Source organism: Bos mutus, chromosome 1 (assembly GCF_027580195.1).
Source record: "Bos mutus isolate GX-2022 chromosome 1, NWIPB_WYAK_1.1, whole genome shotgun sequence".
Taxonomy (NCBI): domain Eukaryota; kingdom Metazoa; phylum Chordata; class Mammalia; order Artiodactyla; family Bovidae; genus Bos; species Bos mutus.
The window spans coordinates 155,745,200-155,885,131 of record NC_091617.1 but is presented as its reverse complement, the minus strand read 5'-3'; the positions used below and the strand labels follow the sequence as shown (position 1 = coordinate 155,885,131).

At 54.8% G+C, this 139,932-nt stretch overlaps 2 protein-coding genes and 1 long non-coding RNA gene across 5 annotated transcripts; 2 read left to right on the top strand and 1 right to left on the bottom strand.

Annotated features, from left to right (window-relative positions):
* Positions 1-2,542: 2,542 nt before the first annotated feature.
* On the bottom strand, positions 2,543-32,136 carry ITGB2 (integrin subunit beta 2). Its single transcript, XM_070378239.1, has 16 exons — positions 31,972-32,136; positions 19,860-19,920; positions 19,435-19,523; positions 14,465-14,645; positions 13,315-13,485; positions 12,915-13,156; positions 11,942-12,097; positions 10,897-10,992; positions 9,072-9,161; positions 8,226-8,366; positions 6,335-6,522; positions 6,009-6,253; positions 5,613-5,832; positions 5,227-5,429; positions 3,210-3,376; positions 2,543-3,023 (listed from the first exon to the last, which is right to left on the bottom strand). The coding sequence occupies exons 2-16, from the start codon at positions 19,915-19,917 to the stop codon at positions 2,961-2,963; spliced, it is 2,310 nt and encodes a 769-aa protein (XP_070234340.1). The 5' UTR covers positions 19,918-19,920; positions 31,972-32,136; the 3' UTR covers positions 2,543-2,960.
* Positions 32,137-52,397: 20,261 nt separating this feature from the next.
* SLX9 (SLX9 ribosome biogenesis factor) lies at positions 52,398-77,231 on the top strand. 2 transcript variants are annotated; one of them, XM_014479197.2, is made up of 6 exons: positions 52,398-52,661; positions 55,938-56,046; positions 63,031-63,099; positions 71,019-71,169; positions 75,182-75,250; positions 76,315-77,231. In XM_014479197.2, the coding sequence occupies exons 1-6, from the start codon at positions 52,524-52,526 to the stop codon at positions 76,436-76,438; spliced, it is 660 nt and encodes a 219-aa protein (XP_014334683.2). In that variant the 5' UTR covers positions 52,398-52,523; the 3' UTR covers positions 76,439-77,231. The 2 variants fall into 2 exon arrangements, with proteins under 2 accessions (XP_014334683.2, XP_005899034.2); XM_005898972.3 differs by having other exon boundaries at positions 52,400-52,661; positions 75,185-75,250; positions 76,315-77,230.
* Positions 77,232-82,880: 5,649 nt separating this feature from the next.
* LOC138992080 (uncharacterized) lies at positions 82,881-93,426 on the top strand. 2 transcript variants are annotated; one of them, XR_011467937.1, is made up of 4 exons: positions 82,881-83,161; positions 89,317-89,574; positions 90,605-90,820; positions 91,321-93,426. It is a non-coding gene; the product is annotated as an uncharacterized lncRNA (long non-coding RNA). The 2 variants fall into 2 exon arrangements; XR_011467939.1 differs by lacking the exon at positions 82,881-83,161 and adding an exon at positions 86,857-87,079.
* Positions 93,427-139,932: the final 46,506 nt, after the last annotated feature.

Here is a 139,932-nt window from a genome sequence, read left to right as displayed (position 1 = left end):
AGTCTGAGTGAACTCCGGGAGTTGGTGATGGACAGGGAGGCCTGGCGTGCCGTGATTCATGGGGTCGCAAAGAGTCAGACACGACTGAGCGACTGAACTGAACTTGGGGACCAAGGGGTCACAGCGTGGAGAGGACTGCACCTTGTTGTGAGACAGGGAATAAGATCACGACTGCCTGCCTGTGTAGATGCCAATGCGCAGCAAGGGCAGGGGGACCCCACCCAGGAGGGCCCCAGAGGAAGGAGCCACTTGGGGGAGATGCCAGACGGACTTGCCTGTCTTGACACTGGGGGGTGGGGGTGGGGGCGTCTGCAGGGCCTCGAGGCTGGAGTGGGGCCCCTCAGTGTGCAGACCAGGTGTGAGGAGGGGCTTGCCTGCCAGGGTGGCAGGGAGGGTAAGGTCAAGACCAGGCACACGCAGAGCCACCCACATAAACCAGGTGGGGAGCCGGGGTGACCTGCGGCCCAGCGTTGTCTGGAAGAGAGTTCATGTTGTTCAATTGGGTTTTAACATTTTGGAAAACCAGCGCCCGGTTCTCCTGGGCGCGGAAGGATGCAGCACCACGAAGGTGGTAGAAGGTTGACCTTGGGCTGCTCTGTATCAAGCCCTCGTACTTATGAACAGGGTAGGAAGAAGAGACGCCTGGGCGCTGGAGCGAAGGCTTCCAGGCGGGAGCGCGCCTGCGCCCTCGGCCACGTTCTGTGATTGGCGGCCGGATGGCGAGGCGGCAGAGGCACTAGGTGGGAGGGGGAGCTCCCCCTGCAGGAGAACAGGCAGCAGTGCAGGTTACTAGCGGCAGAAGCCTAGTAGGTGAAATGTGCGTGTGTGCTCAGTCGCGTGCAACTCTATGCAACCTGATGGACTGTAGTCCGCCAGTTTCCTCCATCCAAGGGATTCTCCAGGCAAGAATACTGGAGTGGGTTGCCGTTTCCTCCTTCAGGGGATCTTCCGGACTCAGGGATCGAATCGGTGTCTACTGAGGCGCCTGCACAGGCACCCTCCCTCTAGTGCCACCTGGTGGGCGACATGGGCACTTTTATTTCTTTAAACCTTGCTCATTAGAAAAGACCCTGACGCTGGGAAAGATTGAAGGCAGAAGGGGACGACCCACTCCAGTGTTTTTGCCTGGAGAATCCCAGGGACTGCGGAGCCTGGTGGGCTGCCGTCTATGTGGTCTCAAAGAGTCGGACACGACTGAAGCGACTTAGCAGCAGCAGAAGGGGACGACAGAGGACGAGACGGTTGGATGGCATCACCTACTCAACAGACAGTGAGTTTAAGCAAGCTCTGAGAGATGGTGAAGGACAGGAAAGACAGGCGTGCTGCAGACCATGGGGTTGCGAAGAGTTGGACACGAGTGAGTGACTGAACTCAGTTCTGGACTGCGTGCCCTTCCGTCTCAGCGTGCATCCTTTATCATTTCATACCGGCAGGGAGGCTACCCTGCGTGTACCTCCGTGAAGGCAGTGAGCGTCTCTCCTTTGCCCAATCTTCTCTGCAGTGACTGGCAAAGGCAGAACTTCATAAGTGCTGTTTGAATAAACAGGATGTTCTTTTTAACAAAGCATTATGCTGGGGTTTTAATAAAGAATTATATATTTTAGGGAAAAATAAGGACAAATTTCATCTGAAACTATGTCTAGGCATTTGAATATATATCACAAACATGCACTCCATACTCAACATCTGTCTGCCTCTCTTAGGCCTGTGTAACATGAAGAGAGCCAGCACCAGCCGGGTTTCAGAGGATGTATTTTTTTTGCTGTTTTTCATTTTTGGCTGTGCTGGGTCGTTGTTGCTGCCCAAGGGCTTTCTCTGGTTGCCCTGAGCAGGGGCTGCTCTCTCTCTGCAGTGAGCTTGCTTCTCTTGTTGCACAGGCTCTAGGGTGACCAGGCTTCAGTAGTTGCGGTGCACGGGCTCAGCTGCCCTTTGGCATGTGGGATCTTCCTGGAGCAGGGAAGGAACCCGTGTCCCCTGCACTGGCAGGCAGACTCCCAACTCCGTGACCAGAGAAGTCCCAGAAAATCTTAGTTTACGGGAGTACGGCCCTTCCTTGGGGACCCAAGGACTGCCCCATCCTCACGGGCTCTCACTGGCCACACCTGGACCCTGACCCATACCAAGCGTACTGAGACTGGCAGATACACACAGGTCTCAGTGATCACGGTGGGACCTTCCCTCTGCTGTCATCACACATCGGATCAACGTGACCTCCAGGTCACTCTAGAAAACAGCCCACAAGAAACACACTCAAACTCTGTCCCATCATTAGCCGAGAACAGGTGTAGACAGTGGAGAGGGGGACAGACGCCCACTTTCCCATCTTGCCTCAGCCCTACTCAGGCTCCACAATGGGACCCCCTTGTGGGGGTCTGCTCCTTCTCAAAGCAGCTTTTGAGGGGGACCCAGGTAGGGACAGAGAGAGGCTTGCATGGGCCACAGATGAGGAAGGAGAAAAAGAGAACCCCATGCCCTGGCCCAGAGGCCACACGGACCCTCAGAGTGCAGTGGCAGAGGAGCAGAGCCTGGCTCCCATGAAAGCTTCTGCACAAGAAGATTTTATTGATTTTTTTTTTATTGATTGGGGGCAGCATAACCAAGGGGATGTAACTTCATACCCTGAGAAGTTCACACATAAATAATTCTTCATCAGACTGCTGTGCTAATTTTTACAAAGGACCTGTGTGTAACCATACAAAATGTAGGCAATTCCTTCTCTGACTTGCTATCAAAAGTCATTCATATCAGAAGGGGTAGGCTGGCCCTTACCATGAGCCCATAGAATAACCTGGCCACGCCCATCATTCTGGGGCAGAAAAAGCAGTGCATTTTTGGTTAACGGTGAAGTTGTCAGCCACGTCCACGAGGCAGCGGGGTCACGGTCAGCCTGCTGGAGGGGACGTGGAGAGGGGGTGTTCCCATCTGGGTGGTGCAGAAGGCCTTGTCTTCACCGGGCACCCCTAACTCTCGGCAAACTTAGGGTTCATGACTGTCGTGGTGGCACTCTTGAAAAGAGGGTTATCCTGGTGAGAAAAGCAAACGTGGCTTGTCAGCACAGGGAGGAAGGCGCTGGGCTCTGGGCCACAACAGTGTCCACTGGGGGTGGACGAGGTTCAGGGGCGGGGGTGGGGCAGGCGCACACGCCCGTGGGGACGCCTTGGCTTGGAGGGTAGGAGGTGGGCCTTCGCAGGGACCCTGAGGCCACTCACGTTGTTCCACTGGGACTTGAGCTTCTCCTTCTCGAAGCGATGGTACTCCCTGAGGTCGCTCAGGTGTGTCAGGGCCTTCCAGATGACCAGCAGGAGGATGCCGACGAGCACGACGCCCCCCACGGTGCCCCCCACGATGGCAGCGATGTTGGGGCCCTTCACACACTCTAGGGCACACATGTGGTGTCAAGGCTGCCCCGGCTCCCAGGCCCCGGGTGTCAGCCCTGTCCCTGCACGGTGTCCAGGTCCCACTGCCAGATCTCTGTGGCAGGTAGTAAGCAAACCAGCCCTGGCCCCGGCCCCCAGCCCAGGAGAGCCCAGAGCTGAGCACAAGGCCAGGCTCCGCGGTTCCCAATGAAGTCGAGAGGGCCCTTGTTTACAGAGAAGGAAAGGGGGGCCCGGATTGCCAGAAACCAGGGCCAGACTCTGGCCTCCCACCCAGACCACACTGTATCAGAGTTTAGGGGGGACTCTCCTCATGCAAGCATTCCCGGGGAGACTCACAGCAGCAGCCTTGGGAATGGGAGGCAGGGTCCCAGGGCCCAAGGGGGCTGCACCCAGCCTCCTGCTGAGCTCAGGTGGGGGTCTCTGGACTGCCACATGCCCACTTTGGCTGCCGACAAAGGCACCGAACTTGGTGCAAGCCCCCCTCCGGCTGCCGACAGAAGCACCGCACTTGGTGCAAGCCCCTCCCTGTCTGCCTGGCTGAGGGCACCGGAGTCCGTGGTGGCACCGCACTTGGTGCAAGCCCCCCCGTCTGCCTGGCTGAGGGCACCGGAGTCCGTGGTGCTCCCTCGTTCATCACCCTGGCCTTTCCAGGGAGCCTCATGTCCTTAGAGACTAAACACCGTAGCCACAGCTGCCCCAATCCAGACCTGACGGCACATCTGCTCTGAAAACCCAGGGAGAGCCATCCACCCCAGCAGGCTGGGCTCTGCAGCCCTGGGGATACACAATGGACTGGGCCCCACATGCCTTCTGGGGGTCCTTTCCTGGGGAGGGAGAGCGGGAGCAGATCCCAGTCTTGCAAGAACCTGGGTGGACAGCTGTCACATGTCTGCTGCGGTCACCCTGGAGGCTGGCCTGGAAGCCTGTGCTCGTACCCTCAGCCTCTCTGAGTGGGAAGGGTGGGGTACTCAGATCTGGTGTCCAGATGGCTCTGGGTGCTGCTGCTCCAACCCTTACACTCATTCCCTCAGGGGTCTGTTGTTCTAAGTCCCTCCATCTCAAAATGTCATCATCACTCAATGTACCTCCTTGAAACTGACCCACCCTCTGCCCCCACTCATCACCTGTCCCTTTCGATCCTGCCCAGAGTTACATTCCAGAGCAGGCTCTGTCCACGCCGCCCCCAGGGCCCCAACCCAGCCCTGCTCAGTGCCTGGGCCGGGCTGTGGCCCTTCCCAGGTGTGTGTCCGGCTTCTGAAAGCTCCTCTGAAAGCTGTTGGCAGCCTCCTTTTATGTCTGGGAAAAGACCTAAGGCTCCCCTGGACTCTCAGGGGTCCAGTAAGTGCCCAGCCCAGCACCTGAAACCTTCTCCAACTATCTGCAACTGTCCTCCTTAGAGATACCTTCTGACCTCTGACCTCAGAAACAGGCCCCGCTGGAGTCTTTGCCCCTCAGAACCTGCTCATATGTCCCCAGACTGTGTCATGGGGGGACCTATGAAGACTGCGCTGGTCTCTGGGTCCTGGGCAGAGCCGGGTGACTGGAGGGTAGTGGGCATCTGGGGAAGAGAGCAGCAGCTCTGCAGGCCCCTCCAGGGCAAGGGCTGGACTTGGGTCTGGAGGTCCCCACGATCCCCTCCGCCCGGCTCTCAGGACCCGCTCGGCTTGGGGAAGCTCTACTGTGGGACAGCCCACCGCCCACAACGACGTGGGCGGGCTGAGAGATGAGGTGGGGGCGGGGTATGGTGGGGGTGCGGCGGGGGCGGGTTGAGAGATGCAGGGCCCCGGGGTGGAGAGTAGGGGCGCGGAGGGGACTCTTCCCGACACCCCCACCCCCACCCCGGGCTCACCGAGCATGTCGTCCACGTGCACGTCGTATCTGTCCCGCCCGTCGCGCTGCACCAGGGTGTAGGTCATCCAGCAGCCCTCGGAGTCGCGCTCCTTGCACTTGCGGCCGGGCACCGGGCTGGACAGCAGCTTCGTCTGCCCGCACGCTGCGCTGCAGTTCTTGGCGAAGGGGCCCTTGTCGAACTTCAGGCACTCTGTGCAGGGGCTGCGGGGAGCCGGGGCGTGAGCGCGGGCGGGGTTGGGAGGAGTGGCCGCCGGGAGCGGCGGGTCTGTGCAGGGCCTTCTGGGGAGGGCGGGCCGCCCGCGCCCCCGCCCCGCGCCCGGGGCCGGGCAGTGGTTCTCCCCATCCGCAAGGAGGTGCGAGCCCGGCGGGGCGGCGGACACTCACGCGAAGCCCGCGCAGGGCACGGGGCAGCCCGGGCACTCGCTGCACAGGGGCGGCTGGTAGCCGGGGTCGCACTGGCACACATTGCAGCGGCATCGGCCGCGGCCGCTGCACTCGACGCCGTCCAAGTTGAGGCAGCCCTGAGTGGACTTGAGGCACTGGCATGCCGAACCCTCATACTGCTCGTCGCACCTGCAGGTGCCGCAGAAGCAGAGCCCCCTCTCTGGAAGACAGCGCGGCCGCGGACTCAGTCCCGCCCCAGCCCCGGCCCGCTCCGGACCCCATCCCCGCCCTGGAAGACAAAGCCGCCTCGGACTCAGTCCCTCCCGAGCCCCGCCCTGGCCAAAGCCCCCGGCCCCATGCGGCCGAGGCTCTGTCCCGCGGCCCCCCAGCACTCACTTTCGCCCCCGCAGACTTGGCCGTCGTAGCGTTCGCAGTTGACGTTGTCGCACTCGCAGAACTGGCCGTAGATCTTCTTGTTGGGCACGTCGCTCGTGTGGCACACGCACTGCCCGCAGATGCAGTCCCCCAGCCCCGAGCAGATGATGGAGCTGTTGTCCTTGCGGCAGCTGCCCTCCAGCTCCTGGCTGCTCCGGCCCTGCGTCTGGCACTCGCAGTTCTTCCCGATGTAGCCGGCGTCACACCTGCGGGAATGCGGGGTCAGAGCCCTCCGGAGCGCACCCTGCTTCCGGGCGCCTGCGCCGGGGGCGGGGCGGAGGCCTCACCTGCAGACGCCGCACTCCATCGAGCCTCTGCCGCCGCAGATGCTGCCGTCCCTGCTGGCGTCCCGGCATTGGCACTCGCACTGGGGGAGGACCCGCACGGTCACCGTGTCCGTGAAGCCCAGCGCCCGGATGGTGAAGGACTGCTGCTGGATGCACTCGGTGGCTGTGACCTTCACCTGGAAGGTGATCTGTCATGGGAACGTAGAGCTCAGGTGAGCATGGGACCCCAGGCTCATGACCCTGCTCTGATCTCCTCTGGGCAGCATGAACAAGGGCACAGCCTAGAAGGGGAAGGGCCACCACCCTCTGCTACCAGGCTGGTAGGGTGCTGCCTCTGCTGGGCCAGGGAAGGAGTGGATCGCGGTGGGAGAGGGGAAGGACAGGGACATTCCAGGTGGCTCCAGGGCTCAGGAAGGGAGATGAGGGAGAAGATGAGAGCTGTAAACTCGGACATGCTGGAACATGCACCCCCACCCAGCTCCCCCCACCCTCCATCCTCAGGTGGCCTGGACTTGCGCGGAGGTGTCTTTAGAATTCTTTTAATCATGCATCTCTTAAAGGGATTTTATTTATTTTTTTTTTCAGATATCTTTATTTATTTTTTTCTCTCCAATTTTATTTTATTTTTAAACTTTACATAATTGTATTAGTTTTGCAAATATCAAAATGAATCCGCCACAGGTATACATGTGTTCCCCATCCCGAACCCTCCTCCCTCCTCCCTCCCCATACCATCCCTCTGGGCTGTCCCAGTGCACCAGCCCCAAGCATCCAGCATCATGCATCGAACCTGGACTGGCAATTAAAGGGATTTTAAAGTGACTTCGTATTAATAAATGATGTATATTTTCTCCAGGTATTTTGTCCTGAAGCCCGGAGGCTAAGATGTCAGAATACCATAGGAAGTCCTAGATTCTGCATGTGAAGGTGTATCTTGAGCCTGAATGCCCCAGAAGAACTGAGCTGGCAGCACAGAGCCCCACCCCCACCCCCACCCCACCCCACCACACACACACACTGCTCTGCTGCTCAGCCCTCAGGGAGCTTCAGGGAGCACCGCTCAGCCTCACTGCCGGTCAACGTAAGTGAGTCTCCACCCAGTACATGAAGACAGAGCAGAAACATCAGGGAGGAATCAGGCAGTCAACACTGAGTACATTCGGGTATGGATCCCCCAGTAAGAGGGGCAGAGATTTCAGTCAAAGTTCACATGCACTTAGTAAGTCACATATTTGAAAGAATTTCAATGTCATTCAGAAATAAAAGGAAGTATTTTGCTGAATATTAATTCACAGCTGGTGAAAGGAAACGTTGAATCATTCCTGGTCATGACAAATTTAAACTATTAGAGAAACAACTCACTGCCTGCTTGTAATCATCTGTGTGGCCCCTGCTTTAATGTCTTTGTCAAAAAACAGGGACTTCCCTGGTGGTCCAGGGGTTGAGAATCTGCCTTCCAATGCAGGGGACTTGGGTTCCATCCCAGGTTGGGGAACTAAGATCCCACATGCCAAGGGGCAACTAAGCCCGCTCACCACAACTGGAGAGCCCATGTGCCACAACAAAGATCTGACGCAGCCAAATAAATAAATTCATAACAATAATAACAATAAACAAAACCACAAAAATCAGGAAAATCAAACCAAAGCAGATGCCCAGAGGGGAAGGAATGCCCTTTTTAGGCGTGTGGTGCTATGCCCAGCATTTGCCACCAGGGGGCGCTGGGGTCTGTCCACATCAGGCCACAGCGTTTGTGGATTTTAAAAGGAAGGAACTGGACCGAAGGTGGACAGGCCCAACCTCTTAGCTGATCCCTGGTAGGCCATTGGCCAGGGCACACCCTCTTGCTGTCCAAGGGGAACCCCTTCCAGAGGCTGGGAGGGAGCCTCACCGGGACGTTGATCTGGACGCCGTCGCAGTCCCCTCTGGGCTGGTCCACCTGCGATTTCCCGTTACTGCAGAAGGAGTCGTAGGTGACTTTCAGGGTGTCAGGGAGGGTGCTGTGATCCAGGAAGACTCTGGAGGACAGTTTCTGTGGGGAGACAGTGGTGCCATCAGACTCATCTTCCAGGCCATGGCTGGCATGCCTCTCACCTCCCCCGCCACCCACCACACATCCATGGAGAGCTCTGTGGGTGCCAGGTCACCCACGTCACGCCCCTCAAGACAGGCCAGTGGAGGGTACGGACGTGGAGACAGGCCCCAGCCCCATGAGAAGAGGGGCTCAACTGTCCACTCACCACTGAAACCCCAGTGCCTGGCACAGGGCAGGAGCTGGAAAAACTGTTTAAGTGAATGAGAGAGACAGACACAGAGAGAGAAAAACAGAGAGACATAAAGGTAGACAGAGAGGTGAGACAGCCCCTCCCAGACAGCATCTGGAGTTTGGGAGGGCCTGCTGGGGCTTAGGGCTCCAACAGGGCAGGAGCAGCAGACGGAGCTCCCCCACAGGGCTCCGAATTCACCCAGTGCCGCCAGCGCTTCCTGGTGTGCCCAGCAAGCTGAGCCCGTGAGGCCCTCAGGCCCTGCGGCTGTAAGAGGGCTTGACGCTCATGCTCCAGCCAAGTGCAGGAGGGCCTGGGGTGGCACCTACTGCGCCATTAACCAGGGAGGACATTGCTCCCCAGTGGAGGCGCCCGAGGGTGGCCCAGACAAGGCCGAGGCTCTCCGCATCAGATCACCCTCCTGTTGACCTGCGGTGGGGACCCCATCTTTGCTGACTGCCCGGGTGACTCACATTGTAGGCATTCTTGATAAGCTCCACCACGTTCCTGGAATCTTCAGACAGCTCCCCGACTGCAGACTTGGGGATGATCTCTGTCAGCTTCTGTCAGGGCAGAACACAGGTAGCCGTGGCCAGAACCATGGGGCTGAAGACTCCTCAGGGTCCACCCAGTTCTGTAACACCCCTGAGGGTTTCCTTCGTGCTGGTGAGATGGCCCAGACAACCCCCACTTGACTTCTTACTGTGTGCATGGTCAGTGTTGTGTGGGCAGACATTTGCTTGGTAAAACTACTTCCCCCTGGTTATTTCAAGCTGGTCACTGAAAGCAGAGCCGGGAAGACGTGCCACAGCTAGGGGCCCGCCCCACCTCGCAGATGTGACAGGCACAAACAAACCAAGGGCACGGGTCATCGTAAAATGTGGCATGAAGTCAGGAAGCGACGTGTACCGAGCGTGTGAATGAGCTGACATAATTTCAACAATGGCTGCGTTAAACAACAGCGTGCCAGTTGACTCTGGCAGGCAGGGCCACATCCAGTCCAGGTACACCTCTTCGTAGGCAGGCCGGAGCACCGGGTCATGCAGGCAAGCCTGGGGCCAGCCTCCAGGACCATCTGTGCCCTCTGCCGCCGCCTCTCTCCCGCTTAGCTTATCTTTCACAGGAAATTACACCATCAGTTTATCTTGCAGAGCCGAGGGCTGGGCCATGTCCCTGCCCCCAACCCTGCTGTGATGCCCTTGAATGGAGTCCAGTCCCCTCCATTTGTGGCTTACGAGGATCATCACAACCTGGCCACCCACCTTGGGCCTCCATCACCGAGCAGGTGATGCTCCTAGCTCCTAGCTCAGGACCCCGCTGGGGCTCGGGAAGTCCTCCAAGCCACCTGCTCTCCACTCAGAGCAGAAACATGTACTGAGGAGGGTCCTGCGTAAACTGTCCACACAGACCCTGGGCCTCCTAGAACCCCCCAGGAGCTCCAGGAATGGGGGTCAGGAAGCTGAGACTCAGCGAGGCCTGTGACTGCCCGGGGCCTCGCCCTTGCTGTTGGAGAGCAGGGTCCGGGGTCCATGTATTCCATCTCCAGCTCCTGCCCTCTCACCACACTGCCTTCTGGGACACGAGTGTGCTGGGACCCATGCTGCCACTCGGTGAGGAGAGACTGTCGCATCCGGTAATACGGTTGGGGACGTGGTGACTGGAGGTCCTGACCTGCCGGTGCTCAGGCAACTTGTGGGGCAGTGGTCTCTCAGCTGCACCCCCTTGCCACTGCACCCACCCTGGCCACTTGTCCCTCCTCCCTGGATGCCCCCTGCATCCTGTGCCCGAGGTGGGGCCCCGAATGCTGACGGCGGGTGTGGCTGGTCCCACCGTCGGGCCTGCAAGTGTCCCGCACAGGCACAGCAGGTCACAAGCAAGAGGAAGGAGCCTGGGACTTAGAGGAGGAGAGGGGCCAGGAGGCGCCCCCAGCCCATCACAGCCAGAGGCCGCCACGCTGAGCCCAGCAGCGAAAACACAAGACAGCAAGTAAAACAGCCCTCCAGTGACGGGCAGAGGGGAGAAGTGCTGATGTGCAAATGTACTTGGACACAAAACAAGGAACTTTTCCTGATGTGAAGAATGGGACCTGCAGACTCAAAGGGTTTGCTATGTTGTAGCAAAACCACGATCACTGAGCCACAGGGACCTGTCAGCTCCTCCCTCCACAGTGCTCACTGTCTGGGGCCGCCCACATGGCCTTGGCCAGCACACCCAGTGCAGAAGCAGCACTCAGTCTGATCACCCCAGATTTTGTCACTCTTGAGCTGCAACACTTTGTCCTGCCTCAAGCCCACTTACCTCGTACGTTTTCACCATCTTCTTGGTTACTGCAAAGATGGGCTGGATGTTGCTTTCTGCCAGTTTGTGTGCCAGCTGGCCCACCGATGGGTAGTCCTAGAGAGGAGACCCCCAGTCAGATAGCCCTGAGGCTGGGGACAAGCCATCCAGGCCACCCGTCAGCCCCTACAGGCAGAAGTGACTGCCCAGAGTGCAGAGGCTCCGCCCTGCTTGTGCTGTGATGGGGCTGTTCCCAGTGATGTTTGCAAACACATAAGAGAGTGGGATTAGTAGGGAAATGGACAATACTGAAATACACTCAAGAAAATATTAAAAGTTGTGGTGTGCTTCTTGATCAATGCACCAAAAAAGAAGTCCAGTGGCAAGTAACGGCTCACAGACCCTCAGCGTGGAGATGAGTGAGCAGCACCTCGCTGTGTCTGAGCTGTAGGGCAGAGATCACAGACGCTGCACGCCAGCATGCGTAGTCACTCAGTCGTGTCCAACTCTGTGTGACCCCATAGACTGTAGGCCGCCAGGCTTCTCTGTCCATGGGATTCTCCCGGCAAGAATACCAGAGTGGGTTGCAATTTCCTCCTCCAGGGGATCCTCCCAACCCAAGGATCGAACCCGTGTCTCCTGTGTCTCCTGCCTTGCAGGTGGATTCTTCATCTGCTCAGCCAGTGGGGAACAGCACAGTGGCACCTATTTTCATAGCTGTCTCATGTACAATTTCAGACAGAAGCTCACAGGAACCTCAGATGTCACATTCATCCTGTCCCAGTCGGTGGGCCCCTGAGAGCTGCCACCACCACCTCCCGCCTCAAGTCTGCAGGCTGCAGGTGGAGGGCCCCAAGGGTCCCATCTCTGAAATCCTCTGCAGCTCCAGGGATTACAATGCCAGCAGACCAGGGAATTCTACCCTCTCGGTGCCATCAAAGCACCTCCCTGGGAGCGAGGGCCCCTTCTCGCCCCTCTGGACTCCGGGCTGGGAGTGAGCCTGCACCCCCGCTGCCCTGGGGCAGACCCACACCCTCCCACCTCCCACCCAGGATGCTGAACTCACAAATTCGTTGCTGCTTTTGTACAGGTTGTCTTCCAGGTGGCAGCGGCCGTCATTGGGGGTGAGGATGGCACCCAGCTTTCCATCGCCCGCAAAGTGGAACCCATCGTCCGTGGCGAACACCAGCAGCCTGGTGACATTGCGCCAGCCGATTTCCTCCTGACAAAGAGACGGTGGGAATGACCTGCCTCGGTTTCCCCAGTGGGGCCCCCACAGACTGCAGGAGCCAAGGCTGAGCTTGCTATGGGGGCCTTGTGTGCCCCCAACACCTGGGTTTTCTAGGGAGCACGGGGAGCACAGAAGGCCTCAGCTGCTCAACTCAGGGTCCTGTGTCTGCTGCAGATTCCAGCGCTCAGGGGAACCCGAGAAGTGTCTGCAGGGTGACAGCCTCCCCGATGCCTGGGCGGGTGTGGGACGCCAAGGGGATAGGAATGCACATCTGAACACTGCATCCTCCATGCCCAGTCAGCTCAGAAGAAAAATACTTAGAAATGTTTATCTCAGTGGAAAAGCACTGCCAACGCAGGAAAGCGGCCATGGGCACTGGGGTGAGGGGGTGATGGAGGCGGGCACGTCAGCAACACTCGTCATGAACCATGATAATCACACAGACGTGAAAGTCTGGGTCCATGAGGCAGGGCGGTGTGCCCAGGGACCAGAGCACCTGGAGGGCTGGGATCCCATCTGTGAAGGCGACAGGACTGCGTGGCTAAACAGGATCGACGCGCTGTAACACTGACGTCACAGATACAGCGCAGCACAGGACCACGTGGGAGGGGTCAGCAGTGGCCGGGGAGTGGCCGGCACTGACACTGAAACCACATAACTGTGGGCGAGCCTGGCCAGGATGACCTTATTCTCTGAGGGGCTCTGGAAGTAGGGGGACTACCAGGATCGGGCGGCAAAGGGGTCTTGCTTTCCAGGGTCATTTCCTCTTATTTGGGCTTCAGAAGGTTTGCTCAGGACGGAGCCTCACCGGGCACGCGGCCACCTGCATCATGGCGTCCAGCCCACCCTCAGGGGCGTCCAGATTCCCCGAGATCAGCTGCTTCCCGACTTCTGTCTCGAACTGTTTGGAGTTGTCAGTGAGCTTCAACACGTGCCTGAAGGCGAACGGGGGCTGGCACTCCTTCTCCTTGTTGGGGCAGGGGTTCCGCAGCTTCTCGGGGTGCGTGTTGACGAAGGGGAGCACCGTCTTGTCCACGAAGGACCCGAAACCTGGGGGACAGTGAGGGGCCATGAGCCTCTTACCAGAGAGGGGTAGGAAGGCCCGGCATGTGGGGAGGCCCTGGCGCCCTGCCCTTGGGGTGCAGAGGTGCAGAGGTGCCTGGGACCGGGGCTTGGGGTTTCAGGGGAAGATGGAGTAGCTGCCTCACCAATGCGGCCCGACTCGGTGATGCCATTGAGGGCCCGGAGCAGGTCACCCCCCAGCTTCTTGACGTTGACGAGGTCATCCACCATGGAGTAGGAGAGGTCCATCAGGTAGTACAGGTCGATGGGGTAGCCCTTGGCCCTCCGGAAGGTCACGTTGAACGCAACTGCCTGACCTGCCAGGATTTGGGAGAGAGTCAGGGTGTACCACCTGGTCTGGGGTGGGGGGGTTCGGGGGCACTGATGCCTCTTGCAGGCCTCAGAACCCTCAGGACTCCCCCATTCTCTGAGGCTGGTGGATAGGATGCAGGACGCCTATTCAGATTCCGATTTCAGGCAAAGCACACGTTCTGACATAGAAGACCATCTGGATACAAGATGTGCTGGATACAAGAAGATATAAGAAGTGGTCATTGTTTATCCAGCACTGTTGAGATTCAGTTCTACCTGGATCTCTCTGGGTCTCCCTGGTAAGGCCTTCTCTACCACCAGCTGCTAAGCAAACCTGCCAGGGCCCAAAAGGGCTCCCTGGCCATCCTGGGGACAGCCCCCCCCACTTCCTCAATCCCAGCTGCCCTAGTTTCTGCTCCTCGTCATCTTAATCACCACCTGCACTTGTAACGACTTCTTTCCTTGTCAATACAAATAGCCTGTGTCCCCAGCTCTCAGGTAGATGCCTGGTGCTCGACAAATCCATGACCATCAAGTCCCCTCTGCCAGCCCACCTTCCAGCATCAGCTCCCCCATGTGGCTACCCCAGCCCTGCCCAGGGCCGTCCACCATAACCCCCTGCTGTTCCACCAAGCCACCTTCCTGAAGGATGTTTCTTGGAGTGCTAACAGAGAGCTGTGTCCTATACCTGGGTCTGTGGTTAAGTCAGGTGGGCAACATTGATTCAAAGGTTTACTTGGGTTCCTAGTTTACAGGCCTTATCAGAGCCTTCACTCAGCCAAAAAATACCTCATCTTCTGAGAGAGGGATAAGGAGTGTTTTCCAGATGGTTTATTCTCCCTTTTTTTTAGGACGCAGAACTCAGCGCTAAAAGCGAGACTAGGCACCAGCTGCAGATGGGGCGTTGGGGACATCCTCCTGGGGCAGGGACACATGGATACACGCGCCATTAGGGCCGGCCCACCCCTAGCCAGCCAAGCCTACCTGGTCTCAGGTAGAGCGTCACTTCCTGTGGGGACAGCTGCTTCCGACTGCCCGCCTGGCTGTCCCGGGTCTCAGCGAGGCTCTTGGGTTCCATGATGTCATCAGCTGGGCAGCCCTTTGACAGCAGCTCCGCTCGTGTGTCACAGCGAATGGAGTCGGGCTCCCCTTGCCCTGTGAAGTTCTGGGGGAGGCAGGGGTCAGGGGTAGCACAGAGGAAATATGGGAGCCCATGCTGTGGGTGCTGTGCCAGGCTGACCCCCTCATCTGCTCCACTGTTCAGGAAGAGGTCCCTGGGGGGCGGGGCGGGGGGGGGGCTGGGCAGCCTCTTCACAAGGCTCGGGGTCGCAGGGGAGCCTGGCGCCAGCGGGCTTCTCCCCACAGCCTCCAGCAGTGGAAGCAGCTCAGGGCCAGCATCTCAGCTCCAGGCAGACCCATGGGTACCCTCCACGGCCCATCGAGCAGCTGGCCCAGGTTTTCAACCCCTTCCTCAGCAGTGCCTTGCTGGCAGGAAGTGGCTCTCTCCCGAGGGAACACGGGTGCCCCTCTTGGCCTACCAGTTAATGCCCGGGCACCCCAGGAACCCGGAATAGAGGCCAGGGCTCTGGGCCAAGTAGATCAGAAGGAAAAGACAGGGGGGCAGCGTGGGGGTCCTGGGTCCAGGGCACTTTCCTCATGACCACCCTGCCCCCATGAAGGCCCCCTGGATGTCGCTGCAGCAGGGAGAGCCAAGGGGCCGCGTTGGTGGATCTGGCTTCCTCCCACAGAGGGAGACTAGGGGATAACAACCAGACAGGCCTGATAAGAGGCACTCAACATGCTGGCAAATTTGGAAAACTCAGCAGTGGCCACAGAACTGGAGAAGGTCAGTTTTTATTCCAATCCCAAAAGGCAATGCCAATGACTGTTCAAACTACTGCACAACTGCACTCATCTCACACGCTAGCATGGAGAAGGCAATGGCACCCCACTCCAGTACTCTTGCCTGGAAACTCCCATGGATGGAGGAGCCTGGTAGGCTGCAGTCCATGGGGTCGCTAAGGGTCGGACACGACTGAGCGACCTCACTTTCACTTTTCACTTTCATGCATTGGAGAAGGAAATGGCAACCCACTCCAGTGTTCTTGCCTGGAGAATCCCAGGGACGGGGGAGCCTGGTGGGCTGCCGTCTGTGGGGTTGCACAGAGTCGGACACGACTGAAGCGAATTAGGAGCAGCAGCAGCAGCAGCCCACGCCAGCAAAGTAATGCTACAAATCCTCCAAGCTATGCTTCAACAGTACATGAACTGAGAACTTCCAGATCTTCAAGCTGGATTTAGAAAAGGCAGAGGAACCAGAGATCAAATTGTGAACATACCTTGGATCATAGAAAAAGCAAGAGAGTTCCAGAAAAACATCTACTTTTGCTTCATTGACTACACTAAAGCCTTTGACTCTATGGATCACAAAAAACTATGGAAAATTCTTAAAGAGATGAGAATACCAGGCCACCTTACCTGCCTCCTAAGAAGTTTGTATGCAGGTCAAGAAGCAACAGTTAGGACCAGTCATGGAACAACAGACTAGTTGCAAATTGGAAAAGGAGTATGTCAAGGCTGTATATTGTCACCCTGCTTATTTAACTTATATGCAGAATACATCATGCGAAATGCCGGGCTGGAGGAAGCACAAGCTGGAATCAAGATTGCCGGGAGAAATATCATAACCTCAGATATGCAGATGACACCACCCTTATGGCAGAAAGTGAGGAAGAACTAAAGAGCCTCTTGATGAAGGTGAAAGAGGAGAGTGAAAAAGTTGGCTTAAAATTCAACATTCAGAAAACTAAGATCATAGCATCCAGTCCCATCAGTTCATGGCAAATAGATGGGGAAACAGTGACAGTCTTTATTTTCTTGGGCTCCAAAATCACTGCAGATGGTGACTGCAGCCATGAAATTAAAAGACACTTGCTCCTTAGAAGAAAAGCTATGACTAGACAGCATATTAAAAAACAGAGACATTACTTTGCTGACAAAGTTGTGTATAGTCAAAGTATGGTTTTCCCAGTAGTCATGTATGGATGTGAGAGTTGGACCATCAAGAAGGCTGAGAGCTGAAGAATTGATGCTTTTGAACTATGATACTGGAGAAGACTCTTGAGAGTCCCTTGGACTGCAAGGAGATCCAACAGGTCCATCCTAAAGGAGATCAGTCCTGGGTGTTCATTGGAGGGACTGATGATGAAGCTGAAACTCCAATACTTTGGCCACCTGATGCGGAGAGCTGACTCATTTGAAAAGACCCTGATGCTGGGAAAGATTGAGGGCAGGAGGAGAAGGGGGCGACAAAGGATGAGATGGTTGGATGGCATCACAGACTCAATGGACATGAGTTTGAGCAAGCTCTGGGAGATGGTGAAGGACAGGGAAGCCTGTTGTGCTGCAGTTCATGGGGTCACAGAGTCAGACATGGCCGAGCCCCTGAACAACCAACAAGGAGGCCAGAGAGCTGGGGGGCAGGGCCAGACTAAAGGGGCGTGGCCACTAGAGGGGTGGTGCTTCCTGAGCTGCCTCTGTACTGGCTTCACTTTTGAAACCCTATTAAAGATTTTACTGCGTGCCTGCGAGCTGCTTACTGGCTCAGTCGAGTCTGACTCTTTGCGACCTTATGGGCTCTAGCCCGCCAGGCTTCTCTGTCCATGGGGTTCTCCAGGTAAGAATACTGGAGTGGGTTGCCATTTCCTCCTCCAGGGGATCTTCTTGATCCAGGGATGGAACCTGCATCTCTTGCATCTCCCGTGTTGGCAGGCAGATTCTTTACCACTGAGTCAGCTGGGAAGCCCACTTTAAGTGTTAGGGAAATAAAATTAACAGGAATGGGGAGGGGAAAAAATCCCTAAAATGGAATCTGCTCAGAAGCAATTTAGCCTAACTGCATTTCAGATGCAAACCAGAAGCTCACAGGAGGGAAGGGAGAAACCCACCCTGAGGAGGGACTTTGCAAGCTGGACTGTGACTGCTTGCCCGCAGAAGAGCACGCAGACCACACCCATCTCCTCCCTGCAGTGCTGTGGTAGCAACTCTGTAACCACTTCCCCAGAGTCAAAGGAGGAGGAAATGTGGAAATGTATTGTGGATGTTGGGAGCCTGGCTTCTCATGAAGGGAACCAGGAACCCTCTGGTGGTGGCCAGGCAAGTGCCAAGGGGCCAGGAGCGCCTGCTGATTCCAGAGAGAGAGCTCAGGAAGTGATGCTGGGGTGTGCTAGTCGGGCACAGGGCTAGCCCCAGGGCTCCCATGGCCAAATGGGGAACAATTTGAGCTTCAAAATGACAAAGTGAAAGTGATACCACATAAGCTATGGAGTAACAGAAACATCTATGGGTCCACACCAATGAGAAAGAGAGAGGGAGAGTGCAGGAAGGAAATATTCCTCTTACATTAGGAGGCATTGGAGGGAGTCATGAACAGGAATGTCACCATTCTGCAACCATCCCAGTGATAACTGATTCAGGCTCCCATCAACCAATGGACACTAGAGTGAGTGGGTGTAGGCTACAAGGGAAGCAGAGTGCTTCCTGGCTTCAGAGCATCTCCCCACAAATTACTTACTAATTGCAAAGGGGAAATACTGGCATCACCGTGGAGAGTCTGGCAGATGATTCCCTCAGCTGAGTGGTCTAGGCTGTCATCGCCCGTACTAGGACAGAATGACAGCCGGAGCCCTGGGGGTTCCTGCTGAAAGGCCCACCCCAGGCTGTGTCAGAGGGAACGCCAGACAAACCCACACGAGGCACATTCTGCAGAACTGCTGTTCTAAACTCTTGAGGAATGTCAAGGATGTGAAAGACAAAGAAATCTGAGGAAAGTTCCAGGTTTGAGGAGATAAAGAGACATTCGAATGCAATGTGCAATCCTGGATTATAATATTGATCAGTGAGGCAGGGATGATAGCAAAGACATTATTGGAACAATTGGCAAAATTTGTACAAGGTGTGTAAATTTGTCTTTTTATTTATTTTACTTATTTATTATTTTGGCTACACTGGGCCTTCGCTGGGCATGGGCTTCAGTAACTGTGGTGCAGGGGCTTCGTTGCTCCACGGCCTGTGGGATTTTCCCAGACCAGGGATTGAATCTGTGTCCCCTGCATTGACAGGTGGACTCTTAACCACTGGGCCACCAGTGAAGCCCCGAGCTGTGTAAATTTGATCAGAGTAAAGTACTGTGTTAAATTTCCAGGCTTTGATAAATGCATTGTGGTTTTGTAAGTAAATACCTTGTTTTTGAGAAAGTCCCTGGAAACCTTAAGGGACAAAGGGGCTCGTGTCTGCAACCTACTCTCAAACAATTGAGAAAAAATAATAATGTGTGTGCACGCATGTGTTTCCAAACAGACCTGCAGTGTCTGAACCTCAGGGATCTCCAGGAGGAGGGAATGGTCAGTATCTTGGGGGTCCCCAGGGAAGGGGTCCTCCCCAGGAGGAGGTGGAGTTCCCCTACATCCTGGCTGTCCTGGGCCTTTGCCTTTTTCCCCAGAGGGTCTTGCAAGTAAAACATGAAGTAAGGACAGCAGAGAGTTCAGGACCCAGTAGGGAGCTTCCCCACTCCTCCCGGTTCTGGGAGTGGATGGCTAACAGGGAACCGGGGCTGCAGCAGCTCTGCCCACACGTATCTCTTCCTTGTCTTGCCCAGGGCTCCTGCCTCCAGGGCCCAACGAGCTGCACCTGGTCCGACCCAGTGGTTTCACTTAGATCTGCCTCTGCCAGGCTGTCTGGGGACACCACTGTGTCTGCCTGTCTGTCTGCCTCTCTGACAACGCTGCGTCCCTGGCCTGCTCCTGCCCCACTGGGAAGCAGAGTGATAGTGCTTCTGGGGGCCGGCAGTTTCAGAGGCAGAGAAGGGGCTCCAGCCCAGGAGGAGGGAAGAAGGGAAGGGCAGGCTGGGTGAGAGGACCCTCAGGGTGGCTGACACCATTCAGCGAGGCTCTTACCAGTTTCTGGCACCAGGCGCAGCCGGGGCCCGACTCGATGCAGTCCCGGCAGGTGCTGACCTTGTACTTGGTGCACTCCTGGGACAGGACTGGGAGAGAGACACGGGCTGGTGAGCCGGCACCGGTCGACCCCCCTCTCCCAGAGATGGCGGGCCTTCCAAGGGCAACAGTGAGGGGCTGGGGGCTGTGAATGGATGACCAAGCCCGCAGGCAGGGGTGGTGGAGAACGAGGGCCAATGGGAGGATCAGGAAGCAGGGAGGAAACCAGGGCCCACGGGATGCTGTCTTCAGGGGGGTGGGGCCCAGGTCAGCCCCAGGTAGAGGGGCAGGGGAGGGCAGAGCAGGGCCTTTCCTAAGGCCCCGCCCAGGAGGGTGCGAGGGTGGGTCCCGCTGTTCCCGGGAGGAGCCACCCCCGTGGGACTCACCGGACTGGAGGGCAAGCAGGCCCGCTAGGAGCAGCAGCTGGGGGCGCTGGCGCAGCATGTCCTGAGGAGGGAAGGGGCAGTGACATAGCTTCAGACCCCAGACTCTGGGCCTGGAGACACAGAGTTGGGAGGCCCAGTCCCTGCTGCTGAGGGCTGCTCAGCGGTGGGGTGGGGCCCACACAGGTCAGTCTCCCTTACCCCCTCACCCAGGCTGTGTGACCAGCAGGGGAGGAGGCCTGAGCTGGTCATGTGCTCCACTCCGCTGAGCCATCCTGACCTCCAAGGGTGAGCAGGGAGTGGGCCTCCTGCCAGTGACACACACACACACACACACACACACACACCACACAGGTGTGCCTGAGGGGTGGCAGGCTCTGGGTCAGGGCCCTGTGTCACCTTTGTGGCCCTGAGTCCTCAGCGAATTGAGCTGAGCTTGGAGCAGAGACTCGGTGTGCCCAGGCCTCCTGGCAGGAGGCAGAACCAGGATTGTGCTGGCTGCCTGCTGGACGCCTGCCCCCAGGGCGAGGAGGTGTGACTGGACAGGCCCTGCCCACCCCATCCTCTGCTTGCCTCTTGTTTACAGAAAAGCTGTGGTCTCCCAGGCCTGGCTGGGGAATTATGATCAAAGGATGTGAATGTGTAGTAACAGCGGCAGTTGGGCCGGGAGAACTGGTAAGAATTTAAACAGTAATTCAGCCATGTGGCAGTCACAGAAGCTTTAGTTTCTCCCTGAAGTACCTAGATAACAGTCTCTGAGATACATTTCCTAGGTTGTTTTACAGAAGCTAAAATCCCCACCAAACAGAAGAAGCTGACTGAATGATGACCATGAACACACGGCCCCGGGACCTACTGGATCCTGAGGACTGATAATGTTAACCCCTGTGATCCTGCCCTATTACCTCATCATCAACCAATCAGAGAACTGGACACAAACTGATCACATACTCTGCTAAGCCCCCTCCCTCCTTTTGGCTTTAAAAATGCTTTGTCGAAATCTTCGAGGAGCTCGGGGATTTGGGGGTGGGGCCTGAGCCACAATCTCTTTGCTCGGCCCTGCAGTAAGCTTTTCGCTGCTCCAAGGTGTTTCGGTTTGTCTGGCCTCACTCTGCGTCGGGCACTTGAGCTTGGGCTAGTGGCCAGCACACAGTCCTGCAGAGCCACCACCTGCCTTACCTGCAGCCACCAGCTGTAGGCCACTGCCATTGTGTTTTTCTTATTCCGCACCTGCTGTCCTTAGAAACCCAGCACCTGGAGTGAGGCCTGGACCGGGCGTTGGGTCATCACTGACTGGTCCTGATGCTCCCCAGGCACTGTGGCGGGGGCGGGGCGGGAGGCTGGTATGCTGGTTCTGGCATTGGGTCTTGGAGGTGGAGGCAGCACCTTCAAACCCACTGCCTGCTGCGAGGGACCCAGCCAGCTGGCTCCGCCCTCAGGGAGTTGCTGCCCACCCCCTCCCTGGAAGTGTCCCAGGGACCCAGATCCGGCCCAAAGTGACAGACCTCCTCTAGCTTAGCTTCCAGGAGGGATGGCAGGGCTTCCTGGGCACATGAGCCCCCAGGTCTGAGAAACCTGTAGGGCTGCGGCCTTTTAATCTGATACTAAGAGAGTGGAGAGAGTGCTGAGAAGCCAGCAAACCAGAGGCAGCGGACAGGAAGTGGCTGTGTTTTATCAGAAACCAAGATCAAACCAAGATGAACAGGCTCGCCCTGAATACCTTGCCCAGTGCACTGCTGATGGTGTTGGCCAGCACGGTGGCCTCGGGGTCCCAGATCTGGGCCCGCAGAGGCTCCGGCCCAAGGTGTGCTTGTGTGGCCGGCCACGTGGTCCCTGCTGTGGCCCCTGCTGTGGCCTGTGGGCTCTGGGTGCCCGTGGGGTGGGTCGTGCCCGAGCCTCTGCTCTCCCATAACCTCTGCATGTGTACCAGGGGCTCTGGGTGGGGGAGGACCCCAGGGTGCCCCTGGGAATTCCCAGTCCTTTTGAGTTCCACCCAGCCTCACCCTGCTGTCTTTTCAGAGGGACCTTGCTCCCTGGTCCCTGCCAAAATTACAATCAGGAGCTAGAAATGTCAAAATGGAACCGTGGATCCTTCCTGTTCGGGTCAAAAGCAGAACTCATGCCCTGCTCTGGCCTCCAGGGTCACAGAGTGGAACTAGGAAGAAGGTTTCAGTTCACTGCATGCCCACCCATTTGTGAAAGCCCGGAGTTGCCCCAGAGTTCTCCCAGTCCTTTCAGGTTCCACAGCCGGGTGGCCTGTCGGGCCAGTGTGTGCCCATGACCTCAGCTGACCAGGGCACTGCCAGATCCGGGCGGCCTCAGGAGAGCACCCCACATCTGAGCCAGAAGTGGCTCCAACTAGAGGAGGGGAACCCCGCATCCCAAGTGCCCCAACCATGCATGTGGCCTAGTAGGGGGGCTATAACCCCAGCTCTCCATGCTTGTTCCTGTGGCCACAGATGGAACCCCAAAGGGTCAGCTGGCAGGTAACCCCATCCTGGCCTTCCTGGCCTATGGAAGCTAAGGCCCCTCAGCACCAGGCTGCGGACCCTGAGCTGCTCACAGCTGGAGCCCCTCCCACACAGGGGGGATGGCGAGGGGTGGGGAGAGGGGAGGGGAGCCGATCACAGCTGGAGTGGTACCCCTGGAGCCCCTGCCACCTGGAGGGAAGGGAGTGTACCTCGGTTAGGCAAGACAACCCACAGGCCGCAGGTCCTTCCCTTGACCGCAGGAAGCTAGTAGGGGGGGTGGTCTGTCCCCACAAGTGTCGTCCCCACTCGCTTCCTCACTCAAGCATTGGGACAGCCTCTGCCAATGGCTCCAGCCTGGCCCCGGTGTCCACAGCCCCTCAGGGACAGGACACCTGGACACACGGCAGCTCTGGGAGCTGAGGGCGGCCAGCCGGGAGCAGAGGCAGGGCCTGCAGCCAGCCCTGTGCTCAGCTGCAGGCAGAGGTCACAGCACCCGTGCCCCGCGGCCAGGACTGGCTACCAGAGCCTTGATGCCTGAAACCAGCATCACGGGGCTTTGCAGACTGAGACCCCTCTGGGTGCCGACGGCTCAGGTCAGTGTCAGTCCGGGTCCCCCAGCGACACGCTGTGCCTCAGCTCTCTGTGTGCCTGGAGGGGCTTGCAGGCCTGGACCAGCTTGAAGAGCCCTCATGTACTTGGGGCGCTGACTCAGCTGGGACAGCTGGTCCAAGAGCAAGGAGGAGGCGCTCCAGCCGGCCACCCGAGCCCAGGTGTGTGGTGCCTCCCTGATGATGTGCCAGCCTGAAGGCTGCACTGCACGCTCCTCAGATCAAAGGGCAGCCCAGCACCAGGACTCAAGGTGCAAAACCCCAAGTCCAGGCAGGTTCAGAAACCCAAGGCCACCCCCACCCCACCCCCACCCCCAACCCACTGCCACTGGCAAGGATTTTGCATCAGAGTCACCCTTGAGCTTGCCCTTGCCCAGCAGGGGGGCGCTGGCGCAACTGAGTGCAGCCACAGAAGTGGTTCATCTGGAGACCCCGGGCGCCCTGAGGATTACCCTTCACAGTGGACAGAGCTCTGAGCTTCAGGGACTGAGACTCAAAAGAAAAACTGAATCTATTCCTTTCAAACCCCACACACGCCACAAAACCCCATAGTTCATATTTGGTAAAAGACAAGAAAAAGAGGAAACATCAACAAAGGGAGAAAAGTTTGAGCAAGAGGCAGTGGGAGGCCCACATCCGAGGCAGGGCGAGCTGATGTCAGATCAGCTTCCTGTCAAAGACAAAGCCTCTGCCAAAGTGCAGACCCCTAGATGAGGCCCCTCTGACTGCCATCAGAGCCTGCCATAAACCCAGAGGCATGGCCAGTAAGTGACGAGGAACAGAAGCGCCCTGGGGAGGTTACAAGAGGAGAAGGCAGTGTCCAGATGCACCCTGGGAGGTGAGGATTCAAGCCTCTTTCATGTAGAAAAAGTGTTTATATCAACCTTTAAACAGGTATCAACCTTTAAAACCAAAAAGACAAAGTTAAGATGTAGTTGTGTCTGCTTTATGTAAAGACAAGAAAGAATTGGACAGAAGCAGATTGCAACAGAGGCTTGAACCCCCACCTCCACTCCAGGACTTAGAGTTTCAGAGAGACCAGGGAAGAGGAGGAAACCACCCACCGATTCTCCAAACCCACACATTCTCAGGCCCATGAAAACCCACCATACACGTTCACCACTGCTCAATTCACTGTCCATTGCAGAAATTTTCAGGGCCATATTTTCTGGCCAAATGGAAAAAAAAATTGATGCCCCCCCACACAGTTGCTAATTGGAACCTTTAAGGCACTCTGCTCAACATCGCTTGAGTTCAAGAGGAAATCAAGTTTAATGTTTACAGACACGTCAGAAAGGAGAGCGCACAGTGCTCACTGATCAACATGGTGAAAACCTCTGTCCCTGCAGAGACAGAAGCCTAAGGGCCTGGGTGGCTTTGTGCCAGATGAAAAGGAGTGATGACGCACACCTGCAGGACAGAGAGCTCGAGGCGAGAGAAAGAGCCAAGGGCTCAGGAAGTGAGGTGAGGGAGGGAGGAAACAGACAATAGAAGAAGCTGGAGAGTCTGAAAACAAATGCAAAAGCTGCAACTGATAATTACACCGAAACCCATTTCTTTGGAAAAAGCAATCCAGTAGGTGTCATCTGGAAGAGAGTGTGTGTGGCAGGTGCCAGGGAGCTTAGAAAGGGAAGGGGCAAGGTGGCTGCCAGCTGGGCAGTGGCCTCTGAAACTCATCTAGAAGCTTTGGGACAGAGTTGGTGCCGCCCTGAACCTCAGACCAATGGCCAGGAGAGAGAAGTGAGCAGCAGGACTCTGGCCTTGGAAGGTGCAGGGCAGAGCACGTTCCTGGGGAGATGCGCCCCCTTCACATCATGGGCCAGGTCAGCCCAGGTGCAGGAAATGAAACGATTAAAGGAATGAGAGACTGTGTATTTCAGAGTAAGGATGCTGAGCATAAAAACTAAGGGAGAAGCTGTTAGAAGATAGACTCTGAGACGAAAACCCTAATTTGAAAAGACACATCCCAGTTGTTTATTGCAGTGCTGTTTACAGTAGCCAGGACATGGAAGCGACCTAAATGTCCATCAATAGAGGAATGGACAAAGAAGATTTGGTATATATATATGATGGAATATTACTCAGCCAGGAGAAAAGTTTGCCTGGAGAAATGTCAATAACCTCAGATATGCAGATGATATCACCCTTATGGCAGAAATCGAAGAAGAACTAAAGAGCCTCTTGATGAAGGTGAAAGAGGAGAGTGAAAAAGCTGGCTTAAAAAAACATTCAAAAAACGAAGATCATGGTATCCAGTCCCATCACTTCATGGCATATAGATGGGGAAACAATAGAAACAGTGACAGACTTTATTTTCTTGGGCTCCAAAATCACTGCAGATGGTGACTGCAGCCATGAAATTAAAAGACAGTTGCTCCTTGGAAGAAAAGCTATGACCAACCTAGACAGCGTATTAAAAAGCAGAGACATTACTTTGCCAACAAAGGTCCATATGGTCAAAGCTATGGTTTTTCCAGTGGTCATGTATGCATGTGAGAGTTGGACCATCAAGAAGGCTGAGAGCTGAAGAAATGCTGCTTTTGAACTGTGGTGTTGGAGAAGACTCTTGAGAGTCCCTTGGACTGCAAGGAGATCCAACCAGTCAATCCTAAAGGAAATCAAGCCTGAATATTCATTGGAAGGACTGATGCTGAAGCTGAAGCTACAATACTTTGGCCATCTAACCCGAAGAATTGACTCATTAAGAAAGACCCTGAAGCTGAGAAAGATAGAAGGCAGGAGGGGAAGGGGATGACAGAGGATGAGATGGTTGGATGGCATCACTGACTCAATGAACATGAGTTTGAGCAAGCTCCAGGAGATGGTGAAGGACAGGGAAGCCTGTTGTGCTGCAGTCCATGGGGTCAGAAAGAATCAGACCCGACTGAGTGACTGAACAACAACATTACTCAGCTGTAAAAAGCATGATATAATGCCATTTGCAGCAATATGGATAGATCTAGAGATTGTCATTTGAATGAAGTAAGTCAAAAAGAGAAAGACAAATGATATGAAACCATATCATATCACTTATATGTAGAATCTGAAAATTGGTACAAATGAATTAATTTACAAAACAGAAACATATTCACAGACATAGAAAACAAACTTCTGGTTACCAAAGGGGAGAGAGTGGGAAAGGATAAATTAGGAGTTTGGGATTAACATTTACACACTGTTGCTGCTGCTAAGTCACTTCAGTCATGTCCGACTCTGTGCGACCCCATAGATGGCAGCCCACCAGGCTCCGACATCCCTGGGATTCTCCAAGCAAGAACAATGGAGTGGGTTGCCATTTCCTTCTCCAATGCATGAAAGTGAAAAGTGAAAGTGAAGTTGCGGGCTCCTCCATCCATGGGATTTTCCAGGCAAGAGTACTAGAGTAGGGTGCCATTGCCTTCTCCAAACATTTACACACTACTATATATAAAATAGGTAAATAAGAAGGACCTACTGTAGAGAACAGGGAAGGGAACCATATTCAATGTCTGTAATAACCTATAACCTATAATGGGAAGGAGAAGGAAATGGCAACCCTCTTTAGTATTGTTGCCTGGAGAATCCCATGGACAGAGAAGCCTGGCAAGCTAAGGTCCATAGGGTTGCACAGGGCTGGACACGACTGAAGCAACTTAGCATGCCCGTACACACGCATAATAGAAAAGAAACTGGAAAAGAATGTATATATATATACAGAATCAATTTTCTGTGCACCTGCATCAGTGTAAATCAACTACACTTCAACAAATTAAATAAAAAAGAAGACTGACTCTAAAAACAAAGTTTGTAGATAAAAAATTGAGTAGATGAAAACATTCAGTATTTGTCTCATGCAGAAGGTGAATGGTAATTTTTGTGTCTAAGGAAATCTCAGGAATAAAAGCAAAAAGGCAAATACCCCATAGAAAAGTCTGTTGTAAACACAAAATGCAGAAGAGAAGAAATGAAACTTGTTCTCAAACATTTGAAAAGGCTGCTCTGGATGATAATCAGGTATTCCAATCAAAGTACCTAGATTCCTGGTCTAGTTATCAAGCTGGACACTGTTTTTAACAACTGTGATGCTCACGAGTGGAACCTACACAGAGGGAAAATGTGTGAACGGTGAGTCCAGCTCAATTTTTCCAATAAAATGTTGCTGTGTGAAAAAAAAGTAAGTGAACAATAACCAAACTAGGCCGTTTCTGCTGGATGGTGGCATTGCAAGTGTTTTCAATTTTCTTCATTATCCCAGTTTGTATTTTTCAAACTGCTACAATAAACATATAAACTGATTTTTTAAAAATTCATACATTTAAGAAAATTTCAATTCTGTGGTGCTCGATGCATTGCTTTAAAATATCTCTGGGTTCCCAAAGTGGTCAGTTTTTCTGTCCCCAGTGCGGACAGAGGGCAGTCCTCAGTCCACAGACTGAGGGCAAGTGACTCTCTGCTGGGACGCCGGCTCCCAACTCGGTCACACATTCACTCAATCTCAGAACAAGTGCTACCTGTCTGGTCTCTGGCACTGTTCTCGATCCTAGGATTTTGACTTCTGCCAAGCCCTTGTGGTGCGCCACACCTCTGTCCCTCCCCCAAATTCCCATCACCCTGAAACCCTCACCACTGCAAAGCCAATGCACAGCCACATCCATGCTGTTTAGAAAATGAACTGGGGGCTTCCCTGGTGGTCCAGTGGCTAAGACTCCGTGCTCCCAGTGCAGGGGGCCCGGGTTCAATCCCTGGTCAGGGAACTAGATCCCACAGGCCACAACTAAGAGTTTGCTTGCTGCAACTAAGAACTGGCACGGCAAAATAAAAATAAATATTAAAAAAAAATGAATTGGTGGATTTTCGTCACTAGATATTCAACAAGGGCCTCCAGAACACTGTTGAACGGTTCCAACTTGCAACTAACTATAAAGCGTTTACTTTTCGTCTTTTGTAACCAGATACGAATAAACATGTTTACAAAGTAAAACCACAGATGGGTGGGAGCACTGGTCCCGCTGGGCTGCCGTTCTGTGTGTCCCCGCCCTCGGGGCACTGGAAGAGGACCGTGCCCCATGCTTGGGGAGGCCCCTCAGGCAGGAGCCCTGGCCCTGCTGAGGTCTCGCCCGTCAAGGAAGCTGGCCTCAGTCCCTGACTTACTCCTCATCCAGCCAGGGAACACTTCCAGCTACTCCTAGCTATAGCCCAGGGCACAACTCCCCCGGACAACCCTCCCCTGGAAGCTTCCAGAGTGGTGGAATCAGGCCGCGTGGGTGTGAAGGTCTCTGCATTGCAGACTGGCCAGATCTGAGCACCCAGGAATCTGACCCCACACTGTGGGCTCTGTGGTGACCCGTGGGCAGAGGGCGGAGGCCGTGAAGGCCTGGGCCACAGCGACCTGACCACGGCAGGCACGGCCAGTCTTCAGGGGGAGCCTCAGGCAGCGGGCGTGGTCCCTGCCTGGACAGTCACTCAGGACCCCAGGTCCCAGAGGACCAGGGCTGGGTGATGCCCACAGCAGCCCCCTGTGGGCCTGGCTGCCACTGACACCCACAGCCTCAATTCGTCAGCAGCTCCCTGGCGTGGGGAGGCCAGACCTGCTCCCCATTCCCAGAGGTGGGGGAACCAGACCTGCTCCCCAGGGGTAGGGGACCAGACCTGCTCCCCATTCCCAGGGGTGGGGGAACCAGATCTGCTCCCATTCCTAGGGGTGGGGGGCCAGACCTGCTCCAATTCTCCCAGGGGTAGGGATGGTGGCTCTGAGGGTCCCTAAGCCCCACAGCCAGGACAGATGCCAGGACTGGAGCCCCCATCAACCTGACCCCAGGGTTGCTATGCCTAAGTCTATGCCCAGTGCCAAGTGACTGTGGACAGGTCACAGTGACTTCCCATTCTGGACCTCGGTTTCCTCCCGGTCACAGAGAGCCAGGGGTGCTGTGAGCGTGAGTCTCATGTGCCAAGTACACAGGCCCAAGGGACCCAGATGTTTGCTCAAACTCTTCTCTGAATGTGCTGCAAAGATGTCTCTTAGACGGAGTCAACATTGAATCAGTGGACTCTGGGTAAAGCGGATTGCCCTCAATGCTGTGGTTGGGCCTCATCCAATCAGTTGAAGGCCTTAAAGGAAAGATGGGGTCCCCCAGGAGGAGAGGCCTCTGCCTCTGGACAGCCCGGAACTCCAGCTGTAGCATCAGCTCTCTGCGGGTTCTCCAGCCTGTCCTGCAGACTTGCGGTCTGTCAGCCTCCATAGTTTCACAGGTCAGCTCCACCAAACCAACCTGTCTCTCTGTACAAACACATGCAAACACGTGCACATGTTTACACACACACACACACACACACACACGTGCACGTGTCCTGTTGGCTCTGTCTCTCTGGGGAGCCCACACTTCATAGCTCCCAGGAGAAGCACCTCAGGTTCAGGGAAAGCTGCTGGCATTTTTTGACAGCACCTCCAGGTAGGTGGGCACAGCTGTGCCTTCCTGCTCTGTGTGTTTCAGAAGCGGCAAGGGTGCCTGGCTCCCACATCTCTCTGCCCCCAGCAGAGCCCTGCAGTGGTGGCACCCCAGCCCCGAGTCCATGTGCTCGGCTGCAGACCTGGCCTCATGGGGTGCCATGCTAAACGGGGATCGTGCCAGGGCTCACGTGGAAGCTTGAGTCTGCTGGCTCCCTGGCACCCCCAGCCCTGCTGCTCGACTGCTGGGACGGTGAGCAGCCTGGACACCCCTAGCTATTGGGGGGGACCCTGGAACAAGCAGGAAGGCCTGCCCGGGTCACAGATTGGCAGCTTGGGGACCTAACTGCACCTGCTGCATCACCAAGATGCCCACTCACCAGTGGTGGGAGCGACTGGAGACCCCAGGCCCGCCCTAGGGCTGCCGTCCGCACGGCCTGCCCTGCCCAGGGTCAGGGGTGAGTGGGGGAAGGTAGGGGAGGTGGGGGAGGGGAAGGCGGGGGACATGGCTCTTTCTGAACAGCCCAGGTTCCCTGCCCACTGCAGCAGCTGGACATGGACTTCATCAGCCTGACCATGACCCCATTCCAGGGACAGGGCCCCAGAGGCCAAGGGGGTGACAGATGGCAGCATGGCTGGGACAGGTGGGTCTTGGCATCCCAGGGCCCCTGGGGCTTGGCCCCCCACCCTGTCAGCCACTTGCTCAGTAGGTGCAGGAGGTTTGGGTGGTGCCTCCTTCAGACCTCAGCTCCTGGCTCAGGTGGGATTGGGTGAGATGACCTACAGCCCATTTTAGGTCTTGTTTAGGGAAAAGGGAAATGGACAGGGGCCAATTAGCATTGCAGCCCCGCCCACCTGCGGTGTCACTGGGACTTCACTGTTCCCAGAACTGGCATTCTCAGCTGGCCCCACCACCCACAGGGGCTTAGTCACTAGCGCCTGGTAGCTGCCCCCGTGATGTCGGCTCCAGAGGGACTGAGGGACACACGCACAGTGACAGGTGTGCAGGCTACCGGGCCCCACCCCCACATGCCTTCCAGATCAGGGGGGCCAGAGTCACATGGGGCCCCTCGGGCTCCATGCTGCCCCACCCACGGGGTGAAAACCTCTCCACAGTCCAGTAACCAGCCAGGCATGGCCTGAGCTGAACTTGTGGGGCCCTATGGACACAAGGCCAGCCTTGCCCACAGGCCCACATCGCCACCTCCCAGGGAAGTGGTTTTCGAATCACAAGTCGATTAGACCATCAGCTGGAGTGCAAACTACTAGCCCATTTCACAGATGGAGGCTGAGCAGCCAGCCTGGCCCCACCCGTTTGGCCAGTGTGTGGGCGGGCCTCTCCCATCCCCTGGACAGCGACGCCCCCTCTGCTGAGCTTCTGAGAGGCCCCTGACTTTCTGGGGTATCTCCCCTCAGAAACCTCCAGGAGCTGACTGTGACCTGCCCCAGGGCTGCGCTGGCTTGGTCCAAGCCAACAGCTGTGGGCAGGCACGTCCATGCAGATTTCAGCTGAGAAACCCGAGGCCGGCGGGGCTGAGTCTGGCTGCCTGGCCAGCCGAGCTCCCAGGAAATATCTCAATTTACTCCCGTCGGGACAAATCCCAGGGCAGCCAGGAGTCCCCTTTCCCTGAACTCATCTGGGTCCTTGGACCCTTGTCCCCACACTCCCAGGGGACAGGCCTCCAAGGGCCTGGTTGCGGGAGATTTAGGTCACACACCCAATGACCGCCTAAAGCTTTAACTGTCTCCCCGCATTTTCACATCATTAGGCCAGAACTCATGAGCCTCTGGACCCTGAGAGAAGAAGCAGACCTGCCTTCAACACAATGCACCATGGACACAAACACACACAGACACACACACAATGCACCTGGATACACACACAGACAGACACACACAAAGCACTGTGGACACACACATACGCACAGAGACACATACACTCAGAGGTACCACATGCACACAGACACACACACAGAACAAACACACACAGACACAAAATGCACCATGCACACACAGACACACACAGACACATACACTCAGAGGCACCACACACACACACAGGGGCTCGCTGGAGGACAGACCTGCCCGGCCAACTGTGGAAGCATGAAGAGAGGATGGGGACAGACCAGGGCAGGAAGAGGAGGGCACGGGGCAGGAGGAGGAGGGGGAGGCCCGGGAACCCTCCTTCAGAGCCCGGCCGCGCGGACCCCGTACCCCCGAGAGGGGCCTGGCCTGCCTCCAGCCTCCTTCTGGCTCTGCGGGGCCTAGTGGCCCCCAGATCAGGGGCTCAGCAAGCGCCTGGGCCTTGTTGAGAGACTCCCACGGCGGGACCGAGGCTGAGGTCTGCGCGCATCCTTCCGCCACGCTGGTCCCATGCCCTTGGTTACATGCCTCCCGGCAGCCAGTAGCTCTGCAGCAGTGGGCTCAGCGCTTCCCCTTGTGGGGTCTCAGCTCAAGGGGCCTGGAGCGGACGACCAGGGCCACCGGGGCCCCCGCAGCCTGGGCTCCTCGGAGCTGCTTCCCTCGGGAAAGACAGCAGCCGGGGCCTCAAGACTGAGCAGTTCCCCTTCAGAGAAGCTAGCCCGGACACAGAGGAGCCTCTGTCCACTCACCCCTGGATGCCCTGGAGACCTCGGCAGGGGTGTCCCAGCTGGACTGGCAGGGGCTTCGGCTCTGCTCTTCACCAGGCTGGTGCTTCACGGATCTGGGAAGACACTGGCCACTGGAGACCCCACGGGTGAAGGCGCGGTGCTTCCTGTTCTAAGTCAGCAACTTGGAGGAAGTAGTTACATGTGCTTGATTGCACCACTTGGGGCCCGTCATCCAGCCCCGGCCCCTCTGCCTACACAGCTCCAGCCCGGGGGCTGTCAGAAGAACAACATGCACACAGACACACCATCCCTTATACATGCTCAGGGCGGGAAGCGGAACAGGGTGGGAGCGGATGGAGCAGGAGCAGGGCCCCTGGCAGCACCGCCTGTGCCCTCAGGGGATGGGGAACCCTGGAGGGCAGTGCCCAGGAATTTGCACCCCTGGAAGGGACAGCTTGCAGACCGAGCACACCCATCAGAGAAGAAGCAGACAGGCACAGAGGTTCCAAACTTGTATCACAGAAATGGAAAAGCATCACAGGGCCCGAAGGGCAGAACAAGAAAGTGGAGAGCAAATCAGTGAGCAGGCTGTGGGATCAGCTGGGGGGACAAAGGAAAAAGAGACTCAGAGACAGAGATAGAGAGAGACAGAGAGACAGACAGCACACAGGAGGAAGGGGAGGATAAGGATGAGGAGGAAGAGAGGAGAAGAGGAGACACAGACTGATTACATCCACAAAGAAACAGAAAGCAGAACCTTCAGATGAACCCAGTCTCACAAACATAAACTACCCTTAACTCTGTTTGGAAGATGCAATCTCAAAGACAGATAGATGGAGAAATCCAAGAGGAATCCAAGGGTGGGTGTGGGGGCAACAGTAACCAAAGAAATAAGTACAAATTGTTGAGCCTAAGTAACTGTTGATTTTAAACAAATGATAGGAAACATTTAATATTTAAATTAAATTTTAATATTTTAATATTTAATTTTAATAATACATTGTGACTTGTTGTTCAGTTGATAAGTCATGTCCGACTCTTTGTGACCCCACGGACTGTAGCACAACAGGCTTCCCTGTCCTTCACCATCTCCTGGAGTTTGCTCAAACTCACATCTATTGAGTCAGTGATGCCATCCAACTGTCTCATCCTCTGTCACCCACCTCTCCTGCCCCCAGTCTTTCCCAGCATCAGGGTCTTTTCCAATGCGTCAGCTCTTCACATCAGGTGGCCAAAGTACCGGAGCTTCAGCTTCAACATCAGTCCTTCCAATGAATATGCAGAGTTGATTTCCTTTAGGATTGACCGGTTTGATCTCCTTGCTGTCCAAGGGACTTTCAAGACTCTTCTCCAGCATCACAATTTGAAAGCATGGATTTTTTGGTGCTCAGATAGGAAACATTTAATTTTACACGTGGTAACTATTAAAACTCTTCTAAAGAAGAGAAATAGGCAGGTCTTCCCTGGTGGTCCAATGCTTAATAACCTGCCTGGCAATGCAGGGGACATGGGTTCAATTCCTGCTTGGGGAACTGAGATCCCATATGCTGCGGAGCAATTAAACCTGAGCACCACAACTACGGAGCCTGTGCACCCTGGAGCCTGCGCTCCACAAGAGAAGCCACTGCAGTGAGAAGCCTGCACGCCACCACTAGAGAAAGCCCATGAGCAGCAACAAAGACCCAGGGTGGCCAAAAGTCAATAAAATAAGTAAGTAAATATTTTTTTAAAAGAACAGAAATAGGAAGTACACAGCTGAAGAAGAAGGAAATATGAGAAAAAAAATTTTTTAAGGCAGAAGCAATAGAACAACAAGAAAGGACTGTGAACTAAAAGCACACAGTAAGACTTTAGGAATGGTTTCAAAAATTCCAGAGAACACAGAGTTCCAGGGTTGCAGCACCTGTGAACAGGCCAATCTCTCCCTGTTCAAATACAGTCTTGGTGACTTTTTTTGAAAAAAAGAACAAGTTCCAATTAGATGTCTTCTATAAATGGAACTTCCTCTTTATGGAACTATTTCAGAAAATACGACAAAAAAGGAAGAGATTGAGATGCAGCAGTGACTGCCCCTGGCAGTGACCCCACAGAGACATGCCAGTCACAGAGACACCCCTGCCACTCACAGACATGTCATCTGCTGCCCTAGGCCTTGGAACATGTCGCAACAGACACTAAGATAATCATAAAGTAAATAAAATAACTGATGCTGAAGCTGAAACTCCAATACTTTGGCCACCTGATGCGGAGAACTGACTCATTGGAAAAGACCCGGATGCTGGGAAAGATTGAGGGCAGGAGGAGAAGGGGATGACAGAGGATGAGATGGTTGGATGGCATCACTGACTCAACGGACATGAGTTTGGGTAAACTCCGGGAGTTGGTGATGGACAGGGAGGCCTGGAGTGCTGCAGTCCATAGGGTCACAAAGAGTCGGACACGACTGAGCGACAGAACTTAACCGAACTGAAATAAAAGAAACAATGTTTACTCTTGAACCCCAATCACATCAACACTTTATCCCTTTGATTGGGAACAAGGAGGACAGAGGGCTGGGCTAGTGGGCGTGGCAGAGATGAGAGAGCACCATCAAGGCTGGAAAGAAGCCCCCAGGACCAAGAGAGGTTGCATGAGAGAAGAGTAGTTGTGGGAACCCCAAGACAGGAGACTGGAGAGACAGGAGCCACTTACCACGCCTGGACCGCAGGACATTCACAAACTACCGTCAACAGCTTTAGGCTTGTTAAAGGTTCCGTGATTATCTTAAAGAATCACCACCTTTTAGAGTCTCAAGTTAAGATATTTGCACAGGGTGTTTCGGGTTTGCTTCCAAACAATCAGGGGTGTGGTAGGTGGGAGAGAGTGGAAAGTGAAAGTGAAGTCGCTCAGTTGTGTCCGACTCTGCGACCCCGTGGACTGTAGCCTATCAGGCTTCTCTGTCCATGGGATTCTCCAGGCAAGAATACTGGAGTGGGTAGCCATTTCCTTCTCCAGGGGGTCTTCCCGACCCAGGGATCTAGCCCCGGTCTCCTGCATTGGAGGCAGACGCTTTAACCTCTGAGCCACCAGGAAAGCCCACCAGGGAGAGAGTGGGCAGGGATGTAAATAAGACAAGATTAGCCAGGAATTGATTGTTGTTGAAGCAGATGCTGAGGACACATGGATTCACTAAACCGTCTGGTCTATTTGTATATGTGTAAAATTTTCTGTAGTAAAAATTTTTAATTCTAAAAAGAAGCATAAAGTTGCCTAATGGGGGTAGAGGTTCAGTTTTGCAAAATGAAAAAGTTCCAGAGTTTAGTTGCGTGACAGTGTGAATATATTTCATAATAGTGAACTTTACACTTAAAAATGGTAAAGATGGCTAAATTGATGTTATGTATTTTACCATAATTAGAAAGAAAAAATGTTACCTATTAAATTGTTAAAAGTGACATTGAAGGCTGAAAATAAAGGATTGGAAAACATACATATCACATAACAAAATACTAAAGATACAATATAGAGATAACATTAAAAGATAGAATTAAATGCAAAAAAAACCACATTAAATGAATAAAGATGTACATAATGAAAGTTCCAATCCACAAAGAAAGTTCAGCCATCCTAAATATATACTAAACAAAATCACAATACATGAAAAATAAAAACTGACAAATACGTAAGTGAACAGATACAACCACAAACATAGCAAGCATCTTAATATGCCTCTCTCAGAAATGAATAGATCCCAAAGAAAATTAGGTCTATGGAGAACTTGAGGAATATAATCCCCAGAGGCAGGCATGGCAACTCACTCCAGTATTACTGCCTGGAGAATCCCATGGACAGAGGAGCGTGGTGGGCTACTGTTGCAAAGAGTTGGACATGACTGAAGCAACTTAGCACACGCTCACAACCCTTTATTTTTAACTTGTATGCAGTAAAGTTAAAAAGGGAGGGAAGTAACAAGCAGATCATTTATTAAGCCACAAAGGAAATTTCCATTTGTTCCAAAGCACAGAGATCATAAGGAGGCCAAATTCAGTGTAATAAAAGTAGATGACAAGTAAAGAAGGTTGTGTGTATATTAGTTACTCAGTTGTGTCTGACACTTTGTGACCCTAGACTACTCTGTCCATGGAATTCTCCAGGCAAGAATACTGGAGTGGGTAGCCATTCCCTTTTCCAGGGGATCTTCCTGATCCAGAGATGGAGACCTGGTCTCTTGCCCTGCAGGCAGATTCTCTCCTGTCTGAGCCACTAGGGAAGCCCGAAGCAAAGAATAGCAGTAAAGAAAACCCAGCACTCCCAAACTGGAGCCAAACCCAAAATGGAATAAAAAGATAACTTGTGGCCTTTCATGCACAAGAGGAAGCAATTAAAGTATGGTTCTGGAGCTGTCTGCATCCATACAAGACACCCAAAACCATAACACTGAGGTTAAATTTAAAAACAAACTGCAGAAGAAGGCTTCCTACTACACCATGCACATTTGATATGATCCCAGGAAAAGCACCCACACACTCAGGAACCCACGTCTAGGGCAGCGGCTGCCTCTGCAAGTGAGAAGGCAGTGGTCCTGGGAGATGGATGCAGAGGGCTTTAGTTTTGTGTTTTAAAGTTTTATGAAGAAGAAAGAAGAAAACTTCTGGGCAAAGTAAAGCAAAATATTAAGATTTGATAAAGTTGGATGGTGGGTATATGGGTGTTGATTATGCTGATCTCCACACTTTTCTATAGTTCAAAATAATTTATTTTCTTTTTTAATGAGCATTTTTAAAACAAAAATTTTATTTATTATTTTTATAGTTTTGGCTATACTGGGACCTTTGTTCCCCAACCAGGATTGAATCCTCATCATCCTGCATTGAAAAGTGGAATCTTAACCACTGGATCACCAGGGAAGTTTCCAAATAATTTTTCTTTCTTTTTTTTTTTAAAAGGAACTAACAGGGAGTGACTGCAAATGGGCATGGAGATCTTTTGGGGGTAAGGGAAATACTTTAAAAATGGACTGTGGTGGTGACCGAATAAATTTGCAAATTCAGCTAAAATTCATCATCATTAAATCGTACACTTAATATGAGTGGTATTGGCTTGCAAGCTCTGTCTTAATGCAGCTGTAAAAAAATGAATTTAGATTAAGAATAAGAAAAAAAGGGCCAGTAGCTTCCAGTCCCAGCTGAGACAGAGTAAGCCCAACCCACTCCATCTCTACAGTGACCACAGCTGAAAATATCACACAGGATAAAATGGAGCAACTTTCCAGACAGACTAGGGGTAGAAATCAAAACCTGATGAAAGGCTGCTTTCATTGCAGATGTCTCCTACACCCACGGGTTAGATTCAAGGTAGCTTGAACCCCAGGAGAGACAGGAGGCATGGCCAAGAGAACCCTTCCTTTCTGGTCAGTGGACTGGGAGGAGCAATGCCCTGAAAGACAGGCAGAGTGAAAGAGATGCCCTGTTTCATTTTCCTAGTCTTGCCCTAGAGGCAAATTCCTGTCCCAACGCTGCACCCCCAGCATGGTGGTAGTGGTAGCAGCAGCTACAGCAGCGGAAACTCTGGTCACTTTGACCCACAGGCGACCCAGTCACAGAAAGCAGGAGGCACACCAGTGCAGGAGGCTGAAGTTCCTGCTTTATAGCCAGAGGACAGGAAAGGGAGCCTCAGGAAGCCGGAGAGCTTGGGAGAAATTAATAAGAAGATCAAGAAGGAGAACACATAAAGCTTCACATGAAGTTCCAGACTCAACTCTGGGCTGGGAATGTATGGAAATGACCCAAAAGAGCAAGTCAAAGCCTTTGAGAGTTGAATCATGGTGTAGATAGACCACCGTCAAGGTTGAAAACTGGATCAGGGGGTGCAGATGAGAAGTGGATTCAAACAGCACTGCAGAGAGTCTGAAAAGTAAACTCACATTGGAACCACATCCCACAGGAGGCAGATCTGAACTTGTGGTCTAACCCAACCAGGCTGATGGGTGGGGCGGGGGCAGGGTTGGGGGAAGAGCAATGTTGGAGAACACTGGAAAAGATTTTGAGAGGATCATTAAACAATGTCCAAAATGTTTAAAACATAATCCAAAAGTTCTCAAACAACAATAACAACAAAGAAAATCTGACCAAATTGTAAGAGGAAAAAAAAAAAAAATACTAGCTGCCAACTCTGAGATGATCCAAATGTTGAAATTATCACATAAAGCATTTAAATCGATAACTTAAAATATGCTCTATTATGTAAAAAACACATCTTGAAACAAATGCAGAAATACAAAAACTTCAGCAGCAATATAAAAGCTATAAAAAGAAACAAATGGTATTAAAATATGATTATAGATTTTAAAAAATTCATTGAGTGGGCTTATTAGGAGGGTAGTGAAGACAGCAGAGTGAGTGAACTTGGGGACCAGTAGAAATTATCCAATATTAATGACAGAAAGAAGAAAAGATTGACAACAAATGAAGAGAGCCTGGGGACCTGTGGAATAATATCAAGAGACCTAAGGCTTGTGTCACTGGAGCCCCAGGGTGAGAGGAGTAAAGGGCTGGCCCAGAAAAAGTATTTGAAAAAATAATGGCTGAAAAATGCCCCAAATTTGATGAAAAAATATACTACTGCTACTGCTAAGTCACTTCAGTCGTGTCCGATCTGTGCGACCCCACAGACGGCAGCCCACCAGGCTCCCCCGTCCCTGGGATTCTCCAGGCAAGAACACTGGAGTGGGTTGCCATTCCTTCTCCAATGCATGAAAGTGAAAAGTGAAAGTGAAGTCGCTCAGTCGTATCCGACTCATAGCGACCCCATGGACTGCAGCCTACCAGGCTCCTCCATCCATGGGACTTTCCAGGCAAGAGTACTGGAGTGGGGTGCCATTGCCTTCTCCAAAAAATATACATTTACAGATTAAAGAAGCTTAGCAAACCCCTAACAAGATAAAGCTGAAGAAAATCAAGCCTATACACACCCTACTCAGACTGCTGAAAACCAAAGACACAGAAAAATGTCCCGAAAGCAGCCAGAGTGAAATGACGCATCACATGTAGAAAAGCAATCGCTGGAATAACGGCAGATTTCCCGCCAGAGTCCACGGATGCCAGAAGACAATGGAACAACCTGTACAAAAGCTCTGAAAGGAAAGAAGTCCTTTCCCTCAGCTCTGAATTCTATTCCCACCGGTGAAGGGGATACAAACACATCCTCTGACAAAAGTAGGAAAACTAGTGCTCAGCAGACAAGCTCTAAGAGAAACCTTAAGATTTCAGGAGGAAATGGTATCAGAGGACAACTGGGAAACCTAGAAATGAAGAAAAAAACAGCAGACCCAGTAAATAGCTGGTAAACATGTACGGTATTTCCCCTCTTCAGTTCAGTGCAGTCACTCAGTCACGTCTGATTCTGCGACCCCATGGGAAGCAGCTTGCCAGGCTTCCCTGTCCATCACCAACTCCCAGAGCTTCCTCAAACTCACGTCCATTGAGTCGGTGCTGCCATCCAACCATCTCATCCTCTGTCATCCCCTTCCCTCTGGCCCTCAATCTTTTCCAGCATCAGGGTCTTTTCCAGTGAGTCATTTCTTCACATCAAATGGCCAACATTTTGGAACTTCAGCTTCAGCATCAGTCCTTCCAATGAACACCCAGGACTCATCTCCTTTAGAATGGACTGGTTTTCTATGATCAAACGGATGTTGGCAATTTGATCTCTGGTTCCTCTGCGTTTTTAAAATCCAGCTTGAACATCTGGAAGTTCTCGGTTCACATACTGTTGAAGCCTAGCTTGGAGAATTTTGAGCATTACTTTGCTAGTGTGTGAGATGAATGCAGTTGTGCTGTAGTTTGAACATTTTTCGGCATTGCCTTGCTTTGGATTGGATTGAAACTGACCTTTTCTAGTCCTGTGGCCACTGCTGAGTTTTCCAAATTTGCTGGCATATTGAGTGCAGCACTTTCACAGCATCATCTTTTAGGATTTAAAATAGCTCAGCTGGCATTCCATCACCCCCACTAGCTTTGTTTGTAGTGATGCTTCCTAAGGCCCGCTTGACTTCACACTCCAGGATGTCTGGCTCCAGGTGAGTGATCATACCATCGTGGTTATCTGCATCAGGAAGAGCTTTTTTTGTATAGTTCTTCTGTGTATTCTTGCCACCTCTTCTTAATATCTTCTGCTTCTGTTAGGTCCATACTGTTTCTGTCCTTTATTGAGCCCATCTTTGCATGAAATGTTCCCTTGGTATCTCTAATTTTCTTGAAGAGATCTCTAGTCTTTCCCATTCTGTTGTTTTCCTGTTTCTTTGCATTGATAACTGAGGATGGCTTTCTTATCTTTCCTTGCTAGCCTTTGGAACTCTGCATTCAGATGGGTATCTTTCCTTTTCTCCTTTGCCTTTCACTTCTCGTCTTTTCTCAGCTATTTGTAAGGCCTCCTCAGACAACCATTTTGCCTTTTTGCATTTCTTCATCTTGGGAATGGTTTTGATCATTGCCTCCTGTACAATGTTATGAACTTCCTTCCACAGTTCTTCAGGCACTCTATCAGATATAATCCCTTGAATCTATTTCCCCTCTTCATGTCTTTACAATATGTTGATGGTAATAATGATGACATTGTCTGGTGGGGTTTTCAATGTACATGGATGTTAAAATGGACTTCCCTGGAGGTGTGGAGGTAAAGAATCTGCCTGCAATGCAGGAGACACAGGTTCAATCCCTGGGTTGGGAAGATCCCCTCTGGAGAAGGAAATGGTAACTTACTCCAGTATTCTTGCCTGGAGGATTCCATGGACAGGAGCCTGGTGGGCTACAGTCCATGGGGTCACAAAGACTTGTGACTTGATTAGTGACTGACCGTGTACGCAGATGAAAAATAGACACAACTACATCATAAAAGGAGACCAGTGAGGAACACAGTTTTAACATTCCGGTTCATTTCACTTGCAATGGTAGAGTGGGTACTTCAAGTAGACAATGAGGTGTTTAGTATATATATTGTAATCCCTGGAGCAACTGCTGAAAAACTTATATAAAAAGATGTAGTTAAAAGCCTGCTAATAAATTAGAATGTAATACTCAAAACCCTGATACAATAAAGGAATGCAGGAAAGTTGAACAGAAAAGTGAAAACCAAAGAGCAAACAGAAAATGAAGATTTGAACAACACCTAAATCCAATGATGTTAATAATTACATCGTGTAAACAATCTAAATACACCAGTTGCAAGACAGATACTGGCACATGGAGTTTCTAAAAATGTGGCCCAACTATATGCTGCCTGTAAGAAACACACTTTATTAATTTTTTAATTGAAGTATATAGTTGACTTACAGTGTTGTGCCAATGTCTGCTGTACAGCAAAGTGACTCGGTTATACACACATATATTCTTTTTAATATATTCTTTACCATTATGATTTATCATAGGATATTGCATATAGTTTCTTGTGCTATACATTAGGACCTTATTTTTTATCGATTCTAAATTTAATAGAGAAACACACTTTAAATATGATAGTATAGGTAGGTTAATAGAAGATGGATGGGGAAGATATACCATGCACTAATAAAAAGAAAATTAGAATGACTGTGTGAATATCAAGCAAAGTACACTTCACATCAATGCACGTTACCAGGTGCATGGCGGGTCCTGACTTGAAAGGATCTATTTAACAAGACAATACAACAGTTGTAAAATGTGTATACATCTAATGACAGAATGTCAAAATATTAATACAGGAAGCAAAATTTGAAAGAAATAAAAGGAGAAATAGATGATTATAAGAGGAGGCTTCATTACTCCTCTCCCAGTAATCAATTTTTTTAAAAATTAGACACAAGATCAGCAAGTACACAGAAGACCTAAAAAATAGCACTGACCATCAGGACCCAAAGAACATTTCATCCGGAGCAGTAGATGTCCACAGCACGGCCACCAAGGAAGGCTGTGTCCAGGGCCACGGAGCAAAGCAGAGCACACTTAAGAGAACTGGAATCATGTGGGGTATGTTCTCCAGCTGCATGGCATTGCTAATTGGAATTGAACCAGAAAGCAAGCAACAGAAAGACACAGGGCACTCTCGGAAGAAATGATGTACTTCTAAATAATCCATGGATCAACAGAAGCCTCAAGGGAAATTAGAAAACATTTCGGATGGAATGAAACGAAACACAACATATTGTGTTTGTAGGAAGCAGCTAAAGCAACATGTAGAGGGAAATTCATAGCAGTAAACCTATCCATTAGAGACCCAACAGCATGAATGATTCACAAGCATTGTGCCAAGTGAAGAAAGCCAGGAGGAAACACATAAGGCCGGATAGAGACTCAGTGTGCGCAGGGGAGGTTAACAGCAAAACTGCAGTGAGAACCGCTTTCCAACCATCGCAGGGATGGATCTGAAAGACAAAGAGGAAATGGGGTGCAGCATCCTGTGTCTAGTGCACAACACGCACCCTGTTTGGTGCAGCACCCCAGCCTGACGCCCACAGGGTGACTGGAGGGTCTGTGTCTTCATGCGGCAGCATTCGTACGAAGTGTCGTGAAATCCCATCTTCCAGGGATGTGGCCTCAGCAAACCCTGGGCACATCCGTGCTAGGGGATTGAAGTGGTTGAACGGCTGGCAGCAAGAAGGCAGACAGGGAGCTCTGACAACGTGGAGCAGAGGACATCACTGGCTTTGGTGGGGGAGCGACCAAGAGGGACAGGGCTTTGCACTACAAGGAAAACTGAAGCCACGGACAAGTGAGCTTCTGCAGCAGGAGTCTGGGAATAATCTTCTCCCCTAGGTCAGCTAAGAAAGTCCATCTGCAGGCACTTTCGCCTTCACCTTCCAGATAGTTGACTTTATTTCATCAGGTGCTCATTGAGGACTCCAGGGCTGGGGCCAGACTCTAAGCACAGAAGGTGCATGGCTGTGCGCTCAGAACATCAGGGCCTGTGAGAAGGCAAGCATGTCATGGTGACATAAAGCAGGATGAGGGGGCCCCCAGTGTTCTAGGCGTGGAGGTGGGCGGGCAGGAGGCAGCCAGGTGAGTATAGAAAGAAGGGAGAGATGCCTTCCCCTTGAGGTCCTGAACATCAGCCTGGGTGCCCCAGCCTCCTTCCCACCCAGTCACGTCCCCACAACACACTCCCCGAGAGCACGAGAAGCGGGCTCCTTTGAGACAGTGTGCAGGTTAAGAAATATTCAATGATGGAGCACCATGAGAAGGGTTCCTGGCTCACTGTGCAGAGGTTCCCGTGGCGGGGCAGCTGGCGTCAGACACTGCAGCCCATGAGGCTGTGCCCGTGGGGCGGACGAGGAGGCATGAGACCTGGAGAAAGAAAGAGCCTGCACCCAGCACCCAGAAGGCAGAATGCAGTCCCTTGAGAACTCGCCCCATGTGACGAGCGGGCATTTAAGTGAACAGCGAGGCTGCCAGCAGCTCTTCTCCAGCCCTCCCTAGTCCCCAGCTCCTGGCAGGCAGTGCCACCATCTTGCCTCCCTCGGCCAACCCCCTCCCAACTGGCCTGCAAGTTCCCCCACCTCCTCCTCCACTCCAAATCGTCTTCTCCAACCCTTCCCCCCATCTTTGCTTTTTTTCTTTTTTAATTTCTTCCCACCAGTAACTTCCTACTGAGTGTTGATTCAGCTGCTGCTCTTTTGTGGGGAGGCGGGGGTGGGAGGCGCTGGCAGAGGCAGCTGTGGAGGGGCGGGTGGAGTAGGCACACGCCACTGGGGGTGGGGGGAGCAGAGCAGGAAATAGAACTAGCCATGCAGGTGCTCTAAACAATTCCCGCTCCCTTGAATCCCCACAAATCCACACCAACAGGCAGAAGTCACCCAGCCAGGGTGATGGAGATGCCCAGCCTAATCCAGGCCATGTGTGTGCGGTGGGATAGCCAAGTGAACCTAGAAAGGAGAAGAGGTCTGAGAGGCGGGGACTGCTTCTAACTCTCCTGTCCTGAACACTGGCCACAGCACCGCTGGCCCCACTTCCCATATCTAAACAGAGGGCCCTTTCTCCTTGCCTTCCTCCTTGTAGCTTTCTCTGTTCATGGGAGGAAGTTGAAGAGGTGACTCTCTCTCCCTGGCATGCCTGAAAGGAGGGTGTCTGAGCACCCCAGGGAGGCTGGGGTGGGGGCTGGCCTGGGCAGGGGTTGCTGGACCCTCCTCAAAGCACAGAGATGAACTGACAGGTTCGACGGTGTGGAAGGTCACACTGAGAAGAGTCCCTGGTGGACAGAGGAAGACTTGGCTCCAAGTTCAAAGGAGACTGAGCCAGCAGAAACGTTAAGCAACTATCAACTTGAGGGAAAACAAGAAAGCTGTGCCAAGATGAAAATGTAATTATCATGAGTGCACTTGGCTCAGCAGTGCACATTTACACAGTCAGAAGAAGGGAAGCACTGAGCCAGGTTAAAAATAAAACTGTGATAACAGCTCCAGCCAGAGGCGAGGGGTGGGTGGGGGTGTGAGGCACTATCACCTCCTCTACCAGAACAGGAAGGACACAGTGCTTTCCCACACCGCTCCCCTCAGCACAAAGGCCGGGCTGATCTGTGGGGCACCCACGGGTCGGGGGAGGGCATCAAATCCTAACCCAGTCCCCTGGGTCGTTCCTCTCCTTTCTGGGACTTGTCACATTGCCATTTCCTGTTCAGTTTGTGTTTCCATTTGAGAACATCTTGGTGGATGCATGGCCATGGAAAGTCTGGGTTGCCTCCATCTAAGCAGGTTTTGTGTCTTCCATCCTGGATGGAGTAGCTCAGTTCCCACATTCGTTGTTTGGGCTCCTCCTCTCCTGGGGGCCCAGCTGCGAGCCTGGAGGCCGAGGCTAGGGCAGCCCTTGTACTTGGGGTCTAACAGCTGGCCTTGGTTTCCTACAGTCTCCCCCTCCCCCAGGTTGTGAGCATAAGTGAGGACATGGGAAAGAGTCCTGCAGTGGGCCTGGCACACAGCAGGTGCCCAGTAGATGTAAAGATTAAATCATAAAGAGAAGACTGAGACGAGGTCCCAGCCCTCATGTAGCTTTTCTTTTTTTTTGAAACTTCAGTTCAGTTCAGTTCAGTTCAGTTGCTCAGTGTGTCCGACTCTTTGCGACCCCATGAATCACAGCACGCCAGGCCTCCCTGTCCATCACCAACTCCCGGAGTTCACTCAGACTCACGTCCATCGAGTCAGTGATACCATCCAGCCATCTCATCCTCTGTCGTTCCCTTCTCCTCTTGCCCCCAATCCCTCCCAGCATCGGAGTCTTTTCCAGTGAGTCAACTCTTCGCATGGAGGTGGCCAAAGTACTGGAGTTTCAGCTTTAGCATCATTCCTTCCAAAGAAATCCCAGGGCTGATCTCCTTCAGAATGGACTGGTTGGATCTCCTTGCAGTCCAAGGGACTCTCAAGAATCTTCTCCAACACCACAGTTCAAAAGCATCAATTCTTCGGCACTCAGCCTTCTTCACAGTCCAACTCTCACATCCATACCCGTGTCCCCTGCACTTGCAGGCAGATTCTTCTTCTTTTTTTTTTTTAATTAACTAATTAATTAATTTTTTTTTGGAGTTAAAGTTAATTTTTTCTGTGCTGGGTCTTTGCCGCTGTGCTGGGTCTTTGTTGCTATGTGCAATGTGGGCTTTCTCTTTAGTTGCCTACAACGTGGGGATCCTCTTTGTTACTTCCCAGACGGATCGAACCCGTACTTGGGCAGATTCTCATTTTTTTGGTGGCTTCTCTTGTTGCAGAGCACGGGCTCTCGGTTGCAGGGGCTTCAGGAGTTGCAGCACACAGGCTCAGGAGTTGTGGCATGCAGACTTAGTTGCCCCGCAGCACGTGTGGAATCTTCGAGGACCAAGGCTTGAACTTGCATCCGCTGCAATGGCAAGTGGATTCTTAACCACTGGACCACCAGGGAAGTCCTAATTTATTTATTTTTAATTGAAGGATAATTGCTTTATGATATGGCAGGCAGATTCTTAACCACTGGACCACCAGGGATGTCCCACTCATGGAGCTTTTGAAAACATTACAGATTTTTTTTGAGGGGAGGGTCTATATCTAGATTTACAGAGCAATTTCTCATTAAATTTCCTGCTTCTACTTCCTAACGTTGAGCTTGGGAGAACAATTTAACTTCTTTGCATTGGTTTCTTTTCATGTAATAACAGGAATCAGATTCTCTACTCCTTCCCTCCCAGAAATGCGGTGCAAAGGTGAACCTGGCTCCATGAGCTGAGAGAATGTATTAAGGAGGAGGCAGAGGAAAGCGTGGCAACTGAGGCCTTCCTGGGCCGGCGGGGCGGGGGGGGCGGCGGTGCGGGAATGTGGCACCACTGGTTCCTGCCCACCCCCAGGAGATGGTGGGTTTGGGGTTGTGAGATTTCGGGGGAACATCTGAAGAATTCTCTCCCTGCTCCCTGCCAGGATCCCTGGGAAGGTCTGTGAAACCCCACTTTCAAGCCATTCTCCGCCACGGGGATCCCAGGCTTCAGCCACGTCTCATTACCTGCCACATCCTTGTAGTCATCTATATTGTCACACCTGCATGGTTGGCTATGAGTCCACCGCCCCCCCCACCCACACATTCCATCCTGAAGGGTCCCACCTAAACCCTGCTGGCCTGTGGACCCCTTGTCCCTGCTGTGTTCCTAACTGGTCAGGAGCTGTCCCTTCCTCTGTCCTCAGGTGGCACTTTAGAGGCAGGTGTCACATTGGTTGTGCAGAGGTGAAGGGCAATGGCTTGGGTGTGTGGCCTGGGACTCGGACTTGAAGCCAGACCCTTGCCCACCAATGAGAACATTGATCACAGTGCTGTCACCCAGCGTGGGGTTGCGAGCCACATGGTCACAGAGGAAGTGCAATGGGTCTGGAGGGTGGCAAGAGGCAAACTTTCCTGGGGAAAAGCGTATAGCACCTATTTTTGGCCTGGCTGGCCATGTGACCTGTGGTGTGACAGCCACAGCCCATCATGCTGTGAAGAAGCAACGGGGTTTAAAAATGGGCAGAGGGTCAGTCTGTGGGTTGGGGTTCCCAGAACTCACTAGAGACCAGCAGTTCTCTGGGAGTGAGCACACTGGGGCGAGGCACGGGGGAAGGAGCACTTGGGTGCCTGCTGGGAATGCAGTGGGTGCATGTCCAACCCACTGGATCAGACTCACTGTGGGGCTGGGTGTCTGTGTAACACAAGTGGCAGGTCATCAGCAGGGGGGACGAGCCCAAATGGGACCCTGAGCCCCATGCCATGCTGGCCTGCTTGGGAAGGTGCTAGGCACTGGGGAGGAAGGAGAGGTGGGAACAGAGCCTGAGACCACCCGACGCTGAAGCAGACCCTAAGGGTCATTTCTGTCTTGGAAACCTCTCTTGGCTCTCCTTGTCATTTCAAGACTCCTCCTCTTCCACCCAGAACCTCCCAGGGTGCACTAGTGGTAAAGAATCCACCCGCCAATGCAGGAGTCACAGGAAACAAGGGTTTGATCCCTGGGTCAGGAAGATACCCTGGAGGAGGAAACAGCAACCCTCTCCAGTATTCTTCTTGCCTGTAGAATTCCACGGACAGAGGAGCCTGGCGGGCTACCGTCCATGGGGTCACAAGGAGTCGGACACGACTGAGCACACACACAGTTCTTCCTCCACTGCAGCACCTCACTGGCTCCCCAGTTCCCACTGAACCCCGAAGGTGCATGTTGCTGTGCCTGGCCCACTGGGCTCCCCTGGCACCCTTGTGGGCATCTTCCATGAAGTGGCCATGTGCCCCCTCTGCACACCTGCACCCTCCTCCTTCCCTCTCCCTCCTCCTCCCTCCCCCTGGTTCTGGGTGCCAGCCCAGTGGCAGCCTCTTGGCCCAGCAGGACCTCTCCAGAAAGATCTCACATCCTCCATCACTGGGAAGCCCCTGCAGCTCAGGGTGGGGGGCTGGGGGGGGTGGGGGGGAGGGCGGAGTCTGCGTTCTGACTTCTCCCGCTTAAGTTTTCTTGCTCCAGGAACTAGCCGCATGGGCTCCATGAGTCAGCCTTGCTGCTGGCACCCAGAGGCGCAGGGTGAGTGAGCAGTGGGGGGCTCGGGGTGGGGGGCTGGGGTGGAGGACCAGGTACACCCCTCCCCCCCCAGGGCAAGTAGCTCCAGGGTCTTAGGCCAGTTCCTCGAAGGTGCCCTTTTCTATCTGTAAAATGAGGGTGGGGGTCCCCCTCTCAGGAAGCTGGGATGAAGTGCAGGAAGCTCTCAGCAGAACCTAGGAACATGGAGGCTGGGCAAGGTCAGGGCCAAGCCAGGTCTAGGTCAAGGCCAAGGCCAGGTCGCAGCCCAGCCAGGCTGCTGAGGGAGGCAGGGCAGAGAGGAGGAGGGGAGAGCGTGACACCCAGAAGGCGGCCACCGCTGGGGTGAGGCAGAGGGCAAGCAGGGAAGGAACATTTGCCTAGATCTGGGTGTGGCACTCCCACAGGGAGTGACCCTAGGAATCACGTGGGTGGGAGGCCGGCCTGGCTGACAGGCCAGCCAGCCGACCCTGGGCTACGTGCTGGGTGGGTACCAGGGAGATATAATCCCTTCAGTTCAGTTCAGTTGTTCAGTCGTGTCCGACTCTTTGTGACCCCATGAATAGCATCACACCAGGCCTCCCTGTCCACCACCAACTCCCAGAGTTCACTCAGACTCATGTCCATCCAGTCGGTGATGCCATCCAGCCATTATTAAAATTCCTATTGACTAAGGCTGCACTACCCCCGTGGGTGGGGGCAGGAGAGGAAAGAGGCTGCAGGCGCCTGGACACTATGGGGCACCTCTGGGAAATGGGATTGAAGGGGTTTTCACCTTAGAAACGGATTTCTGTATTCTCCAAATTGTCTATGAAAGCCATGTATTAATTTTATAATCAGAAAAGCATGCAACTATAAATTAAGTTAATGAAACGTAAACACAGAAATCAAGGGACCCACCCGCTCCCCCATCAGGGGGCTCTCTTCCTAGCTGCGGGAGGGCTGGAAGCAGGAAAATGAGCCTAGCTGGAAGCAGGGGCTGGCGGGCAACGGGCCAGGAATGCGACGGGCCAGGGCCCCCGCGGAGTCAGGTGGGAAGCCTACTGCCAGCCTCATCCTCTCGCCCCTCCCTCTCCACTTCCTTCCGATCACCCCGGCGACCACATTTAGGGCTCACTATTTTAACCCAAGAGTTTCTCATCTCAGCAACTCCACCACTCCCATAGTTTGCATTAGACCTTCCTGTCGCGTTGCTGGGCGTGGACGGGCGGAACCCGCTAGCCCCGCGGTGGCCGCCCGTGGAGGCGCACCGGTGGGGCCCCGGCCAAGAGGGATTCGTCCTCTTTCAGGGACGCTCAGACGACAAATGGCCCCACGAAGACCCAAACCGACCGTTTTCAACTCCAATGCCGGCCTCAGTCTAGCAGTCTGTAGCCAGTGGGGGAAGCCACTCTTCCGCAGCCTAGGGGGGTCTCAGCCGCAAGCCCCGGGATCCTGGAGCCTCCTTCCGGAACCCTTTCCTTAGGGGCCCTCGGGGCGGGCCCCTCGGGGCGGGGCAGGAAGGTCTGCAGTCGCGACTTTTCTTTTCTTTGCCCCCGCCTGGCTCAGGCGTCCCCAGGCCCGCACGCGGAGCCTCCGTCTGCCGCGGGGCGACCTACCGGGTGCGGACAATCAGACCCTGAGCCTCACGCTCCACCGCGTGCGCTGCGCACCGGCTCGCGGCTCCTGCAATCTGAGCACCGGCCGCCCGCAGGTGCTTCCTGGTGCTTTACCTGTCGGCCTCAAAGAACCCCTACAGCAACTCAGTGTAGTGACGGGGAGACAGGCTCCTACCTTGCTCAGGTCACCTTCGAAACTGGCCAACTCCCCGGGGGCGCGTAAACCGGGCCTCCTCTCGGAGGAGAGGCCAGGCGGGGGCTGAGCGGAGAGGAGTGTGGCGGGGAATGGGGCAGAGAGGACGCATTCCGGGGCTGAGCAGGGCTAAGACAGGCTTATCTGGATTCACGCGGGGAGCTGGTGCAGCAGGACCACCCAGGACTGGCGTCCTGACACGGGGCACGTGGAAACGCGTAGGGACAGGGCAGCGTCCGGATGTATTGGGCCCTCGGGCTCCACATCCCAGCAAGATCGCTGGCCAGGGCGGCGCCCACGCTGCAGGGAGCTGGGCGCTGGGAGGGGCAGCGGGTCAGAGCCTGGCATCTGCAGCCCGGCTGTTCGCAGGTCCCCGTCCGCTCTCACGCGCAGCCCGGTGGGGTTTGGGAAACCCGAGAGCAGAGCTAGGGGCTGGAGATCATCAGGAAGTCCTTGCGGCGGGCCCCGAAGGACCGGGTGGACAAGGATGGACTGCGGGGTGTTTGCCCCGAGGCTTTCCCGGAAGCCATCCTTCCACGACTGCGTGGGACCCCTGGACCCGCTCGGAGGACCGCGTCCTGCGGAGGCTGAAGGCGTTCCGGGGCCGAGGAAGGGCCCGCGCTGGGATCCAACCATCCCCCCACCCCCAGCATCTCCGCATCTGCGCCCTCCGCGCCCCAACTCCTCTGCAGAAACCCACGCGGGCCGTGGGCGCCCTCGCGCGACAGAAGAATTAACTAGCGCCGCCAGCACGAGGCGCAGGGTCTGTCCAGGGACCATCAGGACCGCGAGGTACCGCTGGGAGGCCCCCAGAGGGAACAGAGGAGCTGTGGCTCAGCGCTGGGAAGGGCAGAGCTGCTGAGGGAGGGGGGCGGCCCGGGAAGGGCAAAGCCGGGGGTAGGCTTTCCAGGGTGACCATGGCCACGACCCCTGGGGAGGCAGGGGCTGCTGTAAAGCTGAAGGGGCTCCATCCTGGCCAGGGGTGGAGGGAGAGGGCAAGAGGCTCCAGTGAGGTGGCCAGGGCAGAAGCCCAGTGGGGGTGGAACCTGCTGCTGGGTTGGATGTGACGGGGGACTGCATGCAAGCAAGGTGACATGTAAGCTAAGGTGGCACCCTGGTTTGGGGTTTGGGTGGCTATGTGAGTGCCAGTGCCATTTCTTCTGAAGGGGGATGCACTGCAGGGTGGTGGGGCAGGTTGGGATGGGAACCAAGAAGTCCACTTTAAGATTCCCTCAGTTTCAGGTGGAGACCCAGAGAGAGGTGGAGGCTGCAATGAAAGTGTCAGGGTATTGGGATGTGACCTCGTTACCCAGGAAGATGAAGGCAGAGACGGAAGGGGCCCCAGGATTAAAAACTAACATATCCATTTTGCAGCAGCTGGACAGTCTTTTCCTTTAATCGAGAAAGCACGGACTGCACAGAAAGGGCAAAAAGCAAACCTGAAGTGCAGGCTGCCTTGCGGGCCTCTGGAGCTGGCCAGGGGCCCAGCCACTGGGAGTCAGGCAAGGGAGCAGGCCTCCAGTCCAGGGGCCAAGCCTGGGCCTCCCTCCCTAGATGGCTCAGGAAACAAGCCTGATTGGATGCAGAGAATCCAAGTGTTGATGATCAGGTCCAGTGATGCTGGGACCCATAGAACAGAGCTGCTCCTGGAATGCATCTCCCAGTGTCTTGGCACTGGCTGCCAGGAGGTCGTTCCTGGATGCCAGCTGGATTAGCGTGGTGTCTGCATGCACCATGGCCCTAAGTGTACCCAACAGTCATTACTCTGTGTCTTCCTTAGATCAGGGCTTCCCTGGTGGCTCAGATGGTAAAGAATCTGCTTGTAATGTGGGAGATTTGGGTTCGATCCCTGGCTCAGACCTCTGGGTCAGAAAGATCCCCTGGAGGAGGGAATGGCTACTCAGTCCAGTATTCTTGCCTGGAGAATTCCATGGACAGAGGAGCCTGGCGGGCTGCAGTCCATGGAATCGTAAAGAGTTGGACATGACTGAGCAACTAACACTTTTTCACTTTCACTCCTTAGGCCTAGCAGAGCTGCAGAACGAGAGAATGTCTCCTGACACACTTTAAAGAAGTTGCAGGTGCCACCAGATGGGTGGGGATATGACTGGGTGGTGGGCTCGGCCTTTTCCACGCTCCAGGAAGCCTCCCCAGCAGTTCCATTAGGCTTGGTCGCAGGCTGGCAACAGGTTCTAGCCAAAGAAAGCTGGTCTAGCGGGCACTGGTCAGACATCCACCCTGGCCCTGCAGAGGCGGTGATAGCAGGAATACAGACAGGGTGGGAGCGCCGGACCTGAGAGCTGGCTTCTGGGGCTTCTTCCAGGGACATTTCTCTCCAGCCCCAGTCCAGATCCATGTTGTGAAGTCGCCCCTATAAGTCCTGGCATGATGTCTCTGAGGTGCCTGCAGCCTTCAGTCCTCTGCTCTCTTCCTCCCCCGAGGGCACTTTTGACAGGCACAAGCAAACACACTCGTGTACTTCACACTTGATCTCCTCCAGCGTTCTAACTCATCATTCCCCAGATCACACTGAGGGTGGGATTAACCAACCACACCTGCCCTGGGCGGCGGGGCGGGGCCGAAGGCGGGGCCAGGCGCCCCAGGACCCCGCCGTCTGCACCGCAGCCCCGCCCCTCTGTGGCCCCGCCCTACTCCTCTCTGAAGCCTAACAGCCGGCGCGGGCAGGATCGCGACTCCTGTTTCCGCCCGGCAGTCAGAGTGCCGGACCAGCTTCCGGCAGCGTGTGCCGCTTCAGCCCAGCGGCTTCCAGCCGGCTGTGAGTCTTCCCTGGGAAGATGGGGAAAGTGAGGAGCCTGAGGGCCCGGGTGCACCAGGTTGCCGTGAGGCCCACGGGGGAGGCAGCCCCCGGCCTCGCGTCCCCCGCCCGGGAGGTAGCCCCTCTGCAGGCCTCGACTGGTGGAGTCGCGGGGAAGGTAAGCTGAGGATACTGCGGGCGGTAGGGGTGGGAAGGGGGAGCGGGTGGAAGAAGGGGGCCGCGGGCCGGAGTCGGGCGCCACACGGTGCGGCCCTAGGGTCCCCTGCCGCCCCCCGAAGCGTCCCTGCGGCCCCAGGACCGCCCTCGGCGGGCTTTGCCGCACGGTCTGTGAGCTTTCCCGGTCCACGAAGTGTCGTGGCCTCCGTGGACCGCCAGGCTCGGAGCAAGAGGTTGATTTGCTCCGCGTCTGGAGTTATGCGAGGGAGAACCAGAAACCTTCCACCTCGACTTCTAGAAATCTGCGCGAAAAAGGTAAATATTCCTTTACGTCGTAGCTGCGCTCCAAGGAAAGGAAAGGGGATTCCCAGGATTAAAGAAAAAAGGAAGAGCAAACTGAAGGGATCATGCTGTACCCTGGAGCTGTTCCCTCCCTGTCCCCCATCCCCTGCCTCGACGGTCCCCTCAGCCCGCCCGGCCCTGAGCAGCCGCTCGTCTTTGCCTGTGTCTGTACGTTTCACATGGATGGGGTCGTGTAGGTTTCCGCCTTTGAGTTTGGTTTTTTGGACTTAGCACAGTGTTTTCAGCTCTCACGCAGGTTGTGTGATGTTTAACAATGCTTCATTCTTTTTTATGGTGGAATCACCTTCCACTGTGTGGTTAGACCGTGTTTTGTTTATCCAGGTGCTGACCCTGGAGCTGCCTGGAAGCATTTACTGGTGTTTGTAGTCAAGGGGCCAACACTTGGACAGTGGACAAAATCCTCTTGGTTTGTGGGAACCATGGCTTTGGGTCAGTAATGCTGAAGAAAACAACCATGTTTGTTAAGCATTTGCTATGTGCCAGTCACCTTACATCTTTGTAACAGTCCCAGCCCTCATTTTGCAGGGAAAAAAACTGAGAGTTTAAATGAACTACCAAGGGCATTCAGCTGCTGATGGAGGAGCTGATGTGTGATCCCAGGATCTGGCATCAATGCCCTGGCTTTCATAAAACTTTATTGGGATAGAATTCATGCCATAAAATTCATCCATTTAAAGTGTACAATTCATTGGGCATTTTAAAAAGAATATTCACAGATTTGTGCAACCATCACTACCAATTTCCGAACGTTTTTGTCACCGCCAAAGGAAATCCCATACTTAGCATCAGTCATTCTGGCAACCACAAATCTGCTTTCTGTCTCTATATATTTGCCTCTCCTGGGCATTTCATATAAATGGAATTAATACAATATGTGGCCTTTTGTGTCAGGGTTTTTTCACTGAACATGTTTTTGAGGTTTGTTCTTATAGCATTGTTTTCCTAGCACTTATTTCTCTGTTGTCCTCATTCTTTTTATGGCTGGAAAATATTCCAGTGTCTGAATAAACCAGACCACTCTGCATTTTGTTTATCCATTCAAAAGTTGGTGGATAGATTGTTTCTAATTTTTGGCTGTCATGCTGCTGCTCTGCACTAATTTTCCTGTGGATTCATGGGACAGAATTGCTAGGATGTACAGAATTCTAAGTTGAGCTTTTTGATGAATTGTCAGTTTACTTTCCACAATGGCGGCACCATTTTACATTCCCACCAGCAATACATGAGGGCTCCAATTTCTCCACATCCTCACCAGCAATTGTTGTTGTCTGTCTTTTTGATTATATCCATCCTGCTGGATGTCAGGTGGTATTCACTCTTTGGATTTGCATTTCCCTAAAAGAGTCGGACCTGACTGAGCAACTGAACTGAACTGAAGAGATAATGAATAATGTTGAATTTTTTTTCTTTTTTTCTGGGCTTGTTAGCTGTTTATCTTTGGAGAAATGTCTTTTCAAGTCCTTTGCTCACTTAAAAGTTGTTGTCTCTCTTTCTGTTGAGTTGTCAGAGTTATATATTCTGGATACTAAACTTTATCAGATAAATATGGTTTGCAAATATTTTTTCCACTTCAGTGGGTTGTCTTTTTATTTTCTTGATATTACCCTTGGAAGCATAGAATTTTTAATTGTTGTAACAATAGTTTCTCCTGTTTTCCCTTGTTGCTTGTCCTTTGGGTGTTGTGAAATGTCAGGGTTTGGTTCAAAAGCTCAGGGGAGTCTGAGCAGTTTGGTCATGGCTCTGTCTCTTTCTTGGTATTCTCTGATGAGACATTGTCATCGTACTTCCCTGGTTCTTTAGACATGCTCTCTTTCAGTCCTGTGGCTGAGATGAGGTCATTGCCAAGTCCAGCACGTGGGCCCCTCGGACACAGCTTCTGTTGCCTAGGTCTTGTTTCCAGTCTCTCTGCGTGTGTCCTGCTCTGTTGTTCTTGAAAGCTGGCTGTCTTCGGTAGTGCTGGTGTTTGCAGATCATCTCGGTTGTTCCCTGGCCTAGCTCAGCTCCTGTGTAACAGACCATTCTGCACCAGTGTGCACCCTCCTGTCTGCCTATTATGTTTTCTTGTTTTTGTGTTGTAGCCTGGCAGCCTGGGTCAGCGCAAGCCTCTTACTGTCAGATTGTGCTTCAGCCCCCGTGGCCATAGAAACCTTTGCCCTTTACCGCTGGGTGTGCCTGTGTGGCTGGGAGGCTGCCTTCACAGTTCAGTCCCACCTTCAGCAGGGACTGGAGGCTTTGCGAGTGCAGTTGGTCACTCCTGAGCCAGTGCAGCCTTGAGCTCACACTGCCTCCAACCTGCCATCATGCCGCTTCCTGGAAGCTGCCCCCAGGCCAGGGCAGCGTGGTGCCTGGCCAGTGTCTGCTCAGAGGTTGTGCCTAAGCTGCCGGGTTACTGACGCCCCTTCCAAGGCCCCCGTCCTGGAGCTTGGACCTGAATGAGGTGGCCGGGCCTCGGAGGCGGGGTCTGGGGTAGCATGGTGTGCCAGGCAGAGTGACCTGGAGGGTTGTGAGACCTCGGTGTGGGATGAATATGGTCAGAGACCCAGAGATTGCTGGGAGAGTGTGGAGGTGGAGGAGCAGCCATGAATGACAGGAAGAGTAAGATGGTGGGAGGTTTGGGAGGAAACCTGGGTCCCGTCTTGGGGGTTCCTGAATGTTGTGATTTGTAATTGTTACTGATCCTGGGTCTAGTCTCAGATGGTCCCGAGGCTGGAGCCAGGCCCAGGCGCGGGCGTTGGGGGGTGGGGGATGAGCTGAGGCTGCAAGGAGCATGTGACCTGAGAGTCCTGGGGCCTGGGGTGGGGGTGGGCCTCGGGTTCCTCTCCAGCTCCTGCTCTGGAGAAGCCAGGGTCTGGCCCTTGCTGAGGGGTCTTGAAGCTGCAGAGCGAGTCTTAAGTCTCCTGACTTGCCTCTTCAGGAGTTGGCTTGCCTGAACGCTGATGTGTTTGCTGGGACCACGATAGACCCCAGTGCCTTGGTGCAGCAGCTGGATGTGGAGACGAGGAGCGTCACCTCCATCAGGAGAGGTGAGAGCTGAGAGCGAACAGCATGGACCTCGGGGTGGGGAGCTTCGGTGCAGGCGAGCTTCCACATGCCCACAGGCATAGGCCGGAGCGCAGCTCAGGTCACCCTGTGCACCTTATATGTGCTTTTATTTATTTATTGGGCTGCTTCGGTGTTACTTGTGGCATATGGGATCTGGTTCCCTGACCAGGGATGGAACCCAGGCCCTCTGCACTGGGGGCATGGAGTCTTAGCCACTGGACAACCAGGGAAGCCCAAGAGGTGTTTTTTCTTTAGTGGAAAGTTTTAAAGATGTGCTGAACAGAAAGATGGTATTAAACATTCCATGTGCCTATCTCCCACCTTTAGCACACAGCGCTGGGCTATTTTGAGGCAAACAGCATTTCCGTCAGGAATCCTTTAGTCTGTATTTCTTAGGGCTCTTAGAAAAAAAAGACATACATGCCTACAGGGCTGTTAGCATACCTGAACACGTCGGTTGTAATAACCTTATTGCAGGTGAGCAAAGTAGAAGGAGCCCCTGTCTCCCTGACGCCTCAGGCAGGATCCAGGGTGCACTGTGGCCCCCAAGCCCCTCTTCCTTCCCTTTTGTATCGTGGGGAGAGGTCTTTCCGACTGCACGCCCCCCATTTCGGGCTTTGTGACACTGTTAGCCCGGTGTCCTGTCTGGGCTGGTCCTGGAGCAGGGGGCGGCTCTCCTGCCCTGGGCAGCCACACCTCGTCCGCTCTCGGCAGGTGAAGCCTTCATGCCACCTATGCTAGCTGCGTGTTTACGGCTGAGCGATTGAGAGAAGCGTCCTCAGTCCTGTTGAAGCACTCTGGCCTCCAGGGCAGGGCTTCCGGTGTTCAGCATTATTTTTCTGAATTTCCATGTACAGTCTGTGAACTGCTGCTGGAGTTGTAAGTTGTAGTTATTTCACAGGTAAGCCTGTGTTGAGTGTTTCCTGTGAGATCGTGTTGTTTGCAGCTTGGTTTGGATTTTTTTTTTTTTTCACTGGAGAGTTATCCAGATCTCCTTGCTATTCTTTGTACGTTGAGACTGTAGGGAGGGAAGCCTTCTCGTCTCTGCCCTCCTAGATTCTCAGCTAGGACCCTGCAGGTTAGACTAAGAGAAGACAGATTAACAAGAGAAAAACAGAAAAACTGCTGTGTGCAGGTCACATCCCGTGACCGTGTGCAGGCTTCGCCCAAGCCTCATGACAGCTCAGAGGCGTGGTGAGCACCTGGGCCTCTGGAGCGTCTGAGGAGGAGCAGCAGTGCTGTGGGTGGTGAGCATGGGGAGGTTCGTGTGTGCGGCTCCCTGTGGTCCTGATTCTGGCGTCCTCATGGCGTTAAACCTCCCCGGAGGAGGGGACCCAGGCAGACCTCACCTCAGAAGCTCCCAGCTTAGGTCAGATGAGGGGAGTCGCAACCTGCTGGCTCTGTTGGCTCCAGCCCGGAGTAATCCCGGCTCCCAGAGCGGTGTGTTTTCAGCGCCATCTTCTCACCCTCAGACCCTCCTGCTGCTTCTTGGGCTGGATCCTGCAGAGCTCTGGCTGCGTCCTGCCCGAGTACTTGCCCGTGCTCAGGGGTGGGGATCGGGGGGTACCATGGGCACTTGCCGTCGGGAGGGCAGGAAGGGTCTGGGGTCACGGCCACTCAGGCCCCTTTGGTGACGCACACGATCCAGCAGTTTTGTGTGTTAACTGGTTCTCCTGTGGTTTGTGTACTGGGCAGTTTTGATCACTTTTCTTAATCATGAAGAATTTTTATGTGTTATGGAGAGCAGCTCTTTATCATTTTGGGCAAAAACTCTTCCAGGGTTTTTGAGTTGCCGAGGGAGCTAGTCCTCCAGGGAGCCGATGGGTGCTGCCGTCCCTGCCCTCCTGCATACCTCTGTCTTTCTCACTCTGTCCATTGGCAAGTGCTGGGCACTTGGCGCTCAGCGTGGCACTCGGACATCTCACCTCCGTCCGGGGCTCGCATTCCTGCCACAGGAGGCTCGCATTCCTGCGGCAGCTGACAGACGTCCCCTCGCTGTGAGCCATGTCCACAGAGGCACAGCACACGGATCCCCACTTACCTGAGAGTGTGGGTCCCGCAGGGAACAGCCCACAACCCAGCACTGCCTCTGACCCCCCTGTAGTGGGACCTCCATGTGGGGCTCAGGGGACCCAGCAGAGAAGCCGTGCTGTCACTGGCGTCCCTGAGAGGTGTGCAGGGAGTGGAGGGACACGGCCATGCTCTGCTGGCGCTGCATCTTGAGCATCTGTTACCTGCGTCCGTCAGGCGAGCGTGGCGTCTGCTGGGCAGGTGTGCTGTGGGCCTGCTCGGGACTCGTCCGGGCCCCTTCAGCCTCGCGCTGGTGAGGGGCTGATGCACACGCACTGTATCCTGTGCAGACGAGGCTGCGGCACCAGCGGGGCGGGGGGGCAACGTAGCCGAGCTCAGAGCCACGCAGCCGCCCTGGGAGTGACTGCAGGCCCGCCCCTGGCACAGCTGCGGTGCTGTCTCAGCTCTTGCTGTCCTTCCCCCGTGCACCGTGTGGGTGGGGTGGGTCTGAGGCTTTGCACCCAGTTCGGGGAGGCCTGGGCCGGCACCAGGACCACTGGGGCCCCATCCCAGACCTGCCGAACCTTGTCTTCACACACCCCTCCAGAAGTCTCTGATGCTGCCAGGTTTAGGATACTGGCCCACAGCCTAGTGGGTCCTGCCTCTCAACTATGGGAGCACAGAAGTGCCCATCTCCTCCTGGACCCAGGGTCCTCTTGGTCCTGAGCTGTGATGGGCTGTCATTGGGTCTCCTGATCAGTCCTCGTGGTCCTGGTCGCTGTCTCTGAGGTGGCAGCGCAGGCGCGTGCCTGTGGGCATGACAGCCTGTGCTCATAGGACTGTCTCAGTGCGCCGAAGACACTCAGTTACCCTGAGCCTTCACGCTGAGTCTGAGGGGTTGTCGGAAAGGCCGCCACAGACAGCGTGGGCTGCCCGGGGAGCGTGGCTGATCAGAAAGATGAGGTGTCACTTCGAGGTGGAGGGGACACTAAAATCTGAGTGGCATGGCCTGAAAACCACAGGGGTGCTAGAGGGGCAGGGAGAGAAGAAAGGAAGGTGTTTTCTTCTATGGGCTGGTCAGGGAGGAGAAGGAGCCACGGAGGAGAACGTCTCTTATAGTCTGAGGGGCTGGCATGCAGGGCCAGGAGGCAGAAGACGGGGACTGGCTGGCTCTTGGAAAGCAGTCTCTCCCCAGTCAGAAGCCTTTTTGAAAAAAAAAAAAGTCATAGTGTACAGAAAGCTAAAGGAGAATGGCAGGAGGAGAGGGCCCAGAGCTTGGAGCTCAGCAGCGGGCTGTGTGCCTGTGGCCTTGCGGCTGGCAGAGCCCCGAGAGCCCCAGTGCCGAGGGTGGAGAAGGTGGGTGGGCGGCCTGAGGCCGTGTGCTCAGGAGCCTCCCGCTGGGGGTCGGGGTAATACCAGGCCTTATTTCTGTGTTGGGGTTGAGACAAGTCTGTAACTGTGGAATACTGGGAACGGTGCCTGGGCCTGGCCTTAGGATGGGGAAGCTGTGGGCCTGACTGGCCACACGTCCCGTTGAGTGGGCCTCCTCTCTGCAGGCCGAGGCGCCTGGTTCCCAGTGGCAGGTGTCTGTCACTGTGCCCACACCTCCCTCTGCAGCAGCAGACTTGCTTCCGCATTGACCCGTGCCTTGGCTCCCTTGGGCGCTGGGCCTGGCAGCCCCCTGGGTTTGAGCTGGAGTGGTGGCCAGGGCAGACACAGGTCATGGGGAACGTGGTGTCCAGTGACTCAGCTCTGCTTGTGACCTGCTGGGCCGTGCAGGCAGGGTACCTGTCCACCTGGACGAGAGCGTCCTCACTGCGGGCTGGGGGCAGGCAGCTCTACTGTCCAGCTCCCTGGCCCCTGTGGGCACGTGCTACACTGCCCTGTGGTCATGTGGTCCCAGAGACTGGTGGTGCCCCCCTCCCCGGGGTCTGCTGTGCCCCCTCCCCTGCAGCCTGGACTCAGTGGGGCTGGTGGACCCCACGGTAGGGGGGCTGGTGGGCCTTGCTGGTGGCATCTCTCTCAGGGCTTCCTTTGGGAGCCCTGCCAGCCAAGGACTGCCCCCTTCTGATTCAGGCAGGGGCTCAGCCTCCTAGGGGGAAGCACTGGGTTCTGAGGTGATGGGCCTCCCCACCCTGCAGACCGCCCCCACCCACCACCAGCAGGACTCAGCTCTGGGTGGGGACCGGGGACTGGAGGGCCAGTAGAGGTCTGGGGCCCTTCTGGGCTCCCACGTCCTCTTCCCATGGGGTGCCACTGGCCAGTTCTGTTTCTAGTACTATATTCCCTTGCACTGCGACCATGCAGGAAACAAGCTCTGTGCTCAGATAAGCGCCTGGGTGTCCCCAGTCCTCTGTACCCTGGGCTGGACAGTCCCACCCCTAGACTCAAGCGGAGGCATGAGCAGGTGGAGGACAGGCCTGGTCGGGGACGCAGGAGCAGAAGGACCAGAGAGAGGAGGTGGCCATGCAGCGTGTCTGCAGGGGCTCTGGGCGGAGAAGTTGGGGATGTGACAATGGTGAGTGGCCCTGCTGGCCTGGAGGTCGCGGTGGAGGGACCGGGTTTTGGGGGCTCCTGTCTTGTCTCCCGGGGGCCCCAGGCAGAGAGCTCTGTGCCTGACCTTCCCTCTCTCTGTAGCCGAGCTCCCCCTGCTGACCGGCTACCACGGTCTCCTCTGAAACTCAGGCAGCTGCTCAGCAGAGGGCAGCAGTGCTGCATCTGGTCCTCAGGCCTGTCCTGCCTGGGGGAGGAGAAGAGGCTTGGGCAGGCTGACCTCAGGCATTGGAGGATCTGAGCACCTCCCAGAGGGGCTTGAAGCTCCCCATCAGACCTCCCCACCTTTCCTGCAGCTGTGAGGTCAGGGCTGTGACAGAATCCAGTTCTCCTCACTCCTCTCCAAGTGGAATAGGAGGTGTCCAGGCTGAGAGGAAGCTGCCATCCATTGCATCCGGCCCTGGGTGGGGTCCGCTTTGGGTTGGAGGGGTGGTGGTTGGCTCTCCCCTCGGTCCCCCTGACCTCCAGAGGATGCGGAGGGGAGGCCTGGAGGTCTTCGGTGGACAGCAGCGTGTGTGGGTCTGGGGGCTGGAGGATACCACACTGTCCTGGTCCTGGCTGTGGTGCTGGTTGCCTGCTGCTGGAGGCGCTGTGACCTCTGTGGCCGCAAGCTCTGCGCGCCTCCCCTTCTTGCCCAGGCTCTTGCCTCCTTGCCATGGGGAGGCCCTGAGGGGAGGAGCCCACAGCTTCTGGGGACACCCTGACCCTGACTGGCAGGGCCTGTGTTCTGGGTGCTCGACCAGTGAGTTGGAGGGCACAGGCCACTGCGTTGGGCCTGCTGGCAGCTGGAGGCAGGGAAGGCCACTGCTGGGCTCGTCTTGCTGTCGTCTGGTCAAGCCCTTTCTGCCTGACAGGGAAGTTGGGAAGGGCAGTCAGATCCAGCCCGGAGGACTCTGCCTGCATGGCATCAAGGGAAGGGCTGGGCCCTTGGGCCAGTGGGAGGAGGAGGAGGAGGACAGATGTTTCTCAGTGCCTCTTCTTGGCTCTGGGTGGGCTCTTGGCTGGTGCCACAGGCAGGAGGATTTGGCTGTGGCGTGGCTGCATGAGGATGCATCCGGACAGGCCTGGGGTGCCAAGGAGCTGGGTGCACTGGGACCTCCAGGGCCCCGCAGGCAGTGGGGGTCAGAATCACGGGGCAGGAAAGTGGATGGTTGCTGGCCTGTTGCATACAGCACAGGACACAGGTGGTTAGAGGGGGAGACGTTGGCAGGAAGCGTCCAGCCTGGCACCAAGTCCCCGCCCTCCTCCTCCTCCTAGTGGGAGGGCCGCCCTCAGGCCACCCTCTGGATCAGCCCTGAGGTTGGGTTCAAGTCACTGGGCTCAGGTCTCTATAAGGAGCCGTGCTTCCCCAGGGAGCGGGCTGGGCTTTATCGGCCATTCCTTCTGTCCCAGTGAGTTTTCACTTGAAGTGACCCTCTCACCTGAAGCATCACTAAGATGCTCACGGTTCTGCAGCGCAGGTTTCACAGCAGCCGATGTGGAGGTATGCGTTGGTCACCCTGCCTTCCCCAACGCCTGGGCCTCACAGGGTCGGCATGCTGGGACCTGTTTCCTGAGTGTGAGTCGGGGGTCCTGGCTGCTGAGAAGGGGTCCTGGGTGGTACAGGGTGGGCTTGACCCACCTGCCAACTTGTCCCTTGATCACAGGCTGCAGACTTAGGATTCCATCAGTCTCCATGTGTCATAGACTCTTTTTTTTGAAATGATTTCAAAATCTTAGAGAAGTTACGGGATTCGGGCAGAAAGGTGGCTTCCTGGACCTTTGGGGACAGGTGTCCGGCTTGAGTCTTGTCCGAGGTCCCCATGTAAGGCTACCCTCTGCCTCCTGCCACCGCCCCCCTTACTCAGCTCCCCTCCCGGACAAGCCGTCCTCACCTCACCCCTGTAGCCTGGCACCCGCGTGGGCCCCGCCGTGCAGGCCCTCTGTCCCGCCTCCCTGCCTGGGCACCTGCAGCCCGCTGACCAGCCCCGGGTGACTGGCGGCCCTTCCTGCTAGGGATGAGGGGCCAGGGTGAGTGGGGAGGAGAGTGGGTCAGCCTGGGGCACGGGCAGAGGTTAGGCATGAGGCTGTGGGTGTGGGCTGTGACTTAGAGAAGAGGTGGGAGCCCCGTGGGAGTCCTGGCTTCCCTGAACTGACTGAGCCGTAGGCCACCCTGACAAGCGTATGTCCTCTCAGCTTCTACTTAGATGCCGGAAGTCTGCGGCCATTGGATCTTGGAGAGTGCACCCGCTGGGTGTGTGTGTTGTCTCTGGGGAGACCAGTGAGAGCCCAGTGTGCGGGCGGCCTGCAGCCCCTGGGTCTCGGGTGTCCCGCAGCCACGGCCAGGCGCGGCGGCGGGCGCCCTGAGCAGAGGCGCAACCTGGGCTCCTGGTCTGTCCTGCTCACACGTGTTCTCTTGGCAGGTGCTGAGGCCAAGACTGTTCTGCCCAAGAAGGAGAAGCTGAAGCTGAGGCGCGAGCGGTGGCTGCAGAGTAAGCTTCCCCGTCCTGTCCTGTCCCGTCCCCAGTGGACCCTTGTCCTGGGCTGGCTCAGAACCCGGCCTCTGGGTGGTCCGGGCCCTGGAGGAGGCAGCCTGCACTATAACAGGCAGATGGCAGCGGGGTGGCCCTGTCACCCATGCGAGGGTCTGCACGGCCTTACCTCACTCCCCACCAGGAGTGTCACCCACTCTCGGGGGTAAAACGTCAGAGAGGGAGTGCCTGAGGGTCAGGTGATTTATGACACGAAATTTCTCAGATCACCTTCCCGGCCTGCATGTGGCCCTCGGGGTCCCTGGCAGAAGCTGCCGTTCACCCACTGGTGAGGTCAGGGACCCCGGCCTTCGCCCTCTTATGGGGGTGCCTTGGCCTGCCTATCAGGGTGGGTTTCTTCTTAATAATTTTGGAAAATATACTTATTTTTCATGATGCTGAATATTTGCTGGTGTTTTTCTGAAGGTTTTCTTGTGAACATTGTTTTGTTGTTTTTTTTTCTTACAGTTATCTTTTTAGTCTGATTTTGCTGACTTTTAAAACTACTTTGAAATGTTTTTTTATGTTCTCACACCGTTAAAATATGACCAGCATTATTTTTTTCCTTGAAGGTTTTAAACAAATTATATGTTTAATAAATTCAAAATTTTTAGAGAAATGTATCAGTTTCATCCATAATTGTTAATTTTAAGTTTTCTTTGAGTTTTTGGATGTGTCTTAAGGAAATGTCCATTCATGCATTTTCTTTTCCACGGTCTGTAGCATGGGGTTGTGCAAAATATTCTTTGTAAAATGGATTTGGAAAGTTAATAGGCCGGGACCACTGGACCCCTGAATATTCTGGGCTATAGTTCTCTGATGATGTTTAAGTTTTCTTCTGTGACGGTTGGCCTTTTTTTAACTACTTGAGCTAATCTTGGTCACTCACTCATTTTCCCATAAAACCATCTAATCAGATCTCAGCCTTCATTGGCAGAGTTGCTAGTTTCTCATTATTTAACCTCTTTATTACTCTTTATTTGTATCCCCTTCTCTCTCTTCTGATTGATTTTGTCTTATCTGTTCCAGGAATGCCTGTCTTTAGTTGTCGTCTCCTGTTTTGTTTTCTAAATTGTTAGTTTCTGTTGTTTTAATACCCTGTTCTTGGTTTCTCCAGGTTTGTTTTAGTGACTTAGTCATTTATTTTTGAACAAAAGGCTAAATGTTAGCCTCTGACTGTAGCTTTAGCTACAGCTCCCAGATTTCTTTCACTGAGTACTTTATTATGAAAAGTTTTGTACAGAAAAGTGGGAAGAATTTTACAGTGGACACCCATTTGCCCACCATCCAGACTTTACCATGAGCGCATCACTTCTTTATCACGGCTGTCTGTCTGTCTGGTCCAGCCACCAACCCTTGTTTTAGCTGTATGTTCCAAAGTGGATTACAGATTGAGCACACTTTCTCCCTAGTAACTCTGCTAGAGGTCAGTATTTGTTTACGGTTCGTTTTAGTTTTGATCTTGAGGTAACGTTTGCATGTGGTGGCCTGGGCCTTCAGTGTGCTGTGTGGTGACTTGGGGCCAGTGCGCGCGCACACATCAGAGTCCTCTCGGGACGTCGGCCGGGCCCCGCCCCCAAAGGCAGCTCCGTCTGCTCTTTTCAGGTCGAGTTCAGGCTTCGCTGCTCTGGACGTCGGGTAAGGGCAGTCTTTGTGTGTCTGGGTTCTCCTGCTCAGCTGGGCGTTGGGCTCATCTGGGCTGGGTGGAGCTGTGGTCTGGGCCTGTGTGTTGCTGAGAAGTGTTTCCTTATGTGGACACACTGCTTGGTATCCACTTTCCTGTGGATGGACACCTGGTGTCTTTTCTCTTTTTAGCTGCTGTGAATAGACTGCGATGAACATTCTTCACAAGTCTTTTTGTGGACATATGTTTTCATTTCTCCTGGGTAAACACTTGGAATGGAATGCTGGGTCATAGGGCAGGTGTATGTTTAGTTTTACAAGCAGCTCCCAGACGTTCCTCTCCTGTGGTTGTACGCTTACGCCCCCGACAGCGCGGGGGAGTTGGGGTTGCTCACAGCCCCTCCAGCACGCCAGTCCTGCAGTCCTGGCCGTTCTGCTGAGCGTGAGGTGCCTGTCACTGTGGTGAATGGGCGTTTCGTCTGCTGCTGCCCATTGGGGCGTCCTGACGCCCAGGCCTTGTTTCCCGAGGCTCCTGAGGGCTCTTTATTATTGAGCTCCAGGAATCCTCTGTCCTGGAGGTCAGTCTCCTCAAATGTGTTTTGCAGATAATTTTCTCCCAGACTGTAACTTGCCTATTTATTTTCTCAACACTTTTTTTTTTAAACTGAACAGAAGTCTAATTTTGAGGACACTGATTTTGTCTCTTTTCTTTGCATGTTTAGTGTGTGAGCACGTTCATATGTGTGTGCACGCGTGCGTGTGCCTTGTTTAAGGAGACTGCCCAGTCCCAAGACAGGACGATAAATCCTACCCTTCTGAAAACTTTATGGTTTTAGCTTTGATATTTAGATTTCTGATCCATCTTGATTTATGTTTGTCTGTGATATGAAGCACTGGTTCAGGGTTTTCTTTCCTTGCGTTTCATCAGTGTTTGTCATAAACACTCTCTCCTTGCGCAGTCATCCTGATGTCTGTGGAAAGCTAACGCCTCTCACCATGGTTCTGCTCACTGACCCTCCTCGGTTCCAGCCTGTTGAAGCTGCAGCTGTGAAGCAGGTCCTGGGGTTGGACAAGGAAGTCCTATGTCTGTCCCTCAGTTTCAAGACCGCTTTGGGGGGTCCAGGTTCTTAGCATTCCCGTGTGACTCTGATCACAGGCTGGTCAACGTCTTAAAGCCGCCACCTCCACCTGGTGCAGTAGTGACCTATGGATCATCGCTTTGAACCCGTGCATCAGTTCAGAAGTGCTGTTTTAACAAGGCCGGGTCTTCATCCACGGACATGGTAATTTTTCCTTTAGTCTTTTGTTGTTGTTCAGTCACTAAGTTGTGTCCGACTGTTTTTGACCCCATGGACTGCAGCATGCGAGGCTCCTCTGCCCTTCAGTTCAGTTCAGTCGCTCAGTCGTGTCCGACTCTTTGCAACCCCAGGAACTGCAGCACACCAGGCCTCCCTATCCATCACCAACTCCCAGAGTCCACCCAAACCCATGTCCATTGAGTCTGATGCCATCCAACCATCTCATCCTCTGTCGTCCCCTTCTCCTGCCCTCAGTCTTTCCCAGCATCAGGATCTTCTCAAATGAGTCAGCTCTTCGTATCACGTGGCCAGGGTATTGGAGTTTCAGCTTCAACATCAGTCCTTCCAATGATCACCCAGGACTGATCTCCTTTAGGATGACTAGTTGGATCTCCTTGCAATCCAAGGGACTCTCAAGAGTCTTCTCCAACACCACAGTTGAAAAGCATCAATTCTTCGGCGCTCAGCTTTCTTCACAAACTCTCACATCCATACATGACCACTGGAAAAACCATAGCCTTGACTAGACAGACCTTTGTTGGCAAAGTAATGTCTCTGCTTTTTAATATGCTATCTAGGTTGGTCATAACTTTCCTTCCAAGGAGTAAGCGTCTTTTAAGTTCTTCTTCACTTTCTGCCATAAGGGTCTTGTCATTTGCAAACCTGAGGTTATTGATATTTCTCCTAGCAATCTTGATTCCAGCTTGTGCTTCCTCCAGCCCAGCATTTCTCATGATATACTCTGCATACAAGTTAATAAGCATGGTGACAATATACAGCCTTGACGTACTCCTTTTCCTACTTGGAACCAGTCTGTTGTTCCATGTCCAGTTCTAACTGTTGCTTCCTGACCTGCATACAGGTTTCTCAAGAGGCAGGTCAGGTGGTCTGATATTCCCATCTCTTCCAGAATTTTCCACAGTTTATTGTGATCCACACAGTCAAAGTCTTTGGCATAGTCAATGAAGCACTGCCCTTCACTGTCTCCCAAAGTTTGCTCTGATTCATGTCCATTAAGTTGGTGATGCCATTCAAACATCTCATCCTTTGTCATTCCCTTCTTCTCCTGCCCTCAATCTTTCCCAGCATCAGGGTCTTTTCAAATGAGTCAGCTCTCTGCAGCAGGTGGCCAGAGTATTGGAGTTTCAGCTTCAACATCAGTCCTTCCAATGATCACCCAGGACTGATCTCCTTTAGGATGGACTGGTTGGATCTCCTTGCAGTCCAAGGGACTCTCGAGAGTTCTCCAACACCACAGTTCAAAAGCATCCATTCTTCGACATTTAGCTTTCTTTGTCAACCAACTCTCACATCGTTACACGACTACTGGAAAAACCATAGCTTTGACTGTATGGACCTTTGTTGGCAAAGTAATGTCTTTACTTTTTAATACGCAGTCTAGGTTTGTCATAGCTTTCTTTCCAAGGAGCAAATGTCTTTTAATTTCATGGCTGCAGTCATCATCTGCAGTGATTTTAGAGCCCAAGGAAATAAAATCTGCCACTGTTTTCTTTGTTTCTCCCATCTGTTTGTCATGAAGTGATGGGACCGGATGCAATGATCTTAGTTTTTTGAATGTTGACTTTTAAGCCAGCTTTTTCACCCTCCTCTTTCACCTTCATCAAGGCCTCTTGAGCCTTTTTAGTTCCTCTTCATCTTTGCCCTTAGGGTAGTATTATATGCATATCTGAGGTTGTTGATATTTCTTCTGGAAATCTTCATTCCAGCTTATGATTCTTCCAGCATTTCGTGTGGTGTACTCTGCATATAAGTTAAATAAACAAGGTGACAATACACAGCATTGTCATACTCCTTTCCCAACTTTAAACCAGTCAGTTGTTCCATGTCTGGTTCTTCTGTTGATTCTTGAGCCGTATACAGGTTTCCCAGGAGACAGGTAAGGTGGTCTGATATTCCAGTCTCTAAGAATTTTCCATAGTTTGCTGTGATCCACACAGTCAAAGGCTTTAGCTTAGTCAGTGAAGCAGAATTTTTTTGAAGCTCCCTTGGTTTCTCCATAATCCAACAAACGTTGGCAATTTGATCTCTGGTTCCTCTGCCTCTTTGAAACCTAGTTTGTACATTTCCTTTCATGTAAATTTTTCTCAATTTCTGTCATCCTGTTGTGTGATTTTCAGAGTAGAGGTCTTAGATTTTTTTTGTTTGGATAAGCTTATTGCTAACTGTTCATTAGCTTATTGCTAATAGTTTTTGAAGCTATTATAAATGGAATTCACAAAAGTTTCATTTTCCAGTTTTTACTATGTATTATTATATTATCATTTATTAATTATTATTAACTCTGTACCCTCTGATCTTGTTAAAATTGTGTGTTCTGGTAATTATCCTGTGGATTTGGTAGAATGTTTTACATAAACGATCGTGCTACAATACTTAAGATAGAGACAGTTTTACCTCTCTTTCCAGTCTCTGTTTTATGTCTTCTCTTCCTACTGCAGCAGCTAGAGGGGGTGAGGATTGTTTCTAGTCTCTGGGAGCCAAGGGCCCATGGTCACTGTCCTGTGAGCTTGCTTTGCTCAGGGTCAGTAACCTCAGGCCACGTTGGGGCATAAAGCCGGTAGTGCTCACTTGAGCTCTGTTTGTTATGGGTGAGCTGATGCAGGCAGGGAAGCAGGGGAGGGTGACCAGGGTGGATGGACCCTCCAGGGAGCTTTGCCTGACCTTCTGGGCACCACATGGACTACAGGCCCTGTTGGCACTGCGGCAGGCTTGAGGCGATGGGGGGAGGAGCTGCTTGCTCGTGTCGCCCACTCCGGGCTCGGAGTCGCCCTCACCTGGGCTCGGCTGGGTCAGCATGGGTCTGCGCCGTCCCTTCTGTGGCCTGCTTCACCAGAGAGTGTCTGGTGTGTATGAGACGCGGTTTCTGGTAGATAGTGTCTCAGATCGGGGAAGTTCTTCCTGTTCTTGGTTTCCTTGTGATCTTTATCCTGAGTGGGCAGTGAATTCTGTCAGATTCTGTGGACACTTCTTGTGGTAACTGCGGCCTTTTTTGAAGCAGCTGCTGCAGTGACCCGCCGGCACGTGTGCCCGTGTTGTGCCGTCGTTGCACACCTCAGATGTGTGCTGGGTGGACCCCACCTGTTACTAACCTAAAACGCTGATGTGCTGGCTCCTCTGTAGGCAAACAGGTGTCCTGTGTCCTGCCAGGAGCCAGGCCTGCCCTGCCCTCTTTGGTCCCCTGCAGCTTTGGTGCTGGGCCTGCCAGCCAGGAAGGGAGCTCCCTGTCCCTTCCCCTGCCTGACCCCTGACCCCCAACTCCTCCTGGGTGCTGGGCTCCCAGGGAAGAGGCACCAGCTTGACGAGCTGAATAAATTGCCCTGGCAGCATGGAGAGCCCTGGATCGTTGCCTTTAAATCCTGGTGTCCCAACACTGAGGGGTGGCCTGGGCCAGGGCCCAATGACCCGGAGGAAGGTGGTCTTTGTCCCACAGCCCAGCTCTCTGGAGTGAGGTGCAGGCCCCTGGACTGCGGCAGCCTCCTTGCGGCTGGGGCAGGTGTGTCCTGCTGGGCTTGTCTGGCTCGCCCTTGCTGGGCTTCTCTGGGCCTCTGGGGGTGACTGCTAGCTGGGAGGGGCTGCTCCTGCCAGGCTTCCCAAGTGGTCAGTTTCTGGAAATTACTCTCTTTTGGAGATGCCTGTGGGGGTCAGCACGCACCCCTCACATTTCACACATACCTCCCGCACTCGGGGTGGGCTGTCCTGAGTTGTCCAGCCCCCGTTTTCCTGGCCTGCCCTGTGTCTGGTGTCATCACCGCTCCCCTGGTTACCGTGCCCACCTCCATCACCTCTCACACCTGCCCTGAGGGGCAGCTGGGCAGCCACACACCCACATCCCCTTGCAAGGAAGAGGTCCCCTGTCGGGCCCGCCTAGGCCGCTGGCTGTCACCTCTCTCCTGGCTTCTCCTGGCCCCTTGGCTGCACTCAGTCCACCGACCGCTCGTCGGGAAGGTGCTTCCAGTTTTTTTTTTAGAGGAGATTCAGAGTCTGCAGCTGGTTATTTATAGCCCAGTAAAACTCGCACAGTAGGGAGGCGGGGAGCGTCTCTGCTGTGGTCCAGCCATCCCAGATCCATCACAGCCTCATTTCCCAGCTTTTTAGAAGCAGAGCTTTTTTTTTTTTTTTTTTTTTAAGGAATCTAATACAGAACAATTAACAAATCGCTTTTCACAGATTCAGGCAGCCTCCCGGAGCAAGGTCTGCACACAGACTAGTGAGCTGCCGGGTCCGCACACCACACTGTGGAGACAACGTGCTTGAGAGCGTGTTTTATTAACAGTTTCAGAATACACACTGCTTATAAAATGGAATTCAGATCTCGAGGCCCTTCCGTGTGTGGTGGCCACAGCCCTGCTGGCCGACAGCGGTCTCACCCAGCGGCTCACCCACGCCCTGCCCTCCACCTGGCACCCTGGACCTGGGCCCTGTCACCCTGTCTCTCTGGCCAGTGCCCCTGCCCCTCCTCACAGCCCCCACATCGTGCAGGAGCCCCCTTGAGACCCCTCTTGCTTTGCACCTGGCCAGTGTTGGGGACCCTTCACCCTGTCACCACCTCCCATGGGGACCACTTCTCTTTTCTGGGCCCATCCCCAGGAAGCTGACTGGGGGGCAGAGGGGAGGGTACCAGCTGCTCTGACTCTGCAGGCCCCTCTGTCTGCCCACCCCTCCATCCACCCCCTCCTCCAGGCCTCAGGGCCCTGGCCTCCCCAAGGGCAGCTCCTCTGCCTGCAGCCCGTCTCCCCAGGCTTGTAATTCCACAGCCATCTCCAGGATTAAGGGGAGCAAGTCGCTCGGGCTGCACCCCTCTACCCCCTCCCACCCTGGGTTCCCAGCTAAGCTCTGGCTATGCAGGCTGGGAGCCGGGACCCTCTGCTGCTAAAGTCCATGGCCGAACACTTATCCTCCTGGGTCCTCTCTCACTGACCCTGTGTCCCTCTTCCTCAGAGATTGAAGCCATAAAGCTGGCGGAACAGAAGCTCAAGGCGGAGAGGAGGCGGAGGGCCACAGTGGTGGTGGGGGACTTGCAGCCCCTGAGGGACGCCCTCCCTGAGCTGTTGGAGCTGGAGGCTGGCGGCCGGCGGCCCCCTACCCGACGGTGAGTGTCGTGTCCCAGGAGAGGCTGAGCAGTGGTGTGGCCGGGCTGGGCACTGACCCTGCAGAGCCCCGTCTTGACTTGGGACACTCTTGTCTCAGGCCCAACCATGAGGTGGGGGCCCTGGGCCTTCTCAGGAGTGGGTGCCCGGTGGTGCATCGATGGCCTCCCACAGCCACTCAGCCGGGTGCTATGCCTGGGGGTCCCTCCAGCTCCATTTTCCCACCCGTTGCCCAGCCACTGCCCTTGTCACCCCAGCCCCCTGCCCCAGGCTGGGCCTTCCTCCTGGGGCTCGTCCTGCTCCCCTGGGACCCCGTGCTGCAGAAGAGTGTCCTGCTGTGCACCAGCCAGGTGTGACCGTGGCTTGGCTTCAGGACGAATGGGGAGTTGGAGGCCTTCCTGTCCTATCATGGTTCCTGGACCTTCATCATTTCCTTTGTCTTTGATTTTGTCTTTTTGAAATAATTCTTCTTCCTGCTGAATACCCCTCTGAGGAGGAAGGGTTGGGGTGGTGGGTGACAGGCTCAGGGCCCCTTGGCTGCAGAGTTAGGTGGTCAGTTCTAGCCAGTCTGGGATGGGAGTGCCCAGAGCGTGGGGTCCAGACGAGGAGTGGCCATCGGAGCTGAGGTTTGGTGATGGAGCTGGAGCCCGAAATGCACATTCCATTCCTGGTTCTTGAACAAAAATGTGACCCGGTCAAGCGTCCTCACCCTGCTTGCAGTTTTCTCATCCAAAAAATGTGCTTGGTGCTCCCAGAGGGGAGAGGGCTGCGCAGACACCGGCCTTCAGCGGAGGAGGGCCCTGCGAGGCGGCCGGGGCGGGGGGCGCTCTCCCGGCCACTGTCACCCCGCCCCCAACCGCCTCTTGGCACCAGGAGCTGTCTGCCGAGGTAAACGTTATTCTAGAGCAGAGTTTGATGATAGAAAAGTTACGGTGGTGATGCCCAGAGTCACACGGCTCTCCTTACGTCTGACGTCAGCCTGTGCATTTTTCATAGTCAGGAACCAGCTTCATTCATAAATAATAGTCGGCTAAAAGCTCAGTCTGTTCAGACTCCTCAGTTTCCCCTACTGACCTTCTGCTGCCCCAGGGCTCCAGCCAGGCCCCCAGGTGACATGCAGCCATCGTGTCCCCTCAGAGCTCTTCTGGGCTGTGACAGTCTCTCAGACCTTCCTGTCTTTAACAACCTTGACGGTTTGGAGGAGGAGCCAGACGTTTTTCAGGACGCCCCTCAGGGAAGACCACAGAGGGGAGGGGCCCTTCTCACCACGTCCCGTCAGGGTGCGTGCCGTCACGTGACCTCCATGGTGGACGCTGACCGTGGTCGCCCGGCTCAGGCGAGTCCGTGGTCGCCCGGCTCAGGCGAGTCTGGCAGGTGTCTGCACTGTGCTGCCACCACCTCCCACCGTCCTCTGGAAGGAGGTCACTGTGCCCGCCCCCCTCCTGAGGAGGGGCGCTCCCCTCTCTGAGGACGGGACAGCTGCAGAGCCACGTGGATCCTCCTGGTTTCCTTCTCTGTCACTTGTTTACGTCAGGCTGGCCCCGGGGGTATTTATTTATTTTATGCTTTGGGCCGTGATCCAGTACGACTCTGTTCTGCTGCTGAACCGGCTCTGGCGCTGGCCCTCGGGAGTTCCTCGCTTGGCTCTGCTGTCCCACCCCGACACTCCCATTTGTGGGGGCTGTTGTGTTTTGTTTCTGAGTACGTCCCTTCCTCGGGCACAAGATGCTCCAGGCTCATCTAGGCATTTCCTGTTCCTGTCTGAGAGTCAGTGTTCCTCCAGGGAGCCTAGTCCCTTCCGCTGGAAATGGTGTAAGAGACCACGATCTGGGTGCCGACGTCTGACCACGGCTGGGGAGTCCTGGCCCCTCTCCGCAGGCTGGGGTCCCCAAGACCACTCTTAGGCTTTGCGATTCCCACGGATCTGTTACCCTCACAGTCACGATTAGAGTGAGCTGAGGAAGGAGGGATGTGGGGAGGGCCCAGGAGAGTCACCGCCGTGGGCCCCAGGGGGTAGCCCCGGAGTCTCGCCCAGGACCGCAGGGGCCCTGCCACGCTCGGCCCTGGGGTGGGCTGCGAGGCCGCAGGCTTCGATCCCTCCCCTCCATCCTGTGCCCTCCTCCCGTTGGCAGGGTGGAGTGGGATGGTAGGCCACGGAGGTCTGCTGGGCCGGGTGTTTGGCCTCTTCCTGCTTCACAAGGGCAGGGCTTTCGGGGCCTGGTGCAGGAATGCCCACCCTCCCAGCTCCCCCCGGCATCAGAGTTGGGCAGGATATGTTGTGGGGCAGCTTTGTGCCTGGGAACCCAGACCCCAAGTGCCTTGCCTGGGTCCAGTCACCTGCTGGGATACCCCAACAGAGGCCCTGGGCTGCCCCAGGTTCATCCCACATCTGGGTGGTGTGGGGAGAGCCCGAGGTTCTGAGTGGGCCCAGTGGGCTGTTGGGTGTTCCCCCCGACAGGTGGCACTGCCCAGCACTGACCTGGCCCTCAAGCCCCTGGAGAGCCTGAGGGCCCAAGACCAGAGCAGGTGGTGCTCTGCCAGTGGGCTGCGCTCACCAGGGAGAAGGGTTGAGTCTAGAGAACGTGGTTCCCCCATGGTCCAAAGGTTGTAGAGGACGAGAGCGGGTGGCCTGACACGGGGGGGCCTGACCCTGGGAGCCGGCGCCTGTCACCAGCTGGGCTTCCTGGACCTTGGGGCCTCGGAATCATCCACCAGTGCTGTGGATTGAGACGAGAGTCCCATTTGGTTTTGGGCCCCAGTCCCCTTGGGGTGGGTGCCACAAGGGTTTGTTCACATCAGAGGGGTAGGGATGGGGTAGCACAAGAGCCCTGAAGCTGAGAGCCACCTGGGCCCACTTGCATCCCCAGGCACTGGGTGCCAGCTGAAGGGAGCCTGTCAGGACAGCACTGGCCTGTCTTGCATTCTGGGAAACAGACTTCTGCTGGAGCAACTTCCCCAAGGGTTACCCCAGGGCATTCAGCACCCAGAGCCGCAGCCCCCAGTGCTGGCAGGGCCAGGGTCGTCTTCCAGCTCTGTGGGTCTCGGGAAAGGGCAGCTGCTTCAGTTCTGGCAGGAAGGTCTCTGTCCACTCTTTGTCGCTTCTCAGTGCTCTCGGCCCTGCAGCAGAGCTAGACCCAGGTGCTGGGTGAGCTGGGGCCCCAGCCTTTGAAGCGGGTGGGCAGGACCTGGGCTGGTGTCTGGTGTGAATGTCCCCGCCCTGGGCCGCTGGGGTGAGCACGGAGGGGTCAGTTCCCTGCGCCCCCGTGGCCTCCGGGAATCCACCCTGCCTGCCTTTGTCCAAAGTGGAAAACCCCAGCGGGGAGGGGCGTGCCATTCCCGTGAGCAGCCTGCCAGGCCCTGGACGTGTCCTGAGGCTTGGGTGAGGGTCCTGCCTTTCCTTGCCACCCTCCCCATGTCACCCTAGGCTGCCTCTGGACCCTGAGGGGACTCCCAGGGGTGTGCTTGCACCTTGGGGCCCTTGACTGTCAGAGCAGGAAGAGGCTGTGGGAGGCCTTCTTACCTGAACTAGATGGGGATGAAGATTCAGGGCATGAAGTCCCCAGGCCTCCTGACTTCCCAGCATGGAGGCGCCACCTCCTGGGTGGGGGGCGTGGCTGGGGGAAGGGAGAACCAGGCCCTCCGGATCGGCAAGGGTGGGGCCTCCGGGAGCTCTGTGGTGGACACAGAGAGGGGTCAGTGGTGAAAGGAACAGGGCCACAGTGTCTGGGGGCTGTCCTGGAGCTCTGGAGCGGGAGGGAGTCAGGATGAAGTAGCCCCAGAGCAGCTGAACAGGGAACAGAGGGAACATGAATAAGAAATGGGGGCTCCTGGTCTGCAGGCCAGAGTTAGGTGGTGTTTCAGGACTCACAGGTTTTCTGGGTTCCCGTTCTGCCAGGTCCTTCCTGCCGCGTGGCACCTGTAGCCTTCCAAGCCAGCCGAGAGCCCTGTGTAGACTGTGGCCTCCAGTCGAGACTCGAATGTGTGCCATGCTGACCCCTTTCTCCGTGTCCCCAGCAGGGTAGCCAGCAGGCCCCGGCCCGCCGAGCTGAGCCGGATGAGTGCCGTGCAGAGACTCCAGCTCCTGTGAGTACTGCACGCCCTGCCCCCTGTCCCCAAACACACACCCGCAAAGGACGCCCGGTGTCCTGCCTGCCTCCACACGGCCCATCCAGGGCTTCCCCCACCTGAGTCCTTGGTGTGTTGGGGCTCAGCCTGGGGGGCGTGGACGACTGTCTCCAGGGACCAGGAAGCCTCTTCCCCTGGAGTGCTGAGGGCAGCCGCTGGGTCTTGGGGGGCCGCCCTTGGGACCCGGGTCCCAGGTGTCTTGGGAGTGTGGACACCTGGCCAATCAGTCAGCCATCTGTTGGGGTCTAAAGTCTCCCTGTTAACAGCACAGAAAGCTGGGGCATGGTGGGGTTTGACCTTGTCTTTGGGCACGCACCTGTGGAGGGTACAGGCTGGGCTCTCCACCCTGCCTCGCCACAGTGCCGTGGCGGGCCCGCCACCCTGAGGTCTGGACCAGGTCACCTCAGTTTCAGTGGCAGAGATGTCCCTAGAGGCACCTGACCAGGTCACCCATGGCTGTGCTGGGCTGCAGGGCCGAGGTGTGAGCTGGCCCTGGCGCCTCGGGGAGGTGACGTGGCCGGCTGGGCTTAGGGATGGGCACAGAGAGGCAGCCCCACCGTGGACTCAGGGCCCAGGGCCTTCTGCAGGAAGGGTGGGCCCACTGCAGACCCCCATCACCCCCGGGCCCAGCACCCCTGCTCCTGTGGGACCAAGCTGGCGAGGAGCTGCTGTGTGAGGTCTTGAGTGTGCAGTGTGCATTCCCCGCCTTAGACAGCAGCTCCTTGTCACAGTTGTGGCGAATGAGGGGCCTGTGTGCCCACCAACAGGCCCTAGGGCAGCCCCTCCCCTCCTACCTGAAGTGCCCCCTTCCCCGGGCTTCAGACACCCATCTGCCCCCACACCCAGACCTACCAGGCAGAATCTCATAGCCCCGCAGCCTGCCTCACACCCCGCCCTCCAGCCCTGGACCAGCCCTGTGCTGGTGTCCCTCCCTGCGGGGTGGCTGTGCCGAGGATGGCCCTGTGGTTGCTGGTTGCTCCACACCCACCCTTCCCACTGACCTCCACTCTCCATTCTTGCAGCGAGGAAGAACGGACGCGGTTCCAGGAGCTGCTGGCCAGTCCGGCCTATAGAGCCAGCCCTCTGCTGGCCATCGGGCGGCAGTTGGCCGAGCAGATGCAGCTGGAGGGCGGTGGGCAGCCCTGACCCCGTGGGGCGTGTGAGAGCGCCGAGGCCACCCACGAGGAGGTGCCCAGGGCCGGCTTGGCCACTGTCCCCTGGGCTGCCAGCCCCTTCCTCTGCGACACGGCTGCTGTGCTTGGCAAAGGTGGGAGACAGGCAGTTGACACGGGAGTATTGTGACGACACATTTATTTTTGCAATAAAAACACTGCTGGAAAACCCAAGGTGTCCATGGAGCTCAGTGCCCGCCCCACAGGAGGTGGTGCAGCCATGCAGCCGGCCTTCTCCTCGCTTTTCTCTTCCGTCTGGGTTTGTGGGCAGTGACTTGCACACATGTGTCATATTAAGAGACAAGCCTTCTGGCTTGGTCCTCTGGGGGCTCCAGGCTGACTGTGGCTGGATGCAGCTCGGCCACCTTCTCGCGGTGCCCTCTCTCAGGGCCTCTGACCTCTGCCTGATGTCAGGACCTTCTCCTTGACCTCACATGTGGGGCTGGGGGGAGGACGGGGAGGTGCGGGGCGAGCCCGACGCTGCCGTCCTCTACAGCGGCCATCCACTGCCCTCCACTGCGGCGGACTCGCCGGGAATGTGGCAGAGAAGCCGAAACCGTCTGGGGATGCCGCCCGCCCCCAGCAGAGTGCCCTGCCGCCCAGACGGTTGGGGGTGGGGTGGGGGAGGAGGGCAGGTGGGAGAGACCCCCTCTCCCTCCCCACTCTTGGGAGCCTGCTGGCTGCCGTCTCTGACCCGGAGGGACTTCTGTGCTGCTTACCTTGTTTTTAATCTTCATAGAATGCGCTTGGATTATTTGGTAATAAAATTAAGTGACAAACGATTGGGTGGTTTTCATGTGCGTTTTAAACTCGGTTTGCTTTCGGGCTCTGAAGGCTGGTGAGCCTGGGCTGCGGTGTCCGCCCTACAGGGCCTTTGAGGGGTTCTGGTCATGGACGGGGCTCCCCAGCCAGGTGTTCTGCGGCTCCCAGCAGTGGGCGGAGGCAGGGGCAGAGTCCCGCGAGCCCCCAGGCCTTCCAAAGTGTGCAGCCCCAGGCCTCGGAGAGGGAGTGGGGGCTGGGGGAGAGAGGAGTGGGCCAGTGGAGGAGCCCCCTGAGGGGTGTGGACGTGCGGCAGAGTGGCCTGGGCAGTGGTGTCACCCAGCAGAAGGAGCAGCGGCTGCTAGGCCGAGGGAGCGAGGGCTCCAAGCAAGACAGATGGGACGCCAGGGCAGAGTCCGTGGCGGCGGGGGTGGTGGGTCCCCTAGGAAGACGGACCTCGGTCAACATGACAAGCAGTGGGCACCTGCTGCTGGCCTGGAGGCGCAGGGGGCAGGATGTGAGCATCAAGGAGAGGGGACTTGAGAGTGGGGACAGCAGAGCCCTGGGGGGGTGCTAGTGTCCTGGGTAAGGCCCTGGTCAGCGTCGCCTGGGGCCCCCAGTGAATCCCTCTGCTGCTCTGTGGGGCAGGGCTCAGGACAGGGGAGGGAGGGGTCGGCCTGGGGACCAGGGGGGTGGAGGGCTGGCTCGTGCGGGGGCCACACCCTCTGATGTGGGTGCTTAGTTGCTCAGTCTCTTTGTGACCCCACTGACTGTAGCCCACCAGTCTCCTCTGTCATGGGATTCTCCAGGCAAGAGTACTGGAGTGGGTAGCCATGCCCTCCTTTAGGGGATCTTCCCCAACCAGGGATCGAGCCCAGGTCTCCCGCATTGCAGGCATTCTTTACCAGCTGAGCCACCAGGGAAGCTTCTGTGTCCCGCATCGGTTCTGGTGTCACCCAGCCTACAGCAAGCCGGCCCTGTTTGTGCCCGGCATTGGGCGTCTCAGATTCGGTGTCCTGGGTGGGCATCCACCAGGTGGGGCCCGTCAGGGAGGGGACGGTGCACAGACAAGGCTCCCGGGATGACTGAGGTCCCGAGCCGCCTTCAGCCAGGTTTGCACGACTCCAGATGTGCCGCTGCTTGAACGCTCCTTGCTCAGTGATAACGCGGGTGACTCAGCCTGGCTGAGGTCATGGTGCTGAGAGGCTTTCAGGGTTCCCAGGGTCAGGAGCTCCGGGGGCAGGGGTGGTGGGGGGTGGTGAGGGGTTGGAGGGCTTTCACAGCGGCTGCCGCCCTGTCCTGTCTTATCTCTCTAAAGAGGCTCAAGTGACAGGTTAAAGTGTCACTACAGGCGTACTCCTGATGTTGGATCATGTTTCTAAAGTCTTCCTTAAGGTTAAGAAATCTTTATTTTTAGATTCTGGGGAGAAAGTCTGTGATTATTTGTATCTCTGAATCCAAGTGTTTCCTCTGGTGCCACAGAGGCTTCCAGACCGTGGGCCTCCTGCTGGGCCTGAGCCTTGTCCCTCCTGTTCCTCTGGTCCCTTCCCTCCAGAGGGAATCTGAGCCTGGAGACAGGGGCCTCTTTCCAGCTGGTGCTGGCCACCCATGACCCCACTTACCCCTTGACCTCGCCCTCAGTTTAGGCCAACACCAGGTGTGCCACAACACGAGGCTCGGTGTACCCCGGGGGAGCAGCCCCTTTGCCCCCCAGCGCCCTTCTGCCTTGGGTCTGGTTTCTAGCTCAGCGGTAATTACTCCCACCTCAGCGTCTCCTGGGCTGGGAGCAGAGTAATTACATAATGATGTTTAATTAGAGTGCCAGGCCCAAGTCAGCCCTCCAGCTGCAGAGCTCCTACAGGGAACGAGCAGGCCGGCCTCCTACAGCTGCCCGGGCCTGAGGACCTGGCCTGGATGACCCAGTACACCCCCCTCCCAGAGCTGATGCACCCTCATGCTCGTCGCATCATCAGCAGGGTGCACCTCCAGCTCCGTCTCATTTGGCCAACCCTTGCAGGCCTAATCTGTGGCCAGCCGAGCCACCCCACCAGGTGAAGAGACCCCTCCCTACAGGGACCTCTGTCTGGTGGGGCAGGCCCAGCTGTCCTGTCAGCCTAGTCTGGGGCTGGAGGAAGAGGCAGCGGGGCAGCAGCAAGTGTGAGTGAGGAGGGTACCAGCTCTGTGCTTGCGAACTCACACCCCAGAGCAGACAGCGGCAGAGGCCCCGGGCAGGCCCCTCCTGGCTGTGCGTCTGCATGGATGGGGCCTTCCTGACTGTGCACAGATGGGGTTCTGGAGGCATTGGGCTGGGTGGCCAGTATGCAAGGGTGGGTTTGTCCTAGACCTGGGATTACCGCAGAGCAGGCTGGGGACACTGTCCTGCTGAGGCCCAGGATGAGGGGTGCCTTGGTCATCTGCTAGTCCCTACTACAGACTGCTAGTAACAAAGAACTGTGGCTGATGATGTTTAAAATGGGAAGGGTTGCCCCTCGTATGATGAGGGTCTGGAAGCAGGCAGTCCAAGTCTTCAGGGTGTCATCAGCAGCCCAGGTGCCACTGTCCTCTACTCATCCTGGTGCTAATGAAGCTGCCAGTGCCCCAGCCATCACGTCACACTCCAGGCAGGAAAGGGGGAGAGGCAGAGGGCAAACAGCAAGAGGAATGGGGAAACCTGCTCTACTCCCATTTTAAGGTCTCCTCAGAGTCCCACCCAGGGATGTCCCTTCTCAGCTCACTGGCCAGGACTGGGTTATGTGCCCTCCCTAGACTCCAGGGGAGCTGGGCAGGCAGGGACAGTCTCTGCTATGGAGAGCAAGGCTCTTGCACCTCTGTGTGGGAGGTGAGTTGAGATTTGGACACCAGGCAGGTCTGGGACACTGCTCTGGGCCTGCAGAGACCTCAGCTATGGCTAGGCCATATCCTGGGGAGGAGCTGGGCATGGCCCTGTCCTTGCCCCAGCCCCACTCTGGTGGCCCAGCTGTCTTCCCAAAGGCCCCGTCCACTCGACCTGTGGCCCAGGGCTCTGCTCACGCACAGGCCCTCTGGGGCCTGGTCACTGTGACAGTGCCCCTGGGTTTCCTGCCTGGCCACAGGAGAGTCTGCCTGCTGGGCTGGTCTCCTGAGCCCCTGCCAGGCCACCTCCTTTGTGGAGCCTGCCTGTAGCCCCTTGGGCAGACCCACCCTCCTTCCCTCCCTGGCTGCCCTCCTCCTGTCCCCTGGGTGGACCCCAGGGCTCCTTTCCCAGAGTCAGGTCAGGCTGACCTGCTGTCCTCTTTGGGGCCCCCCTGCCCTGGGTCCCAGGCTCTTCCAGGAGAAGCTTACAGACTTGACCCAGTGGATTCCCGTCCACCGTTAGCTCTTCCTGCCTGAGGCTACACGTCTGAGTGTCATCAAGCATCCCTGGGGTCCCATCCTAGGGTCTCATGTGTGTCCTGTTGGAGTCACTTCACCGAGTTCTGAAGTCACCAGGATACGTACTCGCTCTGACTGTGTTGACCGGACACAGCCAGCTTCGCCTGCCTCATCCGAGGCTTAGGAGTTGCTTCTTACATATTTAATGTTGTAACGACATGTTAACATTCAGTTACATTGTAAGGGTCTGGACTGCAGTCAGGGTGGGTGGGCTTGCTCCTGTTGTGGTGGAGGACGTGTTTAAAAGCCGCACCTGTGTTGTAACCACAGGGGCTGACACTTGAGTTTAGAAGCAGACGCTGCAGGCACAAGGTAGGTGTTTGCTCTTGCCCTCGCTCCGCTCTGAATAGGAAGGAAGCCCCCTGTTCCTCTCTCGAGCACTTCTCCCGGAGATGCTGAGTTTTACTGAATTCCTTCTTGGCTCCTGCTCAGAGTCATGTGTTTTTGTTATTACTTTTCCCGCTGGGGGGTGGATGGCGCGATCAGTTTTCCACGCGCCACACGGCTTTGCATTCCTGGGGTCACAGCTTGTCTGCTCTGTTCACACGTGACCTGCACCCTTTCCTGGCTCCTTCCCGAAGCCGAGAGGTGGGGCACTGCTTTTGAACCACGAGACTTTCTTGTGGGTCCCCAGGAAGCTTTCCACAGCGTCCACAAGCTTCCTCTTGGTGGACTGGGGAGGGGGCGTTTCCTCTAGCCCCTGTCCCACCCTGACCCCAAGGCTGGACCTCGCCCTGCTCCCTACAGAGGGAGGGGCTGGGCCTCAGCCCCTTCTGCTTCAGGCTCCCCTGGAGTCCCAGGCAGGGCTTTGTCCTGGTCTGGCCCCCACCCTGAACTCCCCCTGGGGTGGATCCTGCACAGCCACCCTGGCCCGCCCCTTGGATGTCCTGTTGTCTGGCTGATGTCCCGGTCCCAACATCTCAGAAGGAGCAGATGGCTATGTTGGGACCGCCACCTGCTCTGGGGTCCCACAAGGTCCCTAACCAGGGCCCTCCCCTTCTGCTTGGCCTCTGGAGCCTGCTGGTGTCCCTTGTCATCATGTGACAAAACCTGTTTCGCAAGGAATTTTCCAAGTCCAGTGAACAGTGGGCACCAGTGCCCTGGCCACATCAGGACAGACATGACTAGTCAATCACCAACACTCCCAGCACGATGGAACCTCAAAGCTCGCCTCTGTGGGTGGCCTAGAAGCAGCTCCTCATGACTGGGGTGCAGGTAGGGCACCCGCCCCTTCTGTCCTTGTCTCTGTGGTAGAGAGACCCTGTGGTCCGTCCCGAGGCTGTGCACTGAGCCCCCTCCTCCCCTGGCTCAAGGTGGGCCTTTGTCCTCTGCTCCCTGGGGTTGGGACAGCCCCAGACTTGATCTGGACATGACAGCATGTAACACACAGCACTGTGGGAGCAGCTTCCAGAGTCGGGGTGACCCTGCATGCCACTCACTGAGCTGTGTGGTCACCCCCAGCGCTGCAGATGGTGGCCTGTCCCCCAGCTTAGTCCTGTATGAGGGTGGCTGGTTCACAGTGGCCTTGCTGTGCCAGCCAGGGTCCAGCCTGACTGTGAGGCTGCGACCTTGGGAGTGTTTGTCACAGCAGCAGAACCTAGCGTCGTGTGACAGATACGCCTCCTCCTGGTTCCCACCGGGGAGACCTAGGAGAAGACACAGGTCGTCGCTGAGGCCAGGGCAGGGCACCACCAGCAGGGCTGCCAGGAATATTGGGAAATAAGAATTTTCTGCAAGAAAGAAACAGCAGATCAGACGTGCTTCCAGGAAACAGAGGCTCCCTTGGGTACTTTCATGCTGAAAGTCTGGCTGCTCCTGTCTGTCCCTGTTAGAGGCAGCACCTGGGGTATGGGAAACGTACACCAGGCCTGTAGAAGAGATTCCGTGAGCTCTGAGTTCTCCAACACGCACGGTGGAGCCAAAATCAACCTGAGTCTCACTCAGCTCACGTGTGTGTGCTAAGTCGTGTCCAACTCTTTGTGATTCCCTGGACTGTAGCCTGCCAGGCTCCTCTGTCCATGGAATTCTCCAGGCAAGAAGAGTGGGTAACCATTTCCTTCTCAAGGGGCTCTTCTGGACCCAGAGATCAAACACGTGTCTCCTGCATTGCAGGCAGCTTCTTTACCGCTGAGACACCTGGGAAGCCCTAGAGCCACACTCAGACAGCATGCAAAAAGAACAGATGTTCAGAGAGCCTTGAGCCCCAGGGGGAGCCATGGGGCATGACGGAGGCCTGGAAAAGAGCAGCGCAGAGGACACTCCCCAGGGAAGCTTCCAGAAGGCAGCCAGAAATGCACTCGGAGGAGAACTTATCACTGTAAGTGTTTTCATTATACACAAGACAGAATAAAAAATACATGAACTAAGCTTTCAATTCCAGACTGGAGGGAAGAAAAATAAGACAGCCCGAAGCCCAAGGAAGCAGCAGAAATATGTGAAAAAAGGGGAAAGTGGCTGGTTTGGCAAGTAGAAAAACCATGGAATTGGTACGCCTGAGACCTTGAACGTCCCCGGGGAGCTGCCTCTGGTGAGTCGGGTGTCTCCCCTGGGCGGCCGTCAGAGGAGGGGCACCCCCCACTCGCTCCCCCAGGACCTCTATGCTGCCAGGAGCTCCTTCCTTGCTGTGCTTTCCAGGCACTGGTGGGGGCTTTGGTTCTTGGCTCATCCTGCCGTTTCCAACAAGGATAAAGATTCGACTGCGGCACAGGGAGCTGGGCCCCCAGGACAGAGCAGGGGTCACTGGCCGCCCAGGGATTGGTTGTTTCCCATGGCCGAGTAATCACGCAGTGGTTTGGGAAGAGAGCCAGGGCTCTGATGGCCAGGCGTCTGGAGGCCTGAAGAGCCACGAGGGCCGGGAAAGACCACGGCACCTCATCCAGGGCCAGCCGAACTGGGGGCCTGAGCCCACGGCTAGTGCCCAAAGGCACCGCACCAGGGTGAGTCCCAGCCGCCCTGCCCATCCTGGCCGGGACAGCTGTCTACAGATGTCAGGTGTCCAGGTGCCTTGGGAGTCCACGGCCACATGGCAGGCCCCCAACACAGGGCCCCCGTCCTGAAGGAAACCAGGCACTGTTCCCCCACCTGCGCCCCAGAACCAAGCTCGGCTGGCTGAGCCCCCTGGAGGAAGCAGGGGTCTCTCTGGAGCCCTTGAGGGGAGCATCGGGGGCGGGCCCTTGGCTGGGGACCCTCGTCCCTGCTGTGGCTCCTCTCCCTCTGCCTCTTGGCGTCGGCCCGGCTCCGGGGCCGCGAGCAGAGACACACAGCTGCTCGGAGCAAAGCGAAAGTTGTTTGTATGAAGCTGAACAAGACTGTCATATATTAAAGGCAGCTGTAAAACAGGACTTAGCCTTGTAATAATATTTTGGTTTTATTTGCACTATGTGCATCCTGAAAAATGTGAGTGTGACCTCAGCCCAGGGGTGGTCACACTCCGAGCCCTGGAGTGTTTCTGCTGCGGGTCAAGACTCTGGGGCTCCCAGTTCCAGGCGCCCCTACAGGGCCCTCACAGACAGTGGCCTCAAAGGGGTGAAATGTGGCCAGGCATCCTCCGTGGCTCACCTCTGGAACTGCGGCCCATGGGAGTTAACACAGGAGGCATCAGGTGTTCCCCATCCCCAGCTCTGGACTGAAGGTCGTCGTGTGCCGTCTTCCTGGATTCCTTCTGGCCCCTTGATGTAAATGCCACCGTTGTCCTGGGTCACACACAAGGACGCCGAGGCTCAGGGAGGTCGGGCCCCTCTTCCACTGAGGGGAGCCTGAGGCCCGGGTCCCCAGCTCACGAGAGCCTGCTGGCATGGCCCCCACGGCGCTGTGGCCTCGGGACAGACAGTCACGTGACCCTGTCCACACCGGGATCTGGGAGGCCGTGCAGCCCCCACACAACGGGAGGAGACAGGCAGCTGTGGGCAGGTGCACCGTGAGGCTTCGGCCAACTCGTGTCCTGGAAACGGACCCTCTGGCCTCCAACCTTCAGGCGGAGCAGCCAGAAACCATGGAGACCAGGCGAGCGGCTGTGTGAAGCTGCTGCTTTTGGGGCAATTTGTGAGGTGGGGACAGATAGCTCATACCCCAGAGTCCTGGACACCTGAGTGAGGGGTGGCTTCGGCAGCCAGAGCCCAGCAGGCTGCCCCAGCCCTGTCCCACCACAGCCAACCCTCGGCCCCCCGAGGCGGAGGCCGACCTTGACCTTCCCTGGAGCTGGCTGCCTTGCAGCCCCGAGCTCCCCAGCCCAGCCAGGCCCCAGCCAGTGTGTCCATGCAGACCCGGCTCCTGTCCGGCGCAAGCCCCTCGACCCCTGGCCAGGCCCACCCCCGTCTCCTCCTTCCTCTCCCCAAGCCCACCCTGGGGCCTGGCCGTTCAGGGTGTCCTCACTCATGGCCCTAGGCCCCTTGCTTGCCAATGTCTCCTGGGACTTCATCCTGGCCTCACTCATCACCCTCCCCCACCCCCAACTGCCCTTCCTGATGCCTCTCCTGGGACCAAGGGGTTTCCCTGGATCCCAGCCCTGCCCAGAGGCTCCAGAACCCAGGCAGGCTCTGTGCATCCCTCCCCTCCTCCTCTCCTGACTCCCACACCTGCCCAAGCCCCACGCCTGTCCTAGTACCCACACCTGCCCCCTCCCCAGACCTGCCCCCTCCCCAGACATGCCCCCTCCCCACACCTGCCCCTCCCCACACCTGTCCCATCCCCATACCATGCCCCATCCCCTGCATCTGCCCCCTCCCTACACCTGCCCCCTCCCCAGATCTGCCCCCTCCCCACACCTGCCCCCTCCCCTGCACCTACCCTCTCCCCACACCTGCCCCCTCACCTGCACCTGCCCCCTCCCCACACATATCCCAGCCCCACGCCTGCCCCCTCCCCATGCCTGCCCCCACATATCCCAGCACCCTGTCCCATCCCCATACCATGCCCCATCCCCTGCATCTGCCCCTTCCCTACACCTGCCCCCTCCCCTGCACCTACCCCCTCCCCACACCTGCCCCCTCCCCACACCTGCCCCCTCCCCTGCACCTACCCCCTCCCCACACCTGCCCCCTCCCCTGTACCTGTCCCATCCCCACACCTGCCCCCCCCACACCTGTCCCATCCCCATACCATGCCCCATCCCCTGCACCTGCCCCCCTCCCTACACCTGTCCCCCCCATACCTGTCCCATCCTTACACCTGCCCCCTCCCCACACCTGCCCCCTCCCCACACCTATCCCATCCCCATACATGCCCCATCCCCAGTGGGCATGTCAAGCTACCATTCAGGCTACAAAACCCAAGTCAGGCACCACGGAACACCATGGGGATGATGGAACTCCAGGTGCAGTGGAGTGAACCACGCAGCCCCTGCTGGCCATGTACTATGAAGAGGTGTGAGGTGCCATGTGGTTATGAGCACTGGACTCTGCCCATGGTGATGCCGCCAGGGAACCCTGGGGCTGGGATGATCTTTTTCCGCCCTTAGATGAGTCCTGGAGATTCTGAGACTCTGGAGGGAGTCTTGGCCAGCCAGTGACTGACCCAGGGGAAACCTGGGCCCTCCCTGAGGGTCCCCATCTGTTCAAGCACAGGGCCAGGTCTCTGCCTGTGTCCCCAGGGCTGCGGGCTATAGGTGGGATGGCTCAGGACATCTGGGGAGGGGAAGAGGGGTGACTGGGGGCGGCTGTCAAGCACAAGAGGCTGGGTGTTTAGTCAGTGATTCTGCATTCCTGCATGCTATAAACAGAATTCCCACTTGACTTTTGTTTAGGAGACTTTATTAATGATTTACATTTCTGCTCAATTGTTTATTAGGTGTTAAGTTGATATTCCTACAACTGCGCCCTGCTGCTGAGACTGGGGCCTCTGAGTGTGTGCACGAGTGTATATGTATACTCGTATGTGTGTGTCCAAATATGCGTACACAGTGCATTCACATGCGTGCAGGCTCACACGTGCCCCTTGCACATGTGTGTGTACACATGTTTGTGTGTGCTTGCTCTTGAGCTCCTGGGTCCTGGTGTCTGTTTGCTTGAGGGTTGATGACCTGCAGAGGGGGATTCTGCAGCAGTTGATGCCAGGGGAGCCATGCTCTAAGGGAGGGTCCCCCTAGCTCTGCCATTTCCCGTTTAGAGCTGCTCCCAACCTGGAGGACTGAGTGGCCCCGCCATCTGCCTCAAGGGGCCCACGTGAGCCGCTGCCTTTGACTGGCAGGTCCAGACAGAGCCTGTTTAATCAGATGGTGTTTCCAGGAACAAATAACAAACACACTTTCTGGAAGCAGCAGGAACAGCCTGTCTCCCTGGAGAGGAAGGAAAACAAGAAGCTGCTGGGGGCCACAGCCAGGACAGCTGGAGCCGCCGGGGCCTGAGCTCACCAGCCGGCTTGTGGGAAGCTCCTCTGCATGTGCAAAGGCCCTGAGCACGGCAGCCTGCAGCCTGAGTCGGGGGGCCCAACCCCAGCCAGAGCAGGCAGGGTGAGTGGGTGGGGTGGAGTGCGGCCGGGGCCAGCTCTGGGCTGGAGAAAGGAAGAGCAGGGACCCAAGACTTCACGTGCTGCTTCTGTGACCTGGGGCCTTCTGGGTGGGGCTGGCGCATGTGCATTGTGGGGGCTTTGCGGGCTCTGGTCGGGAGCAGAGCTGCCCCTGCAGGGCTGGCCTCAGGCATCCGCTCCCCAGGCAAGCTCCTTGGAGGTGCCTCGCTTCCAACATCCCTCCAAGCCCAGCTGTGATGTGGGGGAGGGGACCTTGCCCTCAGAGGTAGGTCTGTGGCCTCTCCCCTCCCCGCCCCTGACCCCCTCACAGGGAGGAGGGCAATGTCCTTAGACAGCAGGGGCTCCTGACCCAAGTCCTGCAGGATTCACGTAGAACATTCTTTAGAAAGCCACAGATTTCCTTCTAAATCTCAGTCCTGCTGAGAGTCAAGAGGAGGCTGTGCCCACGTAGCCCTCTCTGCTTCTTGGAATTTTACCTGTTCCCATTGTGCACCCGAGCCACCCCACTCAGCTTAAGCCATCTGCTGAGGCCACAGCCCTGGGCAGGTTGAAGCAGCCAGGGGGTGGAGGGCTCCCGTGGGTGGGCTCAGGGGGCACCGTCTGCTCTGCCCACCAGACAGAGATGGGAGGGGTGAGCAAGGGTCTGTAAACAGTGAAGTGCTCTGCGCACACTGTGCTCCCAGGGCTAGGTGGCTCAGTGGGGGGCGGGGGTGGGGGGCTCCCCTTGGGGGAGGGGAGGGGCAGGGGCTGCAGTGTCCGGTGGCCTTCTCATGGTGTGGTGCCTGGTGGCCAATACTCATGGTGAAGGAGGAGATTTGGGGCCCTGGAGTCTGTCCAAGGCCATGGCTCCCAGCTGCGTGCAGGCCACCTTAGGCCTGGGGTATGGGTTCCCTGGGGCTGGGTGGAAACAGAAATCCAGATCTGAGACCTCTTCCGGGTGATTCTCAAGTGCAGTGGGTGCGAGACCCCTTGGCCAGCATGCAAGTCAGGGAGAGCATGCTCTAGTGGTGTTTCTGGGGAGGCCGGGCTGTGGGCCCTGGGGGTGCGGGGAGACCAGGAGCCGCTGGGCGGTTGGACGCCAAGCCTCCCAGCCTCTAACTTGGATGGGTTGTGGGTGAGTTCTCCTTGTCGTCCCTGTGTGACCTGGAGGAGCTCGGGATCTCTCTATGGTGGGGGCATCATCACAGGCCTGGTGCTGGGCGCATCCGGGAGAAACACCTTTTATTTTTAGTCTGGGTTTTCAGCTTTGCAGGCAGCTGAGGACTTGGTGATGCTGTCACCTGGATCTCGCCTCTGAGCTAGGAGCTGGGGTGTCAGCCCTGCGCGCTTGCCTCCCGCCTAGAATCGTTGGTTCCTGAGGACACACTGGTGTGGGGAGGAAGAGGGCCGCGGGGGTCAGGAGCCAGCCCTGGGCGAGCGGCCACGGGGGCAGTTTGGCTGCAAACAGACAAAGCCCCTGCAGGCCACGGCCCCTGGCTCAGCAAGGGAGGCTGTGGGAGGTTCCCCAGGACTTGAAGGGGCCCCCAACCCCTGCCTCAGGGAACTGCAGCCCTGAGTCTGCTGGCCTCTGCCAGCCTCAGGCGCCTCCCTCCTGGTGCCCTGGACCCCCAGCAGAGGAGGGGCCGCTGCAGAGGGCTGGGGGTGCCCAAGGCTCAGATGCCCCGGCTCCAGGTGGGCATCAGGCCTGGCCTCTCCTGGCTGCTGGAAAGGCCGTAGCACACGGGTGCTCTGCGTGCTGCCAGCTCTGGGTGCTGGTTGGGCCCTGCCCCCCTCAGCCCCAACAGATGGAGAGGTGATCTGAAGCCAAGGCCATGAGCCCCAGAAACCTGGCTGGGCTGGCACCTGGCTCTCCTAGCCCCAGCCTCCCATGGGTGTGACCAGTGCCGTGAGAGGTGTCTCTGAGGCCGGTGGTGGCAACCGTGGGGACTCAGCCTCCCCCCACCTACCTTCCCCTGCCCCCTCTCCACGGAGCTGCCCTGCGCAGGCCAGCTGCCTGGTGATGGCGTGGGGACTCGCTGACCTGGCCCCGCTTCCCGAGGGTCCTGGATGTGGGGTCCAGCAGATCCCCAGCTGTCCTGGCTGGAGGCGGGCCCCCATCAAGTGCTGCTTGGCTTCTTTGGGGGAAGCTGTAGGGGCAGATGAGGGTTCCAGAGGGGGAAGCTCACCCCAAAAGAGTGTTTGGGGATGTCCCCCCTCAACTCCAGTTTCCCTCATCTGCAGGGGCTGGACCACACGGCCTTGGAGCCTCCCCAGTGCCCGCCGCCCATGGGCTGCCACGTTCCTGAGGACCTGCGGTCTCCATACTCATTGACACTGCAGCAAGGACCCTGACGAGATGACAGCCGCCTCCTCTCTTCCTGCTGGTTTCGGGGCTGGGGGAGGGGGCACCGCTAGAACCGGGAGAGTGACTCTCGAGCTATTTTGTACCCAGTCAGGTGCATCTCAGAGAAGGCGTTTGCTTTATCGCTGGAGGAGCAGGTGAGGTTGTGGGGGCCACATGACCCAGAGCTGGGGCCAAATAACCTCGGCCCAGGGTCTGGGCCCCCCACCTTGCCTGCAGAAACCCCAAATGGCTTAATGATGCAAGACAAGCAACTCAGGCCACCCCTCTGTGCATGTCTGTATCCTCACCTCTTCTTACGAGGACACCATCCCTGTTGGCCTGAGTGCCCCCCTAGTGATATGATATCATTTTAACCTTTAACCTTTTAAAGGCCCTATTTCCTAATACAGCCCTGTTCTGAGTCCCTAGGGTTGGAGGCTTCACCATCAGCTTTTGGGGGCACAGCTCAGCCCATGATAGGGGCGTTAGCAACCTCAGGTTTGGGGTGCATTGGCTGCCCACCTGCCCATCTGGCTGCTGGCATGTCTGGGCTGCAGGAATGTTTAGGATCACAGAGGCTGAGTGTCTGAGGTGAAGAGAGGCCAGTTGGGGGGCATCTTGCCTGTGGGCCTGTCCTGAGCTGGGTTCACACCCCCATCTTGTTGGTCTCCCCAGCCCTCCCATCTGTAAAAGAGCCACGCCCGCTGTTGAGCAGCTCTGCGAGCCCTGCCCACCACACACACAAGGGCTGAGCCCACCCACTCAGGACAGGGACACTCAGAACGGGTGTCACAGGCCCCCTCAGCATGGGGCAGGGCCCTGTGTCCTGTCACCTGGGTCCGTCTGCCCACTGCTGGCCCTGCCTTCCTGTAGCCACACTTCACGCTGTTTGGGGGGCTACAATCTGATGACTCAGATTGTAAAGAATCCACCCGCAATGCAGGAGACAAGGGTTCGATTCCTGGGTTGAGAAAATCCTCTGGAGGAGACAAGGGTTCGATTCCTGGGTTGAGAAAATCCTCTGGAGAAGAGAATGGCTACCCACTCCAGTATTCTTGCCTGGAGAATTCCGTGGACAGAGGAGCCTGGTGGGCTACAGTCCACGGGGTTGCATAGAGTCGGACATGACTGAGTGATTAGCACTTTCACTTTCCTCCTCTGACTGTCTCTCTTCTGTGTTTCCAGGCTTGGTGTTCACTTTTCTCTGCTGGGAGAAGGGGCACCATCCAGCCCAGAGCCTAGAGAAGCGGAGAAACAGCCATCATGTGGCCCACATATGAGGGAGGTTTCAAAGTCCTGTTCTGAAGGAAGCCACCATCAGGAGGCCAGGACCTGTCTGACTCACCCTCTGTGCTGTTATTCTGATGCAACTTCATTCAAAGTCAGTGTCAGGAGCTCTGGGTCAGTATCAGCTGTTAGGTGAAAAGTGGATTCTTTGGCCAAATTAGTTTGGGGGATGCAGAGTTAGGCAAGGTTGAAAACAGGCCCTGCAGCAGCCTTAGCAGTGCCTTTAATGGGCCAATGTGAACTCTGAACCTCGGGGGACGGGGGTGGCAGCAGGATTCTCAAACTAATTGGTGTTTTAATTTTGGGGGAAAATTTCACGAGGCCAGTGTCTTATGAACATATTTTGATAATGCTTCTTTAGAACAGCCAACAGTGGAAAATATAGGGCAGAGATCTTTAAAAAACTACACCTTAACTCTTCCTCACTTTCTTCTTATTGTTTAAAATTTGAGAAGGGACTTCTCAGTCCAGCCTCCCGCCTCGCCTGCCCCTCTCCTGCAGACGTGGTGGTGGGGGGCGGGGGTGGGCAAGGTCCCTTTCTGCCCAGGAAGAGACCAGCTGCCAGGCATTCAGGCACCTCCTCTCTCTAACTGGATTCTCGTTGGGTTTCTTAGGTCCTGAGGATGCCCTCGATGCTCCCTTGACTTCAGTGACCCCAAATGCTCTTTTCTTTAAAAACGTTGCAAATACAGGATTGTTGGATTTGAACCAGTGTCCACAGGTGCTGGACACGGGTGTCAGGATGCCACAGCATCTGGCCACTTTCTCCAGCGTGATCACGGCAGGGGATGGGAGTTTGTGTGGGTGTAGATGGCCTGCCACGGGGTTGCAAAGAGGTGGACACGACTTAGCAACTGAACAACAACAAAAAGGCAGCCTGCCACCTGCGCCCCCAGCTGCCCGGCAGAGGCCAGCTCCACTCCGTCTCTTCAGCCCCACTTGTGTGTGGCTTTCTGATTCGCATCTTTGCATCCTGGGGTTTCCCCTAAGGACTGGAGGAATTACGATGGGAGCCTTGCAGGCCGGTGAACCAGGAGGGTCTCTGGGACTCCAGCCAGTGCCAGCTTCAAGGCTTGGCCTCGCCAACACAGTTGATTAGAAGCCCTCCCACAGGCACCACTGTCCTTGACCAGGGGGGCCGGGGGCACCGGGCCAGTCTCCTTTTGGCACTGAAGCTGGAGACAGTGAGAGGTCAAGGACAGGCAGAAAGAGCAGCCCTGTCGCTCCGTCCACGGTGACCTCACTTTCCAGATGCCTCCACAGTGTGGGCAGCGGAGTGAGACCCAGGACAGTGGCCAGTGGACCCCAGGACGCATGGTGCCACCCTGTCTCCTGCCCGCAGCCTTCAGGCCCGTCGGGGGCCTGGAGGCGGCGGGTCTGGGCTTGGCGCTGCGCCGGTGGGAAGGACCACGAGGAGTTTGAACAAAGGCAGTGGAAGCATCCATCCAGCGAGTTCTGAGCTGTGTTTCTGCAAAGCTGTGCCTAAATGGCATTTTGATAAGTTAATTTCCCATCGGCTTGTTGGAATTTTGGCAATACTTTCTCTTTTTCTCATCACAGTTACGTTTCCCGGCTCATGGTGGGCCCCTGAGCGGCAGGTGCACGCACAGCTGCCTGCTGGCTGTGTCCTCGCCACGTGGGACACCCAGCGAGGTCATCATAAGAGGGCTTTCCTGAAGGAGCGAGGACGTGCCAGGGGTGACCCTGGGGGCTGGGGTCCAGGTTGGGCTTGGCTGTGGCCCTGTGGGCTCCTCCTGGGTCAACCATGTCCCGGCTGCATTAAGGCTCAGGGTCAGAAGTGTCCTTCATGTGGGAAGTGACCACAGGCTCTGGGGAGTGACCACAGGCTCTCTGAGACCCCACCCCTGCCCTCCAGGTACCAATCAGCCTCAAACCCCACCTTCCTCCTGGTCCACTGTGGCTCCCTGACCCTGTGGACTGTTGTTCTCCAGGTGGCAATCTGGCCTTTTCAAGTTGAGCTGCTCTGAACCCAGGCCCCACCTACCCTGTCTCTTCCGCATGCACCCCCTGCCCCATTCTCTCTGTCTGGTCCTGGGGGGCAGAGTCCAAACCCCCGGCTGTGCTGACGTCTCTTGGGCAGCAGGGGGTCCCAGAGGCCTCAGCTTGGAGCGATTAGGGCTGTCACAGGCACCCCAGCCCCCTCCTTGCTGGCTGCATTTCCTGTCTGCCCTGCCATGGCTATCAGCCTGCTTTGGCCCAGAAGAGAGTGTCTCACTTCTAAGCAGAGGTGTTCAGGGCCCTTGCGTGGTCAGCAGTGTCCCGCTGTCTCCTGCTCTGGCCCTAGAGTAACTCCCTGGGCGACCCTCCCAGGCAGGGAGTGTGGTGGGGGTGGGGGGCTGTCGTGAGATCTGGGGCCTGCTGGGGACGCAGGGTGATCCAGCCCACCCAGGACACACTCGGAAATCAGGAAGGTGGCCAGACACAGCTCCAGTCTCAGGGGACCATGGCTCAGAGGCGCCGGGGTTTTTAAAACTGCACTAGAATGAAACCGGAGCTTCGCCACGGGCCTGGATCTTCAGATGAGCGTGGCCTGGACTTTCCCTGTTTCTTTCTTTCTCCAGAAGTTCTTGGCGAGAGAGCTGATTGTGTGAAATTTTTTCCGGGCAAGGGTAATTTCCAATTATTCTATGATATTTGCAAACACTGCAAGAGCAAGCAGATCTGTGCTGTGATGTTTTCCAAGAAATAAAGTCTCTCCAAGTGGCCCTAACTGCTTCCTCCAATGGCGCAGAGAGAACGGGGCCCTCTGCCCGCTCGCTCGGCACCAGTCCTGCGGGCAGTGGTGTGAGCAGGGTCTCAACAGGCGTCTCAGGCCCTGGTCTGGGAACGTGTGCGTTCCTTCTCTGAGTTCTTTGTGGAAAGGCAGAGCCCAAAGCTCAGGTACAGTCTCAGCACAGCCCACCTGTCACTCAGGCCAAGGTGGCTTGTGGCCTGGTCCCTGTCTCCTGTCCCTTCCAGCTGTCCCCAGGTGGGCTCTGTGGTGCGTGCTCCTCTTCTGGGCTGATGCCCCTGCTCCATGACTGCCACCCCCCAGCCCCCTGCCATCTGCCTCAGCAGGCACTGCTCCCCTGAGATGACTGGCTTCCAACAGTTCTCCAGATTTAAGATGGTATTTAGTCCCCACTGGCGCACATGTCCACAGTCAAGCTAATGCACTTGCCCAGGTGAACTCGGCAAGTTCTCCGTAAGGATGAGAATGCGGGAAGAGCTCAGGTGCCTCCAGCAGGCACCACGTGCCTACGGTGGGGTCGTTCATAGGACAGGAAGGACCACGCTGGCCTTCACACGGCATGGACCAACCTTCAGTGCATTTTTCCAAGTGAAGGAAGCCGGAGCCCAGAGCCCACTTCCTGTCGGAGCCCATTTCTGTGACATCCTGGGGAACGTAAGACTGCTGCCTTGGAGAACAGGTGTGACTGCCCTCTGCCGGTTGGCACTGGGACAGTCTGACCCCACAGGAGCCGGAACCCGGAACCGTGGACATTCATGTGACCAGAGGCCCAGTGGCCGTAGCTTGGAGCTGGGACACAACCTCTGGGCACGCCATTCACTGTCCTTGGCTTGTGCATAAGCAGCCAGTTCCGTGGGTTCTACATCTAGAGTTGCCATCCCAGCCCCCTGCTCATCTTCCTAGAAGAGGCCATGTTTCTGAGTTGGCCTCTTACAGAGGGGAAGCTGGCACCAGCTCTGGGGCTTGGGGGACCTGTGATGTCCGGTCCAATGGCTCTGCCAGGTGCAGGCACGGTGATATGGTGGCAGGAAGCCCAGAGCGAGTGGGTTGGGGTGGGGGGCACTCAGGAGCCAGACCTGCCTCTAAGGTCATCCTGTCCAAGTGGCTCGGCTGGAGGGGATAAGACTTGTGGGGACGCAGCTGGCTCATGGCTCAGTCGGGCCCAGAAACCTCGGCTCCTGAGATCCTCCGCTGCCCCACAGTGTCTGTAGAAGGAAGAGCCCCGGATCCAGCCAAGGGCATGAGGGGAGGCTCCTAAAGGTGGTGGCCCAGGGTGGCTTCCTGCAGGCATCTCAGAGACCAGCAGTGGCCCGTGCAGGGGCAGGTGGTCCTGGCAGGTGCTGAGCTGGGCGGTCAGGACCTTGTGCCGCTGCTCTGCACTCAGGCCTCGATCTCTGGCCCTGAGCCTGACAGTCTGACTGGCATGTCCCGGTGGGGTCTCAGCTAGCTGAGCAGGGGAGCTGGCATGCTCGAGTACGTGGGAGATGACCCTCCCACCTCTGCAGGAATGAATGCAGGAGTCATGTCCATCTGTCCTGATGTTTGTGTGCCAGGGAGGGCTGTGGACAGACGCACAGACCTCTGCCTGTCTTAGCACCTCCTTGAAGAGGAGGCCAGGGATCACAGAACCAAAATTCTCTAGGTCTCCCCAGCTGCATACCTTCTGGGGTGATGGGTGCACAGGGGAGCCAGGTGGCCCTAATATTTCAGAGTCAGAGGATGCGTTACATGTGGGAGTCTATAGCAAGCAGCTGCTGGAGAGATTCAAGGAGACTGAAGGCTGCCTCTGCCTGGCGGTGGGGCCTGGCCGGGCTCCCTCCTCCCGCCTCTATGCCTCCTCGTACACTGACACCAGGCCCTGGGACCCAGGTCAGACTCTGCGGACACAGGCACAGTAGCCGAGGGCCAGGCGCACCCGGCACACTGCCTCCCCCACCCCAAGGTTGACTCCTGCGGTCTGCTCAGCTTACCACACTGTAAACACAACATACTTCGAGTTAGAAATCAATGGCAGATGTGAGCAGATTAGGCCTCCGAGGGACAGGCATGGGGGAGGGCTGGCGGCCAGCCAAGGCCAGAAGAAGCTGCAGCTGTTGCAGCAAGATGCCAGGGCACCCACGGCATGAGGGCGTCTGGGTCAGGGCAGCCCAGACTGCTCCTTGAGAGCTGCAGAGGAGACCAGCTCCTGGCGGCCCTGGGCGCATACTCCCCAAAGGTGGGCACAGGCCTGTCCCTTGGCTCTGGAGCACAGCGGACATGCATTGGCATTCATGCTCATTTTAGCCATAGTTGTCATCTTTTAAAACAATCCTCTCTTTCAGAATTTAAAAAAATTGAGGTATAATTCACATACCTTGCAATTCATCCTTTAAAAGCGTCATTCAGCATCATTTCGCACATGCATACTGTTGTATGAAGGACACCGTCCCCTCTCTAGTTCCAGAACTTTTCCATGACTACAAACACAAACCCGGCTTCCCTGGTAGCTCAGCAGTAAAGGATTATTCTGCAATGCAGGAGCCACAGGAGACCTGGGTTCAATCCCTGGGTCAGGAAAGATTCCCTGAAGAAGGAAATGGCAACCCACTCCAGTATTCTTGCCTGAAGAATCCCATGGACAGAGGAGACCGGTGGACTACAGTCCATACGATTGCCAAGAGTCAGACATGACTGAAGTGACTGAGCATGCACGCACACACGCAAACACAAACCATGCTCACTAGCCATCCCATCCATTCTGCCCCACACCCAGCCTCGCCACCACGGCTCTGCTATTTGTGTCTATGGGTTTCCCTATCTGGATGTTTCCTATGAATGGACTCACACAGTGTGGGATTTTCTGAGCCTGACTTCGTTTCCTGAGCATAGACTTTCAAGGCTCCTGCAAACTGTAGCACGTCAGTGGTGTTCCTTTTCACAGCTAAGTAATATTTCATGGATGGACCACACTGTGTTCACCCCTTTATCGCTGATGGACATTGGGGTTGTTTTCACCTTCTGACTATTATGAATGATAGTGAAGTGAACATTCTTGTACAAGGTTTTACGTGTTTCTCCACCTAGAAGTGGAATTTCTGGGTCGTACAGAAACTGTTTCTAACGACTTAAGTCTGTAAATGGAGAAATACATTTGTTCCATCTTTTATCTTTACCTTTCCCAATGTTCTTTAATTTTTTTCTTTCTTTTTGGCTGTGCCAGGCTGCATGCCAGCTGACCAGGGATTGAACTCGAGCCTTCTGCATTGGGAGTGAAGAGTCTTAACCACTGGACCACCAGGCAAGTCCCCAATGTTCTTTCCTTTTTAATGTCAATTCCAGTGACCATCTAGTGCCCTTCCATTTCAACCCAAAGTCCTCTCTTTAGTGTTTCTTGTAGGGTAGGCTTGCTAGTGATGGGTTCTGTCAGATTTTATTTACTTTTATTCATTTTGTTAAAATTAAGAACTGTGTGTATCATCAGTTCAGTTCAGTTCAGTTCAGTCACTCAGTCCTGTCCAACTCTTTGCGACCCCATGAATCGCAGCACGGATCACCATTTCCCAGAGTTCACTGAGACTCAAGTCCATCGAATCAATGATGCCATCCAGCCATCTCATCCTCTGTCGTCCCCTTCTCCTCTTGCCCCCAATCCCTCCCAGCATCAGAGTCTTTTCCAATGAGCCAACTCTTTGCATGAGGTGGCCAAAGTACTGGAGTTTCAGCTTTAGCATCATTCCTTCCAAAGAAATCCCAGGGCTGATCTCCTTCAGAATGGACTGGGTGGATCTCCTTGCAGTCCAAGGGACTCTCAAGAGTCTTCTCCAACACCACAGCTCAAAAGCATCAATATTTACAAATGTGTGTATTCTTTCTTTTTATCACTGAATCTTGTTATTCTGTTTGTGTGTCTTTTGTGTTCTCACTGTTGTCCCACCGCTCGGCTTGCAGGGTCTTAGTTCGGTGACCAAGGACTGAACGAGGGCCATGGCAGCGACAGTGCCGAGTCCTAACCCCATTTACGTGTCTTAGCTTCCCTTTCACTTTGCGGGGTGGTTTCACTGTACATAAAATTCTTGGTTGACCGTCTGTCTTCCAGCACTGTGAATGTGATCTCCATGGTTTCTGATGAGAAATTAACGCTCAGCCTTTCTCACGCTCCCTACTTCTCTACTGCCGCTTTTAAGATCATTAAGTATGATGTATCCAGAGATGGGGATCCCTTTGAGTTTATCCTAGAGTTCATTGAGCTTCTACAGTGTGTAAATTGATGTTTTTCATCAAATCTGCGAAGCTGTAGGTCATTAGTTTTTCAAGTATTCTCGCTGGTCCTTCCTTCTGCCTTTTTCTTGACCCTTTGATGTGTGTTTTGGGTGCTAGTGGTGCCCTCAGGTCTCTGAGGCTCTGTTCCTTTTGCTTTCTTTTCTTCCTCTGTTGTTCTGCTCCTCACCTATCTTCAAGTTTGCTGATTCTTTCTTCTGCTGCTCAAATCTGCCAGTGAGACCCACAGTGAATTTTCTATTTCAGTTATTGTACTTTTCGACTCCGGAAATCCCATCTGGCTCTCTTCATGTCTCTTTGTCGACAGTCCTTACCTGGTGATCCGTTGTCCTCATGCTTGTAGTTCCCCTCCCAGGCGTTTATTTATTTGGCTTCACCAGGTTCTAGTTGAGGCACATGGGATATTCAGTCTCCATTGCAGCAGGTGGAGTCTTCAGCTGTGGCGTGTGGGGGTCTTCAGCTGTGACAGGTGGGGTCTTCAGCTGTGGTGTGTGGGGTCTTCAGCTGTGGCCTGTGGCATCTTCAGCTGTGTAGGGTCTTCAGTTGTGGCATGTGATATCCAGTTCCCCGACCAGGGATTGAACCCAGTTTCCCTTGCATTGGGAGCTCAGAGTCTTAGCCGCTGGATCACCAGGGAAGTCCCTCTTCTAGTGTTTTTACTTGGTTTCCTTCAGTTCTTTGAATATATTTAAAACAGCTGACTTGAAATCTTTGATAACTTTAGTGTCTGGACAGCGCCAGGGACAGTGTCCATTGGTTGCTTTGTTCCCTGTGTATAGGACATGCTTTCTTGTTTCTTTACGTGTCTCTGTTTTTTTTTTTTTTTTTAACTGGACGTTTAAAATAATGCAATGGGGCAAGCCTGGAAGTCAGTTTGTCTTCCCTCCCCAAGGTTTATTGTTGTCAGATTTGTATTTTGGTGGTTCTTGTTTCTGATTTTCTGAGTCAATCTGTAAAGTCTGTGTTCTTTGTCCTGTGTAGCTACTGAAATGTTTCCTCAGCTACCTTAGAGGTCATCTGATGGCTGGACAGAGAGCTCCTTAAACTGCTGACCAATATGTCTCAGTCATTGCTGGGGGGCTCTGTGTGTGTGTGCTGGGGCACCTTCAACACTCAGCCAGCAGTTGCCAACTCTGCCTTAGCCTTCACTTCCTACCTGAAGGTTGGCCAGAAGTGAGAATGCAGGGCTTCATCAAGCAATGCACAGCGCTGGGCATGTTCATGGCCTTCCAGGCTCCCAGGAATACATGGGAGCTTTCCAAATCTCCCTGTGGACATCTGACTCCCCAGTGTCTCCTATTAAGCTTGTTTGTTTGTCTTTTTCTTCCCCCAGCTATTTATGGGCTGGCTTAGGCAGCTACAACGTTAAATGACTGCCTCTGGTTTGTTTTCTTTTTTTTTTTTTTCTTTTTTGGCAGTGCCGCACGTCTTGTGGGATCTCAATTCCCCAACCAGGGATTGAACCCAGGTCATAGCAGTAAAAGCCCAGAATCCTAACCACTTGCTTTTGATTAAGAAACAAATGCCCTTGGGGATATGGCTGTTCCCATTGGGTGAGCTCCAGCTCAAGTCAGATGAAGATGGCCTTGCAAGCGTGGTCTTCAGGGACATGTCAGACTGTGATGATCTTCTGGGAATTGATGGTTGGGGGCAGCACCTCCTTTCTGCCCCCTCCACCAGCTGCCAGGTTTTCAAGGCTACTGTGGAGGTGGGGGAGGCAGACGGGAGGAGGGCAAGTTAAAATGCCACAGAGCTCGCTGTTCTTACTGAGATTCAGCTGTTTTTCTTGAATAAACATTCCTCATTGCAAGTCTTTGGTTGATTTCCAGAGGTCTGAAACAGTTGATTCCGATCATTTTTGCCAAAGTTCTCATTGCTTTTATGGATAAGAGGCTTTTTGGATGTCCCCATTCTGCCATTTTACTGATGTCATTACTCAGAATGTTAAAAACAGCCTTACGGAGGTAAAGCTGACATATTAAACTATACGGATGTAAAGCACAACTTGACAAGTGTTGAACATACATGTGTACCCGTGAAGCCATCACCACAGTGGAGCTGATGAACCGTCCAGCCCCCCAGACTCCTCATGTGCCTCTGGGGTCCCCCCTTCCTACCCTCTGCACTGCCCTTCGTCTCCAGGAAACCACTGATCTGCTTTCTGTCACTGTAGATTAGTTTGCATTTTCTACAGCCTTATGTAAGTGGAATCATTCTGTCACTCGGCATCAATATTTTGAGATTCATCCATGTTGCTGTGTGAACCAGTTTCATTCCTACTTAAAGCTGAACAGAACCCCATTGTTCGGAAACGAGAGTCTGTGTGTCTCATCCCCTGTTGATGGACACGTGTGGATCGCTTCTTGTTTTGGGCTATGACAAATAAAACTGCTGTGGACATTACGCACAGGTCTTTGTGTGGACATGTTTTCATTTCTCTTGGGGAGTGAAATGGCTAGATCATACGCGAGGAATGTGTTTAACTTTTTAAGAGACTGTTCGGTTTTTTTCAAAAGCAGTCATATTCTACACTCCCACCAGCAGAATGTGAATTGACCCACATCCTCGTCCGTGCTTGATTTGGTCGGTCTTTTCATTTGTAGCCGTTCTAATAGGTTGACGGCGGCATCTTGCTGCAGTTTTGTTTTCCCTGATGGCTGATGACATTGAGCGTTTCTGGTGTTAATACGCTGTGTTGTTCAGTCTCTACGTGTGTCTGACTCTCTGCAGCACACCAGGCTCCGCCGTCCTTCACCGTTTCCCAGACTTTGCTCAAATTCACGTCCGTTGAGTCGGTGATGTTATCTAACCTTCTCATCCTCTGCCGGCCCCTTCTCTTTTTCCCTTCAACTTTCCCCAGAATCAGGGAAATTTTACAAACTATATCAGTGTTAATTTGCAAACTGTGTATCTTCTGTGGTGAATCATCTGTTCAAATCTAAAAAAGGGTTATTAGTTTTCTTATTATTGAGTGTTGAGAGTTCTTCACATATTCAGGATTAAAGTAGAAACATAGTTTGCAAATATTTTGTCTCATTTTATGGCTGATCTTTTTATTCTCTTAATAATGTCTTTTGAAGAGCAAAAATTTTAAATTTTGATGAAATCTAGTTTATCAATTTGTTCTTTTATAGATCATCCTATTGGTGTTGAACCTAAGAAAATTTTGCCTAAACCAAAGTCACAAGGATTTTCTCTTGTGTGTTCTTCTACAAGTTTTATAGTTTTAGGTTTTACATTTAGACCTATGATCCATTCTCATTTAATATCTGTATATGGTTCAGGGCATAGATAAACATTCATTTTCCCCCCATATGGCTAGTCAATTGTCCAGACACTCTTTGTTAAAAAAGAGACTCCTTTCGACTGAACTGCCTTGGAATTTTTGTCAAAAATCATTTGCATGAGGATCTAATTTGGATTTTATATAAACACTCTATCTTGGCTACTATCTTTATAAAGTTTTAAATCAGGTTCAGCATAAGTCCTCAAACTTCATTCTTCTCTTTTAAAATTACTCCGGCTACTACAGGTCCTTTGCATTTCCTTATGGATTTTAGGGGACATCTGTCAGATTCTACTGAAGAAAGAGAGCCTCCTGGGACATTGGTTGGGTGTTTGTTGACTCTGTAGATCAACTGGTTGATATTGCAAGAACATCACTGCTTCCAACCACGATGCAGAGCAACCTCGCATTTCTTTAAGTCCTCTGCAGTTTTCCTCAGCAACGTCTTATTGTTTTCTGTGTACACATGTTACATATCTTCTGTCAGTTTTATCCTTACATATTTTAAACTCATGTGACTATAAATGGGGTCTTCCTTTTCATTTCACTTTCTGGTTGTTCATGGCTCACCGCAGAAACTCACACTGACCTTGATCTCACGACCTGGTAGGCCCCCTCCGCTCCAGTCACTTTTTTTGTGGATTCCATTACATTTTCTGCATAGATGAGCCAGTCATCTGCAGACAAAGACAGCTTCATTTCTTCCTCTCCAGCCGTGACCTCAGACTTCCGTTCCTTTTTTTCCCGCCCCAGCGGGACGGACTGTGAGAGCAGACCTCCTCTCCTGTCCTGATCTGAGGCGCAAAGCATGCAGTCTCACCCGTAAGTATGACGTCAGCTGCAGATTTTTCTAAATGCTCTTTATCAATGGAGGAAGTTCCTGGCTATTTCTAGTTTGCTGAGAGTTTTTATCAGAATGTATGTTGAACTTTGTCGAGTGTTTTTTTCTGTGTCTATGAGATAATCATATTATTTTTCTTTTAGTTTTAGTATGCTGATTTACACGGATTAAATTTTGAATGCTAAGTCAACCCTGAATTCTTGGGCTAAACTGTGTATTACATTTGTTGTATATTGTTGGATTTGATTGAGTAAACTTATTTGGGATTTTTCATCTATGTTCATGAAGGATACTTTCTGCATCTTTTCTTGGTGACTTCTTGTCTGGTTTTTTCTCTCAGGATAATGCTGGTCTCATAGAATGTGTAGCTGTTGTTCAGTTGCTCAGTTGTGTCTGACCCTGTGCACCCCCATGGACTGCAGCACACCAGGCTGTCCTGTTCTTCACCGTCTTCCCCAGTTTGCTCAGATTCATGTCCACTGAGTCAGTGATGCCATCTAAACATCTTGTCCTCTGCCACCCTCTTCTCCTTTTGTCTTCAGTCTTTCTCAGCATCAGGGTCTTTTCCAGTGAGTTGGCTCTTTGCATCAGGTGGCCAAAGTATTGAAGCTTCAGCTTCAGCATCAGTCCTTTCAATGAATATTCAGGGTTGATTTCCTTTAGGATTGACTGGTTTGATCTTGCTATCCAAGGGACTCTCAGGAGTCTTCTCCAGCACCACAGATCGCAGGCGTCAGTCCTTTGGCATTTAACCCTCTTTGTGGTCCAACTCTCACATCCAAACATGATTACTGGAAAAGCCACAGCTTCAACTATATGGCCTTTATCAGCAGTGATGTCTCTGCTTTTTAATATGCTGTCTAGATTTGTCACAGCTTTTCTTCCAAGGAGCAAGCATCTTTTAATTTCATGGCTGCAGTCACCATCTAAAGTGATTTTGAAGCCCAAGAAAAGAAAATCTGTCACTGCTTCCACTTTTTCCCCTTCTATTTTCCATAAAGCAATGGGACCAGATGCCATCATCTTAGTTTTTTGAATGCTGAGTTTCAACATAGTCTCATAGAATGACTTGGGAATTACTCTTTTCAATTTTATGAAAAATTTTATGTAGAATTACTGTGAGTTCTGCCTTAACTATTGGGTGGAATCCTCCAGGCTGCCATTTAGGTTATTTGTGTGGGAAGGTTTCCAACCTCAAATTCACTTTCTAACCTGTGCTCTTCTGCAGATGCAGGGATTCTGGGTCTCCCTGGGGTCTGTGTGCAGCTCCATCCTCACGGGTACATGACTAGAGCTGTCAATGCCTGGGTCTCCCTGGGTTCTCAGTATCCTCAACCTGGGAGGTCCACCAGCCTCTGCTGGGTGCCCTGTGCTGAGGCGTGGAAACTCTGTACGACAGCGGCCCAGGGCTCCTCTGTCACCACCTCCCTGGCTTCGTGGCTCTTTGTGGCCTGATGTCTGGGGCCTTGGAAACCCTGGTGTCACGTGTTCCGTCTGTGGTGGTGGTTTCAGGTAGGAAAGTAATCCAGTCCCGGTCACTCCATTTGGTGGGAAGTATTGTCCTTTTATTAGACAATAAGATGTTTATTAGGGAGTAAGAACTAAAGAGCCTCTTGATGAAAGTGAAAGAGGAGGGTGAAAAAGTTGGCTTAAAACTCAACATTCAGAAAACTAAGATCATGGCATTCGGTCCCATCACCTCATGGCAAATAGACAGGGAAACAATGGAAACAGTGAGAGACTTTATCTTTTTGGGCTCCAAAATCACTGCAGATGTTGACTGCAGCCATTAAATTAAAAGACCCTTGCTCCTTGGAAAAAAAGCTATGACCAGCCTAGACAGCATATTAAAAAGCAGAGACATTACTTTGCCAACAAAGGTCCATATAGTCAAAGCTATAGTTTTTCCAGTAGGCATGTATAGATGTGAGAGTTGGACTATAAAGAAAGCTGAGTGCCGAAGAATTGATGCTTTTGTCCTGTGGTGTTGGAGAAGACTCTTGAGAGTCCCTGGGACTGCAAGAATATCCAAACAGTCCATTCCAAAGGAAATCAGTCCTGAATATTCATTGGAAGGACTGATGCTGAAACTGAAACTCTAATACTTTGTCCACCTAATGCAAAGAACTGACTCAATGGAAAAGACCCTGATGCTGGGAAAGATTAAAGGCAGGAGAAGGGGACGACAGAGGATGAGATGGTTGGATGGCATCACCGAATCTATGGACATGAGTTTGAGTAAGCTCTGGGAGTTGGTGATGGACAGGGAGACCTGGTGTGTTGCAGTCCATGGGGTTGCAAAGTGTTGGACACAACTGAGTGACTCAACTGAACTGCAAAAGTTTATTGTAGGAAATCTAGAAAATGCAGACATAGGAAGAAACAAGTCGGAATCACAGACAATCTCACTGGCAGCTGACATGTTTGATGTTCTTAATGGCATAATGTTTCCTGTGCCCACCCCAGGAGAGGGATGCCCCATCTCCAGCCTCCTGGCACCACCAGGCCAGCGCTGGACTCAGAGAAACCAGGTGGGCCCAGGATTGGCGGGCTGAGGCGCAGCTCCCCTCCCTGCCTGCTGCCCCTCAGCCTCTGGAGCCCGCAGCGCCTGTCCAGACCTTGGCCCTGCCCAGGCCAAGTCCTAGCTGGTCAGAAAACCCTGCAGGAGGGCTCCCCACCCCATCTGCAGAAACTGGGGAGCAGTTTCTTGAACTTCGGATGGGTGGGGGTCAGGCTTCTTCTGTGTGTGTAAATGGGTCTCAGTGTGGCGCTTCCTCAGGGCAGATCTGAAAAATGAAATTCCTGAGTCCAGGTGTGCTAAGCACATGGGCTCCTGTTTACCGAGGTCTGGGTGTGCAAGCCGTGTGGGCTCCTATTCACTGAGCTCCGGGTGAGCAAGCAGAGTGGGCTCCTGTTCACAGAGAGGCTAGGTAAACCCAGACAGCAGCGTGGGTGCTGGGCCCCAGAGCTGACGTGGTTTTCTGGCCATTTGTGACCTCTTCTGGTCCAGAGATGGCTCTTGGGGTATCTCCCGGCTCCCTGAGGCTGGTGGGTATCCTGTTTCCTGTCACGGGGGCTGCAGTTCTCAACACACCCCTTCCGGTCACGTTGAAACTGACAAACCCTTCCTCTTGCCCCAGACCCCTCCTGGCCAACCCCTCTCTGCGTCCACAGCTGTGGGGCAGGACCTGGCGGTGGAGGTTGCCAGGAGTGAGGGGGAGGGCCCCGTGGCACACCGCCCGTCACCAAGCTGTGGAAGGTCAGCTTGTCCTGATGCCACCTTCGTGGAGCGTGTGCTTTTAGTGGCTTCATCCTGTCCACGAAAACCCTAATCAATAGTCAGTCTAAGAAAGAAATGGACGCTTGTACATGAGCCAAATCGAGCACTGGCCCCGTGGGCAGCCTCTCGTAACTTTGAGATCTGTTCCGAGGAGGTGACGGTTGTACACGTGTGGCTTGGTGGAGGAGTGTGTGTAACCAAGCACACGTCTTGGCGGAAGGCTGCTGCTGGTCCCCGGGAACAGACGTCTCCATTAGTGGTTTAGTGCTTTTCTAAGCGTGGAATCTGCAGGAATCCAGGATCATAAACATTTTCTCCTGAAGATGTCATCTGAGGGCCAGTTCTGCCTGTCTTCCCGGAGCACAGAGAGCCTCAGCCTGTTCTTCACCTTGAACCCCCGATGACCTGATCCTCATAGAGCTGGAGGCGGGGGAGTAATGTTCCTTATTTTAGAATCCTCTCCCTTTCAGTCTTGTGATGTGTGCTGTGCTTAGTCACTCAGTTGTGTCTGACTCTGCAACCCCACGGATTGAAGCCCGCCAGGTTCCTCTGTCCATGGGAATTCTCCAGGCAAGCATACTGGAGTGGGTAGCCATGCCCACCTCCAGGCAATCTTCCCAACACAGAGATAGGACCCAGGTCTCCCACATTGCAGGCAGATTCTTTACTGACTGAGCCACCAGGGAAGCCCAAGAATACTGGAGTGGGTAGCTTATCCCTTCTGCAGGAGATCTTCCCGACCTAGGAATCAAACTGGGGTCTCCCGCATTGCAGGTGGATTCTTTACCAACTGAGCTACCAGGGAAGACTTTCAGGTTTAATTTCAACCAAAGTTTGGAGGCATTTCATGATCAGTTTGTCCCAAGGCCCTCGGGGGCTCATTCCCGGGTCAGGAGAGGATGTTGTTGCGAGGCTGCTCCCTTCATGTGCTGTCCCCAGATGAGGCCCAGAGCCTCTGGGCTGCCTGTCCTACTGGTCTGTTCAGGCCCAGGAAATGAGTCCCTCATGTTGCTTCTTCCATGAAGCATTGCACGATCACAACCATTGATCTTTATGTTCAGAACTTCCAGCCCAGTATCTCCCTGGGTGTCTGAGCAGTCTGTTCTAAATCACTGCCTTTAAGGGGAATGACATACTGGCATTTTACTCCAAATTCACCGAAGATGTCTGTGTACAAGGCCAGTGTGTGTGTGTGTGTGTGGGGGGGGGTGGTCACTGTGACCTTGTACAGGACTGAGAAAGGGATGTCTTCTCAGAAGTTACATGACTGGTGTCAGGAGGAGAGAAGTTAAATCATGGCTGAGTTTCCTGTCCTTGGGGCGGTCTGGTCAATGCAGGTGAACACTGAAGTCCAAAGGGCAGACAGAAGCTTTCTGCTTCAATTTTTCTTATCTTGCCTCAAAATATGAATTTAAAGTTTGAATCAGCAGGTATGGGAAGCAGTGACTGGTGGCCGAGGGGTAGCAGAGCCCACCCAATACCCCACATGATCCCACATGGTTGCTTGGCTGGGCCATGCGACCCTGGTCCCCTGAGCCCCCTCACTGTAGGCAGCTTGGGTCTAGGGGGGTGGCTCTCTGCAGGGAAGGGCAGAGCCCTCAGCTCTGCAGCCTGGCCTCCCCTCCCCTGGGCACCACACACCCTCTGTTCTTCGGCTGGGCAGACAGAGGGTCAGGCCCCTGGAGCCTCCTGAATGGGACGCCGGAAGTGGGTGTGCGCGCTCGTCACTGGGGATGTTCTGACAGAGCCCCCAGCCGCGCTCCCAGAGACTGGCGCTCCGAGGACCTGGTCCTCTGATGGGAGCTCTGAGCTCCTATTCTAATGGGGAGTCAGGCAGCCAAGACAGAGGACTGCAGGGAGCAAAGGAACCACCCACAGGTGTTGGGCAGAGAGCCGGCAGTGGAGCCTCAGGGGCTAGGGGGAGAATGTTCCCATGGGAAGGGCATGACCACCGGAGGGAGGGCAAGGGGCTGTGTGAGCGATGGGGAGGGTTGGGGACGGGAGGGACAGGAACCACCCTAGTGTCCCGGGTGTCTGGGGATGTTTAGGTTGGACTGGATGTGACAAGCACCCTGCAAGTTTCCAGCCAGGAAGAGAAGATCCCACCTAGCTCAACAGTGCACGTTCATGAACCGCTTTCATGCCCATTACACAGGAATGGTGAGTGAAGTCGGAAAGGCCACCTGCAGAAGCCTCGGAAGCAGATGGCAGCCCCCCTGCCAGCCCACCGACTCTGGGCCGTGTCCACCCCACAGCACAACGACCTCTCTGTTCTTTCCATTTTTGCTGGCCGGATGCGTGGAGGCAGGCTGTTTTCTAAGTCAGCAAACCCCTAGCCTCTGTGAGGCTGAGAAGCCAGATGTTCAGGGAATCACCCACCCAGAGATGTGGCCTCATTCACCCAGCAGCCCTGCTGGGACTCGGCCTGGCCTCAGGCCCTGCGCCCTGGCAGAAGCCCCTCTCCCAAGAATGGCTCCGCCCAGGAGGCGCAGACCAGCAGGCAGCCCATTTTAAGCAGCTCTGTTCATTTGCCTGATGGATGTTTGACCAGAGAATTCAGAACTGAAGTGTAAGCAGTGTCTGCTTTAAGTGAATTATTCATCAGAGCAGACCAGGCATCCCATGAGATCAATTTTTGGACTCCTGTTTTTATTTTCCTACCAGAATCATTTAATACTGGCAGGAGGGCAGCAAGGAGCCAGGGAGGTGATCTGGGGAGGGACTTTGAGTGGGGTCCGTGGCAACCAGGTTTCGGGGGGCTGTGACCCTGCATGGAGGCTGTGACCCTGTGTGGAGGCTGTGACCCCATGTGGAGGCTGTGATCCTGCATGGAGGCTGAGACCCCAGGTGGGGGCTATGACCCTGCATGGGGGCTGTGACCCCGTGTGGAGGCTGTGACCCCGTGTGGAGGCTGTGACCCCAGGTGGAAGCTATAACCCTGGGTGGAGGCTGTGGCCTCATGTGGGGGTTGTGACCCTGTTCGGAGGCTGGACCCCAAGTTGGGGGGTGGCTGTGATCCCAGGTGGAGGCTGTGTGTGTTTCTGTGACACCACCAGACCTCTCTTTGCTTGGTGGAGGGGGTCAGGGTCCTGCTGACATGTCTCAGCAGCTGGTGAGTGGTGGGAGGGGGGCATCATGGGGAACGTGCCCTCTGCTCAGGGCAGACAGAGGGCCTGACCGGGTGAGGCCTGGTGTGAGGTCCTGGGCCCACGGCTAGGGAGACGGGGCCTCTGTGAAGACCCTGGGTGTCTGCAGTCCTCACCTCTCTTCTGCATGGAGGATGACCAGCTGGCGGGCGTGCGGTGCCAGGCCATCCACGCAGCCCACAAGTGACAGCCGAGAACAGCACTGTCTCCTCACGAGAGCACATCCGTTCCCATAGCCCCTGCCGAAGCTGAGCCGGGCCTGGGGTACCCGCGGACATATATTAATAGCTGTGCTTTCCCCTTTATTATAGAATTAATGTGTGTTCCTTTTAGAAACTTGAGAAACTGTAGATTGTCCAAAGGAGGACAATAAACCCCGCGGGCACCCTCCCGCTCTGAAGAAATCTGTGTTGGTGTCCACTTGTCATGCGGCATTTCAGACACTGTGGGGCTGTCCTGTGGCTGTCGCTGGCGGCCTGTTTTCTTAAGTCACACTCCGTCTGTGCGGGCGACTGAGAGCCTCCCTGTGCGTGTCCTGGCTACTCCACATCCTGAGTGGGTCTAACCCAGCCCTGTGGTTGGGTGCTGGTTTTTCCCTAGAGTTTTCACTCTGTGAACAATCAGTGGTAAGCCCTCACCCTGCCCTGCAGTTGGCCTCACGTCTAGTATCTGCCTCACCGCGCCCTGCAGTCGGCTTTACGTCTATTATCTGCCTCACATCTGATGGGGCGCCCTGTTCTCAGACCACATGCTTCGCTCCAGATAGGGCTCCAGACCTGGGTGTGTGAGGCAGCCTTGACCCATCATCCTGGTCAGAATGGGTCAGGGATGGTCATGTGGTCTGAACTGAGCCATCTGGACACTCTCCCTGGCCCCGGGGAGAGGGCCCTCTCTGTTCCTGGGGCTTGCTAGCCATGGAGGTCACCCCGGGCCAGCCTGGAGGGAGATCCTCTGCAGAAAGAAACAGGCCTGGGAGTGGGTGGGACAGTGGCCCGGGATCCACCTGGACCCCTGGCTTCCCTGGCCCAGATCAGTCCCCTCACCTTTGTCATTGCTCCTACCACCATGCTATTTGCTTGTCTAAGTGGGAGATACACCAGAGAATGGACCTGGCTTTGCAACCAGAGCATCTGGACAGATGCAGAAGTGGTACCAGGCCCGATGTTGCACGTGGCAGCAAGGGGACAGGCCGGACAGACATGGGGCTAAGGTGAGCAGAGGGCTTCTCTGCCCGAGGAGGGCTCCGGGGGACATGCAGGGCCACCCACCGGGCAGTGGCAAAGAGGGCCTCCCACCCCATCACAAGACTCGGCCCAGGGGCATCAAGGTACAGCTCAGCTCGCTGATCCCAGAAGCTCGCTCCTTCCCGTGAAGGAAATACAGCTGTGCAGGGATGGGGTGAGCCCCTCCCAGGCCCTCCCCAAGACAGTGGGGTCCGGTAGACGAGGTGGGAGGGCCGCGTGGTCCTCCAGGTGAGAGAGCTGATGCTCTCCCTCCAGCTGCAGTGGGGGTGGGGGTGAGGCCCCTCCTTGCACCCCTGTCTCCTGGTCCCCAGGGTTTGCTGTCACGTGGGTCCTCTGCTGGCAGTCTGGGGGTAAGACATGTGCCCCTCCTCCCAGCCTGGGGCCCCTCATCTCTGGGCCTCCGGCCTGGGCAGGCCTTCAGGGCCAGTGCTGAGAGACCAACGCCCCAGGCCAGGTCTTGGTCAAATACCATTTTCTCCATCGGTCACGGCTTCCCGGTCCTGCCCCCACAAGTAAGTGGAAGCAGTCAGCCGACGGAGACCCAGATTCTGCGGTCGAGGATCTGGTTGCTCCCACCTGGGCGGCCCCGGGCCTCTCCTCTCCCCGTGCCTTCTCTCCCTTCCCCCAAGTCCTGCCCACCCGGAACTGGACAGCTCCCAGCCGCTCCCAGCCCCACTGTCCCACTCCACGTGTGGCCACTGGGGAAATGAAGCAGCATTGTTAGGGGAACCAGAGCAACTGGACATGGCCCTCCTCCACGGTCCAGTTGGGCTGTCCGGGCTGTGGCCTGAGGCCTGGCTCTGCCCACTTTTCGCCAATGCCAGGTCCGGTCTACTGTTTCTATGACCCAGACGTTCCCACGGAGCCAAGTGGCTCCATCCTGACCCCTTGCCGGGGGAGCAAGTCACTGGGGGCTGCACGTGGCAGCCTCTGCGTGGCTGGGGGCAGGGGGCAGTCAGCCTTCCTTTGTGTGACTGGGGGAGCAAGACCACCCTCTGCAGTTAACACACCTGTGACCCCAGTGAGACCTCACAGGATGTACCCCATGGCCAAGCATGAGCCAAGAGCAAGCCCTGGATTAGGGGCTGGGACCCGTGGGAGGAAGGGAGAGGGGCCAGGGGAGCAGTGGTGGGAGGTCGATCGAGGGCACGCGGCCCCTGTGATGACCCCGATGGCCCCAGAGCCTCTGGCGCGGCCTGGGGAAAGGCAGAGAGATGGCACCAAGACAGCCGAGGAGGTGCTGGAAGCTAGCACGGATGGGTTTCCCACTGCGAGGGGGACAGAAGAGGAGGGAAACAGCCAGGGTGCTGGGCTGAGCGCTGCTTGCACGGCCCCATGTCAGGCTGACCGCTGGGGGACAGGCAGGCAGGGCTGAGGCCCCCAGGGTGGTGGTGGTGTCCCAGAAGGGCAGCGGCTCCAGCTGGGTCGGGCTTCCCGTCAGTACTGCTCGACCTTCACCCTGCGTGCAGTTATGGCTCTGACCAGGTAGATGTGTAAAGGGAGGAATAGCCATGGCAGTATGCCCACGCTCGGCCCAAACCCGCCAAGGGACCCCCGGGTCCCATCCCCCTGCATTGCTCAGCCTATGCTCATCAGCAAGCCCGTTATTTCCTGATAAGCCTGGCGACAGGATGCCAGGGAGCAGAGGGACCTGGAGTCGCTCTGGCCTGGCCAGCCCTGCATTCCCCCTGGAAGCTGGATCTGGATGTGGAGGGCCCGAGCCTTCCCTCCCCCCAGCCTGTCCTCTCCTGTCCCCTGACGTCGGGTGCAGTGTGGGCGCTGCTAGTGCCAAAGTCAGCAGAGGCCGGGAAGGGAGCACAGCCTTATCTGTCCGCTGTTTTCCTTGAGGCCCACTGCGCCCCGCTGGCTGCACACTCTCACCCTGCCCGCCCGCCGTCCAACATTCCCAGACATTCTTCAGCCCTGGGCCCCTGGCATCCTGGTGGGCGGTGCTGGGAAGCGGCCCGGCTTCGGCTCCCACATGTACACTCTGTCGCTGCTGGGTTCTGGCGAGGCCTCTGGTTACTGCTCTGTTTTTGTGGGCAGGACACCCTGGGGCTCCATTCCCACACCGCCCCCAGGCTGCCTGTTTCAGCCACCATGTGGGGGACAGATGGGGGATGGCTAACCTGTTGCCACGAAGGTCCCCACCCTGCGGACGAAGCCTGAGGCTCCTGGGTGGTGGCGTGGAGGCAGTGGCCACACCTGCCCCACACGGCCTGTATAAGGAGGAGTCTGAGGTCCCAGCCAGGACAGCTTTGGAACAAACAGAGCTGTGGACGAGAAGACTTAGAGAAAAAGAACCAAGTTCTCCCCCAGCCAGTGAGCAGTGTGGCCACTTGCCTGGCTTGTCTGTGTCCTGCTCCACAGGACGAGCCCAGGGTGCCCTCATCCGGCACTCTGTGTGGCCATGGCCTCCGTGTAGGGACCTCAGCTTCCAACCTCATGTCTACACAGCCAGCAGCAACCGCCTGGGCCGGCCTGGTCTGTGGACACACCGGCTTTTGACATCAGCATGGGGTTGTGGCAGTGACGGGGCACAGACACAGAGTTACTGCAAGTCCATTGCCATGTAGGACTGCTCTTGCTGTTGGGGGGACATGGTGGCTGTGGTCTGTGAGGTCACTGGGGGTATCCAGTGGGTCTTGCACTGGGCCTTGCCTTTCCTGGAGGCTGTGGCTTGCTGGGGGAGGGGCATCCACGGCTAAAGACGCCACCGTCCCCACCAGTCCCTGCCTTCAGGGCTCGTCGTTCCTGCGGCCCCATTGGTGGGTCATTGACCTGAAACCTAAGGGCTCCAGGCCTGGTGTTGGGGGCTGCCTGCCCTGGCCCTGGGCCATGGCTCCTGGCAGGTGTGATGGGCTGGATGGGAGAGGATGGAAGGAGAGGCATACAGTGGCCCCGGCAGAGTAGGAGGTCCTAGGGAAGAAGGGCGCCCCTAGCAGGGGCCAGAAGCCCCACCAGAGACCACAGACCTGACACCCCATTTTCCCATAGCTGCCAATATAAGCGAATGGTCCTTGCAGAGCTGGAGGCCAGGTGTCTGGACAGCATGGGCATCCCCAGGGCGGAGCCACATCTGCCTTTTCCTGCTTCTCGAGGCTCTGAGAGTCCCGAACTTGTGGCGCCTCCTCTGTCTCAAGGTCTCGTAGGGGCCATCCCCCCTCCCTCCCTCTCTCCCTCTCTCCTATCTCCTTCCTCCACGTCCAAGACCCTGATGTTTGCATTGGACCCACCTCCTCAGCCAGGAGAATCTCCCCAAGGTCAGCTGTTGGCTCCCCTTCATCACATAGGCCACCAGAGTCACTGGTCTAGGGATCCAGACGTGGCCGTCCCTGGGCCCACTATTCTGCTGACCAGAGCCATCAGGGCTCTGACAGGTCAGAGCCTTGGCGCTGGGCCTGGATGGAGAGGGCCAGCCTGGGGACCTGGCAGAGGACACTGGCCATCGGGAGAGGTCAAGACCCTGCCTGCGGGCCCCTGGGCAGTGGGCGGGGGGAGCCATGTTAAGCAGTCCACGGCTGCGCCTGCTCCTGCAGGGGCCCTCACTTGGGCCGCCTGGGCTTTTGTCAGCCACAAGGGCTGTTCTCAGTGTCAGGAGGGCAGCGGCGAGGAGCGGGGCTTCTTAAGTGTCATTCTCCATCTCCCGGGGACCACGCGGATCTGGGGTCAGTCAGGGTGGCCAGACGTCAACGGTGCTGCCCCGAAACCTCACTGTGATGTCAAGGGATGGAGGCGGGAGAAGGAGTAGCGTGGTGTGGCCAGGAGCAGGAGTGGGTCAGAACCCAGGACGGCCTCCATAGCGCACCGGACGCTTGGCCTCCAACCCGGCCAGTGCAGCAGGGACAGCCAGTGGACGCACCCTGGGGAGACCAGGATGGCCTGTCATCATCAGCAGTGCTGCCCTGGGTGACGCTCCAGACCCAGGGGCACTGTCTGTGGCAGCACGGCCTGGGAACCTGCCTAGGAACAGATCAATCGGACCGGCTCCTCCTTCATTCATAAGCATTGGAAGCCCGCCACCAGCACCCCTCCAAGGCAATCCGCCTCCTGCTCTACCCTGGCCCCCACCCCTACCCTGGATACAACAGCTGCAGGGCCACTCCCCAAGGCTCCTGCCTCCAGGGAACCCAGCCCCGCGCACCCGCTCGCCTCTGACCTCACACGTCCACCCAGCCGCACACCAGCAGCACCGTCACAGTTAGGCAGGCATCTTCCTGCAGCTCTCTGTCCAAAGTAACCTCCTAGGGCTTCCTCCGCCACCACTATAACATAGACCCCCACCCCCGACCCCAATACCAACCGCCGGCATCGATCCGCATCCTCCCAGCCACTCCAACTTTCTCCCACCACGTGACACTGGTGACTTGCCGCTGGTAGTCCTTGTCTCTGGCAGCTGGGCTCCCTGCTCTGTGTGGCACCCGGCACGCCTGGTAAGTGAGAGGTGCTGGTCGATAAGTGAGTATAGAGCCACAGAAAACACCCCCCAGAGAGGAACCATCTAGAAACTGAGGCATGGCTGGGTCAGCACATGTAGATGGGACAGATGACAAGAGGAGACACTGGTGGACAGTGACACCTGCCCAGACACCCAGCCTGCATGGCAGGCCTCACAGCACACGTGTGTGCAGGGGAGCAGTAAGGGGCCAGCTGGGCACCAGGCACACAGCAGTGTCCCAGGAAGAAGGACGACTGGATGGGACAACGTGGCCAGTCACAGAGGCGGCCTCTGCAGTGCAACTCGGCTGCCATGGTGAGAGGTCAGATGTGGGGACTGGCCCGGGCAGCCCCTTGTCCTTGCAGAGCAGGCCCACGTGCCGGGTCTGCGTGGCCTCGCTGTTCGCCAGATGGATGCAGATTGCTCGGGGCAAACTCAAAAGAGGACTCGTGGAGGATGTAATCTTAACCAATTCAAATCTTACTACAAAGCCACAGAGGCCAAAACAGTGAGGTGTCAGCCCCAGGGCAGACATGTAGACCAACAGACTAGATGGGAAGCCAACCCCCGCACATGTGGCCAGATGGTTTTGACAAGGCCACCAAGACCATTCAGCAGGAAGGATGGTCTTTGCAACAAATGGTGCTGGGAAAGCTGGATCTCCCCGTGTGAAAGGATGAACTCAGACCCTCCACTAACACCATATAAACAATGAACTCAAAATGGATCAAACGCCTAAATCTAGGACCTAAAACAAAACTCTTAGAAGAAAATACCGGATGCAAACTCCATGACACTGAACTTGGCAATGATTTCTTAGGTATGACACCAAAGGCACTTGCAACAGAAGGAAAAAAACGACCAATTGGAGCAAGAGATCTGCTGGCTGTGCCAGAGCCCCATGTCTGTGCAGGCCCACCTGGTCACAGGCCTCTGCTTCCACCGCCGCCGCCCCCCACCATGCTTCAGTCTGCTCTCACCAGTGCACAGCAAAGCCAGATGCTGTCCAGGCCCCCTGAGACCCGGCTGCTGATCCCCGGCCACTAGGATGAGCCCCGGGGGAAGTGTATGCAGCTAAACAGTTCATCGAAGTGGAGAAAAGGCGGAAATGCCTTTGACTTCCGCAGAGTCAAGCAGGGCAGAAATCCACAGTGCTTCTCATACGCAGGTATGAGGGTCATGGGGCAGAACAGGAGGTTTGTCATCTGACCTCTGGGGAGAGGCGAGGCTGCAGAGTCCACGCTGCCTCTCGCCTCACCGGGGCTGGTGTCTGATCCCCAACAATGACTGCCGTCAATGTGCTGAGGGACACGGCTCTGTGTGGCACCACCCTGAGGTCATCCACGAGTACTGAAGGCAGAAGGAGGTGGGAGAGGGGCGGGGACAGGGCCACGCCCGCAGGGGCCTCGCCATGCACCTGGAGCTCAGCAACTCTCCTGCCACCCTGCTGTCCAGATGGTCCCTGGCTCAAAGATCTCCATCCCTGGAAAGGAGCAGAGGAGAGGCGGGCTGGGGCCCCACATGAGACAGGATGGGACACGATCCTGTGTAGTTATGTGAAATTCAGTGTCGGGGTCCATGGTTTACTGGCACACAGCGCGTTCATCTGTGTCTTGTTTATGTACAGTCTGTGGCTGCCATCGTGTAGTTGAGAAGCTTCAAGAGGCTGAGGGGCCCACAGAGCCTCACAGAGCCTCACAGACTGGCTCTCTGCCTCTCCTGGGAAGAGTCATGAAGCCCAAGTAGAAGGAGCAAGCACAGCCGCCCATTGTTTGGAGAGCAGTTCCACAGGGAGGGGCGGCTTCGGCCTCTGTGCCGGCATTGCCCCTGGTCTTGCCCCCAAAAGAACTGGAACCCCTGGGCAGCCCCAGCCGTGTTCCCGTCCTTCCTCAGCCTGGCGGGCTGAGCAGGTAGCAGGGACTGGGCCTTGACTTTACCCTGAACCTGGAGGCCACTCCCTGCCCTGTCCACACAAGTGCCCAGGGCTGGGGAGGGACCCATGTGAGAAAGTGCGTTGTAGTGTAAATGTTTGCTACTGTTATTCACAAAAGGGACTTATGTCGTTGATCTTGTCTAGATTTATGCCATTTTCTGTTACAGACATAAACTCAAAACTGGGCTGTTCAGGGTCCAAAACGCCCCCAGCCTCAAGCCCCTCCAGGCATCCCTTGCCAGCTTCTCACCAAAATACCAGTGAGGAGTCAAAGAAGCCACCTTCCAGATGGGTGAAACACAGTGATTAAAACACGAGGAATAGACGAGCACAACGTTTGTATTCACTGAGTGAAGAAATACTCTCTAAGCATCTCATAAAAGCAGAAATTAAGGATTCAGAGTTAAATTAAGAATTGAAACTTTTTTGCAGGTCTGAAAATAGTCCACAAACAAACTGGGAAGGGAAACGGCTGTGGGAGGCGGGGATTTCAGGCTTTCCAGTGCACGCAGTGTGTGGCGAGATAGTCAGCGCTTTGAACTGTGCAGAGACCCGGAGGACGGGTGCGTGGCTGACCTGCCAGACATCCTGGCCCCCTCACTTGCCACCCGAGTCCCCTGCACCTCTTTTCAGGGCCTGCACGGTGGTGGCCTGGAGTCCTGGGGAGCTGTGTCCCAGCCCCATCTCCACCAGCAGCCTCAGCAATGCCTGATGGGGGCTGGGGTCAATTGCTCAGCTTTCCCAGCCTTGGGAGGAGGCACCCAGGCCAGTGGGACAGCAAGTGGCTTATAGGATCCCCGCACTGGCTGCCTTCTCTTTCTGGCCCCTTTCGCCTTTCCTAGGTGGGTGGTGGTGGTTTAGTCGCTAAGTTGAGTCCAACTTTTGCGACCCCATGGACTGTAGCCTGCCAGTCTCCTCTGTCCACTGAATTTTCCAGGCAAGAATACTGGAGTGGGTTGCCATTTCTTCTGGATCTTCCTGACCCAGGGATCTAACAGTGTCTCCTGCATTGCAAGCAGATTCTTTACTGACTGAGCCACATGGTAAGTGGTGGCTTATTCTCCCAAACAAGCCACTTAGAGGCAGTCCTGGACTCAGGATCTAGTCCTGAGGGAATCAAACCAAGACACATCTCTAATTAAAAGTGAGAGAGAGGTCCATTACCAGGGAAACACAAGTAGCCAGGAATTACATGAAAGGTTTAGGAATCCAGAATTACAGATTGTAACAGAGAAGTGTGCAGCCTCCAGAGGGTGACAAAGCAGAGCCAGGACTTGCCATCCCCACCCCTCCGAGACATTTTGGGGCCACATGCACGCAATCGTTGAACACACGCATGGCAGGAGTTCGGCTTTGTCTTTTACTCTAAAGGACTAATTAGGTAAGTGTGCAAAGAGATCCATGCATGCACAAGATGTTTAAACCCCAAACAAAGAAAAGCAGCAAATAGAAATGTCCAGTAACAATGGACAGTTTGTTTAAAGCATCATTGATTCCCACAGTGAAATACCATATAGTCATTAAAAATGATGACAGCATTCTTTATTTACTGTCATAGAGAGATATTCATGATACTAGGTGGTGAAAGTGGGATTATTCAGTAGTGTGTAGAGCAGAACCATTTTATGCATAGACGCTGATGGGTATAATTTCTGCTCAGGAGAATGTCTACAAAAGGAGAGAGCAACCGACTGCTGTTACTTTGGAAGTGTGGGCGGCGTATATCACTTTGTTTTTGCCTGTTTTCTCACTTTTCTGTGATAAATATGCATTAGTTATGTGGTTGGAAAAAACCTGGCACCTGCTTCTGCCAGAGCATATTTGCTGATTGCCGAACACTCTGAGAGCTTATACGCTGTTCACACCTATCCTCGCCAACGGGTGGTGTGTACCCAAATGCAGGGGTGTGGTCTCCACCCCACCACTCTGACCCGTCAATGCGGGAGCAGGACACCCCCACACACCCGCACCTGAGGCCGGCTCTGCTCTAACCAGCTAGACCCACTCAGGGGGCTGCTTTCCCGGGGTACCTGTGCCTTCAGCCTGGGCAGAGTCATCTCTGCTTCTCCCCTTGATTCTTGTGAGTTCCTGTTAGCGCCACTGTCCATGGCCTTGGCCAGCCCCAGGGTCATGTCCCCCTGGCTGACAGTGCTTCTTTCCTCCTGCTGCTGCTGCTGCGTCGCTTCAGTCGTGTCCGACTCTGTGCGACCCCATAGACCGCAGCCAACCAGGCTTCCCCTCCCGGGGATTCTCCAGGCAAGAACACTGGAGTGGGTTGCCATTTCCTTCTCCAATGCATGAGTTCCAGGCAATATCCCAAGGAAGATGTTCATTGGTCAGGAAGGAGTCACATGCTAATCCTGAACCAATCATGGTGGTGAAGCCAGGGTGGAGTGCATTGATTGGTCAGCCAAGCCCCCCACTCCCCGCTCACCTCTGAAGTGGAGGAGGCTGGGTCAGCCCAAGAGGACCACCTAAGGAGAGAAGGGGGTATAGGGGCTAACAGGAGGGTGTGGACATGCCTACCACCCTGGCTGGATGTTCCGCACCAAGGGAAGGTCTGGCTCTGTGTGACCCCACTGAGTCTGCTGATCCTTGTCCTCACAAAGTCCACCTTGAGGAGCTGCTGCTGCTCCCAGCCCCAGGAGGGCAGGTGATCACCAGGAGGGTCAGACCCTGGGCTGGGCTAGACCCGAGGCAGGACAGGGAGGCTCTGGGCTGCAGTGTCCAGGAACCCCTCGACCACAGACAGGCTTGGTTGGGGAGCAGGGCTGGGGGGAAGGTGGGAGGACTCTTGGCCCATGTCGTGGGGAGCCTGGCTGATGTCCTGAGCACCAAGGTCGAGTGGCAGGGCTGGGGTGGATTGCCCACCAACACAGGAGAAGAGCCAAGGGGGCATTGGGAGGTCAGTACCGGAAGGTCCCCAGAGCCCCCAGAACATGGACTGGATCTGAGATTGGGCAGCCTGATTCCAGGCCAGCCACCCCAGGGACCTCCTGCTCCCACCTGAATCCAGCCAGCTTCACTGGGGGAGCAGAAAGGTGTCTGAGAATTACAAGGCCATGGCCAACAGCCTGTACCAGCCTGGACATGGTCACTCTGGATGCACAGGACACTGAGAACGTGGACGGGACCTGAGGAGCAGCTCAAGCCCAGAACAGCCCAGACTCACGCCATCCCTTTGGGCCCAGACCCAGCCAGGGAGCACCCTCCCTGGGACTGCAGCAGAACAAGGAGAAAAGACTGGGACCACCAACCTGGGAGACATGACCCTGGGGCTGGCGGGGCCATGGAGAGTGTGGCTGTGGGGCCCTGGGGAGCAGGATGTGAGTTATCCCTGCTGAGGGCTATGAGGGTTGAAGCTGGCGGTGTATGTGACAGTGACCTATGAACAACCAGCCGTGTGCAGAGATGACTTTTACCTTCCCGGTCCTGCTGTGCTGGCTGTGTTCTCCAGAAATCCATGTTCAGGCCTTTCACACTCCCTCTCAAGTAGGGAGGTCCCTCCCTGGATCACCAGATCCCCTGCTTACCCAGTGACTGCTCAGCTGACAGTCCTGCCCTGAGTTGGCCCCATAGGATCGGCCCCTTGGTCTCAGTGTCCTTGTTGATAACACGAGGCCTTTTCATTACTCACCGTGCTGTTTTGGGAGCAGAGAAGCCGGGACCAGGTGGACACGTATCTTGGGCAAGTAGGGACCCAGATCCAGGACACCCGAATGCTATGGAGTATCCTAGTAGCAAGAACCTCTCCACACAGCACATGTGGAAACACGGCTACAGTTCATGCATCTTACCGAGCAGAGCTGGCCTGGTACCACACATGAGCTGCATGACCCGTGACCCATGTGGCAGTAACAGGGAACTGGCACACACGTGCTGCATGACTGGTGTAGCAGTAACAGAGGAAAGAGTGTTTCTCCCAGACCATCCTTGACTCTCCAGCCCCATCCCGGTCATCGATGCAGAGGTCACCTCTGGGCAGCCAGGGCCATCCCCTGCCTTCCTCCCCTCACATCCCAGGTCCAGGCAGGGGAGCCCTCTACCTGGGCCTACACACACCAGGGTCCTACATGCACACGGAAGACTTCTACTTTTGGCACATCCCTGGACTTGGTTCCCTGCCCGCCACTCGCATTGGAAGCAAAAGTGCTGAGCAGTGTTTCCTCAGACATTTGCAGGAGCTGGCAGGTGAGGAGTGAAGATGCAGGGGCTGGAGCTGGAGCGTGTGCAGGAGCTGGGGGAGCAGGGGAGACCAGGTGGGGGAGGCTCAGGGGCCGTGCACTCCAGTGGGGGACAGTGCACTCCACTGGGGGATACATTCTAGTGGGAGTGCACTCTGGTGGGGGTGCACTCTGCTGGGGGGAAGTGCACTCCAGTGGGGCCTCCTACCCATGGAAGAGCCAGCATCCTCCTCACATGGATGAACCAGAATAGCACCCCAACCCCCACCCAGGGGACTGCTGGCCCCTAATTGCCATAAGCAGTGGAAGAAGCCTCTCCCTCAAGATTTGTGTCTACCAGCAGACCCTCAGGAGGTTGGCATCCCAAATTCACATCCCCTGTGGGGTCCAAGGCTCATAATTTCAGCTCAAGTAGTTTCAGGCTGGCAGTACCTCTGGGAGAACCCAAGTTCAACCTGACTCCAAGGGCTCCCAGGGTAAAAGTTCAGGACACAGGAAGTCCTAGTAAAAGCTCACAGTGCACCCAGGCAATAAGGCACCACAAATGAGCCAAAAAACCACAGGCAGCAGAATAAGGCTCACGAACACTCTGTCTGGGGGTCGTCAGGGCAGATAATCTAGTACGTAGTTATGCTTAGGGTCTTCCCAGGTAGCTCAGTGTAAAGAATCTTTCTGCAATGCAGGAACTTCAGGAGACACAGATTTGATCTCTGGGTCAGGATGATCCCCTGGAGGAGGGCGTGGCCACCCACTCCAGTATTCTTGCCTGGAGAATCCCATGGACAGAGGAGCCTGGTGGGCTACAGTCCATGGGGTCACAAAGAGTCAGACGTGACTAAAGCAACTTCGTAGCAGTGGCAGCAGGCATGCTTAAGTGAATAAAAAGGAGACAAAAGAAGGAAGTCAAGAAACACCTGGAGTAACAGGCAAATTTGGCCTTGGAATACAGAATGAAGTGGGGCAAAGGCTAATAGAGTTCTGCCAAGAGTACGCACCGGTCATAGCAAACACTCTCTTCCAACAACACAAGAGAAGACTCTACACATGGACATCACCAGATGGTTGACACTGAAATCAGATTGATTATATTATTTGCAGCCAAAGATGAAGAACCTCTATACAGTCAGCAAAAACAAGACTGGGACCTGACTGTGGCTCAGATCATGGACTCCTTATTGCCAAATTGAGACTGAAATTGAAGAAAGTAGGGAAAACCACTAGACCATTCAGGTATGACCTAAATCAAATCCCTTATGATTATACAGTGGAAGTGAGAAATAGATTTAAAGGACTAGATCTGATAGAGTGCCTGATGAACTATGGTCGGAGGTTCATGACATTGTACAGGGGACAGGGATCAAGACCATCCCCGTGGAAAAGAAATGCAAAAAAAGCAAAATGGCTGTCTGAGGAGGCCTTACAAATAGCTGTGAAAAGAAGAGAAGTGAAAAGCAAAGGAGTAAAGGAAAGATATACCCATTTGAATGCAGCGTTCCAAATAATAGCGAGAAGAGATAAGAAAGCCTTCCTCAGCGATCAATGCAAAGAAATAGAGGAAAACAATAGAATGAGAAAGACTAGAGATCTTTTCAAGAAAATTAGAGATACTAGGGGAACATTTCATGCAAAAATGGGCTCGATAAAGGACAGAAATGGTAGGGACCTAACAGAAGCAGAAGATATTAAGAAGAGGCGGCAAGAATACACAGAACTGTACAAAAAAGATCTTTACAACTCAGATAATCATGATGGTGTGATCACTCACCTAGAGCCAGACATCCTGGAATGTGAAGTCAAGTGGGCCTTAGGAAGCATCCCTACGAACAAAGCTAGTGGAGGTGATGGAATTCCAGTTGAGCTATTTCAAATCCTGAAAGATGATGCTGTGAAAGTGCTGCACTCAATATGCCAGCAAATTTGGAAAACTCAGCAGTGGCCACAGGACTGGAAAAGGTCAGTTTTCATTCCAATCCCAAAGAAAGGCAATGCCAAAGAATGCTCAAACTACTGCACAATTGCACTCATCTCACACGCTAGTAAAGTAATGCTCCAAATTCTCCAAGCCAGGCTTTAGCAATATGTGAATCATGAACTTCTAGATGTTCAAGCTGGTTTTAGAAAAGGCAGAGGAACCAGAGATCAAATTGCCAACATCTGCTGGATCATGGAAAAAGCAAGAGAGTTCCAGAAAAACATCTATTTCTGCTTTATTGACTATGACAAAGCCTTTGACTGTGTGGATCACAATAAACTGTGAAAAATTCTTTAAGAGATGGGAATACCAGATCACCTGACCTGCCTTTTGAGAAATCTGTATGCAGGTCAGGAAGCAACAGTTAGAACTGGACATGGAATAACAGACTGGTTCCAAATAGGAAAAGGAGTACATCAAGGCTATATAATATCACTCTACTTATTTAACTTATATGCAGAGTACATCATGAGAAACTCTGCGCTGCAGGAAGCACAAGCTGTAATCAAGATTGCCAGGAGAAATACCTATAACCTCAGATATGCAGATGACACCACCCTTATGGCAGAAAGTGAAGAAGAACTAAAGAGCCTCTTGATGAAAGTGAAAGAGGAGAGTGAAAAAGTTGGCTTAAAGCTTAACATTCGGAAAACTAAGATCATGGCATCCGGTCCCATCACTTCATGGTAAATAGATGGGGAAACAGTGGAAACAGTTGCTGACTTTATTTTTCTGGGCTCCAAAATCACTGTAGATGGTGATTGCAGCCATGAAATTAAAAGACGCTTACTCCTTGGAAGGAAAGTTATGACCAACCTAGACAGCATATTAAAAAGCAGAGACATTACTTTGTCAACAAAGGTCTGTCTAGTCAAGGCTATGGTCTTTCCAGTGGTCATGTATGGATGTGAGAGTTGGACTATAAAGAAAGCTGAGCACAGAAGATTTGGATGCTTTTGAACTGTGGTGTTGGAGAAGACTCTTGAGAGGCCCTTGGACTGAAAAGAGATCCAACCAGTCCATCCTAAAGGTGATCAGTCCTGGGTTTTCATTGGAAGGACTGATGTTGAAACTGAAACTCCAATACTTTGGCCACCTGATGCGAAGAGCTAACTCATTGGAAGGAAAGTTATGACCAACCTAGATAGCATGTTCAAAAGCAGAGACATTACTTTGCCAACAAAGGTTCGTCTAGTCAAGGCTATGGTTTTTCCTGTGGTCATGTATGGATGTGAGAGTTGGACTGTGAAGAAGGCTGAGCACCGAAGAGTTGATGCTTTTGAACTGTGGTGTTGGAGAAGACTCTTGAGAGTCCCTTGGACTGCAAGGAGATCCAACCAGTCCATTCTGAAGGAGATCAGCCCTGGGTGTTCTTTGGAAGGAATGATGCTAAAGCTGAAACTCCAGTACTTTGGCCACCTGATGTGAAGAGGTGACTCATTGGAAAAGACTGATGCTGGGAGGGATTGGGGGCAGGAGGAGAAGGGGACAACAGAGGATGAGATGGCTGGATGGCATCACTGACTCGATGGACGTGAGTCTCAGTGAACTCCGGGAGTTGGTGATGGACAGGGAGGCCTGGTGTGCTGCGGTTCATGGGGTCACAAAGAGTCTGACACAACTGAGTGACTGAACTGAACTGAACATATTTGGATGGCATCACTGACTCAAGGGACATGAATTTGAGCCAACTCTGGGAGATACTGAAGGACAGGGAAGCCTGGTGTGCTGTGGTCCATGGGGTTGCAAAGAGTCAGACATGACTTAGCCACCGAACAGCAACAACAAAAACATGAATAAAGGGCATGTGACGGTAAAAAGGGTATCAACCCAAACTTGAAAATAACCAAATGGAATTTCTAGAAATTAAAAACATAATACATGGAAATAAAACTCAATGGATTAAAAAATAAAGTTAAAAACAAAGATTCAATTGATTCATTTGCAGTTAGATGTAGCTGAAGAAAGAACTAGTGAAATGGAAGATGGAGCTGCAGAAATGAGCTCTAATTCAGCAGAAACGGAACCATGGAAACATGAAGAGTACATGAGATGGAGCTGCAGAAATGAGCTCTAATTCAGCAGAAACGGAACCATGGAAACATGAAGAGTACATGAGATGGAGCTGCAGAAATGTGCTCTAATTCAGCAGAAATGGAACCGTGGGAAACATGAAGAGTACATGATTAAGAGCAAAAAAAGTGGCAAATGTACAGTTAAACCTACTGAGTAAGTAGCTGATCCAAGACACCACATGTTGAGGTGCTGGATGCAGAGCATACAGCAGCTTGACTTTTAAGGGGGAAGAGGCAGCCAGGCAAGAGCGGAGACTAAAAGAAACATAGGGAAAGAGAGACAAGTATCAGGTTTAAGACAAACATGCTGTGGCAAGTCAACAATGCCAAAAGTCACTCCTTGAAGATGGCGGATAAGATAGACAAACTCCAGTCATCCTGGTCAGGAAGAAGGAGTCATAATGACTAGTGTTAGGAATGGGAGCAGGAGACAAAACCACAGATGCTCCACCAATTACATGGGAGATATTATGAATAATTTTATGCTAAGATATCTGTCCACTTGGATGAAGTGGATAGAATTCTAGAAAAATATAACTTAATAAAAGCAAACCAAGCAGAAATAAATAACCTGAATAGTCCTTTAGTTAAAACAAATCAGTAGATAAAAATCTTTCAAAGAAAACCAGTCCTAGATAGTTTTACTATGATGTTTTATCAACATTTAAGAAAGAAAGAATTCTAATCTAAAAAACTTCTTTCAGAGTATACAGAAAGAACGTTTTTCTAAAAGTCTATGTCATATATCATATTTTAATGGTAAACTCTTAAAAGTGTTCCCGTTAGGATGAGGAACAGGTGGAGGTGACCACTGTCACCATTCCAGTCAACACAGTATGAGTCCAAGGAAAAGGTCATAGGGAGGACAAGGAAAGAAGTAAAAAGCAGCCTAAATAGTTAGAATTTTCTTTTTCTCATGTAAATGTAGAAAAAGACTCAGGACTGGGACTGGGGCCCCTTCCTCAGTTTTTCCCATTGCACAGTCACCCTCAACACCTGGTTGCTAACTCGTAGTCCAATATTGCTGCCCAAGTGCCAGCCATCACATTTGTATTCCTGCCATGTGGAGAAATTAAATGAGAAGGAGATATGACTGCTGTCTGCTTGGATGTTACTTGAGAGGCATATTTACCACTTCTACGTCTATCCTGCTGGCCAGAGGAACATTATCAGACTCAGCTGTCACCTTGATTCTGGGTGGCCATTAGTGGAGAGAGGTCGTCCCTGTGGCTGAGTTGGTAAAGAGTCTGCCTGCCATGCAGGAGACCTGGGCTCAATCCCTGGGTCGGGAAGATCCCCTGGAGAAGGGAATGGCAACCCACTCCAGTATTCTTGCCTGGAGAATTCCATGGACAGAGGAGCCTGGTGGGCTGTAGTCCATGGGATCACATAGAGTCGGACATGACTGAGTGACTAACACACAGTAGTGGAGAGTAAATGGAGAATGGGACAGGCACGCAGGGACAGACACTCAGAACCCGGGGGGCAGCCCAGACAGTGGGCCAACTGAAGGCTGCCCAAGCCAGGGTCAGAGGTCATCCTCTGCTGGGAGCTGTACCATGCCACTGATACCCTCTAGCTGTGCCCACCCAGCCTCCAGCCCCTTTGGGGGATGACGGAAGGCGGCAGGGAGGGGTGGCCATTGGTGCTCCACAGCACCTGGAGCAATGTGGGCAGAAGTGATGGGTGCGGAGCTCTGGCTCAGTTTGCAAGATGCTGCGTGACCTTGCTCGTTTCAATGCCATGAGTGAGAAGACGCTTTGAGCAGCTGTTTTGCTGCCTGGATCCACGTATTGGCAGGAGGACTTTCAGCAAATGTGCAGAGCACGTTGCTTTTGTCATAATTTCAGCAAGTGTATTTTTAGCTTAAAGACTCAGGAGCAACCTGACTGTGCAGCCTCAAGAGCCTAAAGATGCTGTCAGAGCCGGGACAGAGGTGGCAGGTCTCCCCAGTCCAGACGGCGCCCTGTCAGGAGGGCCAAAGCCAAGGTCTCATGGGTCACACACTCAGGAATGTTTAGAACGCTTGCCAGATGAAGGACTGGCTGGAGCGCTGGGGCTGCATTTAGCAGTGGATGAGCAGGGGCCACGGGGGCTGCAGAGCCTGCAGCTGAGCAGAGGGGACCTGGGGATGCAAGTGGAAGGGCGGGCTCTGGGGGCGCCAGGACCCTGGCTTCTGTTCCCTTGTTGTGGACCCCTCTGTCTTCACTGTAAGGTCACCAGGGAAGGCCTCTGCGACAGGGGAGGCCGTACGTGCAGCCTTGCAGGTTCCCATTGAGGTCATTCTCAGAACGGAGTGGCCAGGAAGATGGGGTAGGGTGGGTGGGCATCTGTCAAGGGTGGGGCAGGAGTGATCGCCAGGCAGTGTGCCCTGGGAGTGGAGGGGCTCTGGGGAGGGAGAGAGCAGAAGTGCTTCCAGTGCAGTCTAGCCGGCTGCCCACCCCCATGTGGGACAGGATAGTCAACAAGCCTGCAGCCCTGGGGCACTGTCTTCTTCGGGCAGGCCCTGTGGCCCCTCCACATCCCACCCCCACCTTCCATTAGAGCCCACCATGGCAGATGACCTCATCTGTGACACTCAGCCTCAGAGAGCTCAATCCCCTGGCCAGTTCAGGGTCTGGAGGAATTGGCCCTGACATCACCCAAGGGCAGCTCGGGGGCTCTGGGTGTTTAGGGGGCGACAGGACTTCATATTGAGAACAGGGTCCACTACCGACCAGCACAAGGCCGTGACATCCTGCCTGCCCTGGCACTGATTGAGGCCAGGCTGCATTTGGTCCCTGCTTGGTGGAGGGGAGGGGCACACAACTCTCATCCCCAAGAACAGGCGTCATCAAGTGTGACCCCGACGTAAGTTCCCCGGAGTCACCACGCTCTCGCTCCCTCTCCCCTCTCCCCTGAGTGGAGGGTATGTAGAGGCGGGGAGCTCTGGCCTCCCTCTGTCCCCTTGGGTGTAAGGAGACCCAGACGGGCAGAGAGTGCCTAGTGCAACAGCTCAGAAAATGGCACTAATGAGGGGCCCCGGACAAAGACGGCATTCAGTGCATTCTGGGACGGCAGGTCCCTCCCCGCAGCCAGCAGCAGGCAGGCCCAGGTTCCCGCACCCAAAGCTTGAGTTTAACAAGCAGCTCCCCTGCACAGCCGTCTGGTCCCCTTACCCTCCTGACCCCGCCTTGGCTGGAGTCGCCTGTTCCCACAAGGCTGCCGGGGCCCCAGCCTGGCTTCACCCACAGGGCCTCCCGCTTCCGAAAACGGTTCTGCCTCGTCATCTCGTCTTCCTCAAAAATGGGCAAAAACTAACCAAGGGTGGCTTTCTGCAGCTTTGGCAGCTCTAGCCCCGTTTGAAACAGTTTAAATGAGCAAAGAGCAAAAAGCGGGTAAAATTGCAATCAGTGTACAAATAAAACACACTTTCCAGTTCCGTGCATGAAGCATGATAGCATCATGAGTAAACACGTGTGTGCCCTACTCAACTTTAGAGTCAGAAAAGAGCAAAGCTGCTGTGGTATCACCCAGGGTGCCCCATACACTGCAGGTGTCCCCGCCTCTCTCCAAACGTTCACCCGATTCCTGTAATAGTTCACGGTTTTTGGAGCTTTGATACTTGAAATGCCAGTTCGTCTCAGGCGCGAGCGAGCGCATGAACCGCTGGGATCCTGTCTGGGCCGGGGTGGGGGATGCGTTCTGAGCAGCACCCTGGGGGCAGTGGGGCCATCATCTGGGGGTCTGGGGGGCAGCACCCACTCCAACGGACTCCAGGGGCGTCGTCTGGAATCCGGAGGGAGGCTTGGGGCTGGAGGAGAGGAAATGGCCATGTCTGGAGGCGAGGAGCCGGCAGAGGTGACGGGGCGCAGTGGGAGATGGGTGTGCTCCTTTTCAGATTGTAAATGATGCTGTTTGAGGTAGAAAACATGGGAAACCTGCGAGAATCTTGGCAGGAGGAGTCACACTGCAGTCAGCAGCCTGTATTTCGTCTTCAAATTATCTCTGTCCTTATGAGTCCCCCATGGTAAGCCTACAAGGTGTAAGGAAGTGTAAACACATCCCTGCTGTATTTAAAACCCTGTCTAGGAGTCAGGGTCCCACTTAGGCGGGTGCACTTGCAGGGGCCGGGCTGGGGCTGTGTCCCCTGAGGGGGCCCAGGGAGGCGGGGGACAGGATAACAGCTGTTTCTCTGAACCCCACTGACATGGCCCAGCGTGCTCCAGGTGTCAAGAAGCCATGTGAGAACTGGGGTCCCTGCTGCCCCGAGACCCTGAGGCTGTGGGAACCTGAAAGCCAGGCCCACCTCTCATCAATCAGCTGCCTTGGATGTCAGGGCTCAGAAGTCAGGCATCAGGGTCTCCCTGGACTCAGTCCCTGTTCCTGGACATCTGGGGACTCCATGTCTTCTAGAGCTGGGAGGAAGGAGCACCTGGTGGGGTGCAGTCGGGGGGCCGGGGCCAGTTCACCAGGCCCTGCTTGGGGGTCTTGGCCCCGGGCCTGCCCTGAAATGGACCGCCCGCACTTCCGTGTTATTCTGAGATGCATTAGGACTCCATCGGTTTCCCCTGGAAGAACTTGTGACTGGAGGAGAGAAAGTGGGCGAGGGGAGGCAGACACCTGACCACCCCCCCGGCCCCGCCCCCAGACAGTGCCCTCAGTCCCAGTTCAGAGAAACAGGAAGCTTCCCTGCTAATCACGTTCCATCCATGTTCGTGTTGGCCTTGAAAGCAGGCTGCGGCGGGGCCAGCGGGGGGTGGGGGCACTTGGACCCTCACACGGGCTGCACGGAGCCGCTGCTGGGGGAGACCGGCTGCCCGGCTGGCAGCGCCCTCTCTTCTGACTCACATGTGTATTTATAGCAGAAAAGATACTCTGAGGCCAAGCTCCCAGCTCGGGAGTCAGGAGAAATTAAATCTCTGCACAGCCCTCAGCCTATCTGCCCCTTCTGCCCACCTGGCATCTGACGGCCACTGGTGAGGCCATGTACATAGGCTTCCTTGAGTTCCAGTTCTGGACGCGGGGCATTTGTCCATCACCATCGTGAGAAGAGGCCAGCCCCAAAGGGGCAGGTTGGTGCTCAGACACTGGGGCCTGGACTCAGGGAGACACCAGCACTCCCCCCATTGGAGCCCCCCGGGGTGGGAGCCACAGCCACAGCCTCATGTGCTGTGCCAGCCACCTTGTGTCTGGTGGGCCCGCATCTCTCCTGGGGAGGGTGGGCCTGGGTACCCTGGGCAAGGCTGTGAGGGGAGCCAGTGGGGTGCCTGGTGGCTGAGGAAGGGCTCCTCTGGGCTCGGCCCCTAACCATGTAGAGTTCCTGCAAATGAAACAGCTGGAGGAGGGGATGGCTGGTATCCCCGGGGCTCCGTCACAAGTGTGACCTGAGTCCTGGGTGTCACCCAGCCTGTCAGGCCAGTGAAGTCTCAGCTCCTCCCCCACCCTGGGGTCTGGGCAGTCACAGACAGGAGCAGAGAGCTGACAAACGAAAGGAAGGCCCAGGACTGCCGCGTCTCAGCAGACAGGCAGCTGGGCAGAGAGCGGGTGGGTTTCCTGTCCCAGCCACCTAGGCTCCATGTCACCTCAGGGCTCTCTCTCCAGAGAGGCCGGGGCGCACCCCCCAGATGTCCTGCTGCAGAGAAGGAGCTTCTGGAGAGGGCTCCGTGCCCCACTCCACCGCACCCCCAGCCACATGGCTGTTTGCCCTTGAGGCCTGGGGTCAGCCAGGCACCTGCCCCTGCAGGACAGCCCCACGTCCCCCTCCCACCGGGCTCCTCCGAGGCCACCTTGGGTCCTTAGCCTCCCATCCCCAGTGAGGTGCACACAACCTCTTCGGGAGGGGGCGGTGCTGAGATGACAGATGCCGCCTGAAACATCCCCGCCAGGACATGCCTCTCATGTGCATGAGAACCCCCCTCTGGAAGCCCCCAGGAGAAATTAAAAACCCTAACCTGAAGTCTAAAGGAAATCAACCCTGAATATTCATTGGAAGGACTGATGCTGAAACTGAAGCTCCAATACTTTGGCCACTTGATGTGAAGAACTGACTCATTGGAAAAGACCCTGATGCTGGGAAAGATTGAAGGCAGGAGGAGAAGGGGACAGCAGAGAATGGAATGTGATGGTTGGGATGGGATGGTTGTGTGGCATCATTGACTCAATGGACATGAGTTTGAATAGGCTCTGGGAGTTGGGGATGGACAGGGAAGCCTGGCGTGCTGCAGCCCATGGGATCACAGTGTCAGACATGACAGAGTGGCTGAATAACAATAATAAAGCTAAAGTCTGAAAGAAAGTATGAAAGTGCCAGGTTCTTGGGAAATTCTCATCCCATCTCAGAGATCTGGTTTCCCCTCTGGGTAGGCTCAGCAGGGTCAGAGGTCAGCTATTAGCGAGGCCAAAAGGGGACCCTAGATTCACACATGCCCCTCAGCTGTGGCTGTTGGGGAGGGTGTCCCTAGAAGCCCAAACTCAGGGGCAGGGACCCTGGCCTAGGGCTGAGGGAAACAAGAGAGGAAAAGTGACCATCTTAGGCCAGGTCTCGCCAGCACCCTGCCAGCCCCCGCCTCCCTGTCCCGCTCCGGGACCCACGGAAGTGCTGGCAATGGCTCTGGTCACTGGCCTTACCTGGGGGGAGACTCCACCGTGTCCGTCCCCTCCCAGGGCACTTTCCACCTCCTGAAGCCCCCACTCCAGCCTGCTGTGACACTGTCCTTTACCCTCAGGGTCCCCGTGCCCACTCCCCTGTGTGCCGTGGGCGTTCCCGGTTCCTTGAGCTGCAGGGAGGGGCCTGGCTACAGGTTCTGGGTCCCTAACTTGGGACGGCGGTCGCCTCCCAGGCCGCTCCCTCTGGTCTGGGAAGCCTGCATCCAGGCAGGCCCTCTCCTCCCCCGTGCCTTTCAGGAGACACTCCCCCACCCTGCCCTGTGGAGCTCTGACCTGGGGCTGCACAGAGGATCCTGACCTATGGAGAAGAATCCTCATGGTTTCACCTGCACCCCTCAGAAGGTGAGAACACGCCCGTGCTCACCCAGGTGAGCTTCACACTTAGATGTATACACTCACGGCTGAGACCATGGCAGCATTAGAACAGAACTAGGAAAGCAGCCTGAGATGGTGCAGTGGCAAGGAATTTCACACGACCCAAGGCCAGAACCATAAAGCTGCTGGGACATGTCTGATTTTCTAAGAATCTGAAATTTCTCTCGAGCAGGGTTTAATGAACACGGTTGGAACATAACCTCAGGCTGGGGAGATGGAGTTCACCCCAGTCCTACTAAGGAGCTGCTGGTAGGTTTGAGGGGCTTTTCTCCGGCACCTCCTTCCTTGCTGAGGAGGGATTTTGGCCAGCCCTCCGGCTCCTCTCTCCCACAAGAAGTTCATCTCGGGGTTTATGCTTGTCCTCCTCTCTCTCTCTCTCATATTTAATCATCAACTTTCCTGTTCTCACAAGCCCTTCCCATCTGAAGACGTGAATCTGTCTGACTCAGGGGGAAGGCCTTTCCCTGGGTCTGTTTTTCCTCTGTCCCCACGTCAGCTGTGTGCCCCCAGCCTGACTCTGTCTCCAGGACTCTTGGCCACCCTGGTCACATTCATCTCTACCCCTGTCTTTTCAGTCCTGGGAGGATTTCTGAACTTCTTTTTGAATTCCTGGGTTTGTTTTTTAGGGGTGTGGGGCAAGCTACCCTTTGCTTTCAAAGTCAACAAGCCTACCACTCTCTCCAAGACCTTAGCCTACTCTCAGAGTGATTCTTGCCCATGGCCTGGGCACAAGATCCCTTTGAGATGAGTTGGGTGCACAGGTGGGCTATCTGAGTCTAGCGCCCACTTCCTAGAGGGGCCAGCTCAAAGGACTTGGATGGAGGAGTAGTAGAGTGCCCCCTTGCCCCCTCCCTTCCTGGAGGGGCTGGCTCAAGCACAGTAGTGTCTGTCTGGGGAGCTGAGATGTCAGATTCTTCAGCCCTGTGGTCAGATGGCCCTGCCACCTGGGGGGACCACCCCCGCTCACCCCCCACCCACCCCACTGTCCGTCAATCCAGCCCCAGGGTGAGGGTAGGAGCTTCCCAGGAGATTCTGTGTCTGAGCCTGGTGGTCAGGGTGGAGCCTGGCCCCTCTGGGGGTGATTTCCCCTGGGGATGCCTAACTGGTCGGTAACCCTGGGGGCCTCCCCTGCCCACCTATGAGCAAGATGGGGTGGTCACCCTCCCTCTATCACTCAGGGCTGTGTATGTATTCTAGAAACTCTGAGTCATTTCTCCTATGGACAGGCACTTCCTGCTCTCACCAGGGACCGTGCTCGGCTTGTACCCTAGGACAGTCGTTTCAGTGACTGTCCTGAGTGAGCTCCCACACGCCAGCCCCCAGCTCCCTGAGATGGGAACTGCCCAGTGAGGTTGAGATGGTGGAGACGATGCCACCTGACACCGCCCCTCAGGCCAGGCTGGACAGCTGGACATGACAGGGCTTGCGTGGGGATACTCGTCCCCCCAGATAAAAAGGACTGGAGGCTTACCCTACCAAGGAAGGAACCCAGGCCCCTGCAGTGGAAACTTGGAGTTCTAACCACTGAACAGCCAGGAAAGCACCCTTCGGGTGAGTTCAATAAGAACCGGTGAGAGAGTGCAGGATATCGAACTGTTAGGCTGGGCTGGCATCCCCGCTGTGAACATGGAGCCCCAGCTATTTTTCATGCTTCTACCAAGAGGTTTGCAGATGCGGTCACCCTGTGTGTAGGGGACATGCATGTTCCAGGGCTCAGGGCACCTGCCAAGGCCCCATGGGTGAGGGGCACTCGGACCTGCCGCCTGAGGCCCAAGCCAGAGAGGTCTCCCTTTACTGGCGGAAATGCATGTGCAGGGGAGAGGCAGGGTTGACGGCCGGTCGTCGTGGCGGCAGAGGGCTGTTCCCTCACGTCTGTTTGGGAGCACGGTGATTTATTTTCCTGTCCGAGCCTTGCTTTGCAGTGGGATTTGCAGCCACGAAAAGTTCTTGGCCAGGACATTTGTGTCTTAGGAAATGTTGGGTTGCACTTTTATTTTTAGCTTTAGGAATGCGACACTTGATATTATTTGGGTTGTTTAAGATGGGCCAACTTTAGGATGAGAACTATGTCCCCTAACCCACGCCAATCCTGGAACCTTCTCGTCAGAAAGGGAGGGTCTCGGCTCCACACTGGAGACAGCAGGCTGCATGTGCCCTGTTTCTGGGGAGGCTTCTGTCCAAGGTTCCCCCACCCCGTGTGTGCTGAGTTCACGCCATCAGCTGGGAACAACTGGTGAATCAGAAAGCAAACCTGTTGTCCAGGAAGTGCAGGAGTGGGTTCCCAGTCCAGGGGACAGGTTTCCCCAGGAGGGGCCTCTCTGAGTCATGACCCCTCACCCCCACCCCATGGGTTGCAGACCCAGGAAACCGCCTCACTTGTGCTGTCAGCTGAGTACACAGCCATGTACACAGAGCCCTGGAGCTCTAAGCCTGGGTGGGGGGCTTCTGTAGCAGTGCCGGGGGTCCTGCTGTACTGAATGGCCCCTAAGCTGGGACCAGGGTGTTCTGGAGTCACACCCAGACCCCTGCCCTCAGCTGCTCCCCCAACCCCCATTGGAGGGGGCTGAGCAGTCTCCATTCACTCCAGCCTCGGGATCCACACTTCAGCCTCTGCCACTGGGAGCAGAGCCTGTGGGGGAGACTTGGCCTGGACACGGAGTCCCAAGCTTGAGTTTTGTTTCAGTGACTGTCCTGAGTGAGTTCACACACGCTGGCCCCAAGCCCCCTGAGATGGGAACTGCCCAGTGAGGTTGAGATGGTGGAGATGATGCCCCCCCACGGCTCCTCAGGCCAGGCTGGACAGCTGGACATGTCAGGGCCCTCATGGGGATACTCTTCTTCCCCCAGACAGAAAGGGCTGGAGGCAGCCGGTCTTCCCTGCTCCGTGCCTCATGGTGGGGGAGCGGCCGCGCTCCGTGAAGTTGGACCCAGTGCATCTCCTTGATGTCCTGAATTGAGTCCCTGAGTCTCTGAGCACTTGTCTCTCAGCTTCATTTTTTCCATTTTGCAGGGATTTTTAAAATGGAAGGCGAAGGCTTTTCCAACAGGAAGTGGAATGTGTGTCCCGTGGGGCTCCCCGGGAGAAGCCGACCAGACAGAGTCCGGGAGAGCAGGGGGGCAGGCACAGGTCACCAGGGGTGGGGGGGGGGGAGTGGGATGGGCTTCCTGACCTGCAGAGACCACAGCCTCTCCGTGACTCCAGGTCCTGGTTCAGGGACCACAGCCCTGCCGGGAGGTCACACACTTGTCCCTGAGTCCCCACGTATGGCAGAGCCTTACAAATGCCAATACATTGAATGTGTGCTGAGCCCCTGACAGCTCCGCAGGGCAGGACGTGGCCACCTGGGCTCTGACCACACTGCAGAGGGTTCGAGGGATTCCCTGGAGTTTTCGGCTGCTGCAGCAGAGGCAGGGGCAGCAGAGCCGATGCCCCGGGACAGAGTGGTCTGGAGGCCTCAGACCTGTGTTCTCACACTTGCAGGATGTGGGCCAGTTGGCAGGGACTCTGCCCCTGGGGCTAGAGTCAGCGGCCCACCTCAGTTCCGTGGAGCTCTGAGAGCCAGCTGGGGCTTTGGGAGTGAGACTAGGTTTGGGTTTGGGAGGCTCCCCGTCTTCTTCCTACTTCTCTGGGTTTCTCACATTTTCCACCACTTTTCATAATTTGGAAAGCTGATTTTTAAATGTCTGAAGTAAGTTTGAAAACAGCATTTCTGTGTATCCTTGTTGCCAGCCTTGCTCCTGAAGGGTCTAGGATGCATCCCCTCCATTCCCAGGATCATGGTGGGATGAGCTCGGTCTGCTCACGGCCCATCCGCCTGTCGGGGGGTGAACGTCCCTCTGTGCCACATGCTCCTCTCCAGGTCTGCCCAAGTCCTTCCCCCCCCTCCCCAGGTTCATCCTGTGCCCTTGTGTCCAGACCTGAAATGGCCATTTCTCCAAGTCCTGGCTCCTCAGAGTGACAAATGGTCCCAGAGACCACAGTTTGGTGTTAGGTGTGCTCATTGTTGGGCTTCCCTGGTGGCTCAGTGGTAAAGAATCCACCTGCAATGCAGGAAATGTGGTTCAGTCCCTGGGTCAGGAAGATCCCCGGAGAGGGAAATGGCAGCCCACTCCAGGATTCTTGCCTGGGAAATCCCACGGACAGGGAAGCCCAGCGGGCTGCAGTCCATGGGGTCACATCGAGTCAGACACGACTTAGTGACTGAGCACGCACATGCTTGTTGCTGCTACAGTGCCGTTGTTTCCAAGCTTCTCCAGCCGACAGGTTTAGGAAATACACGTATTTCTAAGAGGAGAAAGCAGGGGCCCTTACTATTTGTTCAAATTTATTATTAACAAGCTTTTACTTCACTCCATTGACTTTACACGGGATCTCTGAAAATCTCCCTTGTGTTGTGTAAAAAAGTTCTGGCTGTTACCAGCAGTAACTTAATTCCTTGTTTGCTTATTCCTACAGTTTATCTAAATAGTTTCAAGAAAACAGCACTGATAACACTGCCAACCATAAGGGGACCGGATGCTGGTTAAGACTTCTGTGTGATTCTGTGAGTCCCGAGAATATGTCCTGCTGGGGAAGTGCACTCAAAACCCTGCATTTTAAAATCTCTTGAAATAAGGTAGAAACCCATGCAATACTATAAAGCAATTATCTTTCAATTAAAAATAAATAAATTTTTAAAATCTCTTGAAATAACAAATTTTGAAGTCATTTACTAACCACAAATTCATTTCCAGCTTTAAAAATATTTTTTTAGGGATTGGTTTTACTTTCGATTTCTTCAAAAAGTTATAAAAGACAACCAAACAGTCCCCCAGTCAAAACTCTATGACCAAGCACATTCTAGAAAACTAACCTCCACCCCTCCCCTTCCTCACCCATCAGGTAAGCATTTACTCATGGCATTTGGTTTACCTTCCATTGCTCCTTTTCAAAAGTTTGAGCAGAATGAATGCCCCTTCCTTACATCAAGTGTAACTTTGCTCTTCGTCCACATAAAAACCCGTCCTGGGCCCCCTTCTAGGTGGACACATCTGGCCAGGACAGCACCGCAGGGCAGGCCCTGGGGACAGAGGGATGGAGGTCTAACAGTCACAGAGGGGAAGTCATGGCCACCATGTCTCCTGCTGTGAGGAGCACAGGCCCAGGAGAGGCAGGAGTGGGGGGCATCACAGAGGCACAGGAGGGAAACGACCCCACCCAGGATGGCCATGAGGGACATGGGTCCTGGGGTGCTCTGAAGGTAGAGGTGGAAAGGTTTGCAAAATTAGATGCAGTATGAGAGGAAGAGAGGGGCCGAGAAGGACCCCAAGGAAGTGGGCCTGAGTTACAGGATGGCTGGAGTGGCCCGCAACTGAGACCAGTTTCTCAGAAGAAAGGACCCAGAGAGGAGACATGGACTGACCCAGAGGACTCAGCTCCTTGACCAGCACCCCTGGCAGCTGCCCCTGACAACAGCCCTCCCCCAGCAGCCCTGGACATCAGCTCCCGGCCCTTTTCTGTGAGGTGTCAGCACAGAGGTGGGCACACAAGGGGTCTCAGTACACATCTTTGGAACGGAACTGTAAAAGAGCAACCTATTTTAGCCTCTTAGGGTTTAGGGGATAAGCTGACACCCAGTGATGTTAGCGGTAAAAACCCATCTGCTAGTGCCACAGGAGATGCAAGAAACTTGGGCTCAATCCTCGGGTCAGTTGGGAAGATCCCCTGGAGAAGGGTATAGCTATCCACTCTAGTATTCTTGCCCGGGAAATCCAATGGACAGAAGAACCTGGAGGGCTTACAGTCTCTCCAGGTCCACAGATACGGACTTGACTGAGCAGCCGAGCACTGACACCCAGAGTGTGGGTGCAGAGAGTGCCTGAGGCTACTCACAGGCAGAGCCAGAGTTAAACAAGCTCTGTCTTCTCAACGGTTCCAAATTGCCCCTCAGGCGCCACGGTGGGAATGCGGCCCAGGTTCTCATAGATACTTAATGTTTCAGAGCTGGAAGAAACCTTTGGAAACCATAGTTACTGTTGGAACAGGCTCATGGTGACACCACACCCACAGCAAGAACAGGATTCTCTGAAGAAAACAAAAAAAGAAACAGCTGGAGAATAAGCCAGAGTTCTTGAAATTTGAAATGTAATTTCCAAAATAAAAATTCAGTGGAGGGCTGGAAGAGAAAGGGAGGGAAGTTTCTAAAAGGCAGAGAATGTAGACAAAGATGTGGATGAATTTGGGACAAATTAAGTATGGCAATTTAACGCAGGTGCTCCAAAAACCACCCGATAGGATTTTCAGAATGAGAAAACAGAAAACTGAGGGGAGGAAATACTAGAAGAATTAATAGAAGAAAAGTTCCCAGAGTTGAAGAAAGTCAATTAGACTGAAAGGCCACAGCATCCTGACTGGGGGAAGGACAGAACATCAGCCCTGATGCACCTGCTGAGATTTGGGAATGCCAGTGCAGAGAGAAGTTTTTACAAACTCAGCCAGAAGAAGACAGAGCTCCCTGCAAGGGAACAGAAGCACATGAATTCAGCATCATGGGTATTAGATTTCCACGTAGGGCCCTGGAGCTTCTGATCAACAATGATTTGGAATCTGGAATTCTATACCCAGCCAAGTAGTCCATCAAGGCTGATGGAGAAGCCAAGCCACGTTCAGACTTGCAGGAGCTCAGAACATGTGCTCCCCATCGGCCTTGAGACAAGGCTTGGAAGGAAGAGGAAGATGTGGGATGGAGGGAAAGTGCCCCCTCTCACCTCTCCTCACCCAAGAACACAGAGAACAGGTGAGAACATGGCCCAGGTCCAGACGGCACCATCCAAGTCAGGCAGGGTCAGAGCCCCTGGTGGAGTCGTTCAGCAGCAGAATCATTAAGCAGCAGATGAGCTGTGGTGAAGACACATGTCTCCATCATCAAGAAGAAGGAAAGCAATTACAAACTCCAGGACAAATACAACGTGCTGAGAGAGAGCAGACATCTGGCTGTGCAAGAAGCCGATGCGGGGGAGTGAGGGCAGCAGAGGACGTGTGGGCTGAGGGCTTCCACCTGCCCATCCGCCCTGGCGGCCCTGCTCATCCACAGGACCCCGTTCCTTCTCGGCACACTCAACCATGGTGCAAAGGGAGAGCGCAACTCCAGGCCACGGCTGGCGGAAGGGTGGAGCAAAGCCTCTGTCTGACTTGGGAAACAGAACGCCAGAAACTCACCTGCAGAAGGCAAACTTTTTAACAAAAGAAGAAGTAAAATTAAAATTGAAGAAAAACTCAGAACGGACATTTGGCCTGATGGTAATTTATTTCATTATTAAGTGCTAAATCCCTTCTCTATGCTGATGAGCAAAGCTGGAGGTTAAGTATCATTTTTGGTCCAGGGAGTGAAGCACTGCTGTGGGAGGTGGCTGGGTAGGTGAGGCTCTGAACAGGGTCTAAAATAAATGTGACACGTCCTCTGTCCTTCATTCCCTCTGGGTCAGCGTCAGACCCCACCCCAGCCACATTCCTCTGCAGGAGACTCTGGGGCCAGAGGGTTCACACTCAGAGCCTCTCAGGGAGAAGGAGGAGGGGAGCGTGTCTGCACCTCTGCCAGTCCACCCTCCTGGCCTGGATGCTGCACCTGCCATGAAACACCAGCACAGCTGTGGCCCAGGATGGGACTGCTCTGTTCTCCTTCCTGCTAGAGATGTTTGCACTGGGCTTAGAGCACCGAGGATGCTGCTGACAGTGCCAAAACCTGAAACGCAAAGCAGAGGTTTGTACTCCTTGACATAAAAGGGAGTGTATGTGGCGAAAATGTGGAAGTGTGAATGTAGGGCTGTAGCTGATGGAGGGGGAGGGGGAGAGGGGAAAGGAGGCGGGAGAGGGGAGGGAAGAGGGAGAGGAAATGGGGGAGGCAAAGGGGGAGGGGAGGCAGTGCTGCATGCCCCTTCCTCAGCTTGTGGAGGAGCTGAGGATGTCCACAGGGGGCCTGGACCTATAGCCCCAGGCCCCACAGGGCTGCGAAAGCTGGCATGTCCCTTTTCTCCTTGTAGAAATGACCCACAAGCAACAGGGAGAGAAATAAATGCGCAACTCCATTTTCTGGAAACTGAGGAACACAGAATTGCCCAGACCTCCCAACAGCTGAAGCCAGGAGCCTGGGATGAGCAGGAGGGAATGAAAATTGAGGACCTGCTCACCTCCTAGAGTAACGGAAATTAAAACAAAAATTAAACAAGTGGGACCTAATTAAACTTAAAGCTTTTGCATAGCAAAAGAAACTATAAACAGGGTGAAAAGACAACCCTCAGAATGGGGGAAAATAATAGCAAATGAAACAACTGACAGAGATTAATCTCCAAAATGCACAAGCAGCTCAATACCAGAAAAAACAACCCAATCAAAAAGTGGGCAGAAGACCTACAGAGACATTTCTCCAAAGAAGACAACCAGATGGCTAATAAACACATGAAAAGATGTGTTTTCATCTCAACATGGTTCATTATTAGAGAAATGTAAATCAAAACTACAATGAGATATCACCTCACACCAGTCAGAATGGCCATCATCAAAAAATCTACAAACAACAAATGCTGGAGAAAGTGTTAGTTGCTCAGTCGTGTCTGACTCTTTGCGACCCCATGTACTGGAGCCTGCCGGCCTCCTCTGTCCATGGGATTCTCCAGGCAAGAATACTGGAGTGGGTTGCCATTTCCTTGTCCAGGGGATCTTCCTGACCCAGGGACTGAACCTGGGTCTCCCACATTGCAGGCAGATTCTTTACCATCTGAGCCACCAGGGAAGCCCAAATGCTGGAGAGGGTGTGGAG

What these genes read in the sequence shown, in the direction of transcription:
- ITGB2 (XM_070378239.1), bottom strand. Translation starts at nt 19,917, where the DNA reads ATGCTGCGCCAGCGCCCCCAGCTGCTGCTCCTAGCGGGCCTGCTTGCC. An exon ending in CCTGCTTGCCCTCCAGTCCG is followed by an intron (nt 19,524 to 19,859) that starts GTGAGTCCCACG and finishes TCTCTCTCCCAG; the next exon opens with TCCTGTCCCAGGAGTGCACC. An exon ending in GCGTCCAGATCAACGTCCCG is followed by an intron (nt 6,523 to 8,225) that starts GTGAGGCTCCCT and finishes TTCCCATGACAG; the next exon opens with ATCACCTTCCAGGTGAAGGT.
- SLX9 (XM_014479197.2), top strand. Translation starts at nt 52,524, where the DNA reads ATGGGGAAAGTGAGGAGCCTGAGGGCCCGGGTGCACCAGGTTGCCGTG. An exon ending in CTGGTGGAGTCGCGGGGAAG is followed by an intron (nt 52,662 to 55,937) that starts GTAAGCTGAGGA and finishes TTGCCTCTTCAG; the next exon opens with GAGTTGGCTTGCCTGAACGC. An exon ending in GTGCAGAGACTCCAGCTCCT is followed by an intron (nt 75,251 to 76,314) that starts GTGAGTACTGCA and finishes CCATTCTTGCAG; the next exon opens with CGAGGAAGAACGGACGCGGT.